Source organism: Paroedura picta, chromosome 6 (assembly GCF_049243985.1).
Source record: "Paroedura picta isolate Pp20150507F chromosome 6, Ppicta_v3.0, whole genome shotgun sequence".
Taxonomy (NCBI): domain Eukaryota; kingdom Metazoa; phylum Chordata; class Lepidosauria; order Squamata; family Gekkonidae; genus Paroedura; species Paroedura picta.
In genome coordinates this window covers 28,403,140-28,547,318 of record NC_135374.1, presented here as the reverse complement: position 1 = coordinate 28,547,318, position 144,179 = coordinate 28,403,140, and the positions used below count along the sequence as shown (strand labels likewise).

The window sequence follows — 144,179 nt, the reverse complement described above, 5'->3', positions numbered from 1 at the left end:
GTCATGGACAGAGAATTGATATAGGAGAGAGAGTATCCAACCGTCATCAGCTCACATGTGGAGTCCCATAAACAGCAGTCGTCTCTCCTATCTTATTTAACATCTTCATGCACCCTCTTACTCAGTTGGTGCAGAAGCTTAGGCTGGGTTGCCATCAATATGCAGATGACACCCAGCTCTTCCTCCTGATGGATGACCAATCTGATTTCCCCCCCCCCCCAGAAATATTAGCCAGATGCCTGGAAGCAGTGATGAAGTGGCTCAAGTAGAGCCATCTGAAGCTCAACCCTTCAAAGACGGAGGTCCTGTGGCTGGGTAGGAAGGGACCAAGTGAGGAAGTGCGTTTACCCAACTTGGACGGAGTGCGTCTAGCAATAGCCCACTCCACCAGAAACCTGGGTGTGATCCTCGACACCTCCCTCTCCATGGAGGCACATCACAAAAGTAGTGTGATAGGCCATCTACCACCTACTTGGCACCAGAACACCTAGCCACAGTGATCCATGCAATGGTCACCTCTAGACTGGACTTCTGCAACTCATTCTATACAGGCCTACCCTTACCTTTGATCTGGAAACGACATGGTTCAGAACGTCATGGCCAGGATTCTCACCAATACACCATGGTGATCTTACATCCGGCATATACTTCAACAACTCAGCTGGCTCCCAATCGAATTCTTGATCAGGCTTAAGGTTTTCGTTCTTACCTTCAAGGCTATATGCAGTCTGGGCCCAGTGTACCTGAAAGAATATCTCTCTACCTATACCCACAAAAGAGCACTATGCACCACCACTGCCAACTGTCTGGTGACCCCGGCCCCAAAAAAGTATGTCATTCTTCAACAAGGGCCAGAAATGTTTCTGTCCTAGCCTCCATCTGTAGAAACAAGCTCCCTGAAGAGATCAGGACCCTGAATCCCCACAATTTCGCAGGTCCTGCAAAAAGGAGCTCCTCCACCAGGCATTCCCAAGACTGAACCGCCTAATAACATGTACAGGTCCCCCCTCCGACACCTCCTCCATGGCCTACACCAGTCTGACCTCTCTGGGGGTTTATGTAAGTTGTTGTTCGTGTTGCATTATTGTTGACTTAATTCATTGGTGTCATGTTAATTTAAACCACTGTTGGATTATTGTTGATGTTATTTGCCTAGGTCTTGCCATGTAATACCCCACAATGTTGTATGCAAACTGCTCTGAGCCATATGGGAGGGCGGTATAAAAATCTAATAAATAAATAAGAAGAGGAGGGGAGCTCAGGAGAAAAACAGAGGTGAGGTCATTCATGCCAGTTTGTGAGTTTTCCAGAGAAGATAGGATTGGGATGATGCATTTAATGTTAATGAAGGAGCAGTGACTGACTTTGCTGCCTCTGCTTAGGAGCTGTTTGAGACATGCCTAGTGGGTTATCTGCTGGCACTGAGATCTTTGGCAACCGAAGAAGTATGCAAACTCACTCTGTCTCCGAGCCAGTAAAAGATGCCAAACGGACTAGAATCTGGAAACATTCTCTTATACTGTTATTGACTATGAAGCAGTTACTAACTTAGAAGGCCATCCCTTTGGAATCGTTCTTCCGTATGCTTTCTAATAGTTTGTTTTATGCTTAATCCAAACGTCTTTGATTTTTTTAAAAAATAAAGCTGCTTCTGAGGAACTCTGCAAACTGTCTCTCTCCAAGGAAGCATTTTCAAAGGCCAGTTATCGGTTTTGCCTTTTCTTTCACTCGTTAACTGAAGGCATCCTATCAAGGAAACAAGAAATGGACTGTATGATTTAGGATTGCCGTTTATCAGATAGCAATGCTAGCTAAGAGAAACAAGTAGCCCCTTAGCGACATTGGGGGGGGGGGCGGGTAGAAGCATTCAAGAGGCAGATACAAGTTAAAATGGACATTTCTGAGTCCTGAGAAGCAACATTTGAATAGATACAGATATCACAAGATCATTGCCATGGAGGTGTAGAAACAAAGAGAGAGAGAAAGATGGGGGGACAGAAAGATAGATATGAGGCAGCTATTGCTCCAGTTCCGACAAAATCAATAAAGTCAATTCACAGAAGTTGGATCTCTGCTGGCAATGAAATGAGGCCTCTGAAGCCTCCTCACGCTCAGCAGAGAGCTCCTCCTTCATGGATTTCAATCAGAAGGAAATTGAATAACTTCGATAATTTCATGCCAGGGTTGCAGAAGAGACAGAGAGGAAAGGCGACTTCCCTAATACCAAATAGATCTCTAACACCTCCATAATTGGCGTATCCCATGGGTGATTAAGGATGAAAAGGACTAATTTCCACTCATTTTCAGATTAATCAAATAGGCTGTCCCTGTCCCCTTTCTTGCTTGCCCTGCTGCTAGAAGGAACAGCCTCTTTCTCTTATTCTGGATAAGACAGCAGAAGGAGAAGATCAATTATGGAACAAACGAAGAGATTATTTTTTAAAAATCAGCATGGAACAGAACGATAAGGGCTGAGTAGTCTGGGCCTGTATGATGAAACAGGTTCACTGGGCATGTCAAAAAAGTCCTGGTGGGCATGAAGAATTTGCCCAAGTAATTTTGCACATGCTCAATGCCTTGTTAATGCTAGGCTCCTAGCAATTCCATGTACAACTTTCATACCCCACACCTTGGGCAGGCATTGCACTAACATGCTAAAAATTACATAAATTGAAGCACCGTATGAATAGCAGTACGGTGATATGGAGTCAAAATCTAATAGTATGTTTGTCTTGCTCACTGGGATCACATTTAAGAGTGATATGCTTAATTTCAGAGGACATATAGAATGAGAATGCAGAACCATGGGTGATATCCTACCTAATGCTGGAGGAAGGTCCTTCATCCTAAACAGTCCTTTAACACACATGGCTCTTTCCAGTGGCCACAATTTGGGAGAAGGTTCCTTAGGCTTCAGAAAGTCTTCACACTTTGCTCAACAGATTGATAGGATAGAGGCCAATGACTTTAAGGACTGGAGATGTCCTGGAGGACTGGAAGAGAGCAAACATTATTCCGATCTTCAAAAAGGGAGGAAGGATAACCCGGGAAACTACAGAACAGTGAGTCTAACCTCTGTTGTGGGGAAGATAATGGAGCAGATATTAAAGGGAGTGATCTACAAACATCTGGAGGACAATTTGGTGATCCAAGGAAGTCAGCATGGATTTGTCTCCAACAGGTACTGTCAGACCAACCTGGTTTCCTTTTTTGACCAAGTAACAGGTTTGCTGGATCATGGAAATTCGGTTGATTTTGTTTATTTGGATTTTAGTAAAGCTTTTGACAAGGTTCCCCATGATGTTCTGATGGATAAATTGAAGGACTGCAATCTGGATTTTCAGATAGTTAGGTGGATAGGGAATTGGTTAGAGAACCGCACTCAAAGAGTTGTTGTCAATGGTGTTTCATCAGACTGGAGAGAGGTGAGTAGCGGGGTACCTCAGGGCTCGGTGCTCGGCCCGGTACTTTTTAACATATTTATTAATGATCTAGATGAGGGGGTGGAGGGACTACTCATCAAATTTGCAGATGACACCAAATTGGGAGGACTGGCAAATACTCCGGAAGATACAGAGTTCAACGAGATCTGGACACAATGAAAAAATGGGCAAATGAGAACTTTAATAAAGATAAGTGTAAAGTTCTGCATCTGGGTCAGAAAAATGAAAAGCATGCCTCCTGGATGGGGGATACACTTCTAGGTAACACTGTGTGTGAACGAGACCTTGGGGTACTTGTGGATTGTAAACTAAACATGAGTAGGCCATGAGCAGGTGCTGTGGGCAGCGGTAAAAAAGGCAAATGCCATTTTGGGCTGTATCAACAGAGGCATCACATCAAAATCACAAGATGTCATAGTCCCATTGTATATGGCACTGGTCAGACCACACCTGGAGTACTGTGTGCAGTTCTGGAGGCCTCACTTCAAGAAGGACATAGATAAAATTGAAAGGGTACAGAGGAGAGCAACAAAGATGATCAGGGGCCAAGGGACCAAGCCCTATGAAGATAGGTTGAGGGACTTGGGAATGTTCAGCCTGGAGAAAAGGAGGTTGAGAGGGGACATAATAGCCCTCTTTAAGTATTTGAAAGGTTGTCACTTGGAGGAGGGCAGGATGCTGTTTCCGTTGGCTGCAGAGGAAAGGACATGCAGTAATAGGTTTAAACTACAAGTACTACGATATTGGCTCGATATCAGGAAAAATATTTTCACAGTCAGAGTAGTTCAGCAGTGGAATAGGCTGCCTAAGGAGGTGGTGAGCTCCCCCTCACTGGCAGTCTTCAAGCAAAGGTTGGATACACAATTTCTTGGATGCTTTAGGATGCTTTGGGCTGATCCTGCGTAGAGCAGGGGGTTGGACTAGATGGCCTGTATAGCCTCTTCCAACTTTATGATTCTATGACTCATTCAAAGAGTACCAGGCTGCTCTCTAAGAAACTGTAATTCTTCTGTGTCTCTTAATTGGCAGTGAGCAAATTATGCACCCCTACCAGAGGCTGATTGGAAGAAGGCGAGGCCAGAGCAGTGAATCTGTGGGTGGGTGCTGTGGGCTCCGATGAGCCTTTAATTATTTAATGAATGTATTTCTTGCCGCACATTAGCAGATCTCTCACGGCACATTAGGTGCCCCAGCCCACGGCCTGGGAATTATTGCAGTAGAACCAAAGTATTAGTAACAGCTGTGGGAACTGCAGGGGGTTTGGTTTAAGTTTGAAATTCTGTAACATTTCTAATTTGGGAAGTTGTTTTGTACATATCTCATCTGACAAATACCCATCAGCACCCAGTTGCTCCTCCAAACAACTTGGATTTACATTCTTGCCATCATATTGCATCTTGAGAACCTCTCCAGCGAGCACTCATCATTCTCAGCCCTTGTTTGCCCTTCGTGGCAGTGACTGACACTAGAGCCCTGCTTGAGACTTCTGGATAAACCGATGAAAGATCTTTTTAGCTTTGCGGTTTCCAGTAGGAGATTAATAGTGCTATCCTAAGAGCTGTGCCAGTCTAAACCTTTTGACTTCGGTGGACCTAGAAGGTTGTAACACTGCTCTGGATGGCACAATGAGAAATGGGTAGCTGGCATCCACAAAGTAATTAATTAAAACATATCACAAGTCTCATCCAAAGAGAGGCACGCCCACATCAGCAAGTCATTCCCTCTGGCAGTAATGTGAAAATAAATGATGTGAACAGATTTTAAGATGACAAACACTCATCTCTGAAATCATTCATGGGCATCTTTGCTATTTGTTTATCTTTCATTAATGGAGTAAAATTATACTTAACATTTAATGGGTGTTGTACTTGTGCCAAGCAATTGAAAAAAAATCTAATATTACCTGTGATTTCTGATCCTTTTTACAATGGCCCCTAACATTCTGTTTACCTTTTTCCTCCGTGATTTTGACAGCTGCTATGTGGTAAGCTTTTCCCATTTTTTAAAAAAGCTACAATGACCTCAAATCTCCTTTTCTGAGTAGTAACAGCTAATTTAGTGCTCCCTATTGTGTTCAGGCAAGATTATGTTTTCTGTAATTTGTACTTATTCACACTGAACTTTGCCTGCCATGTTTTGTCCAACCTTGCCTTATTATACAAAATATTTCTATATCTCTTCTTTGGCTATGTTAGATATAGACACCCTGCATGTTTTTTATTGGCCACTTTTGTTCACTGTCACTTTCACACGCCAATATGAACGGAATCCCATTAAATAGTGTGTTGGATGCACGAGATGCCATGCTAGGCTTGTGAAACAAATGTTTCGAAACTCGTTTGTTTAAATGTTAGATTAGATGAAAGGAGAAGTAGCAGTAATATCACCCATGTCTGAATAACAACCTGCATTCAGTTTCCACAATGGGTCATTCCATGGCTATATCTTTAGATAGATTGAACAGGAGTAGAGAGCCAGTTTGGTGTAGTGGTTAGGAGTGCGGACTTCTAATCTGGCATGCCGGGTTCGATTCTGCGCTCCCCCACATGCATCCAGCTGGGTGACCTTGGGCTCGCCACGGCACTGATAAAATTGTTCTGACCGAGCAGTGATATCAGGGCTCTCTCAGCCTCACCCACCCCACAGGGTGTCTGTTGTGGGGAGAGGAATGGGAAGGCGACTGTAAGCCGCTTTGAGCCTCCTTCGGGTAGGGAAAAGCGGCATATAAGAACCAACTCTTCTTCTTCTTCTTCTAGATGGAACTCTACAATCATTCATCCCCGTGCATCGGGATTTTTGTCACAGAAACAAATAACGCCTCTCAAGAGCCCGACAGAACCTGGTGTTCAAGAATGAATAAGGATGCCTCTGATTACCCTAATTCAAATTTATTCCTTTACTAGAGGCAAGGTGTGTTGTACCCAGGAATACAATGGGCACTAGGATGCACACCTGCACTGTAGCCTTCCGGGGGGCTGGCTACATGGCAAGAGCTCCTGCCCATCCTTGGAGTCTTGAGGCCCTGCCTCCAAGCCTCAAGGAACATTCCTGACCCAGGGGTCACCAACCTCCAGCTGCAGCCTGGAAATCTCCTGGAATTGGACTATGGAGACCAGCTCCCCAGGGGAAAATGGCTGTTTTGGAGGGGGGACCCCGCAATTACAACTCATATCCAGGCTCCTGGAGATCTAGGGGCTTGCTTGCTTAGGAGGTGTGGGGGGGGGGAGCTGTGGCACTGTACTGATAATGCTGACCCTGAAGGGCCAATGATCTGATTCAATCTCCAGTTGGGACCTGGGAATTTGCTGAAATGGCTGGTCATTTCCAGACAACAAAGATCAGTCCCCCTGTAGAAAAGGGCTACTTGTGAGGGGGGGACTCTCTGGTTTTGGATCTCTTGGAGGTGCAGGATCCAGGTGGGAAACAAAGAGAAATGTTGTGTGGCAATATTTGCTAAGAACAATAAATATCCAATTATTCATAAGCTTGTCACAGTTTCTTTCTTCAATGAAAATATTTAACTGATAGCAAAATTTACTTGGAGAATTGAAAACCTTTCAGTCTGTACATTCTTCAGTTCAGTTCAATATCAGAGTAAATCAAAAACAGTTAGACATTAAAATCAAACATGAAAACATTGGTTAGCAATGAACTTAAAGAGGGTTTTCCCCCCATTAACTGCCTCTATGTCAGCTTTTCTCAACATTTTACCATTGAGAAACCCCTGAAATATTCTTCAGGTTAGAAAATCCAGAAGTAGAATATCCAGGTCCCAACTGGAAGCTAGCATCCTCACCACTGGTCAGGGATGCCAGCCACCAGGTGGGACCTGGAGAACCCACAGAATGAAAGCTCCTCTCTAGACCACAGAGATCAGTTCCCCTAGAGGAAAGAGTTGCTTGGGATGGGAATTGGGGGGGGGGAGAACAGAAGACAAAAGCATTCCCTTCTCAGATTGCAAACTGTATTAACTATGTAATCACCTCTCCATGCAGGAAATACCAGAGTGTCTCCCTGCTTGGATTGCTCTGAGAAGCCATTGGCCAGAAGGTCCATATTTAAAGGAAAAGAATCCTAGAACAGTCAGTGAGCAAGTTAAAAAAGACTTACACCATCTTCCTGCAACAGCTTCTTCTTTCTGTGCTATAGTAAAATCTCTTTAAGGAAATGGCAATTTGTACAGCTTGGTGTAGTGGTTAAGAGCAGCAGGTTCTAATGTGTGAGCTGGATTTGATTTTCTGCTCCTTCACTGCTGGGTGACCTTGGGCTAGTCACAGTTCTGTTAAAAACTTTTCTCACAGAGCATTTTCCCTCAGAGTGCTCTCAGCTTCACCTACCTCATAGGGTGTCTGTTGTGGGGAGAGGAAGGAAAAACTAATATAAGCCACTCAGACTCCTTTGAGCAGTGAAAAGCAGGGTATAAAAAACAACTCTTCTTCTACTGGGACGGTGCTACTGGGAAACAGCGTCTCCCCTCCCCCTCCATATGTCCCCATTGGCCTCATGGTGCTTTTGTGTCCTGTCTACACTTGCCCCATCTTCCATGCCATTGCTCTCAAATTTGCTTTGTTGTGATGGTCTTAGAAAGACTGCAGCAATACCAAGGTGGTATCCATATAAAAGGGAAAGTCTGTATCTTCCCAGTCCCACCATCATCAGCATTATTTTTCTTACTGCAATTATCTGTGATGGCTACCCCAAAGCATTCCTACCTTTTCACGGTGCAAATCTCACATGACTTACTCATGAGTAAACATTCCCAGGGCCAGGGCTTTTTCTGGCTTCCAGAGGGCTGGCAGGGGAGTATTTCTGGGCCTCTCCCAATCCCTCCTCAGGATGGCATACAGAGGCTGCATCAGGAGGTGGTCCACTCCCTATCCATGTCCTCCAAGTTGAAAGAAGCCAGGAAGCCATGCTCTGAGACCAGCTCCTCTTCCACCCATCTAACTTCTGAAACTGGCAGGTGGTTGGAGTCAGAGAATTGATTTCTTATTAGCCTTTCCTGTCTGAGAGCTCCTTCCTGAGTGGGGCTAAATTACCAGGGCTGAGGGCCCTCCTGATTGAGGCTAAATTATCCTGGCTTACTCATGACTTAATCATTCTCAGTGTAGAGGCTTTTCCTGGCTTTCTGCATGCAATTTGACTTGATTGGCCCTTGTTGGCAAAGTGCAATTTAACATGATTGGCCCTAATTGGCAATTTGAAATGATTGGCCCTCATTGGCAGTGTACAATTTGAACTGATTGGCTCTCACTCACAAGTAAACCCAGGGTAGAGGCCTTTCCTGGCTGTCTGCATGCAATTTGAACTGATTGGCCCTCATTGACAGAGTGTTCTTGCCCTATTGGCAGTATAACCCAAGAGAAGGCCAATCAGGTAGGGAGCGAGTTGGCTGCCTGCAAGTTCAACTTTATAATGTTTAGTGATAGTGATTATATGGGAGTTTTGAATGATCCAGTGTTCTTCCCATGGTGGAACTCATAAATTAGGAAGATAAGGGTTGTCCAGGACCTAGGGACTAAGTCCTGTGATAAAAGGCTGAAGGACTTGGGAATGTTCAGCCTGGAGAAGAGAAGGTTGACAGGTGTTATGATTGCTGTCTTCAAGTCTTCGAAAGGTCAAGGACAGCAGAGAACAGTTCCTGTTGGCAGCAGAGGAAAGGACACATAGTAACAGCTTAAACTACATGTAGAATGATTCCAGCTTGAATTCACAGGGCCATTTCGCACGGCTTCAAAATAGCACAATGGTTGCTAATTGGAAACGCTACTAATTTGCCATAACCCACGACGTCATAGACAATCTGCAACAATCCTGAAACCGACCCGCAAAAAGCGCTTCGTTGTGGCGCTTTCAGGGGAATCCAGAAAAGTGGATTCACCCTCCGGATAGTGATACACTCCTGCAACCAATCTGCAACAGTAGCGCTAAAGACCTGTGCGTTACCATTGTTGCTGGTTCTTCAAAGTCCCTCCCCCTGGCTCTCTCCTCCAAACGTCCGGCAAAGCGATCGCCATTTTTTTTTCTCCGAGCGAGCGGGGATAAACGCACCGGCGAGCCTCTTTCTGTTTAGAGGCTTCCCTGGCTTAAGTCCTTCACCTTTAGTCACTAAGCACAAACCACTTAAAAGCCCGTTTGCTGAAATAAAGTCCCTTTATTTTTTACACATAAATTCAGCCGAAAATCGGGCCCGTGAGAGGGGGGGGGGAATTTTTTTTTATCACTCGAGGCAGCGTGCAAACGATCATACAATCAAACGACAGCTCACATTAGGCAGCTGGATGGGTCTCTCCGTAGCAACGAATCTACCTAGATTCGTTGCTATGGGTCGATTTTTTTTTTAAAAAACCATTCTTAAAGGGAAAGGGGCTGTTTGGGAGCATGCTAACGGCTGCCCATTGGCTGCTTGACGGCCAGGGGCGGGACGAGCTTGGCAATAGCGCTTCCTTTCTAGCGATTTCTGCCGAGACCGGAAGCCTGTGGGAAACGCTAAAAAACGCAACTGATTCCACTACAAAGGCAGGTATGCATAACGACGAATTCCACTATTTTAAATGGCGATTTTTCATTCCGCAAACAATTTGCAACAAAGATCCCCGTGCGAAAAGGCCCACAGTCTGAGTAGTTCAACAGGGGGTCAGCTGCCTAAGGAGGTGGTGAGTTCCTTCTCACTGGCAGTCTTTAAGCACTGGCTTGGACAGATATTTTTCATTGATACTTTAGGCTGATCCTACTTCCCACTTGATGATTCAAAGGTTTTCTTTTTTTATTTCCAGATTTTGTACATTGCATTGCATGTGTGCAGTTTGGTTGTTTGTGTTCCTTGCCCTCTCTGTTACTGCAAAATAAAATCTAGTCTTAATATGGATTACTATTAGGAAGGGGATGTGGTAAAGCATCTGTTCTGCATGGAGAAGATTCCAGTTTCAATCCCTGGCATCTTCATTTAAAAGGATTAGGTAGGAGGTCAGGTCAAGATAGGAGGTCAAGATCTCAGCCTGAGACTCTTGAGAGCCACTGACAGGCTGAGCTGCTAATACTGACTCTGATGGGCCAATGATCTGATTCAGTATAAGAAAACTTCATGTGTCCATAGGACTGCATCCGGATTAATCTGGTACTTTATTGGTATGCACATGCAGTTGTGTGTATTAATAAAACACCACACTAAAAGAATTGTGAATAAGCATATTAAGATTGTATCCAGGATTTGTTTTGTACAAATATTCTATACACAGGAAAGTACTGATTAAATTTTACAAGAAAATAATCTTAATGCAACCCTATATACGAGCACATCAAAATTGGGCTTCTTTTTATGTGTTTCATTAGTGCACTGCACATGTGCACATATGGAAGAAAAGGGAGAAATGCAAATGATCCAGATTAATGAAAAGCCATGGCAACTGTGCACATGTAGTTTGACACAGAACTTGAAGTTACTCCTAGTTTAAGCAGAGCAAAGGTGGGCTGGATTGCAGCACAGAATTAAATTCTAGAACAACAAAGAATTCTTTCCAGCTCTAGGAGCTAAGTCTTCATGACCAACGTCAAGAAGGAACTCTAAAAGGTTTCCTTAGACTTGGTAAGTCATCACACCTGGTCGATCAGTAGAGCAGGGATGGCTGTTAAAATGAAGGCTAGATCTAGCCCCTGAAACAATTTGTTTCTGGTGGCTGTACCAAATGTAATTTGAGACAAGGCACAAGATTTGCAGTTTCATTCATAAGCAGGAGAAGAAATGCTTCATCTGTTTTAAATGATCAGAAATGGAAATATTTCACACTTCATTGTTACCTCTCTCTTCAGATTTTGTACGTAACACAATGTCCATTAAAAGCCACTTTGTAAGGAAAAACGTGCTTCCGGTACCTAGTCCATAGTCTGGGCAACAGTGTGCTTTCTCACGTGTACAGAAAATGGCTCACAAAGAGTCCACGTGATTACATCTACAATTATGGCTTGACATCTCTTTTAATGCTTTATATACTGTGGTGTTATATGATATTACACAGTGGTATCATTAGTGTGCCAATGTTGCCTGTCAGCTATAGTCACAACTTTGGGGGTTATATGGTAGCTTATGATCTAGGATACGTGGTTTGTAGTTCCCACTGCACATGAGTTGTTCTGTCCTCAAAATTATAGTAAACGGAGAACCTGCTAATATTCATGGCAAACCTGTCCATGGTTCAAAGTAATCTGCCAGGGGTAGGCAAACTGGCCCTCCAGATGTCCATGGACTACAATTCCCATGAGCCCCTGCCAGTATGTGCTGGCAGGGGCTCATGGGAATTGTAGTCCATGGACATCTGGAGGGCCACAGTTTGCCTACCCCTGGTAATCTGCCATTACATTGTCTCCAGACTGGGCTCATGTATTTACAGAAAGCTTTAGACAGCTCATCAACAACAATGATAGAACACCAGTTATTTTCAAAGCCATTGAAGGCTATATTGAGTCCTGCCAAGGATACAGCACATATTGCAATACATAACAACAGCACTTTGTGACGACCCTTTAGATCTCAAAGGAATGTACGTATAAAAGTGAATCGTGGTGACAATTTGAACGGAGGGGGTAAAAAAAAATTCAGAGTTTAAAATTCTAATCTGAATTGTAGAGTGAATTTATACTAAAACCCCACAACCAAGAGATGTGAAAACTTTCTCAGCTGTTCCCAAGGGCCTGTGATACGTTAGGATGATAACAGGCCAGCTTCTTAACAGCTTCCTTACTGATCAACACATGAGGATGAGGGGCTATCAATCACCATTTTTTATTCCACAGAGCTGCTTACAAAAGAGAGGTGGGGAATTAAACTCTGAGTATATAATGCTCTTGCATTTGAACATCTGATCCAAGAAAACATGAAAAAGATTTCTACATAACTGGATTACAGGAGGGGGAAGAAAAAAGACCACTGTTGGGAAAGGAGGAATGGGGCAAAGGCCACAACGGAGAAGTATAAAATTAAAGTCTGGCAAATTGTGACTTAATCAATGTGGTCAGTAGTATCACGACAAAAAATGCAAGTGAAGGACATATTTTATAGAATGCAATTTATTATAGCATGATTCATAAATAACACAAAACAATGGTTTATTTGAACCAACTGTGATTAGTGTGATTGTCCAGAAGTGGACTACTCCATTAATTATGGATAGGGCACCTCAAACCAGGATTTGAATCCACATCTATAGAAGTTGGTTTATTAACCATACTTTGCCTTTATGTTTTTTTAAATAATGTGCAAACATAGACACATTTTCTGTCTGTTTATTCTTGCCTGTTCTTTTGCAATTACTTTATTGCCTAGATAGCTACTACAGTAGCTCCCAGGGCAGCAGACGCAAGTGAAGCTCTGGGCTTTCAGGCCCATTTGGCAGCCTCATCCTTCCCAATTGACCAAATGCCTATAGGCACCCAGGTGTGGACAAGTTCAAACTCCATTGCCTGCAAGTCACCACAAATGGAGCTGCTGCTGATGCAGTCCAGGAAGCATCATCCTTCCCTTTCCTGCCCCCAGCCCCAGCAGCCCCAGATAAATCTGGTCACTTATAGCTAGAAGGCTATTCTCAAGGACTTCCTGCCTTCCAGCTGGCCCTCTTCTCTCTCTGACCTCTAAGAGGGAACTTGAGCTTTCTAACTCTCCTAGTTCATTACAGGGCATATCTTTCATAGCATATTATGGATCTCTGTATGAAGGAGATTCTTTTCTTTCTTAAAGCAACAAACCTCAGGTAGATTTATGTCAAGGCCACGAATCATAGAATCATAGAATCATAGAATCATAGAATCATAGAATCATAGAATCATAGAATCATAGAATCATAGAGTTGGAAGGGGCCATACAGGCCATCTAGTCCAACCCCCTGCTCAACGCAGGATCATCCCAAAGCATCCTAAAGCATCCAAGAAAAGTATGTATCCAACCTTTGCTTGAAGACTGCCAGTGAGGGGGAGCTCACCACCTCCTTAGGCAGCCTATTCCACTGCTGAACTACTTTGACTGTGAAATGTTTTCCCCTATATTGTTGTACTTGTAGTTTAAACCCATTACTGCATGTCCTTTCCTCAGCAGCCAACGGGAACAGCATCCTGCCCTCCTCCCAATGACAACCTTTCAAATATTTAAAGAGGCTATCATGTCCCCTCTCAACCTCCTTTTCTCCAGGCTAATATTCCCAAGTCCCTCAACCTATCTTCATAGGGCTTGGTCCCTTGGCCTCAGATCATCCTCGTTGCTCTCCTCTGTACCCTTTCAATTTTATCTACGTCCTTCTTGAAGTGAGGCCTCCAGAACTGCACACAGTACTCCAGGTGTGGTCTGACCAGTGCCGTATACAATGGGACTATGACATCTTGTGATTTTGATGTGATGCCCCTGTTGATACAGCCCAAAATGGCATTTGCCTTTTTTACTGCTGCATCACACTGCCTTACAAGCCACAAGTGCCCCAAGGTCTCATTCACACACAGTGTTACTTAGAAGCATATCCCCCATCCAGTAGGCATGCTTTACATTTTTCTGAGCCAGATGCAGAACTTTACACTTATCTTTATTAATTTGCATCTTGTTCTCATTTGCCCATTTTTCCATTGTGTTCAGATCTTGTTGAACTCTGTCTCTATCTTCTGGAGTATTTGCCAGTCCTCCCAATTGGTGAGCCAGGTTTGATTAATGTGGTTAATCTGGTGAGCCAGTGTTGATTCTGCGCTCCCCCACATGCAGCCTGCTGGGTGACCTTGGGCTCACCACGGCACTGATAAAGCTGTTCTGACCGAGCATTAATATCAGGGCTCTCTCGGTCTCACCTCCCTCTTCTTCTACTAACTCTGACCAGTCCTATTCAGTTCTGAGCCTCCACTTTGACAGTATGGAGCTGATGAAAACCAGGACTTGCTCATGGCGCGATGGGGAAATGGCTGCTTCGGAGGGTGGATTTCGTATAATTATACTCCACTGAGGTCTCTCCCTGGCCACTTCTGACACTATCCCCAAAGTCTCCAGATATTTCCCAACCTAGAACTGGCAACTGTAAGTGTGGCTGCCTTTTGAAAATTGTGATAGTGCCCAAAAATTGCTCTCTCAAAAAGGCAAAAGGTGTCAACTGTGTATAACTTTGGGGGTACTTTTCCCAGAGCATCAGATTCAGCTATGAACGCACTGACTAGAGACCCAATTTTGTATTGGATGCCATGCCTGTAATGGATCCCAAGGCCTCTTGGAGCTCCATTTACATAGATGGCTCTAATTCTGTTTTGTAACTGGTCTATCTTTTCACTTACAGATACTGAGCATGGAACTATGCAAAATACATAGGGTGTATGTGTGTGTGTGTGGGTGGGTGTGTGTGTGTGTGTGTGCGCGTGCGTGCGTGCAGAGTGACTGATGGAAGGGGCTTTATCTAGTAAAGAGTCACATCCAATGAGTACCTTTCAAATACTGTCATTCAGAAGTCAGGATGGGAAGGAAATATGACAGATATTAAGTAACCAAAGTCAAAAGAATGCCCATGTTTATGCTTGAGGTTTCAGAAATATGACTAAAAAGTAGATTTCAAGAAAATCGGTCCTGCAAGTGATTGAGAGTATATTTTTTCAAAGAGGAAGAACAGAAATCTGATTCCCCTGATGACTCTGGAGTCTGCTTCCTGGAATACAATTTTGCAAAAGAAAAAAAACTCCTTTATATCATTTTGTGTATGTGTGTGTGTGTGTGGGGGGGGGGGGACTCTTGTTGCCAATCTGCCTGCAGTTGGAAAGGCTAGAAGCTGAAGTTTTCTCTCTAGAGCAGTCTGGCCTCCCTACCCCAAAATTCACCTAGTTAACTAATAAGGGTATATATTATTTACCCCTCCCCTTTTCTCCTGAGAGTAGGAGGAGGCCTTTGTGCAAATTAGTTTTCATTTTTACAGTTTTAGAGATTTTAAAATATTTAAATGTTTTCTGTGTGTGTATACATATACATATACATATGCATATACATATACATATACATATACATATACATATACGTATGTATGTACGTATGTATGTATTATTATTACTAGTAAAAGAGCCCATTGTAAACAAAATACAATGGGCGCTAGAATGTGGGGGAGAGGGAGGGAGAGGGCAGTGCGCGACAAGTAAGCTGACCGTAGAGAGGAGGCGTCGTCGAGGGCGGGCGGCGGCGGCGGGGCGTCCTCAGCTCCTCGGCGGGCCCTTGGCGGCCATCTTCAACTCCGTGCGGGTCTCTCCAAGCTCCGTGTTCGGCAGGCACGGGAGTCCTTGGCAGCGGCGCGCAGGGCGGCTGGCGCGGGCTCCCTGCCTGGCGGTCTGACGCGGTGGGAGACGCTTCGCACCTCTCGCCGCGTCAGACCGCCGGGCAGGGAGCTCCCGCCAGCCGCCCTACGCGCCGCTGCCAGGGACTCCCTTGGTGGCGGCCTGACGCAGCGGGAGGCGCTTTGCACCTCCCGCCGCATCAGGCCGCTGGGCAAAGAGCACCCGCCAGCTGCGTGTAGCGGAGGCGTCGTCGAGGGCGGGCGGTGGCGGCAGGGCATCCTCGACTCCTCAGCGGGCCCTCGGCGGCCATCTTCGATTCCGGCTGGGTCTCTCGCGGCTCCGTGTTTGCCAGGCACAGGAGTCCCTGGCATCCGCGGGTTCCCTCGGGCGGCGGGCTAACGCGGTGAGAGGCGCTTTGCGCCTCTTGCCGCGTCAGGCCCCCGGGCAGGGAGCCCCTGGCAGCCGCACTTCGCGCGACTGCCGGGGGCTCCCTTGGACGTCAGCCTGATGCGGCCAAGGACATCGGCCTGATGCAGCCAAGGAGGCAATGGGGAGGCGCGCAAAGCGCGCCTCCCCATTGCCTCCTTGGTCCAGGATTGACACTTGGAGGAGCCAATCAGGAGCCTGATTTGCTCCTCCGAGTTTTTATCCCGGACACAGCCCGCCCTAACTCCTCCCCACCACTGCTTAGCGCTTTATTTAGTCTGTGGCGCCGCCCACGGCGCCAAGGGCAGTTTACAGATTATTAAACTTTAATACCACCATTCCCTTAGGCTCATGGCGGTTTACACGATAAAAATTACAATAAAACCCATAGTTAAAACCATTAAAACCAATTCTCACTATCAATGTTGGGCAACAGGTGAGCACTAACTAACCCCACTAACCCCCCCCCCCAAACCGCCCCACGTTAGCCGAGGGACATCAGGTTGCTAATATGGGAGTGAGACAATCAGATCATTCAGATGAACCCGTGTATGCGTATGCGTATGCGTATGCCTATGCCTATGCGTATGCGTATGCGTATGCGTATGCATATGTATATTTGGGGAGTCACATGTAGCTTTTAGGGAGGCCACCTGTGGAAGTGAAGGGCCCAGCCTCTCGAACTGCTGTGCATATTTGGTGAGGTGGCATACAAGGCATGCAATAGTCATGTGGCTGGTCACAAACGTAGCTTTCTTTAGAGCTAGGAGGAGGGCATAGGGTGATAGGATAGCTGTGTTCCATTACATAAAAGACAGACATGTTGAAGAGGGGGCCAACTTGTCTACTGCAGCTTTAGAGACATGGACTAGGAGCAATGGGTTCAAATAATGGGAAAGGAGGTTCCACAAGTATTAAATATACATTTTCTTGATGTTAGGGGCTATTTATAGATGTTATATGCTGCCCTGGAGGGTGGTGGAATCTCCTTTATTGGAAGCTTTTTTATGAGGAGCGTGTGATTTTTGAGTCCTTGAAAAGGTGTGGAGGCTGGACTGGATGGCCATCTGTGGCCTCTCTTTTTTTTCCCCCTTCCTTTTTTTGTACTTTAAATCTTCATGGCTACAGCTTAGAAAGTTAAAATAAATGCAGAAATAATGTTCAGATTATACTCAAAGCTCTGTTTTTTTTTTTTTTTTTTTTAGGGCAGGGGGAGAACCCTGCTTTGCACTGAAAAAAATATTAGAGGCAAAGCTCTGAGTAACATCTACTATGAATTATGTGCCGAGCTTTACTTGGGAGTCCAGCCAAATGTAGGAGAAGATTGATGAAACTTTCAAGCAACTGTTTGACCAATTAATCAAATTCTTAGGGATACCGCGCTTTTATGTGGATGAGGGGCTTAAACTAGGAGAAAAATAGCAGTGGAATAATTAAAATTTCTGAACATTAAGAAAAATATCTACATTTTGGTGTTACTTCTCATCCTAGGATGGGAAAGACTTAAGCATTCCACCTCTGGCAGTCCAAAACAATAGGTGGTATAGTGCTCTGAGGACATCTATAAACTCCAATGCACAGCAATTTTAGGCAGAGCTGCTTTTTTATTATCCCTTCTACAACACCCTGCACTGTAGGAAATGGCCTGGGTACAAGAGACCACATTTCTTCCTTTCATCTACATTGCATCCAACAAGCTGGGAAGAGGGTCACATTTAAAATTATATTGACACTGATTGCTCTGCATGCAACCAGCTAATGATATTTACCCAAAGACAAAATACAGTTCAAATATAATGTGAACCCCTGATTTCTTTAAACTTAGTTTGTAAAAGACAAACATTCAAATCTTTGTTCCCTTAGATTGGTCAGGTTGTGTTTAAGCAGATGAGTGCTTTTTCACTGTCAGAGTAGTTCAGCAGTGGAATGGGCTGCCTAAGGAGGTGGTGAGCTCCCCCTCACTGGCAGTCTTCAAACAAAGGTTGGATACACACTTTTCTTGGATGCTTTAGGATGCTTAGGGCTGATCCTGTGTTGAGCAGGGGGTTGGACTAGATGGCCTGTATGGCCCCTTCCAACTCTATGGTTCGAAGTTCGCGCTCCTAACCACTATACCAAGATGGCACTTCTCTTAGCAGAGAAGATTGCAAGTCGGGTGCAGGGAGATGGTTCTTCTAATTAGATTAGCAAGTGCATTGAGATGACTTCAGATAGTTGGTTTCTTTCTTACTTTCTTTGAGGAGCTAGGCTAAATCATATCCCTTTCTAACACAAGGATTTTAACTGTGAGCCTTCAAATACTTCTTCAACATTTGAAGGATTGTTTTTGACCCAAGGATCATTTTATCTATGCCACTTTAGGCTGTTCCACATGTAGTTTATGCTGCTGCTACACCATGGTTTCTTTTAATGGCATTTGTCTGTTTTGTTTTGATTGTGTTTGGATGGCATTGGCTTATTTTATAATGCTTGTTTAGGCTTACATTTTGATGGTCAACAAAGTTTTAATGGTTTGGTTTAGTAGTTTTAAGCAATCTTGAACAATCCTCTGCAGAAGCAGCATACAAATTCCCTACATGAATTAACTAAAACCTGAATCCTCGGCTGAACAACATAGGAGAATGATTTTGATGGGCCACATTCCATGGGACAGTTTACTCCTCAGGATAAGCAAAGACAACTGTATTATTGCTCTTCTCTTGTAACAAGGTTGGGAGAGCTCAGATGCCAGTGAACCAGCCTCGTATGGTACTTACATGAATAGGGATGGTAAAGCATTTACCAGAGGCAATTCAGAAGGTTTAAAACAACAACATAGAAAACAGTTCCATGTCTTCCTTTTGAGGATGGGGGACCAATTGTTATTTACCTTTCAGATAGCAAAGTTATATTTCACCCAAAGAAATGGTTTATTTACTGAATCCGGGTGTAATGAGAATCCTGTAATTGCAGTATATTAAAAATGTGGCTAAGTCAGAGCAAAACTCGTCTTTTAAAAAGGCTCAGTAGGACAGATTAGCCATTAACCCCAGAAAGGGAGGAAGTGGCAGGGAGCAAAGAGGGCAGGAAGGCAACTCGTGTGAGGAAGTGAAGAAAAGGCAAAAAGTTTTGAGAGAACAAGAAATACAATTTGCTGTACTGCTTCTTCCTGCCCCTGTGGTGCTGACATTATTTCAGGGCTCGTGGCCTCATTCAGTCTCTTCCCTAATATTTAAGAGGATCACGATAATTGTTCAAACACGGCACTGGCCTTTTGTGTGACACCGACACACACTGCTGATCCATAATGAGTTTGTTATCTACTATCAACCTTGTACTTTCCTTCGAGGTGCAGCTGTCGGCCCTGACTTTTCCCACCCTATACTGGTACAGCTTCTCTCCCTTCTCGGTCTCCCAAGAGCAACAGTGCCAGAATTGCTCTTTCATCTTTAGGTCTAGGCAGGGTAAAAAGTCATGACTGAACATTTACTCCCATTGATAACCTCACAGGAGATGTGTCTTTGGAGCAAAGGTTTGGGACTGCATTGAAGAGCAGGAGATGAATGTAAATTGAGCCTGCTGGATGGATCTAGTCCATCTAGGCCAGCATTCTGGTTCATGTAGTCCAGCACTGTTGTACCCAGTGCTCAGAGAGGTCCCCTGGAGGGCTAAACCATAGGGCATGGAATCCAAAGTCCTCCTCTTGAGTTTCTCATTTAGCAATCATAATGATGGCATGGTGATAAGGAAGAAGAAGAGAAGGAGGAGGAAGAAGAAGAGGAAGAAGAACAGTTGATTCTTATATGCCGTTTTTCTCTACCCAAAGGAGTCTCAAAGGAAATAATTACAACTTTCTGATTGATCATACAGTTATTAGACATTGACTATAGTTCTGCATATTGATTTGACTGTTTTGACCCTTGGTTCTTATCGAGCAGTATGTTCCTCTCCAGAATGTAGCTTCCCCATGAGTTGGGAGGAGGAAATATTTTGAGCAGGGTCAAGCTGGTTTTATCTTGTGCACCAAGGCCAGAAGGCAGAAGTAAGCCATTACAATATGTGAACCTTGAGAGACTGGGACTGATGTTAGGCAAAGATCCAGACCCCTAATAGCAGTTCCTGGAAGGCTGGCATAAGGGCTGTAGAGTGTTCCTGGGAGGTAGGGACCCCAGGCTATTGGCTCATCCTGCAAGGGCATCATCTTTCCCAACCTCCAAGAACAGGGTATTTAATGTTATGTAATCTTATTGTTCTCTGTGCAGATTCGGGAACTCCCCTGTGTCTATATTTCTTCTGCAGTAAAAATATTTAAAAGGGTTTATTTTTTTCCTCAGTGTGATTAATTGGGAATGTTATGCTGGGCCAAAGAACCCTAATTATGCCACTTGGCTAACAATAAAGCTGCAGAACTACATAAAGTGACTACTGGGCCAGGCAAGCCTGATCCGGTCAGGAACTTGGAAGCCAAGCAATGCTGACCCTGGCAGGAATTTGGATGGAGTTCTTCCAAAGAACACTAGGGGTCATCACGGTGAAGCACGGCCAGATGTCCATTTCCTGAATGCCAGACATCCTGTGGATCTCCTATGCTAAACACGCCATACAATGAACAGGTAAATAATAATTGGCCAGCAGGATTGGTCCTTTAGGAGCTTCTTGAAAGCTTTTCATTATTATTTTTTAAAACGGATAGAAGTGCAAACACAGCCTAGTGGTTAGAATGCCACTTTTCAGCTGCCCCTGCTGTCATAAAGGAACCTGACAAGCCAGACCACCAAATGAGCACAACAATCTGAGAATCACGAAACCTCTGAGACCCACATTGATAAATGAACCTGGACCTATGGCCCTATCCTTTCCTCAGGTTGACACGGAGAGAGAAAGAATCTGAGACTGGCTAGGACCAGCTTTATTTTATTTATTCCCATGTATTTTAATTCTGCCTTTCTGCCCAAGGCAGTGACTTGACAAGAAAGAGGATGCTTGGCAAGGCTGAACATTTACAGCCTAATATATCCATTCTCTTTTGAAAAGATTCACTATTCAATTAAAACTGAACAGAGAACTTTAAGCAGCAGAATGCAATTACACCCACAGCGGGAGGTGATCGGGGAACTGTAGGGTTGACCACAGTGATAAGTTGCTACACAGATGAAAGATGCCACTAGGGGCTGCTTCGCAGGACACTTTTCCCCTCTTCTGCATGGCAATAATCTACAGATCCATCATTGCACCAGCAGATGTACTTATTTTGCTGTGAGCACGCATGCTGGGCAGGCAAAGCCCATGGGTTCATAGGACGCTACAATCCTACTCAAGTTAAGCTGTTTGTATTCCCATTTATTTCAGTGCAAGAGATAGAAGTGCAACTTAACTCTTCCGGTGAAATCAATGGGACACCAAGAGTTTAATGTCTGTTGTTTTGTGCCCTTCTCAGTTCACTGTGAAATAGTCAAAACCTTTCCAACACTGATAGATCTTTACCATCCCTGCTGAAGCTGACCCTGCAAGAGTTAACCATTTGTCTGCATAAACAGATGTGCACCTTTTGTCCTTTTCTGTCTCTATATTAAATTAGCATTGTAAGCAGAGAGACCAAATTTCATTATAGACTGTGTGCACAATAAGAGCAAGACTCTCTCTTTTTTTCAATACCAAGATAGAACATTTTTTAAATTGTAAGGTATAAAGTCACAGGGACTGTTTCTGCACACAAAGTAGCTTTTGGATTTGTATTTTTAAAGGGCTGGCTTTTCCGCCCATTTCCGCATTAAAATCCACCTGTCCAGGTACAGTCCCAAACTGCCATCTGACTTACTGTGAATTCCCAGTTACAGTAATTTCATCAGTCAAGGCAGAGTTGGATTTGGGGCTTTTCAATGTGGAAATGCACACAGATAGTTTTTTTCCTCAACCCTAGCATTTTTGGCATGCCCTTTTCTCGTTGCCATCCTCCCTGCCACTGTTTTGAAAATGTTGTAACCAAGGGTTTAAAAAAATTACATTTAGGACACTTTTTTTGGGGGGGGGGGGAAGTGATCAAGTTGGACCATAAGGAAGGCCGAGCGTCAAAGAATTGAGGCTTTTGAACTCTGGTGCTGGAGAAGACTCTTGCGAGTCCCTTGGACTGCAAGGCGAACAAACCGGTCAGTCCTAGAGGAGATCAGCCCTGACTGCTCCTGACTGCTCCTTAGAAGGCCAGATCCTGAAGATGAAACTCAAATACTTTGGCCACCTCATGAGAAGGAAGGACTCCATGGAGAAGAGCCTAATGCTGGGAGCGATCGAGGGCAAAAGAAGAAGGGGACAACAGAGAATGAGGTGGCTGGATGGAGTCACTGAAGCAGTAGGTGCAAATTTAAATGGACTCCGGGGAATGGTAGAGGACAGGAAGGCCTGGAGGATCATTGTCCATGGGGTCACAATGGGACGGACACAACTTCGCACCTAACAACAATAACAAAGTGATCAAGGGCATAGAATGATGGGATTAAGGGGCAGAATGAAAACAAAGGTCCAAGCAGGTACCATTTTGCAAAAACAACAACAACACATTTTTTTAAAAGGAGAAGGGAGCAAAGCACAGAGGAGTGCTGCCTCCATCAGACTTAGTGTGGAAAGCATGTTGTGAATTTCAGCTTGGGAAATGGGGGGAAGAAAGCCCAAATGCAGCAAAACTAGATTCGAGTTGCAGCATCCAAAGGAAATTCAAGGCAAGGTACGTCTCCTAATGCAGAAACAGTCAGAGTCTAGCCTCCAAAGCTGAACTGAATTCTGTCTCCTGGAGATCAGCTTTAATTCTGGATGTCTTCAGTCCCCACCTGGAATGTGGCAACCTTTTGTTTTTGCATGCTGGCACAGAGTCATTTGCTTTGCTCTGCATTTCTAGCCACTTTTCCAGATAATTAATTAGGAAGGGTGGCTAATGATTTCATAGTATTTTCAAAGTTCCTCCTCCAGCTTTTCTACAGATCCAGATATGTAGAATTAATCACAATCTCCAGTGTGTGTGTGAGATGAACCTCAAAACTGACACTCATTGGTCCTTGCCGGCGCCCTGACGCGGCGAGAGGCGCGAAGTGCCTCTCGCCGCGTCAGGCTGCTGGCCGAGGCAGCCCCCGGCAGCCACACTCCACGCGACTGCCGGGGGCTGCCTGCCCTAGCACCCGCTGCATTAGTCGCAGCGGGCTTGATTACTAGTTGATTATAAAGAGGACCTAAAATGGACACCAACATACCAGTTCCTCCTCTGGTAATCTGCCCCGGGGAGCACCAAGAAATCTTGTTTCCCTAAGCAGAGGTATGAAGGAATGTTACCAACAAAAGCAACCACTGATGTCAAGACATGTTCAGGAGATCATCACAGTGATTTCCTATCGCTCATATACAGGGGGAATAATGACTGATATGAGACCTAAAACTACAAACAGACGTACAAATTAGCAAATTAAAACAGAGATGAAACAACAAATGTATGCAGAGGGTGGATTATTATTGCTACACATTTCATACAATACAGATCAGTGCATTATCATATCCAATTATATTGGGGCAATTGTGCACTACACAGAAATACATCTTGAGCTTCCGGACCAGCACCTGCATGACCTTGTAGTCACTGAGGGGAGAGGAAGACATTTCCTTAGTGCAGGTCTCACAACACTACACCTGTTTAGAGGCATGAGAAGGTTTGCAGTGGTAAGCTTTTCTGGTCAGCGTCTGGAAACAGCAGGTGGAAATGGGAGAATACACTCAATCTTGGCTGCCACTCAGTGACTAAATCCAGAACTGCACAGTACTAGGAATGTACAAATATTCCCTTTCCCACATATGCATATATGTATGGAACGTGTGAGCCTTTTTATGTCTCTCGTTTTCATTTCTAATGTTCTCGACTCGTTGGTTTCCTTTATACCAGGGATGCAAGCACAGGCATCAAATCTATGGTAATAATCCTATTGAACCAAGAGAAAGATATAAAGGTTTTAATGAACAATAAATAAATATTAATGTGTATTAACATAATCTGGAGCAAAAAAGACAACCCTCAGTTTTGAGCTGGTAGAACCTGTGTTAGAAATGGGGATTTTACAAATCAGAACACTGTCCTTCCCCTGGGTTGTCAAATCCCTTTCTCTGGTTACCCACAGAAACATGATTTTGCCCTTGTCATCCTTCATCTGCTTCTCCATAGGGGTGCTTAGAAATGAAGCTTGCAGTTCCACATAGGCCATCACTCAGAGAGGCACCTCCTTTTTCTATTTTCACATTATGGTGTCAATTTCTATTCTTGTGATGATCCTGCCCTCCAGAGAGCAACATATCCATAAGGCCTAAACATCCAAGCAACCGTTACATTGCTTGGAAGTATGGTAGCTATAAAAAGGGACACCCCCCCCTTTCTCCATGTTGAATATAGCAATTGGATCTAGAGCAATGGGGCAGGCCTTCCCAATAATAAGTCTCATAAGAGAAAGCGGCATGTAATTACTCCCCGAGGAATAGCCGTTCTGCACAGCACAGTTAGCAACAGCCATATGGGTCAAGCAGGAATACATTCAATACTGTACAGATGATATTTTATCATTCTTTATTTTTCCCCATCAGTGAACTGTAGCTTACCCTATTTCCTATCCCAGCTCCATCTCGTATGCAAACCGCAACCCCCTTCTTTTCTCCATTCAGCTTTATTTTCTTGAACATTCATTAACTACTCACAAAGGACCATGCATGGCAGAATGGAGTAGCAATTATCTGCTGGTTCTGACCCGTGTTTAATGGTCAGAGATTAGCATCAGCAATAATAATGGAGTGTGGATGCAGGCTGTTCAATGCTGAGGATCTGACAAGTATCCATCCTGGCAGTTCTCTAAGATGAAAGAAAAGGAGTTGTTTGCTGTGAAAAGCTTCTCTCGTTTTTTGCATGGGGGAGGGGAACAAATCACCACAGAATTCTGACATATCTGCAAGTTCCCCTCTTTTAAGCCATAGCTACATCTCTCTCTGTTCTTTCTCCAGTCAGACTGCACAAGCAGTGTGGGAGGAAGGCACACTCGGCTCAGCGGCACTTACTTCTGAGTAAACCAGGGTACAGTTCCTGCTGCTGTTGTCTACTCATCAGCAGAAGGAAGGGATCTATGCCCTGCAAATCATCTCCAATTCTGAGCCTTTCAGTCTCTTGCAGTGAGATCACGTAGGCAGCCATTTTGATGATGCTCCTCATCTGTTGACTCCTCTGGATGTCTCAGATCAAATAAGGGAATGGTCATTCATATAGCGACTGTGGCAGAAGTCATATTGGAGAAGGCCAACTTTGCGAATATCAGCAGCCTGCTGTGTGCAGTTGAGATTCAAAGGCAACACCAAGACAGTGTGGGGCCATCTGCAGCTACACACGCTCAGCAGGAGGAGAAGGGGAACTATGATGGGGAGGCTGGGCTAAAATATGATAATAAATAAATAAATAAGAGCACCCAAGGCCCTTAGCCAAATCTGTCTGGGAAAACAGCACTGCATTACCCCAACAACACAGACCCAAGCACAAAAAAGCCATCTATAAAACATCCACAGTCAAATTACGATGGTGATTATTATTTGGCCAGACCTACTGAGAGTCCGTCCCTACTCTGTAATGTTTAGAAACCCAGAGGACATTCAGCTGCACAGCTGGCAAAACTGAACACAAAAATATCATTTTAATGGAAGAAGTGAAAAGAAGCAGCGGGAGGGGGACCCCTGTATACGTAGGAAGACATAGGAAGACTATTGACTTGCATGGGGCGACTGATCCAGCAATAACACGACTCCATTTTTTGGCAAACAAATTGGCCGCAGCCGTTTATTAACACAACAACCCCCAACGGAGGGTTGGCCTTATGCTGGTAGGAGAGCCTGACCCCGGCAGCCGTCCGGCTGCATGACGGTACTGCAGCGCAAAGGCTCCACACCTCACTCCCAGCCGGGAGGATGGGACGCCTTCGCCGCAGAAACCCCGGGAAGCGGTGGCCAAGCACCAAAGGGCGTCTGCCTCCATTGGTGCCCCCTCGCCGCTTGGCCCCCCGGGCCCCTGGCCTCCCAGCCGGGTAGGCCGCGCCCGGGTTCCAGCCGGTCTCTTTACTGAGACCCCCACCTCAGGGAGCCCCACACGCAGGTGGGCCTCCCTGCCAACAGGCTCACTACCTAGCATAACCGCCACATGAACAGGTGCACTACACCTGTTCCCGCCAACCCTCCCGAAAAACGCTTGCTAAACCCTCCCGTACAGCAGCCAACCAGAGCTCACAGCCACTCTCAGACAAGTGAACTCCGTCGGCACGGTAAAGGTCCGGGGAACGAAAGGAAATCTCAGGGTGAGGAATGACCCTGCCCCCCAAAGTCTGCACAATCTTCCTGGCCGCTTTGTTGGCCTTCTGTTTGGCCCAATTCACCCGGTCGGGACGAACAGCTGTCCGCCACGTCCTTCTGTCCAGCATTTCGGACCAAACCAACAGTGACGTCGGAAGGCGCTGTCGCAACACCACCAGGTCCGTCCCGATGTGCGCGCTGAGTTGCCTTCCCGTCATCCCCGGCAGGTCATTCTCCCCGAGATGCACGACCAACACATCCGGCACTCCATCCCGACGAACCACAGACGCCACGACTGGCAGCAGCGAACTCCACTTGAGCCCTCGTCTTGCCCGCCAGGCAATGCGACAGACGTCTTCCAGGCCAAGGTCCGGCCCAATATGGGATGCTGTGCCCCACTACGACGACAGATGCTGCCGGTGAGACACCTGAAAGAACCACATATTAGTCCACCTGCCCCGGGCGTATGTATGACTCATACGCCCTGGAGCGCCACCTCCCCAGCAACTGTATGTCCTGGCTGTCTTTCCCAACCAGGTACGCCTGTGTTGCGGCTCCAATGCGAAACGAGTGAGAGCCATACATTGCGGCCTGGTAGCCACCGGCCGTGAGGCACGCCCTCAATACCGCAACGAACTGGAACCGCGATAGGCAAGTCCCATTCTGGTGGATGAACAGAGGGCCGGGAAGTGGCGGCCTGACTTTCAGGTACCGGGCCATGGTCCTCAACGGGCAATCGGGAGACCCCCACACCTGCTGGAGGCGAATGTGTCTCCCCCTCCCCCGTTGATCCGCCTTCGAACAGCGAAGAAAGCACTCGACGCCGGACTCATCAGTGTGAACATCCGTCACGAGCATCCCAGCAAACGAGGTGGGCATACGGGAGTGGGCCACTATTTCGCTGACCCTAAAGGCCCCATGAAAAGCTGTGCAGAAGGCCGCCCTGAACATGGTCGTTTCGAACTTGGTGTTGCATGCCCCCGGGAGCAACTCCAACAAACTGTGCAAAACCGCCCGGGTGATGGGGCGGCGCAGGTCAGGTTTGGAGGGGGCTTGTCTTCCCCAGCCCTTGACTGCCTGCCGTGCTAGGAACGACCTGCCAGGGTCCCATGACCCAGCGGCCTTGCTGCAAAACGACAAAGCTGCCAACGTGGACCGCAACGTGCGGTGTGACAGCCCCCTCTCCCGAAGGTGGGCCAGGTAGCGAAGGGCCATCTCCTCGTCCATCGGCCACGCAGACCTTCTCCCAGCCTGCTCAGCGAAGGCGATGAAGCCGACTGCCGCCTGTCGATAAACTCGACGTGTAGACGCGGCCAAGGAGGACAGTACACCGTCCAGAATTAGTCGACTCCAAGATGCCAGACCTCCGCCGGGCAGACCTCGGGATCCTTGGCCGCGCCCGGAGCGAGCCGACGGAACCTCTCGACCTGAAATCGGGAGAGAGCGTCGGCAAGCTCATTAGTGACCCCAGGGATGTGGCGAGCATGGAAGGTGCAGTTGTGCGACAGACAGGCTAGGACAAAGCGCCGTACTAGACGCATGACCCTCGCCGAACTGGAGGACTGCCGATTGATGATACAGACCACAGCCTGATTGTCGCACTGGAACTCAACCTTCTTGTCTGCGAACTCGGCCCCCCATAGCAGCATGGCCACGAGAATAGGGAAAAATTCAAGGAAGGTCAGATCCCTGAGTACCTCAGGTGGCCAACCGGCGGGCCAGCGTTCGGCGCACCACCTGCCGTTGAAGTACACACCGAAACCGCTGGCCCCCGCGGCGTCGGAATATACTTGAAGCGTGTCCCGGGGTGCAAATGGCGACTGCCAAATCGCCACCCCATTGAACCTGCCCAAAAACCTGGCCCATACTCTGAGGTCCGCCTTGACGGAACTGGTGATCCGGACATGGTGGAAAGGACGTGACAAGCCCCTGGTGGCGCATGCCAAACGGAAACAAAAGGTCCTACCGGGGGTGACCACCCGACAGGCGAAATTAAGATGCCCCAGCAGGACCTGCACGTCTCGCAAGTAGGCCTTTCGTTTCCCCAGCATCTGATCGATCAACTCCCGTAGGGTGACGAGCTTATCCCTGGGTAGGCGAGAAGTGCCTGCCACGGTGTCAAGCTCGATGCCCAAGAACGTGATCCTGGTGGCAGGGCCTTCGGTTTTTTCGGCCGCCAATGGGACCCCCAGCTCGCCCATGAGAACTTGGAACGTGTGCAGACGAAATGCGCAATCGTTCGAGCCCCCTGCGCCCGCCATGAGGAAGTCATCCAAATAATGGGTGAGTTCCCCAAATCGGCCCCTGATGCGCACGACCCACTCAAGGAACGAGCTGAACGCTTCGAAAGCCGCGCAAGCCACGGAGCACCCCATTGGCATGGCTTTGTCTACATACCACTCGTCCTGGAAGCGAAAACCCAGCAGGCAGTAGTCGTCCGGGTGGATAGGGAGAAGACGAAACGCCGACTGTATGTCGCATTTCGCGAGCAATGCACCACGCCCGCAGCCGCGGACCATGGAAACCGCCGTGTCGAAGGATGTGTATTTCACGGCACAAAGTTCTTGGGGGATGTGCTCGTTCACCGACCCACCTCGCGGGTAAGAGAGGTGATGTATGAGCCGGTATTCCCCAGGCGTCTTCTTGGGCACGACCCCGAGGGGAGATATCCTCAGATTCGGCAGCGGCGGTGCACTAAACGGGCCAGCTATCCGCCCGGCCGCCAGCTCTTTTCCGATTTTTGCCGCCACTACATCCGGAAGTTCCCGGGCTGAACGGAGGTTCCCACTGGAGGATGGCACCCGTGGGCCCGTATAGGGAATCCGAAAACCCTCGAGAAAACCCTTAGCCAAGTAAACTGCCGCGGACTTGTCGGGGTAACCCTGTAGCCAATCCACCAGGATTCCCAGCTTGACCGGCGTGGGAGCTAATGACCGGAGTTGGGCAGCCACCTCAGGTTGACTTCTGAGTCGTGGAAGGTGCCGCGGCTCCCGATCCCCCGTCCTTCTTCCCGGAGGATCGGGTGCCGCGAAAGGGCTGCCCAGACGACTGAGGCTGGGTGCAGGAGGCCATTGAATGACTCCCCCCGCAAGACTCGCATCGATGTTCGAAACGACACTTTCGCCGTTTGCAGCCCCCTCTGTTAAAATCCCAGCACACCAATCCACTGATCTTCTTGGCTGGGGCTGCATACCCGGAGCGAGGCTTCTCCCTCCGCAGGCGCGTGGGGGAACCCACCTGAACTATCCACGCGTCATGGAGCTTTAAGTCCCATCGCGTGGACGCATTGTGAGAAGCGAGCTCACGGAACTCCCTGTCATACTCCATGGCCGCTTCTTCACCTCCCCTCTCCCACGCCTCCAGGACCGTGTAGAGATAACGGGTCAAGTGCCAACCCCTTTCGGGATACGCCCCACATATGAGGCCGTGAAATTCAGTAAACCCCTTCAACCAATTGAGCATGTTTCGCTCACAAGGAAGGGGCTCACGCTTCTCCTTGTCCTTGCGATCCCCGGTGTCGGGGCCCTTATTACGGCCACGGACTAAATCGAACAAGTCGACAAAATAACCGTCAAGGGCCTTCTCCCGCAATTTTGCCGGGAGATGGACCCCCGGCGGAGCCTCGCCGTCCTTGAACCAACCCGGGGGCTCGCGCCGACTCTCGCTGACGCCCGCCTCGTCCAACAAGCGTTTCGTAGTGCGCCGCCGGCTCTTCATCCAATGCGGAATGCCGGGAACATAGGAGGCCTCTATCCAATACCACCCATCATGTACTGCGCTGTCCCCCTCGTCCCTGGAAGAAGACTCACCCGACCGTGGGCTGTGCCGCGAGGAACGCCGCCGTTTGTGCGCTCTCCGCCGCGACCTCCGGCGCCGCTTCTCGCAGCTCGTGGGAACCGTTCCTCGCCTGGCGTCGCCGGGGCTCCTGCGGGGACTCCTGGAAGACGAACTGCGAGAGTGGGATCGGCTCCGCCGCTCAGGCCGCCCCGTAGTGACTGAGGCCAGAGCCTTCGCATAGCCCTCCCAATACTCGGCAGACTTCCCAGCCGCGGCCCGGTGGGGCGAACGGGATCGGGACTGTCTCGGGGGAGAGATCCTCCGCCCCCCAGGAGGCGACCAGCGCCTGCGGCCATGCAGTATGCGCCTCCCCTCCCCGCCGGCCGCCCTGGAGCTGGACGCGCTGGAGTGGGACCCTTGCCGCCGGCGGAGCCATCTCGGCCTCCGCAGTGGCGACGGGGTCCGGGGCCGGGCCCGACCCCGGATGGAGCGATCCCCGTGGTCCTCCCGTCGCCACCTGGTGCCCCGTGACCCGAGGGACCCGCTGGAGCCCGATGCTCGTCTGTCCCTCCGCCCGCTGCGCGGGGAGGACCGCGACCGGCCCCGCCCATCCTTAGAAGAGGATGACGGGGTAAGCGTGGCACTGCGGGCGGACCCGCGCCCCCCGCTGGGCGAGCGGCCCGGGGTTGCGCCATGCCGCCCGCGGACAGAGGCGGCGGGCCCACGGCGCGGCTCCTGCTGCCGGGCCCCAGGGATCTGCGATGCCCATGCCCTGTTGGCCCGCAGGGCGCTGGCCCTCTTGGCCAACCCCGCCCCCCGGCTGCGCGCCGGCGCCGGCGGGGACGACCCTCGTGGCCCCTTGTCCCTGCTACCCCCATTCCCCCGTTCTGCTGAGGAAGGGGGCCTGGCCGGGCTCTCCGCCCCGCGGCGCTCCCTTGTGCCGCACTGCGAACGGCCCTTATCCCCCGAGGACTTGCCTCGGCCCTCCGCCCCCTTTTGGGCCGGCGAAGGGCCCTCGGTCCTGCCCTCCCCGCTCCCGCGAGGGCTGGCGCCGGCTGGGCTGCGCTCCCCCCCGGTCGGGGCCGTGGGCTACCCGCCTCGCCGTCCCTTTGAGGCCCTGGAACGAGTGGTGGGCCGGTCCCGCGACGGGCCTTCCCCGGCCTCCCCACTCCCGCTGGCCTCGGAGGCCTCAGCCGCCTCCCCCCCGCGGGCCGCCGGCCGTTGCCGGCGAGGCATCTTTCCGTCGGTCCTCCCGCCCTGCTGGCTAGCCTGCGCGTGTCAGGGCCGACGCCCCTGCCTATGCTCTCCAAGCCGAGCCGCTCCTCCGCAGCGCTGGGGCCTCCCTACCGCGGCCGGAACAGCAGGCTGTTCCGACGGCGGCCGACGAAAGAGGGCCTCTCCAGCGCGCTCGGCCTATTTATAGGCCGAGCGCCCCGCCCTCACCAGAGCCGCGCGACGTCGCGGCTCTGTGACGTAGCCAGGGAGCCGCGTCATAGCCGGGCGCCCCAGCTACGTCAACGGCGGCCGCGCCGAGCCGCGGCCGCTATTTATCATGAAATCTCATACTTGATTCATTCTTTAAAACCACTGCTCTTTTTTGCCCTTACTTGCATTTTTTCATATATTAAATGGGAGAACTCCTTTGACCAGCAACCTCCAAGGAAATCTGTTCTGTGATCTGAGATTTCACAGCATTTTTCATTCATAAAATTCCTTGAGTGGAAGAAGCCCAGAGGAAGCCAACCACAATGCAGAGGGGAAAATGAGTGGCATTTGAAAAATAACTCTGATCTCTGCCATTTGAAATCACGCAGGAGCCAGAACAGGCATTTCAAGTTCCCATGTAGCAACCAAAACACTGCTATTGAATACTGGGAAGGCAGAGGTGAATATAATACCCTCAATTGGTGTGCAACATTAATAAAGGAGTGCCCCACTGACACCCAGTGATTATGGCATGATGGACACACTGATGAACTCTCCTTGTTCATTTTCCATATTGATCTGCACTCCTTGCTCCTTGTAATACAATCATCACGTCCATCACATGCAAGGGGAAAGGGGCAAGGTGTTAAATAGGTAGTATAGATTATATAAATCAGTACAGACATTACAGAGTCAGAGATAACGATCAAATATATTTGTGGCCAGTGGCCTCAATAGCAGGGACTGTTGCCACTTGGTGGCCTTTTAGAGGTCAACGTGGAATTAGAATATAGAACCTGGTATCTGAGGAGCAGCCCACAGAATTTATGGGATAATGGGAAACCAACAAGCAGGGTCCTTGGTATGAGCAATGAATTATGGCTACAATCCATAAGGTGCTTTTTTTATTATGAAGACCTTGCAGCCAACTATACCATTGCTGCAAAAGCCGGGTGGGGGTGTCTTTCTTTCCTCTCCATCCCTCAGACTTGGTGAATAAAAAAAGAGTGTAAGACCTTATGCTACAGATTTTCAAGGAAAGGTCCAGCAAGGCAGTCCAGTGATGGTAGCAGATTTAGGAGTATAGTGGGTATAAAGCATCTAAGCAGAGCACAATATATGTCAGCCATAAGAACGTGCCTCTTTGTTATAATCTGTTGACTATACATGACCAATTGACCCATTTGGGGAGGCAATTAAAGGCTAGCCAATTCTAAGTCCTTTTTAACGCCACAGATATTATATTTTCATTTGCTGTCTTGGGCTCTGAAGGGTATTGTGCTGTCTATGATGTGTCAGAGTCCACGGAGAAGGAGCTGACTCCAGTACGATCCGCACAACTGACTAGCTATCGTAGCAATTAGATGAGAAGAAAGAGGCTCTGTGGATATTAGCAAGCCATAGTTTCAGGAGGAATGTAACAAAAGAGGATACAGATGCCAGGATCCAAGGAGCAGGAAGATGGGGATCCATTTCAATACACTATGCCAAACACAAACTGTGGACTTAAAATCTGCCTACAGAATTTTTTTAAAAAACAGATGACATAATTCCACTTTGGTAGCTCTTGTATAGTTCACTGCATGAATGGAGAGAGGGAAAGAGGGGAACATCACTCACCCGTCCAAATATTTACATAAAAGGGAAGAATATAGAAAAGTTGAGGGTAGAACCAGCAGACACCATTCCATACTCCTCTCCACTGAGAGATCTCATCTGTACAGAACATCTATGTTTCTGCAAGGGCAAGACACAAAAATAGGCCTGACCAACAATAGTGAGAATAAGTCTGAGAACGTCACTGAATCTTTGCCACGATTCGGTCTCCGTGAGAACTTCCTCATATAATAACATCGAAAGCAAGTGGAGCTTCTGCCCAGAAGTAGTAAAGGCCCAGAAGTAGAAAAGGACATGCGTAAATATAATTAAATGTTACTGAATCCATTATTCTTACTTTAGTCCTTATTCATCATTTTGCAGCATATACCATAATGTATCAAGAGGAATTTGAAAATGGCAGTCTTTATGAGGTCCCAGCACATGTTTACAGATAATATATTCTCCAAAGAGTATATTAAATTCTACGATGCAGGCTGTGTTTAGTAATAAATCAACGTGTTTTAATGGCGACATCGACCAATGAGGATATACTTCCTGTTAAAAATAGCCAAAATACAAATGGAGAAGCTGATAAAAAATCAATGGCTTAAATCAAGGCTTTCTGCTTTGTAACTTAAATAATCTTAATTCAAATCAATCCATCCTGCTGAGTTTCTCCCCTCTTTCTCTGCTGTGGTTTCCGCACAATTCCCAGAATAGGTGCTCACCCCCTAGCAATGAGAAGTGCTTGTTCAAAAGATCCATGAACAAGAAGAAGAAATCTAGGAACTGGGAATGAGTAAAATGACTGAACCAATTCCTTTCTCAATATCTTTTTGATGGCCTGTATCTGTCAACAAAAATGTTAAGGAGATCGTTTCGCAACCAGTTGGGCTGGTAAATACCATCGGTAGGTACTGTGTACCAGGCGGAGGTATATGCAGTTTGCACATATCTGATTGCTTGGCAACTTCATAATGGGATTCATCCTGACATATAATACTTGCAACTGAAGCATGAACTAAATCTGACTCTGGGAGTTCTGTGACTGGAATAACCAGCATCCCCCCCCCCCACTTTAGAGAACTAATGCACATTAATGCAACCCAGTTCAGACTGCCAAATTGGCGAGAGAGAGAGAGAGAGAGAGAGAGAGAGAAGAGACAAGCCTCCCTCCATATAGACAATTTCCCCCGAATCTTAAGTAGATGCACAGAGCTATTATTTGTCAATTGAGGCACAATTCTAAGGCCCATTCCGCACAAGGATCAATGTGGCAAATTGCTTACGGAAAGAAATAACGGAATTTAAAATAGTGGAATTCGGCGTAACGCATACCTGCCTTTGTAGTGGAATCCAGTAGTGTTTCAATCGTTTCCCACAGGTTTCCGGTCTTGCCAAAAATCACTAGAAAGGAAGCGATTTTTTTCTGTGCTTTGTCCCGCCACTGGCTGTCAATCAAACGAGCAGCCAATGGGCGGTTGTTACCATGCTCCGGAAAAGCCCCTTTCCCTTTAAGAACAGGTTTTAAAAAAAAGAAAAACACACGTTGCAATGAATATGCCTTGATTCCTTGATTCCTTGCTTCCTCCTAATGTAGAGACCCATCTAGGTGGCAGCTGGCATGTGAGCTGCCAATTCATCATTGCCACGCTCCCCCGAGTGAAATCCCCACCCCGCGCATGGGCGCAATTTTCGGCCAAAAATAAAGGGGACTTGCAAACGGGGCTGCATTGTGTTTGGTGACTTAGGGGAGCTTTAAAGCAGCTCTGTGGAGGGACTGCAGCCGGAGAAGCCTCGCTGGGTGAATGAAGGCTCACTAGCTCATTGCTCTCCGCTTGCTCTGAGAAAAAAAAAATGGCGATCGCTTAGCTGGAAGTTCAGAGGAGAGGGCCAGGGGGAGGGACTTTGCTGAAACCGCAACAATGGGAATGCACAGGTCTTTTTCGCTAGTGTTGCAGATTGTTTGCAAGAGTGTAGCACTTTTCGGAGGGTGAATCCACTTTTCTGGATTTCCCTTTAAGCGCTACAACAAATCGCTTTTTGCGGATCGGTTTCAGGAGTGTGGTAGATTGTATGCGACGTCGTGCATAACTGCAAATTAGTAGCATTTACAATTTGCCACACTCCTGCTACATTTAACTTGTGCGGAATCGGCCCTAGTCTTTACATCAGTCACCTGTAAACTTCCCCAAGGAAACAAGTGAGAGCTTCATAGGGCTATCGTAGGCTGGGGAAATATCCCTCCCCTGCCCTTTTCTTGGATTGTCATCCTGAATTGGATCCATGTGCATCTGTGTTTTAAAGGGGGGGGGGAAAGCTGGGAGTCACAGAACTTCCCACATTGTGTCTGAGTTGACCCTGAGAGCATGTTCATAGTGTAAAAACCAGCCATATTCAAACAGGGTAAGACTGATCTACAATATGCATACATATGGAAGTTCTGAAGAACTATAAAGCTAGTTGTGAAATCCACCAATGGTATACCCCATCTCTTATAGACCTCCAGTATCCACACGGACTTCAGTAAATATAAATTTCTATCATACTCAGGGCAGATAACACAGACATCCAACAGCTGAAATGCATTTCTCAGGTCAACCACTAAGAAAAGGTCTATGACTGTTTTGGACATCGCAGGATGGTGCCTTGAGTTAAATGACCCTCACATAACTTTTACAAAATTTCTTCGGTGTGTATCTCATTTAAGGAAACTGACAGTTCCTGACCTATGACCCACAGTCTCTTGCAGACTTCATATGTTAGAGTTCACTTTCATTGCATACTCCCTTGTAGGCATCATTTGGCTCTAGAAAACCAAAAAAGTCATTCCCCTTGCACATCCACCCACACTCACACCCACATAAAAAAAAGGATTCTCCACATGTGCTGCTATATCATTGCTTAGCTATCCAGCATGTGAGACTGGAAGCAGTACTCTTTTGATGTTTTGGCAAGGTAGGGATGAATTTCATACCACCTATTCGAGTGCCACACAGCTGCACTAAAGAATGTCACAGCTTGTGTGTGTGCTAATTAGAACTTGCCCAGGCTGGCATTCAAAGGCTAAGCGTACTTGGCTGCATGTCCTTGGAAGGCAGCAATTTACCTCCTCTTTCCATATTGGATTTGGAAGGCTCATTGTTTCGTGCGCAGCAATCCTCTGTTTGCAAATGATCAAAAAGTGAGACGTGGCCCTAATTGATCCCTATAACAGAATTCCTCTCCATATTGATTTCCATTTTGTACCGAGCAATGTATGTTCCAACGATGACAGACCCAGCAGATCTGTTTTGCTGGTTTCTCCATTTAATGAACCATATCACACAGCCTTCTCTCTCCAAAAGAAGTACAAAATGAGCAACTCATCTCATTTGCCTTGGGTTTCCCAGCCCTTAGTAACTGCATCTTATTGCAGCCAGGCAAATCATTGTAAAATGATCTTTATAATGTTTTTTTTAAGATCAAAAAACTCTTTATGTCTTGATCCAGAAATCTATTTTTTTAGTACCCTGTTATCTCCAAACAAGTTCAGAAGTTAACATAGCCAAGGGGGGAAAAATAGAAACCTTTCATTTAGAACATTGACCCTCCTTCCCTCTGAAGACTTTATACCAACTACAATCCTATACAAGAACAAATGTCATTATATCTCACAATGCCCATGTAACTATTCTGCTATAATGGTGATTATTTCCTCCTGTGCAAGAAGTCTTCTGTTGGTGCAAGAGGCTCTTGTGCAGCAGCAAGGCTTTTAGGAAACGTGCTGTCAGATCAAGCCCCTGGACTGTAAATGTGGGAGAGACTTACCTAACACAACTAGTTGACACAGTGGAGGAGTGGGCAGAGAGAAGGACATGCTGGAGTGATGGGCTCTGCAGTACATTCTGCAGGATGCAGCACAATGACATGTTGTGCCAGAAAAGGAGAGGGGGGTAGGGTCACCGTGCCTTAAAAGGCACTATGTGCATAGCCCTGGCTTCTTTCACCCAAGCTGCCATGGAAGGACAGTTTCCCTTCTTCCCACCCTGTATTGTTGGTGGCAAACATTGATGTGTTACTGTCGAGCCTATGTATGTGAATGGATTTTCTGTTTTCATCACAGCTGGCAGATTTGCATATTTGATGGAGCCTATTTGGTGAATGCAGTCTGTGCATTGGACTTCCCAGCTTAGGGGCCTCCATAAGAGGTGACATGTAGGCAAGTTGCCACCAAGCCAACTGGGGAGGCAGGAGTGCTCACATTGCCAAGAATCAGGGGTGAACCAAAATTAGAGTTGCACCCGATTTAGAGCCCTATGCAAGCCACTTCTTGAAGGGGGGGGGATGCTGGCAAGGGGATACACGTTCCCAGCTGGGAATCAAGTAGACCCCCCAGGATGCCACTGGAATCCGGGTTAGTGTAGTAAGCTGACTGCAAGTTCAGGCTCCCTCTCCCATGTTGTGCCAACTTTCATGCTGGAAGTAATAAAGATGTGGCCTTGTTTAACCCAAAAACATGTGTCACGACTTCTGTGAACCCAAAATGCCCTCCTGCTAACTGGATTTAAATACACTAAAGACTGAAAATTTAACAAGGATTAAGCCCCACTGAAGTACACAAGTCTTATTTATGAATAAATGTTCTATCCCTGACCTGGATAATTAAGGCTAAACTGATCTCATCATATCTCAGAACTAAAGAGTATTGGCTCTGATTAGTACTTGGATGGGAAACCACAAAGGAAGTCCAAGGTTTTCATAAGTCAGGCAATAGTACACCACCTCTGTTAGTCTGGTGCCTTGTAAACCCCACCAGGATGCCATAAATTGGCTGTGACTTGATAAGACTCTACACCTCCAAACATGCTTAGGAGAGCACTGAAACAATAGGATTCCTTGGTCTTTCATTTTATTCCCACAAGGCCTAGAATTAAAGACTAACTTCTGTAAGCTTAAGAGAAGAAGTGAGACTCCTGAGTCACAATACATGGAGTGCTGGTAAAAAAAACGTAACCAAGGGTGGGTGGGAGGGAAGCTTGTTGCTTGGCAGCTACAAGAGAAGATGTTGTTCCCTCTACACGTAGCACCTTATAAAGGAGCCACTTGCCCATGCCTCTTCTCCCAGGTGTCAAGGCACATGCGCCTGACTTCCCCTATCCCTAATCACTGTGGAGCACCTTCCTCCTGGCCCACCCGCTGCTGCTTTAATGGTGATCACCAGGTGAGTCACAACCATGTTTAATCAGCAACAAACTGATTCTAGAAGGAATGCAGGGCCAGGCATAGAAGATGGGTGGTGGCATAGTGAGGTGGGACTCAGTGCCAGGTCTGGCCAGCTGCTGCCATTTTCTTCTTTTCCATCTACTGGTGTGCTTCCTGGGGCGGAACAGACAGACATCACTTCTGTAGTCACTTCCATTTCAGGAAGCACACAAGTAGATGTGCTTCCACATCAACAACTATTGCCACCAAATGTACATACACAATCACACATCTTCTCACTTACTTAATTTTTCCCTGTGCACTGAGAACTCCCTAAATTGCTTGATTTCTGAAGGTTCCCTGACACCAGGAAATTGTAGTAGGAAGAGAAATGTCTGATTGAAAGCCAGTAGATATTTTTGAGGCATCTTAGACCAGAAAAGGAAGAATTGGTTCTTATTTGCCTCTTTTCTCCACCAGGAGTCTCAAAGCAGCTTACAATTACCTTCCCTTTCCTCTCCCCACAACAGGCACCCTGTGAAGTAGGTGAGGCTGATATAACTGCTTGGTCAGAATAACGCTATATAGTGGCTGCGGCTCGGCTGCCGTTGACGCTGCGGGGGCGCCCTGCAATGGTGCGGGTCTCGGCGGTGTCATCGGGCCGCACCCGGCAAATGGCAGGAGAGGGGCAGGGCGCTTGGCCTTAAAAAAGCCGGCCAAGTGCACACCCGCCCTCTTCACGCTGGCCGCAGCCTGGAACAGATACCCTCCCACCCTCCGTTTTCAGTTTAGAAGCTTTTGTCGCAGCCGTGGTTATGCTAGGTAGGGAGCCTGTTGGCAGGGAGCCTGTCTGCATGCGGGACTCCCTAAGGTGGGGGTCTCAGTAAGGAGCCCAGCATTAACCTGGGCGCGGCCTACCCAGCTGGGACGCCAGGGGCCCGGGAGCCAAGCAGCAGGGGGACCCAATGGAGGCGGACACCCTTTGGGTCCCTTGTGGCCGCTTCCCAGGATTCCACGGCGGAAGGCGTCCCATTCTCCTGGCTGGGAGTGAGGCGTGGAGCCGGAGCATGGCAGGCAGCCGGACGGCTGAAGGGTCAGGCTCCCTCACCTGCATAGGGCCAACCCTACGTTTGGGGTTGTTTGTCAATAAACGGCTGTGGCCAAGTTATTTGCCAAAAAGCTGGAGTCGTGTCGTTGCTGGGTCAGTCGCCACCTGCCAGTCAACAGTGCTGTGTTGAGGGAGAAGGAATGCAAGTGTGTAGGGAGTAAAAATGAAATTTCTCTTGCCATGTGAATCTTCACAGGTCTCTTTTAGTGCTATCTTAAAACCAAACTAACATTTTACCATGGTATCCTGAGCAGAGTGACACCTTTCTAAGTCCCTTGACTTCAATGGATTTAGAGGGTACATTCTGCTTAGGGTGACACCATGGACTGAATTCAGCAGTAAACAAGTTCGCAGTAAACAAGTTTATCGCTTCAACACTCCACTCTTTCCACCATTTGTAATGGAACTGAGCCCTAATTAAGTGTGGCTTGATTATGCCATTGTTTTTTCCCCCATAGAATCAAAGGGACAGAATATTTCCAACCCCATTTCCTTTCCCAAGATATAGCTTTCGCTGCCTTAATGAACCTAATATAGATTAGAAACAAATTTGCATCACATCAAGGAGCCTGTAGAATTGAAGACAGTGAGAGTCTTGAGATAAGGGTAGGGGGGAAAAATCTCTTCATGTACTTCATAACAACTTTGAAAATATTCTGAAGATGATTGCCATTGTTTACTCTTTAACATTTTCTCTAATTTTGAATAACAGTATTTCTGTTCGTGATCTAGGCCATTAGTTCTTCCTGCTAGAGTACTTCTATGTGCTTCTATGTGCTTTATCCAGAGACCTTTCTTACCATACGGTAGAAACTGCAGTTTAGCTCAGGTTTAAAGATTAACAGCAGGTTGACATCGTTACCTTTTGTAACCAATATGCAAGGATGCTTTGCTAATAAAACACCAGGACACACCTTTTCATGCCAATCTGTGAGACTTCTTGGAGATTATTGCTAGACATAGTGAAACTCTTTTTGGTTCCCCACCCAACTCAAAAGTCTCAAATGGTTCTATGAAAGAACAATTTAGAGTTAATCTGCTTTGGCTTTATCTACTAGGATTTGACTCTGCTTACCATTAGCTGCCCTTTGGCCTCCAAGACCCACTGGGATCTAGCCTCCATTACAGACAAGTGTTGCAACTTTCAGACTTCACATATTATCATAGATGTCCCTGGTCCCAATCTGTTTAGTCCCTTCTTCTCTCTGTTTCCTCTGCTCCAAGAATAATGGCTGGTTGCTTTGTGGCATCAGGGAGCATTTAAAATAGAAATGGTTCAGATTGTTCAAATCATCAATGCTTGGTCTGGACATCAGTAGAGCTTTTTTAAAAAAAATGAAATTATACAAGGATCAGATTCTTGCTCATAATCTATGTGGAAACATCATGGTGGCAGTGGGTGGATGTGTCTATGGGCAGCTGGGTGAAGGCTTGAAGATCTTCAAAAATAATAAATGGTCTTCAAGCGCCAGTTGGAAGGAAGAAGGACAGAAACAAACAAGGAATAAAGAAAGCAAAGGAAGGAAAGGAGGAAAGGAAGAAAATGGGAGGGAGGGAGAAAAAATAAAGTAAGAAACAAAACTAGAGTGAAGGAGGGAGAACAGAAGAAAGAATGCAAGCAAGAAGACAAAAAAGGCAGAAAAAATCTACCAACAAAGTTTCTCGCCCCTTATATGGAACATCTCCATAAGGGGTGAGAATTCTTGTCCTCTGCCCACCCTCCTCTCAGACACACTACCCAGACTCCCTTCCCCCCATCCTCACTCTCTTTCCCTCCTTACCTTTGGGCCTTTGAAGACTAGTGTCTGCGGCACCTGAGCAACAAGCCCCGTCACTGAGGCCCGCTTGTTGCTCCGGTCTTGCCACCATAGGCCATCTACTGGCATGCTCCCTAAGGTGAGATGTCACCTCCGTTATCATTTCCATTACAAGGACTGCACTAGTAGATATTCCACATGAAAAAAAGAGAGAGAGGAAGGAAGGAAGGAAGACAGAGGAAAAGGAGAGTGGAGCATGCAATGGCTGCTCAGCCAGGAAAGCCATGTGTGGCTGTTCATCTCTCCTCTTTCCCTCCCCCCACCCCACTTTGCCAGTGTAGTCCAGGTGGGAGAGCATGTGGAGGAACATCCAAAGCCTGTGCTGGCCCCTATGCAGCTGGATAGGCGGGCTTTTCCCTGTACCCTACACACGCACACCACTTGGGGAACACTAGAAAAGCCACCCAGCCACATAGGGGCCAGCACAGGATTTGGGTGCTCCTCCATGTGCTCTCCCAACTGGGGGTGGACAATGGTAACAGAGTGAGGGGAGAAGAGAAGGAGAAATCAGCTGCACCCTCCTTCCTTGACTGCTTTGACTCAATTCTTCCCAGTGCCAAAATCCAGGTAGAAGAGTAAAAAGGGATAGCAGAGGAGCGAGAAATGTATTTAGCATAGTTAGAATAGGATTTCCCAAAATATTTTCAAATGGTCTCCTCCACTGCCCTGATTGGCTCTTCAGAGGCTTCCTTCTTTTTTTAGTACACTTCCTCCCTGCTTGCCTTCTGAACAACAGATGAACAAACAGAATGACTTCAGCTACCTAGTTGGGTCTTTTCTCTCTTCTTTCTATAAATGTTTCTTTTCATAAAACATTAGTGGTACCGCACTATGTCCGCATGTTGAAACTCTGACAACAACTGTGTGAACAAAATGGAGGGGCAGAAGAATGATTTAAACCAGTGGTCCCCAACCACCGGGCCTCGGCACTGGGCCACAGCTCCCTCTCCCCGCTCCCCCCAGCGAGAAACCCGCCAGGCCGCGAACAAATTGGCTGCCAAAGCGGCTGATAAGCTTGCGGCCCGGCAAGCTTCTTTCTGCGGGGGGGGGGGGGGAGGGAGAAGGAAGTGCGGCCACCAGCATGCCAGCAGTGCAAATGCATATGTGTGGCATGTCCGTGCATGTGCGCTCGCACCCGGTGGGGCCACAAACGTGTCATGCGAACGTGTTTGCAGACCCACCAGGAGCGCAAACACTCATGCGTGGCAGGTCCACGCATGCATGATACTGCCACGCATGCACGTTTGCACAGGGGCTGCTGCGCATGCGTGGCGCCCAGATTGCCCTCCCCACCCCACCGGTCCGCAACCCCAAAAAGGTTGCGGACCACTGATTTAAACCATTTTGGATTTGCACTGTATAGTGTAATAGTGTATTGCACTGTATAGTGTAATTAAGCAAATAAATAAAAATATTATTTTTTTATGTATTTACTTCTTTACCAAAGTAACTGCTATGAACATATAGAGGGGCATCATTTCATATTCATGTTTCGGGTAGAAAACTAACCATTTATAGTTCTGATGTAGGGGTCTCAGTCACAGCAAGTACACCAGCCCTAACAAACCAGCTTTATTCTGTCATTTGCTAGACTGACCTAGCACAGGCATTTACTTGGCATCTGCTGAGCTCCCACAGTTTAAGTGAGCAAAAAAGGGAATAAACCACATAAAAATATGGAATGGTCTGCTTCGTTTTGGAAAAATCACTTTAAGTTCTGGGCTATGACATGTGTATCAATGTCCTTTTATTTTCTCCTAATTCCCGTATACTTTCTTTCTCCACCCCTGTCAAGCTTCAGGTGATGTGCAGTGGTTTTAGATCAGTATATTAGAGCCCTCTGAGTCAAACCCTTGGTATCCTTGATATTTGTCCCCAGCATGTAAGTAGTGCCTCACGCTGGTCCCCTCCATGACCTCAATATCCAATTCTTGTTCCCCTTCGTTGCTTCACTCGCAGGAATAATACCTTCCCTGGTGAAGATAATACCCTGCAACATCTCACCAATACATGAGGTAGCCCTGATCTTTCCCCATCATGCAATCCCCTCAGCTCTGCTGATCAAGGTGCTTTGTACAACTGGCACGTTCAGTAACACAAAAGCCTGAACAGCACATCTTTCCTCAAAATTTCTCTGTTCAGTCCTTATTGTTTGCACCAATAGAGTTACTGCAACCGCTGAGGTGTAGTTGTTGCAAAAGATACAAAAAACACATGCAGTTGTGTATGCTGAGCTTCCACCCAGTATATAGACACGTCTATAAAAATGTGCCTTCTGCCATGGTTTCCCCTGCTAACCTTTTGCTTTGTGGTACAATCTTGTGGGTGCATTGCATTCCTTCATTGCTGGTCATCAAGGCAAGCAATGCTGGTGACGGAGAATAGCCTGAGGCTCTGGCATAGGCAGCCATTAAGGCAAAGGGGTAGTTTGGCTGAAAGCCTTAAAATGTTGGGCATTTAGGTAACAGAAGATCAATTTATTTAAGTGCATGTGAGAAACAGCTGTAAGATGCTGGTTCAGCCAATCATTGTGCATCCAAGGATCATGGATCTACTATAAAGACTTGTTAAAGAGATATTCCCTCCCACTTAGTTGTTCTAGCAGTGTATCTAGCTCAGTACTCTGGTAGTCACTCTCCATGTTATATGACAAAGAATGTCCTTTACAAATCAACTACTTTTCTCAGCCAGGGTTTCGGTTTTTTGATGGCCCAAAATTAAAAAACAAAGAAACATTTATCAGGTGATATAACCATACTGACCCACTCCTCCCAATGATGGACCTGGCGGGGGTGAGAAGGAGAGGAGCCCTGGGTGGGCATCTACGCAGCTATGCTTCCCTACCATATTCTGCACAATTGAGTCACTTCTGGGGATTCTTGAAGCCTAAAGAATGTTTCTTAATGGTAAAACAGTTAAGAAAGGCCTTACTAGGGAGTGATCCCGGGACCTTCAGCAAGCAAGGCATGTGCTTCATTAATTAGCTCAGAGCCCTGAGCTACAGTCCTTTTCAGAACAAAGGTAATGTGACCAGATTTTAACATTGGTAAAGTTGAACACCATTGACCGGGGGGATTCTTGATTAAAAATTTGGTCTATATGAAGCAACAAAAATTTCCATAGAATGCATAAAACGCAAAAATAGCATTGTAATATATATTTTTAAAATTTCAACATAAGTACAATTTGCCCGGTGCCCCCAAATATCCCTCCAAAAGTGGAACAATCTGGTCATCTTAAACAAAGGCCTCATGATCAGCCCGTGACTGATCCCACATCATTTCCCTCAGCCGTGCAATGTTCTGGCCAATGTCCATGGGACTGCCATAGGTCAGACATGACTGAATGGCTGACAACAACAACAAAACCAAGTTGTTATACATACAAGTATGTATAATTATAAAACTGAGTACAAAGAAAGTTCTAGAGTTTGACTCTGTATGTCAGAAGCCAGCTAGTTGTTAAGACTGTGGACTTCTAATATGGTGAGTCGGGCTTGATTGCCCCGCTCCTCCCCCACATGCAACCAGCTGGCTGACCTTGGGCTCACCACAGCATTGATAAAGCAGTTCTGACTGAGCAGTGATATCAGGGCTCTCTCAGCCTCACCCACCTCACAGGGTGTCTGTTATGGGGAAAGGAAAGGGAAGGTGATTGTAAGCTGCTTTGAGATTCCTTCTGGTAGAGAAAAGCTACATATAAGAACCAATTCTTCTTCTTAATTAGGAACAGAAATTAAATTCCCATGTTCAACTCACACTATTGTGCATTTTTAAAGGTTTTGTTGGATTGGCATAGGGTGATTGTATGATACTCTCATGAGTAGATTTCCAAAAATAAAAAGAAAGCAAAGAAAAATGAACAGCATGTAAACAACCATTTATTCTCTTGGAGAGGGGAGGTGCAACATGTCATAATAGCCACTGGTTCCTACAGTCCAAGAAAGAAATATTCCTTCTAAGGTCCACTGATTTGTAAAGGAGAGATTGTCATTCCTTCTTCCAGCCTGCCACAAAGAAGAAACTACAACTGAAACATAGCACTGCTTGAACTTTGACAAGCAACCAATGCCATCCACCTACACTTTCTCTGTACAGGAATAAAAAAGAAACAACTTCAGACATAAGGGTTTATTTTTTCAACAAGCTATACACAACTAGGGATGGGCGATTCGGATTCAGAAATGTCTGAATCACCCAAATTGGGCCTAATTCAGACGTTTCCGAATCGGAAACAGTCCGAATCGGGCCCCCAGACCCCAGAAACTGTCCGAATCGCCGAGATTTGGCGATTTGGGCTGCCGAATCAATTCGGGTCCAAATCGATTCGGCAGAGTTGGAGGCTAGGCAGCCGTTGCCTGTAGCCTCTGGCTGCCCTTTTCCCCCCTGAATTTTTGCTGCCTAAAATGGTAGCGGGGGGAGTGAGTGACCAATCAGAATGCATGTAGCTTTTCAGCTCAGGCATTCTGGCCACTCACTGAAGACTTTTGATTTTTAAATCCCCTTGCTTTGTAGCCTGCCTCACTGCACAACCCTGTACATAACATTGACATACTTCATAATTTTCTTAATTTATCTTCATATCATTTCCATTCGAATACCCGAGTCCCAATATTGTAGAGTATTTGAAAAGGTTTAACATTTTTGTATTTCCAGTAGAGTTTTCCAAGTAATCATTGCTTGCTCCTATTTTTCTAGCTGAAGCAAAATCTGATTTGGCGATTTGGAAATTCTAGGAAATTCTAAAATAATCATAGTTGTGCATTTTATGCACTATTACGAGCAAAAGACAATAGGATTTTGGACAATGCATTTCTAAATCTAAATTTTACATGTTTGGTTACATCAAGGGATAGCTAGTACCTCCACTTTCTATACAGAATCACATAAAAGTTTGGTTGTAGAATCCATGCTAGATTACCGAATACCACAGAAAACCTAGAAGGTGAGTGGTTTTTTAAAAAAAAATTTAATGTTTTAAAAACCTATTATTTAATTTAATGTTTAATTGCTTATTTATATATTGTAATGTACTGTGGGTTTTTTTCTGGTGTTACCTGCCCTGAATCTGTGGAGAAGGGTGAGCTACAAGAATAAATCTATTAATAGAATATTTTCTGTTTTAAAAAGTCTTCTAGCTACTGTGTTGCTATTATCCTGTACCCATTAGATTACACCATACATTGACATATACCTGGACATTTTATTAATTTATTTAATTTTTACACCTACAGTTGTGCCTCACACCACTGGAAAGTTTTGGTTTAAATGTCTACAATATTATGATTATTTGCATATGTGAAAGGCCTATATTTAAAAATGGCATTTAAATCATTTCTATCCAACCTTTTCTCTTTGGAGTCAGGGCAGCTCATAGATCGAATACAACCAAGAGAACTTTTAGATCCTTTCAAATGCAAAGCTTTTCAGTGGAGTCAGTTCAAAAATTTAGCTGCCAGTTACACAGTGAGGAGAAATAGAAGGTGATGTGTGCAGGTTTGGAAATTTCAACTTACTTAGTTGCCTGTGGTATACAAATTCCCTGCAGGTAATTAGGGTTGATCGAGATTTTCCCGTTGCATCTTATCCCGCACCACTCAGGCTGTGTGGAAAATGGCTTACCACTAGGTAAGTATGCGTTGGATTGTGGCTGTAATCCTGTAATCCCCAAGCAGTCGTTTTTATAACAATATGGAATTAAAGGATTTAACTTGGCCTCATATATATGTGAGCAGACAAACCGTTTAACGTAATGGGGGCTGTATCTTTTTGTTGACTATTTGGATATGAGAACCACTCTTTTCTCTCACATGCATCAGATCTGTCTTGGTATCTGATTTTGTTCCTAAAAATATAAAAATCTTCTTTAGAACACTGAAATATCAAAATCTTCTTTAAAACACTAAAACCATTCCCTGAATATGAGCTCAAAATAACTAACAATAAAACCATTCTAGGACTGCAATTATAAAGCCAACTAAAAGCCCCAATATTACAGAGGCTGTATAATCATCATTAACAACATCAGACCTAGATGTAATAATGCTTCTGTGTTAAACAATCTGCGGCTCGGCTTAACCCGAGGCCGCCATTGCCACGGCGGCTGGGGCGGGCGGGAAAAAAGTGCAGGAGGGGAAAGGAGAGTGCACACGTGCCGTTAGCGGTGGCGTGGTGCACTGGGATAGGCTGGAGAGGGCCAGCGCAGGCGCAGAGGAGCACCTCGTGCTGTTCTGGCCCTCTTTGGCTGGTGACACGGCCGGATTCCCCACCCTCCCTCCCATCGTTATTAAGTTATGTGTTCAATATATTCTCGCAGTTTGAGAGAATAAAGTTTGTACAAGTGTATTGGTGCTTGGTCACTGGTGGGTTGCATTGTTCAAATTAGCTTTTGTCACAACTTCGGGTTGGCAGAGGATGCAGCCGGTTTTGGGTAGAGTGCGTCCTGCGTTGCCCACTCCCCAGGAAAGGGACCTCCTTAAAGAGGTGGCGGGATGTGAGCAGGTGCCAAGCCCAACTGGGCTTGGCACAGATTTTCACAGACCCACGTGGCCCTAGATGGGTGCTGAAGAGGTTTGCGCCTCCTCCGGCGTCCAGGGTGGGACACTTCCCGGTTAGTGAGGGGCAATGGCTAAGGGAACCTGCATTCCTGGATGGGAACAAGCGGGAAGGGTAAAGCCATTGCCAGGGAAAACGAGGCAGTCAGCTGACTGCTCCGGCTCCTAATCCTCTGCCATGCCAACCCTCGCTGGGGTTGCGGTGAATAAAGTTGTGGCCTTTCACGCCAATACGTGTGAGCGTATTTATTTGAGCCCGGACCTCCCACCCTGCAAGGTAATTTAAGATTCAGTGGAACCAAAGATTGTTGGGAAAATGACTCATTGCCCCCTTGCAGAACATGGACATGTAGAAAAGTCTAGGAGAAAGACAGACTGAAAGCATTCTTTCCATTTTTAGGATTCACCTGCATTAAGAATACTGTCTTGTGTGTCTTAAGGCCTCTGAAGGTATATCCCCACCTTAAGAACCTACGAGTAGCCATGTTGGATCAGGCCAATGATCCATCTAGTCCAGCATTCTGTGTCATACAGTGGCCAAACTCCAGGTGCCATCAACAGGTACATCAAAAGGTCCAGAAGCTTTCTCATGCTTCCCAAGCACAAAGATTACAGAGCATTGCTGCCCTAGACTTAGAGTTCCATCTGAATCTTGTGGCCTGACACTGATGGACCTTTGTTCCATATGTTTATCTAATTTGCACTTGTAGCTGCCACCACTTCTTGCGGCAGGAAATTCCACATGATAGTTACTTTTTGTGTAAAGAAGTACATCCTTTTATCTGTTCTAAACCTACCGCTCATTAATTCAATTAAGTGTCTACCAGTTCTTGTATTCTGGGAAAGGGAGAAAAACATTTCTTTCTCTACCTTCTCTGTCCCATGCATAATTTTCTATACCTCTATCATGTCACCCCTCAATCATTGTTTCTCCAGCCTAAAGAGCCCTAACCTCTTTAACCTTTCTTCACAGGGAAAATGTTCTATTCCCTTAATGGTTTAAACAGGAGTTTTATTGTCCACCTCTCTTCCTAGTCTGTAAATGAGTCAGCCAGAAGCCTACGATAGTCCAACCACAAACCTTGGACAGGGAGCTCTGAATGCACTTTTGCTTGCTAGGGAAATCAACTGTCAGTCATGTTCAAGACATCTCAGAACCATCTTCAGCTCCCCCCTCTCCAACTGCATAGTAGATAATGATGTTGGAGATCGATTTGGTAGTGGGAACAGACAGAAAGGAGTGACCCTCTCTAATTTCCTAAATAGTTCATCTTTCCAGATAGGTACTAACAGCTAACATAGGTGCCATCACAAATCTCCCTGAGCATTCTGAAAACCACCTGGATCCTTTGGTCTATGAAGATCTTAAGGCCCACAGCTCCCACAAATGCAAGGGCAGTAAGCTCAAACATCCCTTCAGCAAATAATGATCAGACTAAGACAAGAGCCAGACCTCTAACATCACTATCAGATTACTATCTACCTGCTGTGTACAACAACAAAGGTGCAAAGTATGTCATTTTCATACACTGGGCCCACAAAACCTGGGACAGACTCATTATCATCATGGTGGGTGTGAAGCAGTCATAAACTTGACCTTACAATATGGCCTATTCATGAATGCTAAAGTCTACAAGGGCAGTCCTCCTTGTAGGTGCCAACATTTTGTTTGAAGTCACCTCCATAATCTTAGTCATAGTAACTACCAGAAAGGTAAACAAACGTTAAGCTGGCATTCCTGGATCCTAACACAAGACTCACATAATCAAAACTGGCCCCTGTACCAACAGAGAAAGATTCATAAAATAATATCTATTGTTCAGGGCTAAGATAAGATGTCTACTACTTGATCTCCATAGGGATCGGCAATTTGCTGCCACTAGTGCTCTCCCTACCCTATTAGACACCTGGGGCAAGCGTATGAGTGAGGCTTGGTGATATGGGGACTGGGGGTGCAGCCTCCACAGAGGAATGCCTGTAAACCAATACCGTGGTGCCTACCACCCCTATCAAGTGTGGTGGCAGAGGGGCAAGCTGGTGCTCATTGGGGAGATGACCACAACAACAACCATGCCAGAGGGAAAATTAAGAGGGTTCATGTTGGTCAGTTGTCAGGCATCATACCATCATGAGCAGCAGCCACACCCAGCCTCAGTTCTACAGTGTTGTGGGGAGGCAAGCCACCTGCAGATGGTGCATGATGACAATATGTCCTCTGCCTGTTGTATGCAAATGGAAACAACATGATATAGCCCTAACCTATCAGATCTTGGAAGCTAAGCAGGGTCAGTATTTAGATGGAAGTCCACCAAGGAAGAGTCCACAGAAGAAGGCAATGATGCACCCTCTCTGCTTGATCCCTTGCCTTGAAAGCCCCTTACTGGAGTTCCCATAAGTTGGCTGTGACTTGACAGCACTTGACACACATCATCAAAACAAAGGGAAGAGCCTCAACATCCATATTTTTTTGAATAAAATGGAGATGATATAGCTGACGTACGCTATGTTTTTGCTTTCCCTCCTACCCTCACACTTCTCTCCCATCCCTGGCCATCTCCCTACTAATAAGAGGCACAATGCACACACTATTCAACATTCCCTAAAGATTGCCCATTAGCTCAAAAATCAATCCCTTGGAGATTCAAGAAGACCCTCTGTCTTTAGGCTCTGGCTTGGCAGCACTGCAGGAAGGTCTACTTCCCCCCCCCCCCCTTTTGCATCCAATCAGAAATGAATCCAACGCAAAACCAAAAGAGAAGGTTGGACAAACTCACATTTCATTTCCTGTGTACTTAGGAGGGGAGAAAAGCCCAGCTGTGAATTTATTGACTCTCCCTTAAGAAACCGTAGAGCAGTAAATTCCACCTTCATGGTGCCTGCTAATTAGACATTTATTTAACTTTGTTGCCTTTTTTTTAATGACTCTCTGCTGTTGTTTGAAGTTCGCTGTCTATTATTCGTAATAAAAACCTCTGTCACTTTTTCGCCTCATTATTCCTAACAAATAGTGCATTTCGCAGCCCTCCCCCCCCCTACTTTCTCCACCGCTGCTTCCTCCACCTCACAGACTTCGGCTCCCAGAGTTTCAAAGACCAGCTGTTATCATTTTGTCTACGGAGCGCTTTTGAGAAACTTCTGTCGCGGACTCAGGCACAGCAGGGGCTGCTGAATAAAATATCAGCCCTTCAAAAGGGAATTAAGGCAAAGAAGAAAAAGCCACTGGGAGAAGTAGGAGGCGAAAAGGCGGCCAAGGCTGTGGTTTCCCTCCCACCCAGAAGTTTGATAGAGGGAACCCTTCAGTACCTCAGCCAACTAAGCCTTCAGTCTTTACCTCAAAGTAAGTCCTACTGAATCCAGTGGGGTTTACTTCCATGTAAACATGGTGGGAGAATGCTGTTAATTAAATAACTCACTTCCAACCAGTGGAAGCTTATCTGCTCTCCTGCAGTAGCCTCACATTTGGCTGCCTGCTGCTGCTTCCTTAAGGGCCCAGGCAGAAAGCGAAGTGATGCAAGGCCTTCTTCAGAAAGGGAGTCATTAAAATGGCCAACAGGCAGAGGCACAAACCTGTATTTCCCCCTACAAGCAGACACCACATCTGCCTTATGAATAAATCAGTGGTGAGGCTTTGCATGTTAGTGTCTCTTTACCAGGAAAAGCTTCACTCAACTGATAACTATCAGCCACCCAGTGAAGTCAAAAGGTGTTCATTACAAAGGTGGGAATAACATGTGAATGGTATCCATCTCACTTAGTCTGTATACTTGATTGCAAAGAATTTATGTACAGATATATTCTTACAGATCCCATGGCAGCATCCAGATTGGTAAAATCAAGTTGTTATATCTTATTTCATGGACACAGTACCCACATACTGCTTGAAAGCAGCACACTCATTTCACATTCATAAATGCTGCAAAACTGCCTGGTATGGTTAACACAGCCCTGAAGTACCCTCCATGAGCCACTTCTTAATACACCGAAATCTAAATAATTAAGGTCTCATCTGACAACATGCTCCCCATTTGCTATTGACTCTTGCTCTCCTACTCCTAATACATAACTTCCACTCCTACAAATGGCTCTGTGGTATCACAGAAAGTCCTAGGATCATTCCTTGGCATTTTTATTTAAAAGGACCAGGTACAAGGTAGAGCGAAAGTCCTCTACTCTGGAAAGATGGAGGTATCCTTGCCAGTGAGAAAAGATAATTCTGACCTTGAGAGTCCAGTGGTCTAAAGTTTAAGGCAGTTGTGAGTGCTCAAATACCTAACTGGTAAGGTCAAGAATAGATCTTGAAGGGGAGCTGGCAGCAGGGCCATACTTCAGTGATAGAACTTCCATTCGCATTGCTGCACCTCGCCCAACCAGTTATCAAATTGGTGCTTGGTATTGTTTATGTGGACTCACAGAGACAGGTAGCCTGGACCTGGGGATTGTGGACTCTTAGCCACAATTTGATAGAATGCAGGATCTTGCCTGAAATTAGACATTATGGACCTACCTCCACTTAGGGCCTTGGATCAATATTTTTGCTGTTCTGTGTTCAGTAAAAAGAGCTGGGTATTGGAAAGATCATCTTCAAGTCATTACTGAGCCCACTATTTAATCCTGGCAATGAGAGTGGGATGCTATGCTAGGTAGGCAGCTTTGTTAAGAGACTGAACTCACTTTGACTCCCTGCCTCCTGGGGAGGAACTATCCAAATAGCTCAGTGTGCCTACTTGTGTGTAGAACATAAAACCCGTCCACACCATGGCCATCAGGGGCCATGCTGAAGAATTTGACACGGCATTTCCTGCCAAATGGGAGTCAGTTGTTTCCTGGCTGCAAATGACATCACAGAAGTGACAAAACAAGGAACCTGCTTCTCAGTGTCTGTGCATTCTGCTACAGGATCTGATGGCACCAGCCAAGATTGAAGCCACAACTTATGATGTGGTCATCCAGACACTGACCAAGGACTTTGCACCCCAGCCAGCTGAGAGTACCAGACATGTCCAGGGGGAGACAAAGTCTGTATTAGTCTATGTTACCTCTTTCTGACAAGCAGCAGGGCACTGTAACTTCCTTGACTTAGAGGGAACAACTTTCCTTCTTAAAGGAAAATTACTGAAAAATAGTAGCTCATTATGGTGTTTCATATCTGAGGGGAAAAATTATGCCAGGTATTAAAGGGACCATGGTTTACACTATTATCAGAGTGTAACAACTTCTGCAGTTGTTTTAGCTTTTGCCTCTGCTGGGTCATGAAGTATTTAAATGAGGAGTTCAAGTGTGGAATATGTACAAGTTGTATGGTAAGATCTCCATTGTTTCCAAGAACTATATTGCTTTTAACATCTTGAATAGCATATTAAAGACATGATGATTGATCTACTATAGCAGACAAAGGCATACTTCCCATATGCCTATTTAATTCTTAACTAATTTATACTTTATGTCTAGGACTTGGATTAATCAAGGAAATTTTAAGGCAGCCACACATGAAGCCACCTTACTCTGAATCAGATTATTCATCCATCATGAAGCTCAACATTGCCTGCTCTGCTGGACAGCAACTCCAAGGCACAGATTGTTCACATCACTTATTACCCAATCCTGCATCCCCAGTTACGGGAACTTCTACGTACAAAGCAGATGCTCTACTACTGTGTCATAGCTCCTTTGCTGATACACTTTTGTTGCACTTCTCTCTTGGTACTGGGTAGAATACAGAACAAAGTTTGAATCCAATGGCAGCTTTAAGACCATTCACTGCTTTGGATTTTAGTGTACTTGCCTAGAGATTGGACTCTTGGACCAACCTGGGCAGCATATGAACAATATGGGTTTGCTTCTCCCTTGGCTTACTCATTTTATGAGCATGCAAGATTTTTTCGTTCAGTTGCCCAGAACAAAGTTCTTTTGACTGCTTTATTTTGACACTCAATAAGGTGGGATTATTTATTTTTAATTATGCTTGCTCTTGGTTAGGCCCTGACAGGGACTAGCTGGAACAGTGAGGAATGGGTGGGCAATGAGAACCCTTAGAACAAGGAATTAGTCCCTTATCTATGCACAAGACATACTGTTGTAGTACAAATTGGAAGCAAACTGGAAGCAGGCATATTTGAAGAGTTTCCCCACTGTTTAAACTGAAAGAACTGTAGATTAAGTTGAAGATTAGACAAGCACTTTCCCTCATCTCTTGAGCACACAATGAAGATTGGTACAGATTCTACTGAATGACACCATTTTTTTCTCTGTAGTACATCTAACTCCCTTTAACAATACAGCCTTTAAAGGCACACTGAAATTGGGCTATTTCTGTAGGACTTGTCTAAGCAGTATTGCCAGGCTGTGATTGCTGTTTGTAGACAGTGTAATTCCATTTTATGAACCAATATATTAAGCAGCAGTGTTTGCTTCTGCTGCATCTCCTTGTACTATTAAACAGTGCAATTTAGCTCCATGGCATCCAGTTATCCATTTAGATTACAGCTAGATAGAAATTGTTATTGACTTGCTAGTATGGGGCAAACCCCATACACAAGCAGCCAACAGTAAAATACTAGTCCTTCAATAACTCTTTATTAAAGTATGTTAGCCTCTTCACATTTGGGTCTTCTCCAATATTTTCTTAATCCTACAAAAAGCAATGCAACCAAGACCATTCCCACTGCAACAACCAGTGCTCGCTCCCATTCTTCTGAAAAGATGGTTTTGTACCAGTGGGAACCTACAAAAGAAAAAGGTCAGTTACCAACTTCTTCTTTGTGTTACTTTTGCCACTGACTTTCTACTGACAACCCTGCACATACCTCTCAACATTTGTGACTTGTTAAAAATCAGCTATTAATGTGCCTCATCACAACTGTAGAAGAAGTAGAGTTGGTTCTTATATGCCACTTTTCTCTACTAGAAGGAGTCTCAAAGCAGCTTACAATTTCCTCCCCTCTCCCCACAACAGACACCCTGTGGGGGAGGGGAGGCTGAGAGAGCCATGGTATTACTGCTCAGTCAGAACAGCTCTATCAGGGCTGTGATGAGCCCAAGGTCACCTAGTTGGCTGCATGTGGAGTGGGAATTCAAACCCAGTTTACCAGATTAGAAGTCCACATTCATAACCACTACACCAAGCTGGTTCCTTGGTGCCAGGCTACAGTGCCTGACTACAGAAGTGAGCAGAGTTATAGGCAGGTACCTTGTGGTCACAGTATAGATACCAGATTATTATTTACATGTTTTTGCCCTCAAACAGGTCTACAAGATGGGATGACTAATATACTAATGCCCCTTCAAGTTAGGAGTTGACTACTTTTGGATTCACTCCAGAAAACTGCACTCTACATAGCAGCAGTAACTTGCCACTATAGTTAGAAAGGCCTCAAAGGCCTCTGCAATTTTGGTCTTAACAAGCAAACTGGTATGCCTCTCTAAAAGGACATCTGCTGGAAACTTGGCACCTCAGCCTGCTGAATTTCCAACTATAGGGATTTAAGGACAAATTGTAGAGACATATTTTTGTTCTTCCAGTAGAAAAGTTCAGCTAATTTCAGAAGTTGGCAAAATTAGATCTCATAATTCCTTCATGACCCAGAGGCAATTCATAGGTTCTCCCAGAGCAATACAGTGTGATGCTTCAATTATTCTATAAGATAATTTGAACAGAAATTCCCATTATCCATCTTGAGTGACTTCCTCACCTTTCTGATCATTAGCTTCCAGTGCATTACTGAACTTGAAGTCCACAGGTCCTTCTGCGGTCACTAGACTTCTTAGAGTGCCTTGAAAATCATGGGTCTCCATTCTTCTCTTGGCTGTTGAACAAGAGAATTGTTGATTCCCCTTCTGCCTTGTCCTCCCATCCCTTTTTGCTCTTTCAACTACTGTTTAAGCTTCTTGAATGTATGATTTTTATGGTCAACATGGCTGTTGTTGTTACATCTTCAGACTGGTTTATAAGTTTGCTGGAAACAAATTCAAAACATTGGTATCTGAGTACTTCCCAGGTGATTCCTATATACCTTCCAAAGCCTGTTTCCTAATCACCCGGGTAAGCAGAATATATAATCTAATTATCTTAAATCCTTTTATATTTTTAAGCTGCTTTTTTCATCACAGAAACATCAAATAGCCTGATTCATAATGTACCAGGAGCATAAAGCACTTAGTTCTGATTTTTTAAAAGTAGGGTTTCTATGACAGTCAATTGGATTACACAGAGACCATACAAAATGACAATTTTTCTAATATCTTAAGAATGAAAGAACCGCAGTATCTTGTTTGTCTCTGGTAAGAAGCTTTTTGAAAACCTGCAAAGACTGATGCATCTTTATGCCTCAAGTAGGGAGACAAATCCTTAGACTAAGATGGAAATAGGGACCAGACCATTTCGCAGCAAGCAGCTTTCTACAATGAGGAATGCTTGCTTAAAGACAAGAAAGAACTCTCCAAGACAAGCTGAAGCTCAGCCACAGAGAACTTTCTGTCCTCTTCTGTTGCATAAAGTCCTATGGTGAGGCAAAGGCCAGTAGCTGTAGCACAAAGCAGGGTGTACAGAGGTGAGCTTTCATAACAATAGTTACCCCACCAACAAAACATTTTCATATTGTCTAGTTGAGTGGTTGAAAGAAGATATAAAAAGTTGTGAGCAACTTGAGCTCACAAGGTGATGCATTTAAGTTTCATTTCATCACCAAGATCCACTTTTTGGTTTCTAAACAACCATCAGTCCCTGGTTCTTAGAGCAGATGATATGCTTGTTGTGCGTGATCACCACAGAAGGTGAAATTAACTTGTCAGAACGTTTAATGGCTTCCTTCAAATCTCACCGACCATTAAGTGCATGTTATAGTCTGTTCCCAAGGCATGTTTGTTAACAGCTTCTCTCAACAGGAGGGGCAATTTGCTTGCCATCACTTCCTTTCCTGTACCAGCACTCACTGTCCCTAGTTAGCGGCCTCAAGGGAAAGTCTTCTGGCATTTATTCCTTAGTATTAGGAAAGTAGACACTCTAGCCTTTTCAACTTGACTCCCCCTTGAAGAAGAAACAAATAGCTTCCTTGCTATTCAGCTGCTATTACCTCTAATCCCAGGACAGTGAGCCATGCAAGATTCCACCACTGATGGGATGCATGCAGAAGCACTACAGTGGAAGTATACCTGGTAAAAGATAGCCCACATGAGTTCTTCAAGTTTTGTTCTAAAGAACTCAGTACGTATCAGCTTATTTCTCTCTCTCTCTCTCTCTCACACACACACACACACACACACACACACACCTTAATCATACAATTGGCTTACTAGACAATCCAAGTGCCATTTTCCCCTCTGATTTGGTTTAATAATGTAACTGAAAGCATCTCATCATAGGTGTTTAGAAATTCCGTAGCTGCACACTGTGTTACTGCCTTAAAATAAGACTTGTCTTCTAATTAGTGAAGGACAGAGCATTCTATTATTTACCATTCAAACACCATTCAAACAGCCCTCCCAGCAAGCTGGCTCAGGATGGTGTACAATATTATATACAAAATACAATAGTGACAATTCATCTTCCACGGCATTTATTGATGTTATCCCAGGGGTCAGGCTGATCTGGGGCATCTTGCATTGATGGATAGATGGGTAAATAAATGGATAGCTGTGGCCATAAAATCGGTAGCTGCTAAGTTTGTCCCCAACTAAAAGCATGGCAGAAGAGCTCCATCTTGTAGGCCCTGTGATACTGTGCCAACTCTGGGAGGGTCTGAATGTGTTCTGGGAGCTCCTGGTAGGGGCCAGCATGGAGAATGCCCTGGCTCTGGTTGAGGCCAGATATACCTCTTTAAGACCAAATAATTGGTATTTGAAGAATGGAGTGTTCTTTAGGAGGTATAGAGAGGTGGCCTCTCAGATATCAAGGACCCAGACCATGGATGGCCTTATGGGTAAGTACCAATACCTTGAACTTCACCTCGAATTCAACTGGGAGCCAGTGCAGCTGTGGGAGCACAGGTTGAATATGTGCCCTCCAAGGTATGCCTGTAAGTACCCTGACTGCTGCATTCTGGACCACTTGCAATTTCTGCAGCAAGGATAAGGGTAGGCCCATGTAGAGCAAATTATAGAAGTCCAATCTAGAGGTGACTGTTGCATGGATAACTGTGATGAAGGGTTCCAGAGCCAAGTAGGGTGCTAATAGTTTGGCTCGTTTAGGTGGAAAAATATGCACCTTCATCAAGAGGAGGCATCAAGAATTACATCTAGATTTCTGGCGGATGTGACAACTGATAGTTAAACCCCTGTCCAGAAAGGGTAAGTATGCTTCCTCACTTACTAGAGATGCCACTCTCCAGAGGGATACCCTGGAATTACAGGTTTTCTCTAGACTACAGAGATCAGTTCCCCTGGAGAAAATATGTGTTTTCAAGGGTGAATTCTATGATACTGTATCCCACTGAGCTCCCTGTCTTCACTGGGACCCATCCCCAGATCTCCAGGAATTTCCCAACCTGAATCTGAAGAAGAAGAAGTAGTGTTGGTTCTTATATGCTGCTTTTCTCTATCTGAAGGAGACTCAAAGCAGCTTACAATCCCCTTCCCTTTCCTCTCCCCACAACAGATACCCTGTGAGGTAGGTGGGGCTGAGAGAGCCCTGATATTACTGCTCGGTCAGAACAGTTTTATCAGTGCCATAGTGAGCCCAAGGTCACCCATCTGGTTGCATGTGGGGGAGCGCAGAATCGAACCTGGCATGACAGATTAGAAGTCCGCATTCCTAACCACTACACCAAACTGGCTCTCTTGTTGCCTCATCTATTACAGATATAGGAGCAGTGAAACAGGAACACTTGTTCCCTGCCCAAACAGTTAGCTACCTATCTAGAGGAAACCTATGAACACTAAACTGTCCAGGAGTTATGTTTTAAGTGCTCCCTCACAAAAAAGTTACATACACAGTGTTTCCTCTGAGCACAATATAATAAGTAGGTTTTTGGTGTGTTTAATAAAACTGAAGAGGCCTTACGGGTCCAGTTAGTGTCGGTTGTGAAGTAGAGTCCACAAAGGTGAAAGTGCTGACAACAAACCGCTGATAGTGAGATGGGAATTGCAGCCCTGAAGCTTCTTCCACGAGGATGAAGTGTGTCTGGTAGTTGTCTCCTCCGTATGGACACCTGAGCAACATAAGATACTGAAGCAGGCCAGGAGCTCTGCTTTAGATTAAGTTTGGTTTCCCAACCTCTTCAAGCCATCTTACCTGTTTAACAAGATGGGCCATTGGTGCTGTTGAAGAGGATTAGTGCTTGGTGTAGCCCAGCAGTCATGAAGAACCAACACCAGGTTTGAGTCAGTTCGTTGTAGGATTCGTACCTCCAAGAAGACAGGATCCCTCAGAAGCTTGATGACTGGGTAATCCCTGTTGGTGTAGTATTCACTGTAGTGTTTGTCTGCAAGCAGAATGCTGTTTTTTTACATGCCACTATGATATTTAAACCTAGAATCATAGAATCAAAGAGTTGAAAGGGGCCATACAAGCCATCTAGTCCAACCCCCTGCTCAATGCAGGATCAGCCCAAAGCATCCATAGAATCATAGAATCATAGAGTTGGAAGGGGCCATACAGGCCATCTAGTCCAACCCCCTGCTCAACGCAGGATTAGCCCTAAGCATCCTAAAGCATCCAAGAAAAGTGTGTATCCAACCTTTGCTTGAAGACTTCCAGTGAGGGGGAGCTCACCACCTCCTTAGGCAGCCTATTCCACTGCTGAACTACTCTGACTGTGAAAAACTTTTTCCTGATATCTAGCCTATATCGTTGTACTTTAAACCCATTACTGCGTGTCCTCTCCTCTGCAGCCAGCAGAAACAGCATCCTGCCCTCCTCCAAGTGACAACCTTTCAAATACTTAAAGAGGGCTATCATGTCCCCTCTCAACCTCCTTTTCTCCAGGCTGAACATTCCCAAGTCCCTCAACCTATCTTCATAGGGCTTGGTCCCTTGGCCCCAGATCATCTTCGTCGCTCTCCTCTGTACCCTTTCAATTTTATCTATGTCCTTCTTGAAGTGAGGCCTCCAGAACTGCACACAGTACTCCAGGTGTGGTCTGACCAGTGCCGTATACAATGGGACTATGACATCTTGTGATTTTGATGTGATGCCCCTGTTGATACAGCCCAAAATGGCATTTGCCTTTTTTACCGCTGCATCACACTGCCTGCTCTTGTTTAGTTTACAATCCACGAAAAGTGTGTATCCAACCTTTGCTTGAAGACTGCCAGGGAAGGATTGTTACTGGAAACAAGAGAGCTACACATTTCTCAAGTGCCATGGTCCTATTATAACTGGTCCAAAATCTTACTATACCTAATTTATTAAAAGCAAAATCACTTAGTTCCTTGTAGCCTTCTGTGTAGTGACTATGGAGAGAAGACTCAGTAGACAGTTAATTTTACAAATGTCCAAAAAATGTCATATTCTACTTTGTACACTTATTAGATTTGCAGAAATGGCTCAAGAAGATTGGATTTGAGTTATTACAGATGTACTTCTTAGTGTGATCTGTTCACTTAGGCTACCTGAGTTTTACAGGAGTGATGGGGCTGTGCATGTCAGCAAAGCTAAGAGCAATACTGTGTGAGGTCTGAACTCCTAGCAGAGTCATTCAAGGCAGAATGGCCACACCCTTAAGGGATGAACTGTCACATCATCAGAAGAGAACAGACAGTCCCAATGGGGAAGAAAGTAGTGGAATCCTTGAAGGTTAGCTATTGAGCAGCAGCAGTAATGGAAGGTGACCTTGTCAGAGGATCCATTATAGACAACAACAGTGCCACTGCACCTATCCCTGGTTAGTACCGTGCAGAAGAAAGCAATGGTAAACCACTTCTGATTAATTTTTACCTCAAAACCCCTATGATAAGACAATCCAAAATGAAAAAAAAAAACATATAGTGCTGGAAGATGGAACGTCCAAGTTGGATGGTACTCAATCAGCTGTTGGGAAAGAACTGAAAACAACTAGGAGTAGCACTATTCTTAATGACACAAGTGGACTACAGCTGAAATGATGGAAATACGGAAAACTAAACAATGGCCAATAGACTAGAAACACTCAATTTACATTCCAAAGACTGCCACAGTTATCAAACCACTGCATTACTTTCTCATATGAGTAAAGTGATACTCAAAATCTTTCAACACAGAATATCATATCTGGAACAAGAAATGCCATATGTTCAAGTAGGATTTCGAAAAGGAAGAGGCACTAGAGATCATATTGGAAATATACATTGGTTACTGGAACATACAAGAGAATTTAAGAAAATCACCTTGCAGTTCACAGATTACAGCAATGAGCTTGACTGAGGTGATCACTATTGGTTTTAAAAGCAGCAAGTGCCAAATCAGGATTATAGCTGAACCTCATAAAGACAAAATCAGAAGGGGACCGAGACCAGGAAGGGCAGCCATGAAACAGCTAGAAAAGATTCTTAAGTGTAAGGATGTGTTGCTGGTGTCCAAGATCAAGTTAGTAATGGGGAATACTATGGCATGAAGTACGTATGGGTGTGAAAACTAGACAATATAGAAAGCTGAAAGGAAGAAAGTTGATTCATTTAAACTGTGGTGTGGAAGGAGAGTTTTAACATTACCTTGGATTGCCATAAAGTCAATTTTGTAGGTTCTAGATCCAGTCCAGCCTGAACGCTCCCTAGAAGCTCCTTTACTCACCTCGAGCCTTCGGGGAGAGGCAAGTAAGAAATCCAAATAATAAATAATAAATAAATAAATCCAAATAATAAGCCAGAATGACTAAACTGAGGCTAAGTACTTGGTCAGGTTATAAGACAAGAGTCATTGGGAAATACAATAATGCTAGGAAAAGTTGAAGGCCAAAGCACACAAAGAGTCTAGTGATCTAGTAGCATGAATGTATCACTTGCATTTGTCAATAAGGAGGAAGGCGGATATGCCAGGAATTATAGCAACCACAGCCATATAAGGATACTTACCACTGGCAATTCTTAGCTCTAGATTGAGTGGGCCATATTGGGTGACTGGTGGTGGAGGAGGCAGTGTAAAAACATTGACTGTGAGTGGAAGGAAGTTCCCTGTTGAATAGCTACAGCTGATATATAACCTAATGGAGCAAGAAAGTAAGAGGAAGTTAACATCCCACTTTCCATCCAAAGTTTACAATTTAGGAATATCAAATACTAGTACCTGAAGATGCTGTCATGTTTGACAGAACCAGTATTCCAGTTTCTAACATCACGGTGTGCCATCAGCTCATTTGCATATATACCCTGGTCTTCAGCTCCCTGTTTAATATGAAGAAAGAGTTCCCTTCCAGCGCTCACCCAAGGGATAGCAATGGAACAGTGGAAAACACTTCTAAACCATGTACTTCAGCCTTTAGCATCTTTCCAGCATTGTTGCCTTTGATATCTTAAACAGTCAAGAAGTCTGTTTCACATCAAGGCTTTCTGCAAACCATGCAAAGCTAAATTATTCAAGGGCGGGGGGGGGGTTCTGTGCTAGGAATATGGTTGCACTATACAAAACAGTTCACAACTTACTTGAATAAAGGGTTAGGGAAGATCCATTATGGCTTGCAGCACAACTGTGTCTTCTGCAAAAAATCTAGCGCATCCAGGCTCCGTAGCAGCATGCCACAGGAGATGGCTCTAGAAACCCAGCCCTGATCAAGAGCTCTCAAAGCTGACATTGCATTGAATTCATACCTGAAAAGTAGTTCCACAAGCAGAGAGTGGGAATTTGTAGAGGACAAAGACATTGTTTTTTGCCACAGGGAAACAGCCACTACCACGTCCCACAAGATGTACAGAGTCCAGAATTAGTGATGGCAGAGTGACATCTCTAGACACCGCAATTGAGAAGTGACCATCAGGCGTGCATTGTGCTGTCACTGGAAAAGGAAAGAGAACACCACCAGTATGTCAGTTTAACTCAGAAGTGGCAAACACAGTTTCTTTGAATGACTGCTTTGTTTTCAGAAACTTAAATATAGAGTTCTCAGTGAAAGGGAGAAGGAGGGGTCTTATCTTATGTGTTACTACTCATGACCCATGCTTTAGTTATTTGCCCAACCTGCTCAAATCTGAATGTGTCTTACAATCAAACCCTCCAGAGCATATGGTAAGATTTGGTTTCCCCAAACTTGTTTTGACCCAACAGTTCTCTGTATATGAAAGGAGGAAGCATTACTCAAATAGAACTTGCAAGATTCTGAGAAGTGGGTAATTAGCTAAGTGGTGTAGAATTTTGAAGCAATGTGTTCTGTAGATCAGAAGGGATACTCCACGGCTGCTACCTATGACTAGAGAAGTTTAGCACAGGTATCTACCTGTATTGCCATAGTAACAAGAAACACGAGTATCACCGGGAGCGTAACAGCAGCCTTTTTCCTCACACTCTTCTTGGGTCACCAGTTGAGTGGCACAAGGCAGCCGGTCTGGTTCCTTAACCTCTGCACATTCACTGCTGCTTGGAGCATCTAGAATTGAAGGCCAAAGTATTAAAAGTTGTTTAAGATATGAAGGCCTGGTATACCTAGGAACAGACCTTCTTGGCTACCTTCAGTCCCAACTACATACTTCATGGTAATGCTAAGCTACATGTCTAATAGATGGCTGTGATCAGGAAGAAGGATGGCCCTGAGTTACCTGAGGCCGCATCATTGCAGTCACAGTGGGCAGGGCCAGAAAGAGAAGGAGTGTGTGCCCGGCTGCCAGAAGCCCAACAAGGATTCAGGCAGCCAGGGTGCCAAGTGTGGCTGGCCAGCCCTTGCACTGATGTGGCCACTTATATTTAAGGGGCTGCATACATGCCAAGCCCCCTTCTTCCAGCCAGCTGGTATAGACGCTTCCCACCTACCCTCCCTGTGATGGTTTTCTACATATTGTGATTATGCTTGTTTGTTACAGGTGGCAATTTGGGCACAGGCGGAGCTGTTTTTAGCAGGCAGTCTGAGTCTGTGCACCAGACTGCCTGGAACACGAGTCTCCTTAAGAGACTGGTCACATGCCAAGCATGTGACCAATTGGCAGGGGCCACCTGGTGGCGCGCAATACGAGGTAGCAGTGGATTACCACCTAGAGGCTTCTGCCCACTGGCAACCAACAACTGCTTCCTCCCAGGGGTTCTCAGATGGCCAAAGCCATTGGTGCTTCCTGCTGACCAAGTGTGTGCCTTGGCAGCAAGGAAGGCCTCTGAGAGCAGAGGGCTGGACAGTCCACTCACTGTCTAGAACAGGGAGGCCTCCTTAAGAGGTTGAACATGCACTGAGCAAGGCCTGCCCCAGAAGGGTAAATGCCAGAAGGCAGAGGGTGGCCACGCAGAGACTCATGTCCATTGGTACCCAAAAGCTGCTGTCCCCCCACCAGGCTGGTTCTCAGATGCCATGGGTTGCTGACCGAGTATGCACCTTGGCTGCAAGAAAGGCCTCTGGGAACCAATGTCCCAAACAGTCTCCCCCCCCACCATGCTGTGTCCTGCTCCTGTAAATAAATAAAGTTGTGGCCTTGTTTTACTCCGCTGACTGTGTCCAACTGTTCCTTGGGCCCAAACCTACCCACCAGCTATGCAATGGAAGGCAAAAGATGCCTTTTGATGGTATTATAAGATTCACCTACAATGTAGGAAGTTACTCAAAGTATTTATTAAAACAATTAATTAAAACCCTTCCTCATGGCTCAAAGAGGTTTTGAATTCGAATCGTCTCCCCAGCTGGGCTCTTCTGCCACATAACTCATTTACCACGTTTTCCTGTTCCTTCATTCGTCAAAGCAGCTTGGCAAGCCCATGAAACACACTGAATTCCCAATTGATATACCTGGTAAACCAGTGGGACATTTCAGCTCCTTGTCATAGAGTAGGTCTGCACCAGCAGCATCTTTTCCTTCAATCCTGACAGTCATCACAAAATTTTCATTCTGTATAACCAGAAGGAGGGTAAAAGACATCTATCGACAGGTAAGGGCTGACGTAGTGATCTCATCCTGTAAATCTGTCATCTAGTAAAAGTACTAAAATCAGAGGGATGCATGACATGCCACAAGATTCCAGTTGCAAATGGTCTGGGCTAATCCTGCGTTGAGCAGGGGGTTGGACTAGATGGCCTGTATGGCCCCTTCCAACTCTTTGATTCTATGAACTGGTGAGATTTGGATTTGCCAGCTTAAAACAGTAAACCTCCATAAAAGTCAGGTGCACGCATCTGTCTGATTAGTTTCCCTTTAGTCCTCTCGACATGGTTTGCTTTCTATTTTGTGATCTTCTGGCATCTGAAATACCCTTAGAGCAACTAAAACTTAGAAGAATCACACGGTACCTTTAAAAGATACTTATATAATGCAAGTTCTTGCTCACCACTTTAGAACAACAATGGACTTTTTCAACTGTAACAACATGCATAGATATCAGATGAGTGAAAAGATGTGTCTACATGCTTCTTCATAAAATGCAGCTACCTCCAAGCATGAGGGGACAAGCACTACCTTTTTGATGAAGAAACAGTTAGCAAAAGGAACAGTGACCACCATGAAGTTATCTTGATTCCAGGAAGTGGAGATGCCACAAACAGCGTTGTTCAGTGGGTATGATCGGCCTTCAGGATCTAAGGAGATGATTGGAAGGCTCACAAAAGTGACACCAAGCAAGGATATCTGCCAGTAGTTCATAGGCCTAGCACAATTACTTAAATTGGTCACATACCAGGATAGAGAACATAGGAGACTTAATATGCAATCCTGAGCAGTGATTATCTTACCCTATTGAAACCAACCCCACCCAATTGTAGTGTAGTCTAATCACTTATGCAACAGCCCAGCCCTGCTATCATGGTGAGAGGTTCACATCCTCAGTGACTCCCCTACTCCTAGTCAAGTGCATCCATCACTGGGAAGAACACTCAAATTAGAAGGGGGCACTGTTCAAGAAACTTTGGCATAATGATATTCTATATTTTGTCCTCTTTTTCTCCCAGAATGAAGAGAACCCTTTTCATTTCAGTAATGGGTTTAAACTACAAGTACAACGATATAGGCTAGATATCAGGGGGGGGGAAATTCACAGTCAGAGTAGTTCAGGTGGAATAGGCTGCCTAAGGAGGTGGTGAGCACCCCCTCACTGGCAGTCTTCAAGCAAAGGTTGGATACACACTTTTCGTGGATGATTTGGGCTGATCCTGCGTTGAGCAGAGGGTTGGACTAGATGACCTGTGTGGCCCCTTCCAACTCTATGTTTCTATGATTCTATGATTGTAAAATCAGAGGCCAGTAGCACCTTTAACCTTTGTTGGTCTTAAAGGTGCTACTGGACTCTGATTTTATTGCGCTACTTCAGACCAACATGGCTACCCATTTTAATCTATGCTATTTCATTGTAGCACCTTTAAATCCAACAAAGATTTATTCAAGTTTTGAGCTTTCTAGTGCAAGCACTCTTCCTCAGACACTCAAAAGCTCACCCCCTTGAATAAATCTTTGTTGGTCTTAAAGGTGCTACTGGACTTATTGTGCTACTTCAGACCAACGCGGCTACCCATTTGAATCTATTTCATTGTGTTGGTGATGGGGGCGAGAAGGGAGAAAACAACTGGCAGAGACCATTTGAATGCAGTGCAACTGATCCTATTCAATTTAAAGACAAGTAAAATGTCTAGGGTTTGCATGAATTTAGTTTCTGCTCACTGAATTGAACTGGGCAGCTTCATATATTAGTACTCAAGATAATCCATATACACTTTTGAATGGTTTTACAAAACTTAACTTTATCCAGGCCTCGGGGATACCAACTGACCAAGAAATGGCCTGGCAGACACTTATGCCCCTGACAAGTGGCCAGTGTGTAAACAACAGCAGCTGAAGATTTCTCACAGCATGGAGATAAACATTATCACCTGCTAATGCCTATACTCAAGCTGTGCTGTTAAGTACCTAAGCAGAGAGGCTGATAAAGAATTAGCAGAATTAGCAAGCCTGGCTGCTTTTTACACTGCAGAAACGGGTATAGACATATATAACCCTAATAGGGTTGCCAACTCCAGATTAAGAAATTACTGGATATTTGGGGGAGAGGCCTTGGGAGAGACCTCAGTGGGGCATAATCCTGTCTAACACAGCCATTCTCTCCAGGGAAACTGATCCCTGTAGTCTAAAGATCAGTTATATTTCTAGAACCCCAGGTCCTACCTGGAGCCTGGCAACCCTACATGATTCAGAAAAATAATCTTTCAAAAGAGAAGAGTTTGAATGACGTCTTTTTTAAAAAAATCACTTACCCAAAAGAGTGACAAAGCGAATCAGCTCAGAGTGGTTTGCGGGCAAAGTGAGCTGCAAGCTTTCCTTTCTACAGTATATTTGGCTGTGACTCCACAACCTTTTCCTATTTTCAAAACTAGAATCACTCAGAACAAAAGAGCATAAAAACATCCACAAGCCCAGTCTGACAAAGGGGCCTAAAAGCCACTGTATAACTCCCATTTTGCTGCTGCAACTAAAAATAACTCTTCTAATAAAAGGAAATATTTAAATAGGTTCCACTGAGTTCTGATTGGACAGAAGCAAAGGGAAGTGGGTGGTTTAATTGGGCCAGGTGAGCCTCCCCATTGGAAGAGCAGAAAGAAATCAAGTCATGCCTTTCTGTTACTTTCCCTGTTCAAATTTTTCTAACACCTGTGTCACATTTAGCCACTTTTATTTATTCTGAAATTAGTTTTCTAAATCCAGCCATATTTGCCAAGGCAAAACAAACACATTTGAAAAAGGTATTGAAGGAGGCAGCATCTGAAAAATCTCTTTGGCTCCTTTACCTGTTTAGAATAATAAATGACATGTGTGAATAGAGGAAAACAAAAACTGCAGATGAATGGAAGAAGGCTTGCTTTGCTCAAAAGGCAGCGGTTTTAGGTGTGAGGTTCTGCAAGGCCGACCAATAAACAATTTACTGCTTAGTAAATAATGCAAATAGTTTCTATAACTTAAGATGTGCATATTTGCAACCCTTCATGTTCCATTGTATAGCAACCTTTATGATTATTTCATGAACTACTCCTATGATAGTACCTTATTATTTATGAGCCACAGAGCAATAAACTTACCATGGAGCCTTGTTTTTGTAATGTGCCAGCTGATCCTATGTAGCCAGGAATGCTTAAGACCACTGGTTTCACTGGGCATTGGTGTGCCTCTCAATATACGGTCAGGCTGTAATTTACTTGGGAGCAGCTCCCATTACATTCAGTGGGGTTCAGGTCTATGTAAACCGATATAGGATTAGACTGAGTGGCTTGCCAACCTCCATTCTCAAGAGAGGCTCCTTGGTCCTGTGGGTTGTGGTGAGGGTGTCAGGATCTCGGAGACCCAAGTTCAGATCCCCACTGGGTGACCCTGGGCCAGTCACAGACTCTCAGCCCAACCTATCTCACACGGCTGTTGGTATGAGGATAAAATCGATGAGAGAAGAAATGACACCGCAAACAGCTTGAGGTCCCCAGTGGAGAGAAAAGTGGGGAATAACTAGCTGATTAAAATGAATAAATAACAGAAGGCAGAAGTTCAACAGGTTTTAGTTTCTGCAGAGGCCTGCACCATTCAAATGCTTCACTGTCACCCAGCTATAAAAGGGAGCACCTTTTGACATTGTTAGTAGATGTCAGCAGAGGTAGGGCTGCTATCGGAGATCAGTTTGCCTGGAGAGAAATGGCCACTTCAGAAGGTGGACTGTGGATGCTAAGGCATGGAACCATGCTCCCCCTCCAAACTCCATCCTCCTCCAGCTCCAGCCTCTAAATTATCAGGTATTTCCCAAACCCAAGTATTCAGGCCGTGCTTTTAAATACATAGCTAGAAAGACTACCCTGTTTGACTTACATGTGTGGGAGAGTCACAGAGTTGTTGCTACTTTTATGGCCACAGGTTCTGTGCCTTTAATTGCAACCAGCACTCCATCCCCTGAAGCTTCCTTGGTCACGTTGTGAAGCGATGGTTAAAAACTGCACCTATCTAGAAACAATTGGCAACCTACATACCCGTCTTCTCCTTGTTGACTCAAAAGGCAATGCCATTGGTTTCAACACCCTTCCTGGATAAGTGCACACAGGATCGTAGCCTTCACATCACTTTTAAAAACTAAGCAGAAATGCAGTGCAAATGCCACGGGTATTTCTTCTGCTGGAATATAAAAATAAATTGATTATTACTGTTGTTATTATCATGTTTGTCAAATAAAGCAGAAGCCCAGCCATTTATTACCTTAAAGCCAGGGTAGTCAACCTGTAGTCCTCCAGAGGTCCATGGACTACAATTCCCATGAGCCCCTGCCAGCAAATGCTGGCAGGGGCTCATGGGAATTGTAGTCCATGGACCTCTGGAGGACTACAGGTTGACTACCCCTGCCTTAAAGTTTTGATGAGTCAGCGTGTTCTTCATCAGTTGAGGGAACATCCTTTACAGATTATGTATAGTTATAAAATAAGACTATAAGCAACAGGCGGGCCCAGGTGGGGAGATGTTATACAGAGGACTCACTCAAAAGAATAATTGTCTAAATAGGGTATGAAGGTTGAAATTCTGATTTGAGAAGCCACCACATGTCTGCATTATTTGGTTTCGACAGCTCTCCCCGGATGCTTCTCTGGCTTTGAATGCATTTGTAAATTGTGCTGAAGTTGCAAGGCAGGAAGGATGGGGGGAGCCCCTCCGCCCGCAGCCTGAGAACCCTCTTTTGGGTGCTGTATTTCAGCCACACGGTTTTGTGACAAAAACAGAGTAGGAGCCAGGCAGCTTTGCCAAAGCATATTTGAGAACTGTCTGGGAGATGGAGCTGCGGATCAGAGTGAGAGACCTGGGTTGCAGGAGGTACAGGCGGGAATGGTGAGGGGGAAAGGATGTATTGTCTGATTGCTCTCTTGAAGTTCCAGGAAAGCTACGCTGCTGAGATGGGGTGCGGGGAATGCTGCAAACTGTGATAGATGTGCTTTGGTGAGAGCAGTAAAGGCAGTCACAGCCAGCCGGAGAACTGGCCGTAGCTAATTGTGCAGGGAATTCCAAGGAACTTCTCAGAAGCAGGATGAGGCCTGACGGTTGGCAGGAAGGAGGGTACTGTTGGGATGCATTCTGTTCACTCTGAGCCCCGTCTTCTCTCCGTTTCTGCATTGTGCAAGGAAAGCAGCCCGTACCCTGGCTCAATCTGATCATGTAATATTCATCAGCTTCTCTCCCCCCCCCCCTCTTTTGTGTGTGGGCTCCAGCAGAAAGCAATACAATTAGGAGGTCCTCTGGCACTGCGGCTTGCTGAACATTGCAGGCATTAGCATACGGGTTACAAAAGATGAAGGTGGGGAGAGAGCTCGGAAGAGCATTGTCATCAGCAATCTCCTCTTTTCAAAGTAACTCCACCCTGAAAAGCCTCAGTTCTGCTTTTATTAGTTTTTGAATTGAAATGAATTTGCTCCACAAAAAATTCCTCCACAGTTTTTTGTTTTTTTTATTACATCCAGTATACGTTGGGGGAAGTGGGAACGGCGACTGAGGGCACAAAATGGTGGAATGAAGGGATACAATGAAAAGAAAGCAGGCCCCAATTTACAAAAATAATTGATAAGGGAAAGGGAGCAAAACATTATGGGAGGCTCCCTCCTCTCGATTTGCAATGTGAAATACAGATGTTAATTTCAGCCTGGGAGATGAGAGGAGGAAAGCCCAAATGCAGAAAGCAAAGTATCAACTTGTAGCATCCAATTGAAATCCAAAGCTAAGACAAGGGTAAAACAAGGCATGTCTCAAAAACGGAAACAGCCTGAGACTTTTGTCCTTGAATATTACTGGAATGGTTTCTGAACGATCCAGTCTTGGCTGGATATTTGACATGGTTTTTAATAGGTGATAACAGGCAGCTAATGTTTGCCAGTATTTGGACCAGATTAATCGATAAGTCTCCTCGGTCTTTTTCATTTGTGGGGTAAGGACACCCCTGCCCACCTGCCATGCCTTTTATGCCTCCAAATGTAATGTTCACATTGATCCACTCCTGAACAACTTGCAGTAGACTTCAGTACCATGTGCCCTCCAACCACCCTGTGAAGTCCTCTTTCAAAATCGTATTCAGTGATTCTAGCTTTGTTTTCACATTGGCCTGTCAAATCAGGAAAACCCACCAAGCCTGCCAACAATGTCCTCAGCTTTATGCTTGGTTTACATAGGCCATGCTCAGGACTCACCATCACTTGCATTGTGTAAGTTACATGGGCAACTCATTCTTTGTGATTTGCGCATTAGAGTGGAAAATCAATGCAGTTGTGGCTGGCCAGCTGTTTTTCCGAGAAGCCTATCCACCGTGACTGATCTTCTCATTGGGGAACCCCTGATAATATTTGAGAGTTTTCTTGCTAAACTTCACTTCCTTCTGCATGCACATGTGATGGTGTGTGGCTTTGTCCATTGTGTTCAAGCATTCTCTTCATCTCTTCTAGCCTTCTTCTCCCAGTGGGCGCCTTTGCTTTCACCGGACTGGGGCAGGACAATATTAATTTTTTGCTCTGCTAGTCAGAAGATAAGAAGTATTAAGATGTACGCAGCATAACAGTGTTTATTTTTTATTATCGAAGGGCCAAAGAAAACTTAATTTGCTTAGTGGGGAGAGGAGGACGGCACTGACAAACAGAGTTATCTTTCTGTTGTTGAGCTATCTCACCAGTCCTGCTATTGGTTTGATTTTAATTGTTCCAGGGTTTCTTGTGTTTTTCAACCCTCCTTTTCCCTCCGTTCCCTTCTTCTGGCTACATACATTCCATTCACCAGTACTTCTAGGAGATTTAGGTCCATATTCTGATACTACAGGTTAAATTTACCTGAAGTAAGATGGATATCAATGGGCATATGAAGGCCATATGGATATAGGATATGGTGTAATTGATGCTTGGGGTCTTACATTCAGCCCCATTGTCAGTTAATAATCTGAGCCAACATGCTGCCGGATTAGTTGTACTATTGTTTTATTTTTTACAACAGTACACAGGCAGAAAGTACATGAAAGGAAATGAAGTTTTACAAGTTTATCAAATGTTGTTTAGAATAAGATTTCACACTAGGATTGCATTCAGTTTAGCCCTATCTGTTGCCAGCTGTATGGTATCCTATCATGAAAAAGGACACTGAGGGGTGGAGATAGCCATGTTGCTAGAGGAATGCTTGCCAGTTTTTGAAACAAAGAAGTATGTTATCTGAGCAGAGGTGAAAAGCAGAGTCAAAGACACTTTGGAGAAGGTTTTGAAGTGGAGCCCAGTCATTTGAGGCTGATAGGAAATAAGACCCTTGCCCTTGCTTTTTTAGCCTGAAAGCAAGATAAACATTTTTAGTCTCCCATTTTGGTGAGTTTGTTTGAAAATTGCCAAATATCAGGTCCAAATTCAGGTGCCATGTCTCCTGCTATGATTATGGCAGGAGACTTCCTGCTGGCTGCGGCTCTGTTGGCTGGGAGGAGAAATATGAGCTAAAAAATCACTGTCAGCCTGACATCTATACAGTTTCTGGGGGAAGCTCTATAGTTTTACCATAGAGTTTTTGGATGATTCCTACAGAGGCATGATTTCACTTCTGGGTTTTCCCTATAACCTCATGCCACTTTGATTTATGCAGGGACTCCGTTGACTATCAGGGGGCGACTAACCCAGTAACGACACAGACCCAATCTTGGCAACAAATTGGCCGCAGCCGTTTATTAACCTAGGACCCTCCAACAGGGAGGGTTGGCCCGCATGCAGGTAAGGGAGCCCCTTCCTCGTCAGCCGGCCGGCTGACCACCATCACCGCGGCGCTCCGGCTCCACACCTCACTCCCAGCCGGGAGGATGGGATACCTTCCGCCGCAGAGTCCCTGGGAAGCGACCTTTGAGGGCCCCACAGGCGTCCGCCTCCATAGGGCCCTCCTCCTCTCGCTTGGCCCTGGGCCCCTGGCCTCCCAGCCGGGTAGGCCGCACCCGGTTCTGGCCGGTCTCCTTAGCGAGACCCCCTACTCCGGGGAGTCCCGTGCGCAGCCAGGCTCCCCGCCAACAGGCTCCCTACCTTGCATGACACACCCCCATGACTGCGACGAACAAGAAATAACAGGGAGGGATGGGAGGGTAGCTGTCCAGGCGCGAGGTCCGAGGGGAAAGAGGGCGGGTACGTCTGCACGCGGCCTTTTAAGGCCGGCAGCCCCGCCCTTCCCCTGTGCGCCACGGTGCGGCCTGCTGACGCAGGTGGGTCAGCGCCGCTCCCGGGCGCCCCCGCCGCATCAACAGCGGCCGCGGTCAATCGCGGCCGCTATTAACCATTAACCTTATAAGCATTTTTGGAATGTTAAGAAAGAGGGGCCAGTGGTTGCCATTGAAGTGGTGGTGTAGCTGGACGGTGAGGAATGGCACTCTCGGAGAGCACGGAGAAATGGCCGGGGCATGCATGGCACTAATGTGCCAAGTCAGTAAGGGAGGGGGCAGGAAGGAGTGCATGGTGCTATAAAAGGTGCCATGTGCTCGCTCTTGTTCTTTCCTCCCCAGCCGACACAACGATCACCTCCCGCCCGCCCATTGAAAGAAAGCAGAGTGACCATGTTTATTGAGGGTGTTGGTTAATGGAAGTATTTTATAATAATTGTCACAGCTGGTTGGGGACAAGGGGAAGGAGCCTAAATAAGGAGGGAAGATATAAGGAATTATGTGAATCATAGAATCATAGAGTTGGAAGGGGCCATACAGGCCATCTAGTCCAACCCCCTGCTCAACGCAGGATTAGCCCTAAGCATCCTAAAGCATCCAAGAAAAGTGTGTATCCAACCAATGTGTGTATCCAATGTGGGATCCCTTGAATGGCAGCAATGGGATATGGGGCTGACCTGGCTGGGTTGTCCCAGGTAACAGAAAAGGTGGGCTGAGGAGGGCGGAGGAGGTCTATGCCTCACAAAGCACTTCAGCCTCATCTAGAGAATGTACCCCACAGCAAGGGATCTCGTGGCCTGGCAGGGATACAGGATGAGATGCCCAGGACGCTGTTGGAGTCTTAGGGTCGTATTTGGTTAGGCTCCCTCTCCCCTCGTTGTCCAACACTCTGTTATGTAAAGTTAAAAGAAAGCTGCGGCCTGTTTGCCAAGTTGAAGTCTGCCGTGAGCATCATTTTTAGCCTGCAAGTCAAAGGACAGTGTGTTCCACTTCAAAATGATTGCTATTTTATTTTTAAAATCAGAAGATATCTGCTCTGCTAGAGAAGAGGAGAAAACACTCAGCATATAGAGGATAACTAACAACACGCCCCTCCCCCCAAAAAATACAAAAGAAATCAGATGAGGGTATCATTATGTGGGGGAAAGGGCAGCTTTGCTGTAAATCATATCTTTATCCATAAGCTGTTCTGAGTCCAAGTCATACAAGAAAAAGCATTCAGCCTTAAAACCATATGCTTAAAAAGATTAAGAAATTAAAATGTTAAAATGTTCTGTTTTGAATACAACTCAAAGTAACATAGGGAAATGTATATATTATTTGTACAGTGACATTACTAGCACTGTCGTGTTTCACAGCACATAGGCTCCAATTCTGCTTCTTTATCTTTGACCATGTCGCAAAACGCCATCCCTTTTTTCCCAATAATTAGGCCTTGTATGTGGAATTCATAGGCTTTAATGTTCAAAGAAAGGCCAGGACCCTCAAAGCTAGACTTGTCTTTCATTATATAGGAAGAATGAAGGAAATATTCTATTTGAATGTAATCTGTTTGAGAGGCATGAAAGCAGGGAGGGAAATCTAATGTGTTTTTTGAATGTCAGATGTGATAGATGGAGGCTGAAATAGGCATGCCAGTTCCCAAGAATATAGCAATGCACCAAGTTCCCCAGTTTACTAGAGAACCATTAACCCCATGATCGCATCTGAGATTCAAATCAATATGATCATGGTAAATATATCTTGCATTCTGCAAGACTAAATACATTTCTCACTACCAGTGGAAACCAGTGTCACTAGAATCAAGTTTGCTAATTCCTAATCCACTTACATCTCTTGTCCACTTTTAGATTCACATTCTTGGCTGCCGCTGCAAATCCTGTACATTGCTAAGTCTGAAGACAGTTGGGAACTACCATAGGTGAGCCTCATTTATTCCTTGGTCTGTGATGGACTGCTAGCCTCTGTTGAGGGGTCAATTATGCATTCCAACATTTGAGGTTAAAAATTGTGGTTAAATGTCTTGTTTGAAGAATTTGCTAGTAACCAGGTTACCTTGGACTAGATTTGATGAAAGCTGATGCATATGGGAAAGAAGATGAAATAATCCTTTGCTTTTCTCATAATGATTTTATAGGGCCTCCTGAAGATTCTGTACCTCATTACTTGTTGAATCATAAATGAAGGCCTTACACATAGTGAACTAGCCGGAGTCTGAGAGAGAGTCCATATTATCATTGGTGCTAAGGCACTAATCTGTAACACTGGAGCACTAAACTTCACACAGTAAGGGTGATTTCACTCTTCAACCAATGGAGTAACCATTCTCTCCTAGCACCAACATTGGTGGCTAACACACTAGCAGCCAAGGAAGTTCCTCCTCCTCCTGTAGATGGCAGCAATATCTCTTCTTAAAAGTGGAAATGATGGTGATCAAGACATCTTGGAGCACCCCAAAAGAATATCTGCCTGCTTTCTCTGTCTGCTGCTGCTACTTTCAGTATCTTACACACTGCCACCATTTTGAAACACATGCCTATAATCCCTAAAGAGTAAGGAAATCGCGGCCGCGACTAAGCGCGGCTGCCGTTGACGCTGCAGGGGCGGCAGAGACAGTGCGGGCCCAGCTGCGTCATCAGGCCGCGCCGCGGCCTGCTGGAGAGGGGCGGGGCTGCTGGCCTTAAATAGGCCGGGAAGAGGCAGCCCGCCCTCTTCGCCCTCTGCTCGCCTCCCGGACAGCTACCCTCCCTATCCCCCCCCCCGTTTGTTGGTCATCTCGTTTGTCGCAGCCGCGAGTTATGCCAGGAAGGGAGCCTTTTGGCGGGGAGCCCGTTTGCGCACGGGACTCCCTGGAAAAGGGGGGGTCTCATTAATGAGACTGGCCATAACCGGGCGCGGCCTACCCGGCTGGGAGGCCAGGGGCCCGGGGCCAAGCGAATCGGGGACATGATGGAGGCGGACGCCCGTTGGGTCCTTCGAGGTCGCTTCCCAAGGATTCCGCGGCGGAAGGCGTCCCATCCTCCCGGCTGGGAGAGAGGCGTGGAGCCGGAGCGCTGCGGTTAAGGTGGTCAGCCGGACGGCTGGCAAATGGGAGGCTCCCTTTCCTGCATTCGGGCCAACCCTCCGGCTAGAGGGGTCCGGGGGTAATAAACGGCTGCGGCCATTTTCTTTACAAAAGCTGGGTCCGTGTCGTTTTCTGCTAGTCAACTCACAATTCCTACAGGATCTGTATTTTTTTCTTCCAAGAGTGGCACATTGAAGCAGTGTACTGTAGTGAAGAAATAGCTTCAACCAATTCTGTGAAGGAATGTAGAGATTCAGGCTTGATACATAACAGATCTTCATTTGGGAAACTTCAAAGATGGATGAACTGCTATTGTCAAAAGTGCCATAGTGCTCACACATACTTTCATACAGAAACAAAAACCATTACATTGCTTTTACAGCCCTTAAAATCCCCCCAAGGCTAACCTTTATTTCTTCTTATCACTGACAAATCTGTCCCTGTGTGATAGTCTGTGCCTACCTGCAAGTTGCCATTTAACGTTTCTCTCTCTAAAATCCATCTCTGTTTTGTCTTTAGAGATATCACTCTCCTATTTATAGAGGTTCTTTACCCAAAGGCTAACGATTTGAGTGTGTATTTTATAGACATGTGTATGTACTTCCCCAAAAATTGCATTATTGGCCTGTTAATTTGACACAACTGTAAAGACAATGGAGCTTTTAAAAGGTCATGCAACATACTCGAATAAAAGCAAAGCACTGGAGCACCAAGGGAGGTCAAGTAGCGGTGTGCTGGATGTTGATAGCAAGAGGAGGAACTGCCATTCTTGAAGAAGGCTTTCAATGCTCTATTGATAGACACGGATAACAAGGAACTGCGTTGTCTTCTTGATGACTACCATAATGACTTGTATCTTCATGGAATAGCAATGGGTTAAATATATCAAAACATAAGAAGAGGTAGTGGTCTCCCTAGTCCATTGCTCTGTATGACACAGTGGCCAATCAGTTGCCCTGGAGGGCCAACAAGCAGGGTATAGGGACATTCCCTCTTGATGTTGCCTGCTTGCACTGATATTGCCTTTAATCATTATTGCCAGAAGTCACTGACAGATGCTTACTTTGAGAATCTGTCTCATCCTCCTTTAAAGGCACTGTGACCTTTGTGGCCCATCACCGTGTCCTCTGGCAGTGGGTTGAACAATTTAATTGCTCCTCGAGTAAAAAGTATTTTTTTCTTACCTCTTCTTCTAGGACAGAATTCAAACAGTTGGGTTCAGTTGAGATTTGGAGAGCAGAAGGACTGTCAGAAAGGTTTTCAAGGTTTGGTGTAGTGGTTAGGAATGTGGACTTCTAATCTGGCATGCCAGGTTCGATTCTGCACTCCCCCACATGCAACCAGCTGGGTGACCTTGGGCTCGCCACAGCACTGATAAAGCTGTTCTGACTGAGCAGTGATATCAGGGCTGTCTGTCTCAGCCACCCCACAGGGTGTCTGTTCTGGGGAAAGGAATGGGAAGGCAACTGTAAGCTGCTTTGAGCCTCCTTCCGGTAGGGAAAAGCGGCATATAAGAACCAACTCTTCTTGTTCTTCTACTTAAGGAAATATTTGAACTTCCAATATGATTTGAATTCCACCCCCAATGCCATGTTTTGTACAGAACAGACTTTACAAAGTCTGCTAACTTGATAGGGCCACGCAGGTCTTATTAATTTCTGTTATTACATCTGGGTCTTTTGCTTCGAAGGATGTGCTAGCACATCTGCTGTAGTCCATAGCCTGTATGTAAGTCTTACTGCTGATTAAAGCTTTCTCACTTTAGACACACCAGAGGGACTATTAAGGAATTAAACTGGATCTTTAGATTTGACTGTAACACCCTGATACTTGTGCCGAAGTGAAGGGCATATATTTTTAACACTGGACATAAAACTCCAGTGATGTTCAGCAGTAAAAATCCAGACACAAACCTCTCTTTTCTTCTCCCTTACAAAAACTCAAGAAAATCTTAATGTAGAGAAGTAAACATTTTATTCGCAAAAGGGGAAACAGGATAGGTCCCAACTTGCTCTTTTTAGGAAACACAGAAAGATGTGGAAATGGCATAAACACAGGGCACAGGGTAAGGCACAATTTTGTGGATCTATAGTGTACTCTCAGGCTTTGGATTTGAAATTCTAAACAAAGATAAATTTATGACAGCTTGTCAATCCAGTTGGTGCAGTCGGCTGCATTTGCCAGCATGTTCTCTGAGTTTGTGTCTTGACCCTTTTAATTGCTGGTGAAATGTATTTAATAAACAATATTAAGTCATCATAAGTGAAATCTAGAGATTCCTACTTATTCTAAAGAGCAGTGTTTCACATAATTAGGTTTTCTTCCTACATTATTTATTGAGGATTTTTTAAAAAAGAAAATCACATATCTGTATTCCTGATCTAATGAGAGGAAAGGCATGGCTGGACTTTTGCTTTGCATATACAAAGGGCCATTTGCTGCTGTTGCAGAACAATATTACAGACATTCAAGCGCTTTGCAGAAAGAGGGCAGGTTTAGAGAGTCAGACATATTGCATTGGCTGCCTTACACATTTCATTTCCTATTTGGGGCAATTATTTTCTCTTGGTATTCACATAATTGCTCTGGCTATTAAAATATTATGAAAGCAAAAGAGAAAGAAAATGGTACCTGACAGAATACCATTTTATGTCACTGTTTTATCAACAAAATGAAAAGGTCACGTCAATCCCAGGATAATCGGAGTCAAGGTCAGTCAAGAGCATTATGCCTCAATATCACATTTGTTCAAAGAAAGAAAATGGGATCCATTAAAGCACTTGGAGCTTAGCAGGGAAACTTAGGTGGGCATGGAATTCATAGGGAATTTGCAATGTGTGTTTGAAGGCTCTGCATTTAAAGAGAATCTAGGAAGTTGGAACAGTCCTAGCTCCCTAGTTTTGGGATGACAAATCACATTAGAGCAGGATTTTGATGTGGTGTGCTAAATTTTCATTGATCATTTCATCAGATTCATGGGGTATCCTCACTTGTCAAAGATGTATGTATACTTAGTTATAGAGGAGGGAAAATGCACATATGGGTGAAAAGCCAAAGGTGTGCAAAAGGTGCATAGACATTTCAGTGTGAAATTCAAATATATACAGCAGAAGCACAATGGCTATTCACAAGTGCAGTAACTGGTGATAATTCCCAGAAAGCTGAACCCTCTATCACTCCATGTTGTTGGAATATGCAAGATCCGCATGACTGAGCAAATATAAAGAGTGTCCTTCAGGAGGCATTGGGGAAGATGTGTATTTACTATAGTGAGAATAGAAATTCCCTGGTGATTTTCAAATTATCTCACCCAGGGTCCTGATTGGCTCAACAGGAGTATTAAAGCTCCTTTCAATACTCTTCCTCTCTCCTTTCCTCCAGAACAGCAGTTGAACAAAAGAATGACAGCAGAGACCAGTAAGTTAGGTCTTTCTCTCCTTTCTACATAAAGTTCTTTCTCTTCTGAATAAAAACTATTTTACTCTTTAAGCAGCCTGGTGCTTTACATATTCAAACTCTGCCAACACATAGAAGCTATTCAGCTATAGATGCTGGAAAGAATAACAAAATGTCCAATTTTCCAATTTATTTTAGACCATCCTGTAGTCTAATTAGGAAGAAGAAACTTCAACCACATTTCTATAAGCATTTCTTGTAGAATGCCATCACAAATTTAACTTAAAAGTACCTGTACATTTGAAAGATCTTTCATCACAAACAGGGAGCAAAAGCACACGTCAGCCAAATGTGCACCACTGTTTCTTATTCTGCCCCTTTTCTCTCATGGTTACCTGCACTACACATCAAAGGAATCAAGAGATATGATAACGTTTGAGGAGATGAGGAGCTGAAATTGGGAAAAGAGGAAGAACTCATTTGGGCACAAGACACTGGAATCTTTGGATTAGAGTCATTCTTGCAGGTAGCAAATGGGTCCTTCATGTTGTGTTCAGATTTTGCATTTCTTAAGGAAGAAAGGTCTGTTCAGAGAGACAAGGGACCATGAAGGATCCAGTGCTCTGTTTTAGCAGGAGAGGACCTACGTATGCTATTGGTGAGAAGCACTAGTGGATAGTAAGGTAAAGGTATCCCCTGTGCAAGCACCGAGTCATGTCTGACCCTTGGGGTGATGCCCTCTAGCGTTTTCATGGCAGACTCAATATGGGGTGGTTTGCCAGTGCCTTCCCCAGTCCTTACCGTTTACCCCCCAGCAGCAAGCTGGGTACTCATTTTACCCACCTCGGAAGGATCGAAGGCTGAGTCAACCTTGAGCCGGCTGCTGGGGTTGAACTCCCAGCCTCATGTTCAGAGCTTCAGACAGCATGCCGACTGGTTTACCACCTTGCGCCACAAGAGGCTCTCTTATTTATTTATTTAATATTTAATATACAGAGTCAACCTTGAGCCGGCTGCTGGGATTGAACTCCCAGCCTCATGAGCAAAGCTTTCAGATGGCTGCCTTACCACTCTGCACCACAAGAGGCTCTTAGTGGATAGTAGTGCCCTGAAATAGAGATCTGGCTACACATCTCAGGTCTGTAACATGCATATAATTAATCAGTAGTGGTCAGGGTATCAGACTCTGGGTCTGAATCTCAATTTACCATAGAAATTTGCTGAGTGACCTTGGGCCAACCACATAAGCTACTCTACCTGAAAGGGCCATTGTGAGGATAAAATGGGACAAGTGAGGGCTGCTCATTTCATTTTTATTGATTTTTAAAATGAATGCTCACTTGGCACAGATGCCTTGGTGGCTTACCTCCCTTTACAAGAGTTCCAGATTCTTATAGATACAAAACCTGGAAGCACGATGAAATCGCCATCAGAACAGCTATCATGGTTCTCTTTCCAGTGGCTCGTCTTTGCACAATGCTGTACACCAGCATTCACTGGCAGGTGCTCATGGGAATTGTAGTCCATGGACATCTGGAGGTCCGCAGTTTGAGTACCCCGATGTACACAGAAGACCATAATTGCAGAGCAGTCAGATGGCCTCTTCAAATCATAGGAGTAATGTCCTCCACAGAACGACCTATGAAAACCTACAAGAGAAGCTATTTATTAAGGAAAATATATGTACTTTTTATAGAAAAGAAATATAATTGTACATTGGTTTCTTCAGATGAAATAGAGAATCAAAAGCATATCAGCTTTGCCTTAATGGAATCTATATCGGGGGAGGGGGGTTTCCAATCAGACATATTCCTCCCAAAATTATGTTCTCCATCAGACAAGGTTGAGTCCAGCAGTCTGGGCCCCAGGTGCAAGGAAATGCAAGATGGAATAGCATGTACGCCAATCTGGCCCTTCAGGTTCATTCATTTTTACAATAATGAAAGCAAATTCTAACATGGGATATTGCAGAAGGTGGATTTAAGTTTGACCATACATTATTGAAGAGATTCTTTATGCCTTCATTACTGCCCGGGATCCAGTATGAACTGAAACTAATCTAGGACTTCAGGCTATGGATGGAAACATAACCAATTCCAGACAGTGGAGGAGAATACTAAGGAGAAATGACTTCACTCTTTTGTAACTGCAGCCCTTAACTCTGTTTTTGATAGTACACCACCCGGTGGTACTCTAACAGGAGAATGGATAAGAGTGGGAAGACACTGACTGCCTCTGAGCATGTGCAGAATAAAATTTTGAAGTTGTACAGAACTCCCATTCTTGCCAGCCTCTCTCTGACTGTCCCTCTGATCTAAATAGAATAGAAACCGACTCCAAATTCTTAAAAGGGAGGAAAGAAATAGATGGTTGGATTCCAGGGAGAACTTGGGTGAAGGGCAAATAAGAGAATTTCTTTTCCATGCTAGATCACTCCACCCTGTTTATACATTTATTTATATGAAACATTTTATATGACTTTTCCACCCAAGAAGACTGAGAATGGGAAGTGCAGCCATGAAGCAGCTAGAAAAGATTCTTAAATGTTATTGACATTACAAGATCAAGTGAATTCATGTCACAGTATTCCCCTTGACTATGTTTGAGCATGAAAGAATGCTGCGAAGAATGCTGACAGGAAGAAAGTTGATTCATTTGAAATGTGTTGTTGCAGGAAAGTTCTGCTGCCCTAACGGCCGCTGAAGGCCAAGCGAGGCAGAAGAGAGGAAAACACATACATACAAAACAATGTTGGGATAAAGCAGGTCCCAGCTTTTCTTCCTTACAGCCACTGGACCATTGGTACAGCATAGGACATGGACCCAGTCCTTGGGCAACCTGATTGCCAGCCAGTGAAATGGAGGCTGTTGTACTTGGGTCACATTATGAGAAGACAAGAGTCACCGGAAAGGCAACAATGCAAGGAAAAGTTAAAAGCAGCAGGAAAAGCAGAAGACCCAACATGAGACTGATTAACTTTGTAAAGGAAGCCACAAGACTCTGTTTGCAAGCCTTGAGGTAGGCTGTTAAGGCTCTGACATTTTGGAGGATATTAATTCATAGGGTCACCATAAGTTGGGAGTGATTGGATGGCACTTAACATGCACACCATTGAAGCATCACTCCTCAACAATTTACTGTTGATGGATTTCCTGTAGGGAACAACTTGGCCATGAATCAAGTGTTCCTGTTTGACTACTCCTGCTTCTATATCTGTAACAGAGATGCTTGAATGGTAAACTGTATGATGCCCTGTCCTTGGTCACATTATGAAAAAACAAGACTCAATGGGGAAGACAGTAATATGCGGAAAAGTTGAAGGCAGCACAGAAAAGAAGATGAACCAACATGATGAGTCTGGAAATAACATATGAAGCCTTCAGGCTGCAAAGCTGGAGAAAACTTGTTAAGAAAAGGATGTTTTGGAGATCATTAATTCATTGAGTTACCAGACATTGGTAGCAATTTGACCACACTTAACATACCCACATATTGATTTCTACCTTTGGGCAGATTGTTTTGTCCAAGAACGGGTGCTCATTGTATCTTCTATATTCTGCGATTCGTGTGCTTGCTCGGTTTAAGCTTATATGTTTAACATCTGAGTGGATATGAAAAATATTTCCAGTCTAAATAAACACCATCCTGCAAACTAAACCAATGTGGTCCGAGATGCCTCTGCATAGGAATGCATATCAGTTCTGCTTCTGTGTTGCCGCTCCCTCATTATGAGCATTGCCATTTATGACCTCCCTAAGAACCTAGAAAATGTGTTTTCAAGTTTTCAAGTGTGACACTATTCAGCTAAATGATGCCAATTAAGACCAGCACCCTGCTCCCAATCATGCTTGTGTTTACAAGCAAAGGGCCAATGTATAATGGGTTCAAAGGTCCAAATGACCCTTCGTCACCTCCAAGCCATGCTTAGGTTAACAACTTAAAAGCTTGAACTTCTGACTTCAAGTGCTTCACATCAAGCCCATGGCAATAATCCCAGGCATTTAACATCACTGTTATCAAATGACTGGTGCCCCTCGAAGAAGCCTGTTTTTATATTCTCTTTGAGTTACCCCATTCAAATATTCCTGTGTCCTTCTTGGGTTAGAGAGGTTCAAATGCTGAGGATGATTCAGCCACTCACACCTGATAACCTAGTTCTTTTCTCCAATGACTGTATGTTTGCCACCCTTTCCCACAAAGTTTTGCATAGATCTCAATGCACAGATCTCAATGGTCAGTTACCAGTGCTCACCACAATGTGTTTTACATGTGACTCTTTTCCGCCTGTCAATCAAGCCAGGCAACCAATCCCCTTTATCAACATTTTAAAGGGCCCGTGATGCCCACTAATTTTTTTAATTAAATTATTTTCCATTGAATCGCCTGTGTATTTAATCATGGATGCATAGTGCTTTTTTTATTGCCACCCCTTATGGAATCACGAGTCAGTATGTCAGGACTAAGATGATACAACAGCTAAGGCAATGTCAATTTTACAAAGGTTTGTATGTCACTTTAAGGTAATGTTTCACTCTTTTAAAAGCAGATTATCAAATGAAGCTAAAACTATTTCCGCAATAATTATATTGCTCAGATTTGCATTTTAAAGGGCTGTACATTTCTGCCTTACATTCCACCCTTCCAAGCTCAGACCTGAATCATCCCTTTCACTTACCACATGGTTAGGAAACTCTCAGTTACAAAGATTTCATCTTTCAAGAAGGAATCTAATTTGAACTGCCCAATGGAGAAATGCTTGCATTCGGGTTTTTCCCCATGACTACCATTTTTAGTTATTTGTACATAGTTCTTTCCTTATTACCATTCTCCTTCCCCATCTCTCCCTCCCCTCCCTCCCACTATCCTGAAAATCTGACTTTTTAAAAAAAGGGTGATTGCATTACAATGTAATTTCTAAGTATAAAAAAGCAGTCTTGCATGTTACAATCCAGCAACATTGTAACACAACAATCGAGAGGGTTTTTCTTTTCAATCTCGAGGTTTTTTCCAGGATACTTGGTGGGACAGGAGGGAGGCAATCGAGGGCACAGAATGGTGGAATGAAGGGGCACAACAAAAAAGAAAGGTGCAACAAACAAACATCGTTTTGTGAAAAAATTGAAAAGGGGAAGGAAGTAAGGCATCATGAGAGGCTGCCTCCTTCCAACTCTCAATGCAGAAAACATGGGGAATTTCAGCCTGGGAAATAAGAGGAGGAAAGCCCAAATGCAGAATGCAAAGTGTCAACTCACAGCATCCAATTGAAATCCAAAGCAAGGCTAAAGCAAGGCATGTCTCCAATGCAGAAATGGTCCATATCATACTTGCCCCAGAGCAACAAGTTTTTTGTCTGTGCTGCAGCATATCAGCCTGGGATAAGATCAGGCTGTAAATGAAACTGTTTAGCTGGGAACTGTCATTAATAATTCCTGGACATTTCCTTGCTGTTCTGCTGCACTTCTGGTTTCAAAGTTTAGGATTCATCTTATGCTGTTTTCACATTGGCATCCACTAAGAGATTCTTGTGGAATAAGCATTCTTGATCTTGCTTAACGCAGATAATTTGAAGTTGTTTTATGACATATTAAAAATCCCAAACAGCTGATTTTGCTAGCACTCCAGAAGAAGGATGGCAAAGGGAGGTTGTACAAGTTGCTGTTGATTGTGACAAATGCAGTGTGTAAAGCATATGGAGAAAAGTTCGATTGGGAAGAAATCTTATTTGTCATGTAGTCAATAGTAGCAGGAGAGATAGAGTGTTGTCCAGCAAGATCTCATGGGCATTTGACATATGTAGCGAGAATCTGGGGGAAATTCACAGCTTGGATTTTTTAGAATATTAGCAAGGATTTAAAATTCTCAACAATACACTCTCCCTTTCACACTGTATATATTGAATTAAGGTTAATGCGACTTGGTCCTCCCCTGACCTGGATAGCCCAGGCCAGGTGGATCTCAGAAGCTAAGCAAGGTTGGCCCTGGTTAGCATTTGAATGGGAGACCACCAAGGCAGACTGGGGTTGCTAAGCAAAGGAAGGCAGTGGCAAAGCATACCTACATGCCTCTTGTCTTGGAAACTCTATGGGGTCTCTGCAGTTTGACAACACTTTCTACCATCACAAGTTAGGTCCTGCAAATCTACCATGGGGGGTAAGCTGTTGGAAATGTGGTAGACCTAATTTTTTCCCCTTCTCATTTTCCTGATTGAAAATGTCCCATCCAGGCTATTTTATGACCTCTAGAAGAACAATTGGGTTTTATACCTTGCTTTTCTCTAAAGAGTCTCAAATAGCTTTCTATCCCCTCCCCTTCCTCTTTCAACAACAAATACCTTGTGAGGTAGGTGGGGCTGAGAGAGCTCTGACAGAACTATGATTGGCCCAAGGTCACCTAGCAGACTTCACGTGGAGGAGGGGGAATATAACCCAGTTTTTCAGGTTAGAGTCTGCCATCCTTAACCACTACATTACACTGGCCATACATGTCAACAAGCCTAGCCTATTAAAGATTGAATCAGAACATTTATTATTATTATTTAAATGTTATTATTATTAATAAAAAATTTAGTCCACCTTCCTCCTAAGACTCAGTGGAGAAGCAAAGAAAAGCAGGAAAGAAGAATGATGCCCACTGACCAGCACCATAGCCCCAACCCACTATTGCTTATCAGAGCCAACCTGACACCCGAATTCCTAGTCATGGAATTTCAGCTAGAGAAATGTCTACAGAAATTTCTGTCAGGAGTTGGGTGTAACTAACATAGCTTCTTCTTTTCAAAGAGACTTTAAAGCATCACTAACTTGAGCTGGATTGGAGCTCTGTTTTTCCTGCACTGTATTTATTTGTTTGTTTGTTTGTTTGTTTGTTTACTTACTTACTTACTTACTTACTTACTTACTTACTTACTTACTTACTTACTTACTTACTTACTTACTTACTTATTTATAGACTGCCACTCTTGACCCAGCCAGCTCCTGGCAGTTTACATAAAACTATAAAATCAACATGAAACCCAGAACAATAGACAGCTGCAACAATCAGCAATTTAGTCTCCACTGCAGACCCTCGTGTCGTCTGCTCGCAGTCCTTGTACTCCAATAGATGACCCCAGGCGATATTAGCCTGAGGGGGGGAGTACAGGCTGTAAAAAGGAAGAAAGGGACCCGGTCTTACTACCTGGTCTCCACCCCAGCCTCAACCAAATGCCAATACAATAAATTCAAGCAAGGTCTAAAGACTGAAATATGGACAAAGAGTTTCAGTTTTGCCTCCAGAATTTCCACAGAGCTTTTTCTTCTTATTACCTGGTGAGTGGGTGCCTCTAGAACATTGACCACAATGCTGAACAATGGTGTCCAAGCCCCAGGAAGCATGATGCTTTCCATTAACAAGCAAATCATGACCTCCCACCAGGCTGCAGTACAAGACAAGTGTCCAGAACAGGTTGGTTGGAGGGGCCAAATCTAGTGGCCGGTAATCCTCAAAGAGGAGAAGGAATTAAGGAAAGCCACAACAGAAGAAGAGGAAAATGGAACAAGGTGGGAGATTGCTTTGGAATAATGAATTCAGGGCATGGGTAGCAACCATAATTCCACCATTTCATTAACAGGAGCTTTGAAGCCCTATCCCTGCCAATAATCTGCAGACACACATGGGCCAGTACAGGAGGTCTTCTTTTGCCATTTCACGTTTTAAAAAGTTACCTGTAACGAATGGTATCGCCTTCATCCAAGCAGTTGCTAATGCTTTTATCTTAATGGTTTCTCTCCTATATATCAAAATGTTTTAAGATGGCCTATTTGAAATGGGAAATAAATACTTTTCAGAGGCTGTGACATTGAGTTAGTGATATACTGTATTAGCTTCACAACTGTTGGGGTCCCTGATGTTGTTCAATCACTTGTCCCTGTTTTTACCTTTTAAAAATACTGCAAGTTAATAGAGTTGTCATTTGTCTGGATTCAGCTCCATCCCAAGAGTACTTAGTAGTCAACTGTGTTGTCCTAAGCAGAGTCACACCTTAAGACTACTGAAATCAATGAGCTTAGAAGCATGCTACTATGTTTAGGATGACAATGTCAACCTCCAACAGGCGTCGGATTCATTTTGTCCCTAGTGGACATCCTCGTTGTTGTACGTGTGGAGACATCAAGGCTTCATGAAATGCACACCCTGCTTTTTCACACAGAATAGGTGACAAGGTATATCTTGAACTATTAGTTGCATTCCAGTTGCCTTCCACCCTCCCATTAACCCAAACCTTTTTGCCTTTGAAAGCAGTGCACAACAGACTATTGTGAAGCAAACACCTGCAGTGACATTGTGCACAAGGTAGAGGATCTTTGGCATGACAATTAAAAGGTTTCAAGCATATTGCTTTTTAAGCTATAAAAGGATGGAGGTCAAGTAGTATGTATTAAGCAAGGCTTTTATTAAAGTGGGTCATTTACTTGATGGAAGCCAGACTAATGCATACCTCACTCCAGCTACTAATGACTATTTCCTGATGTGGGAACCTTTAGAAAGGATCTGTGCAATCCTAAGCAGAGTTCTCCTTTCTAAGCCTATTGGCTTAAATGCACATAGAAAGGTGTAACCCTGCTTAGGCCTGCGGTTAAGTTCCCCTGCTGTCTGTCTTAAATCCGTGTAAGACGAGCTGACAAGAATTTCTTCTTGCTGGAACATCCATGCCTTTTCCCATGTTGAAGCTAGTTTTAGAAGGCATAGACCGTAGGAGATCCCTCATCCAAAGGGTGAATTAAGAATAAACTGTCCATTTGATTGACAGCCTCCAACAGAGAAACAGACAGGTTCCCAAGCCAATTAGTCTTCATCCAGTCCCTTTGCTTTCAGATAAGGCTCTGGATTCAGGGACCATAAGTTGAAGGCACTCCTACAAGCAGATGGGAGGGCTGCTCATTCTGCCCACCTAATCTCAGCTGGACCTTTCTGTCTCGCATTATGTACCCAACAAGAGGGTTACATGAAAGGCACTTCAAGAGGCATGAGAGGCTCTGTTGGACAGGTCAGCAAATAAGCCCTCCTGTTCCATACATGGCCCTCAGTATCCTAAACTTTGGCTTTCTCTAAAGGCACAACCTAAGCTCCCAAGACACTGCCTCCAGTTAATTTAAGCAATGGTCCAAACTGCTATATGATAACTTGGGCTTCATGTCTGACAGTGAGACCCAAGATAATTGCTTTGTGAAGATGTGAACACAACTAAGCCTGATTTTGTATCATAATTCCTCTGCAAAGCAGGTAAGATATAAATCCTGTCCTTGCTGAAATCAATGTTTTGCTCTTATTGCTTTATTCAACTGATTTCTGTAGCATTCTGCACACTGATAAACAGATTTCCAGGTTAAAACAAAGAAGAGTTCTCATTTTGGTTGATTCTAATGGCTTGATTGCCCCAATGATTCTGTGAGCCCCTGGAGGAGAGAGAAAAGGACTTCCATCATTTCTGAGTGGTGCAGACAAGATCTGTAAAGTCATGAGTGAGAACTTAATTGTTAAACTATATATCTTTACTCAAGAATAGTCACTAGATGGACATTGCCTTTCTAAGACGAGTTACACTTTTCTAAGCCTGCTAATGCTAGTGAATTTAGGTGGGTGTAACCCTGCTTAGGATGGCACTGTCAGTTTTCTAGTTATCCAGTTAAGGGGGTGGCAAGTTATAATGGATGAGCAATAGGGTTGTGAGTGTCCTGCATAGTGTTGGACTAGATGATCCAATAGTTACCTTCCAACTCTATGATTCTATGTTTCTATGAGCATGGTAATGATCTGGTAGTGAAATAACGGGCTCTGTAGGAAGTAACACTTGCATAGCACCTTCTGCCTTACTTAAGTCCCAGGGAAATTAATAGTACTCATATTATTGGGGGGAGGGACGGAGCATTTCTGATTTCCCTTTCCTACTGCAGACTTTCTCGGGTTGTTCCTCCAGACTTCCTGTTGCCCGAGATCAGCATCATGTGAAGATCAGTGGGCTAGGAAAACTAAGCTGCAGGGAAGTGCCATTACATTACACTGATAGGAAAATTAGGCTGGATCTAGACCTTTATGCTGTAACCGTTTAGCCATATTCATTGTTTATATTATTTTAGATTTCTGTCATTGGCTGCAGTTCTCCACTGGTTGTATTGTGTCCCTGTTTTTTGTGCTTTTTATATGAACTGTATACACCACGGGTTTGTACTCGATCTATCCCTTCCAATTCATTGATGACAAGAACATAAGGAGAGCCATATCGGATCAAACCAAAGACCCATCTAGTCTAGCATTCTGATAGCAATGTGACCAACCAGACACTTCTAGGAAGCCCACAAAGAAGAAATAACATTAAAAACGACATTGCAGGAGGAAGATATGATGAAGGAATAAGGAGGAAATGACATGAAATTGAAAAATCATAGGTTTGGTTTGCACATGAAGTGAATAAAACTTAGAGGGGGGCTGGGGGATTAAACATCAGGAATGAGATTCCAAATTATCTTAAAACTTAAAAAAAAGCTATGATTCCCAGAAGTCTTTTGCAAATTCTACATTATGTATGAAATTCAATGTCTCCTTAAAACTGTAAGATATAAGTGCCCCTGACAGTACCATTCTTTTGCCATAGCACGTAAAAACAAGGTAATAGAAATTACTGTATGCCTGTAAAATGAGTTACCAGGCATAGAAAAGGGGGGGGGGGACTTTTAAAGAATTCTCACCGGTACCTTCTTTGCTCTCCAAAGGGAAATCTTTTTTCCTTAATTTTGCAGTTTGCTTTGTTTCTAACCAGAAAGAAAAACAGGCAGTCCAAGGCTTTCTAATCTTGCTAGTAAAATACATTCTTTTGGGTACCGGAGCGGGAGAGGAAAATATATCTCACGTCAATTTAGAGCTGATAAAAGAATAGAAAGGTCAAGTCATTCTTTGCATACCTGATATTTACTTTCATGTTCTCTTCAAGGCATTCTCACTACAGGAATGCAAACTAAATGGCTGATATTATAAGATATAATAAGGATTGTGAGAGATTGTGATTCTTTTGGAATGCAGTAGGTGATCTGGGCAGACCTGAATTAACTATTATACTGAGGAGGCTATAGAAGAAGCCACCACTGAACTGAGGTCTCCGGTGGAGTTAATCTTCTTTGAGAATGCCTCTACAATGTCCCTGTGCCCCTTTAAAGTGGAGATGAACTCGGGGACATCCTTTATATATGGGTTAGAATTTAATTGTTAGAAAAGAAAGTAATAGTATAAAGGGAGACAAAAAGATACAAAGAGGGATTATGTAACATCATTATGTATAGCAAGGACAATTATATTTTGCAGAGAGTATCAAACAGAAAATATTTCTCCCCGACACCTCCTTCGTTGTACCGTTATCTTTAAAACATAGTGGCCATTACTTATGTTGCAGTACTTTAATATTTAACATTTTGAATTTCAAATTCCATAACTGAATAATTTTGCAACTACATTATTAGTTTCATCATTACTACAAATTCAGTATTGCATATTTTGCCATTGCTACATACTCACCATAACTATATATGAAAGTACAAAGTCTCATAATCCTTATCCCTGGTTCCTCTGTATATTTATGAAACTGCTCCTGGGGTGGAGTGAGTGTGGCTGATACAAAATGTTTCTAGATGGTATCCATCCTCATATGCTGTATCACGATATCTCGGAACCAGTGCCTGACAGGTTCTTCAGCAAACAGATGAAACACAGGTGATTCTCTCCGCCTGTTTCAGTGAAGGGAATAGATATGGGCATGAACCAGCTGACCAACTAAAGTTTTTCATGAATTTTAGCCAGTTTGTGGTTCACATAGGGTAGTGTTCACAAACTGAAGAACTCGTGCAAACTTCTACGAATTTTGGTACAGTTCATGGCAATCCATGAAACAGTTAACAACTACTTTCTGCCCTTCTGGTCCTCATGAAAAAGAGCCAAGTGCTCAGTTGTTTGGTCTAAATGGCTTGGAGCCATTTAAACCCTGCTTTCGGATCTATGCAAAAAGCTGCAAGGGGCAAAAAGTGGGAGTTTAAATTTTAAATGGCTAGCAACTATTCATGAACCAGCCTCCTGTTTCATATGTGCTGATGGTTCAGCTCATAGTTTTTAGCCATGAACTGAACAACAAAAATGTGGTTTATGCCCATGACTAAAAAGAAACACTCCAGTTAGAAGATTCTAGTTGAAAGTTACCATCTCTTTTCAAGCAAATGGGGGGGGGGAACTATTATGGACTGGGGAATTATATACCTATGCTGGAGATACCTGGCCCCTGGACTGGTATACTGGGAAAGTCACTTGTTTGTTTTCTTTAAATACTTGTGATGTTGTAGGCTCCTGAGATTGACCAAGACAAGTTAGCATAGTATAAGAGACCATTTTGTAAACTCAGATGACAGGAGACATCCAATTGATGGAGGCAGGCTATTGGATACTTCACACATTTCTGTGGATGGAAAGGATGGATATTTCAACCAATTGTAAAAGACCTCGGGAAGTTATCAGCAAGCTGGATGTGAGCTGATAGAGAGAGGACATTTTCACATTCGCATATCTGTAAACAGGTTTTTTGATAAGGCAGATATGGGAAAGACTTTGGCATCTCAGCACAATGGAGATGGATGAAGTTGCCAGCTTAAAAGGGTGACTACTAGAAACTAGAAATAATTACACCTATCTATACAATGTTTTGAGGGAACACAAAAAAAGTTTCAAGTAAAACTGTGAAATTTCTCAGGGTAGGGGGAGAGCAATTAATTCAGTGTCACCTAGTGAACCACTGAATAACAAAGAGAAGCCACCAGCAAGGGCGGGCACAGAGTGATGATGTGGTGGGGCAGCCAAAATTAAACGTAACAGCCCCAGGAACATGCATGCCACAGGCACTCACAGCACAGTGGGGAGGGCGGGGCCGGAGGGCACCTTATAAGGCACCACATGTAACCTGCCCGCCCTCTCTGCCCTGAACATCGTCGGGACAGCTTCCCACCCTCCCTCCTGGTTATTACTGTTCGTTGTTGGTTGTTCTTAAGGTTCTTTATACAATTTTCATTGTTGTCACAGCTGCAGATTAGGGAGCACAAGGAGGGAGCCATTTGGCAGGGAGCCAGCATGGCCACTGGACTCCCTGAGGTGTTGGGGGACTCGTTAAGAGACTGGCCGATACAAGCACAACTGATCCTGTTAGGTAGCCAGGGGCTCAAGGCCAAGCAACCAAGGGGCCCAAATGAGATGGGTGTCTGTTGGGTCCTGGTAAGGTTGCTTCCCACGTAGAGAGACCCCGAGGCAAGGGATCTTCCCATCAAAGTGCTTAACCTTCCTGGCTGGGAAAAGGTGGTCCCAGGGTGCCTCTGGGCTCCAAAATTTGTGCAGCCGGACGGCTGTGGGGGGCGGGTCTCCTCCCAGGTGCTCCCAAATTTGGGCCAACCCTTTGTTATGGGTTGGACGCAATAAAAGGCTGTGGGCCTGTTTTATGCTATCCTGGAGACTCGCATCTTATTTGGCATTAGTGCCAGCCTGCAAATCAGTTTGTACTGTAGTCTCCTTACCATAAATCCAGCACTTTATCCATTACATCCTCCTTGTTCCTCACTTCTGTTTCTTCATGTGATGATCCTTTCAGAGGACAGTCTTGTTGGTCTGCAGGGGGGGGAGGGTATAAGCTTTAGAGAGTCAAAGCTCTCTTGCTTGTATCTGTTGATCTCTAAAGTGCTACTGGACTCAAATCTAGTTGTTCACGTGCATCTTCCAATAACATCCACAGTGTTTCCTGCTTCTGGTCTCGCATATTGAGAGTTCCCAGCCTGCCCAGAGGGAGAGTCCTGGTAATGTTCATACTGAAGATGGCTACAAATGTTTCCCATTAGCTATTCTGAGTGTTTTGTTTTGTTCTCTAGGATGCAGAACTAACAAATGCCAGGGTTCTTCCTTGTGCATAAACCAAAATGTCGTGGGTGGCTTTCACAGCTGTCCTCAACAATAAATCTCTTTCAAAATCAACTGTTGTTCTGTATAGAAAGCAATTCTGGAATTATGGCCTGCATGTTTGTTTTAATGTCAGGATTAGTATTTATTATATGTTTGGTGCCAACAGTGTATAAGTAGAGGAGTCCCTCTCTATGAGTCGCATTACAATTTCCCAGGAGGGGGTAATGCATGTTTGTAAACCAGTCCAATGCTACCAGCATTCAGTGCTTGCAATAACACTCTGCTCTACTTTATTACTTCCCATCAAAGTGCTTAACAAACATAAATGAATTAAAGATGACATTTCAGAAAGTGACGGCTAATTGTTGATGTCTAGCTTGAGGCACTGTGTGGATCTTTTTTTCCAGAGACACTGATTACCTTAAGCCCCAACCGACTGGCTGCAGGTGAAAAGTTTGATCTCACTGAAGTTTTATGTGGTGAACAGGCAAAGCAACCTTATGTTCAGTTTTCAAAACAGAGAACTAAAACGTAAGGCAGGTTGGCATAGAGACATAAGGCTGGATTAAGAGCTTCACAGGCACAGAAATCTAAGCCTGGATTAAGTCCGATATTAAGCAGAGTAGGACCTCAGACAAATGGATAGTTTGCTGCGGCTTAATTTCCTTTGTTACAAATACGTCCATCTTCCAGCCTGAAAAATATTTCTTAGAAATTGCCAGAAGTGCAAGATCACAGAGATTAGTCTAATAAACATTGGAGAGGAAGCCATATTCTGTATGCATGTGCCTGAACATCCGTATCAACCTCAAAGCATGAATGCTGCCAGATGCGCAATTGCAGTTTGTGTCAGAGATATACATTAATTTATTTATTAAACAGCTAACCTGGCTTTCGCATGAATCAAGAAATCTTACAAATCAACAAAATTCAAGAAAGTTCTCAAACCTGACATCCATGTCTGAAGCCTACAGACAATTAAAATCCAAAGAAAATAAAACATTTTTTCAGTGTTTCTTTAAAAACATTATGATGATGATGATGAAGGAGGAGGAGGAGGAGGAGGAGGAGGAGGAGAGTTGGTTCTTATATGCCACTTTTCTCTACCCAAGGGAGTCTCAAAGCAGCTTACAGTCGCCTTCCCTTTCCTCTCCCCACAACAGACACCCTGTGAGGTAGGTGAGGCTGAGAGAGCCCTGATATCACTGCTCAGTCAGAACAGCTTCATCAGTGCTGTGGCGAGCCCAAGGTTACCCAGCTGGCTGCATGTGGGGGAGCGCGGAATCAAACCCGGCTCACCAGATTAGAAGTCTGCACTCCTAAGCACTACACCAAACTGGCTCTCAGCACCCCACCCAGCTCAGGGAGCCCATTCCATATGGTTGGCCACTGCAACAACAAGATGCATAGGGCCTTGGAAATAACATATGAAGCTGCCTTATATTGAATCAGACCCTTGTCCATCAAGGTCAGTTTTGACTGCTCAGATCGGCCATGGACCTCTAGGTTCTCAAGTAAAAGACTTTCATGTCACCTACTGCCTGGTCCTTTTAAGCATTGATCCTGGGGATTGAACCAGGACCGCCTGCATGCCAAGCAGAGCTATTCCATTAAGACACACACCCCTTCTAAATGCCAAGCATCCTATCTTTCATGAACAGCCAGCAGATGACAAGCTGAGAACCTTAGGTGGTGCTCAAGGACACATAGGATCCGAGGATAGGGCTCACCACAACATTCTTTCCCCACAACTCTGAACATTGTCGTTTGGGCTACTATTTTGGTGGGAGGAGCTTTGCTCTTTGTTTTTCAAACTGCTTGCATAAGCATTGCCAATTAATAATGCTTAGCCCAATTGCCAGCAAGAAGCCTGCCAGAATCCTTCTCGGTAGTTATAGGTATCTGGTTATAGGCAGTGAAAGAAAGGGAACCGTGAGAATGCTGAATGGTTGATGTTTTAAGCATTTAGATTTTGTAAATGGGGATCCTTTCCTCCTTGATTTTCAGGTGTTTTTGTTACATGAGTGGGAACATACATCTAAACACAACTCAGAAAGTGTGGGCTTTCAGAGATGCTATCTTTCAGACAATATGTAAGAAAAGATTAGCATATATGAGAGGAATGATGGGTGTCTTTTGAGGGGAATTCTGAGTCTGAAAAAACGGAAAAGTTTTACCAGTGCTGTCTTAAGCAGAGTTACATCCTTCTAAAGTCCTCTGAGGAGATTGTAGATTCAAGTGGGTAGCCATGCTAGTCTGAAGTAGCAAAACAAAAATAGAGTCCAATAGCACCTTTAAGAGAGGATGAGCAATGAGGAGAAGGGGCTGCAGGAACAGGGCTGAGATGGCTGGCAGGGGCTGAGTGTGTTTAGAACAGGGGTAGTCAAACTGCGGCCCTCCAGATGTCCATGGACTACAATTCCCAGGAGCCCCTGCCAGCATTTGCTGGCAGGGGCTCCTGGGAATTGTAGTCCATGGACATCTGGAGGGCCGCAGTTTGACTACCCCTGGTTTAGAACTACAAACTGCAAAACTGCTACAACAAAGCGTTATCTCCTCGGTCCACCTAATCTTCCCCTGTAGGTTAAGTGAGCTTTAGAGAAGTTCAGAAGCTTTTCTTAGTTTCAGAGTTCTTTTTTTATATTGAGAGGCTTTCATTTCAGTGCTTACCAGACACTTCGGTATTTGAGTTCCCTTAACTCTTTTGGTTTCCCTGGTTTCCTTGATGGCTGGTACCCTCTTTAGTGGCCCAAACTCTCTTTAATGAAAATATGAAAACAAGATGACATGGGTCACACAGACTTTTGCAAACTAACTCAATGTGCAAATCCATTCTTACCAAAGCCTTGATCAGGCCACTCCCTTTATCCTCAGTGTGGACCTGGACAGTGCCCCTCCACGTACATTCCTCATTTTCAAAGCCTTGTAAGCTTGAGAGAAGGTGACATTTTACAAAATGCAGTTCCACCCATCCCTCACACAGTAAGATTAAGCCCTGTCAAGTTTAAGAGGCTCCATAGCATTACAAAAATAGTAATTGAGTTATATTTAGTATAAACCATAATCTGAGGCCCTAAATTTATCTTGTGCATAAATCCTGCAATTTTCTATTTAGTAATCTTCTATCTATCTGTCTTTCTTTTTATCTAGCAATCATCTACCTACCTACCTACCTTTTAGTTCTTTGTCTTGGCTTACTTTCTTAACAAAGAAATTCCCCCATATTCTATTCTTCCATATATCTTTAGTTTTTCACAGCCAGATGTGGTCCAAGGGAAAGTCATGGAAAGTTTCAGGTTCAGTTCTTTTTCCTTTTGGCATCATGTTACAACTGACTTATGGGGACCCCATTTTCTTTTCAAGGCGAGAATCATTCACAGGTAGTTTGCCATGGCCTGCCAACTTGTGGTGATCCCAGTATTCCTTGATGGTCTCCTTTCCAAATACTGGCCAAGGCTGAGCCAGTTTAGCTTCTAAGCTCTAATGACATTGAGGTAGCCTGAGCTGTCCAGTTCTCATAGAACTAGTGAATGGGCATTTACAAGACCCAAGGCACTGGCATTCCAGCATCTTCTTGACACAGAAAGTTAGATGTCATGTTTAGCTTACCCTTCTCCCTGACATTTACCATGCAATTCCAACCTGAGGTACACCCTTCTGAGCTTTAGACTTCAGGGGTAATAAAAGGATGTAGTTCTAGTTTTCTGTCAATACAATCCTAAGGACACCATCCAGGGAGCAACTCATGTTGAGCAAGATTCGCAATAAAGCTGCTTTCCATATGAAGATTCTGTGTGTGTGTGTGTGTGTGTGTGTGTGTGAGAGAGAGAGAGAGAGAGAGAGGGAATATCTTTCCTCTTATATTTTAAAATTTATTGTTAGACTTATATGCCACCTCTCCCGGCCACATCAGACATAATGTCAAATCACATGTACCTGTATTTAAAAGAAATACAGTAAATGACTGAAAAGGGCTTCTGTATGTGTAGATGAATATTCAGTAATGTCATCCCCAAGAAGTACAGCTCAGATAATCAATTACTACCTCATTGAGTACTAGACCTTTGAGCAGGGGTCCTTGAGCATTCTGAGCCTTTGAAATCCGGATATAAGTTGATGTCACAAAATGGTTGTTGTGGAAGGCAGAGCAAACAAGCAAAAAAGGCCAGGAATGAGACTGTGCATAATCTTCAGAATTTCAGGCTGAGGCTCTGTTTAATAGGATGCCTTTTTAAATATCCGGGGGTTTTAAGGGGAGGAATTGCATAAACACAAAGTAAGTATACATATTGCATTAAAAACCCTCCTCTGGTAGTATCTGCCTAGCTACCCCTTCATGCAAACTGCATCTGGCTACTCCACTTTCTGAAAACACATGGCACTCACTAGAAAGGTATGGTTAGGCACCACATTGGGGGCACCATCCATGCCGCAGTGCTTGATAGAAGCTACATCTTCTCCATGCTGCCTTTTATTCTTGAATATTATTAGCAACCATATAACATATTTAGGTAAATCCAGAATCATACCTCACACCGTACAGTTTGCATAGCAAGTCAAATCAAATTGATTTCATCCTGCCTTGGAGCTGGAGGGAAAATCTCCCATCGTTGTAAGAACATCTCCATGGTTTTCTACGAGGGATATGCCGAATGACCCTGTGAAGCAGGGAGTGTTGATGAAGCACTCCGGTTTATATTGTCTCACTGGCACGCTGAGCCACTGAGACTTCTTCTAACTTTACAGCCGGGTTCTGAGTGCTGGGGCAGGGAGAAGCTGTTCCCTCTTGATGGCTGTACATTACCGCCATTGTTAGTCAGTCAATGTAAAGTGCTCTTGGAGCAGCAGCAGATGTCATATTACGTGCGGGGGAAGTAGGACACCTGGGTTCGTTACTACCTAATTAGGTTCTCCATGTGATTGACTACTTGTGTTGCAGACAAAAGAAAGGAACTGCGGTGGTGAATGCCAGCAGAAGACGGGCTGGTGTGAAAGCCCTCACAGACATGCGCTGTAGGGCTGTAACTTGTCTAAGGTTCAGATGGAGCTGGGAGAATAAAAAATTGTTAAAAAAGAACACCTGCCAGTTTGTGCTCATGGGCTGGAAGCAAAGTCTCCAGACAATGATCCACCCTCCACCCTCCGCCTTCAGTTTCCCCCAGCCTAAAGAGCACAAGGAAACATTGTGAAGATACAGGAAAGGTCTCAAAGCATCACTGCTTCATCACAAAAGTGTCGTCACCTGGCTGCTGAAAGAATCATAAGCGATTCTCCAGATGCCAGTCCCATTCTGTTATGAGTCTCCATGGCAGCACTAGCCACTAAAGGACCAATTCTAAACACTTGAGCATGAGTTCTCCATCTGATTGAATGGCTGGATGTGGTAATTGCTGCCAGCATGTGAAGTCTTGCCAGCGAGAAGCATTTCTGGTGCTGTCCATGTGGTGGTTTGTAATGTTTAATTAGCCTTAAGATGGTCCCCAGCCCACACTCCAAGAATCTCTCTTCTTTCATCTATACACCCCAGAGAGCTTGTTTTTGACTAAGTGTGAGAGACTGGGGTAAAACTGTTAAGCTACCTAGCATCTTGTCTATTGTATTTGTGGTACCTTTATTGGCATACAGCAAGTATAAAATACCTATGATTAAACAGGATGCAATTTTTAAAACTATAATATTAAAACATCTTGGTTCTAACTCAAAATACGGCCATTGAAAACTCAGCTACATGCACTGTGGTTCCTATAAGAGTGATCATTTAGAAGAAACTGGAGTGAAGCTTCATTGTTCTTAACCTGTGAGAAGACAATAAGGGAAGGAGAAGTTCTCTATAAGGAATCACATGGACCTGGCAGTCCAGAATGATATGTGGGGTTGAGTCAGGAGAATTGGAAGAGCATGGGCACAGTTTTTTCCTTCTTAGAATACTTGGTATCTACCTGCTAAAACATTCAAGGGAAGTGAACTCATTCTTGCTTTCTAGAGTACCTGACTACCAATGAACCTGCTTGCTGGTACATGGCTCAACCTGTAGTTTGAAACAACATTTTGGAAATATTCTTGGATGGTCTGTTCCTTTTTGCAAATGTGAATAGTAAAGATATGTAGCGCATTATAAGAATCTACCCAAAGAGCAAACGAGCTTCAAAGCATAGCCTTAGAATTTGGTGATATTGTATTGGTCTCTGGAACTGGAATAATACACCTATGGTTTCTATAGTAGCTATAGGATCACCTCCTATTCTCTTTTTTAAAGAGAACAGTTGTCTTTTTCCACCTTGTTGGCAAGAGAATTTAGGAAACAGTGTTTGGAAAATCCTGCCAAAGTCAAATCTGTCTCTTAATGGAATCAGTAACTATGGATGAATGGAGTGAACACTGTAATTTGTACTAGTAAATAGCATGCCACTGTCATATATCTTAGGATGTGGCCTCAGTAGATGGAAGCTAAAATATCCTGTTCTTGTTCCCATAATTTGGTCTCATGTTGTCATCAGCAAAGGTATAGAGGTAGATCATCTCAACAATACACTACCAGCCACAAACTGAATTGCACATCGCCTTCTTGTGAAAGACCAAGCTGGATGGACCAAGGCTGGTTAAATGAATCATAGGATCATAGAGTTGGAAGGGACCTCCAGGGTCATCTAATCCAGCCCCCTGCACAATGCAGAAACTCACAAATGTTCTCATATATTGTCTCTCAGTGGGTGAAAAATAATGACGGTGGATCTAAGGTGCCTCTTGTTCTGCTGGATTACCATTGCTTCTTTGTTCCCATTAGCTACTTGGCTGCATGGGCAGCCAAGAATAGGGAAGGTCATGTTCTTGTCCCAACATAACCAGCTTGAGATAATTTCCAACCCATCCACATCAGTCATAGTACAGTACCAGTGGGACACAACGATACAACTTCATAATGATAAATAAAGGTCAGTATCTTATACATTCTTATACATGCTAGCAAAGTTATGCTCAAAATCCTACAAGCAGGGCTCCAGAAATATGTGGACCGAGAACTTCCAGAAGTACAGGCAGGATTTCGAAGAGGCAGAGGAACTAGAGATCAAATTGCCAACATATGCTGGATGATGGAGAAAGCTAGGGAGTTCCAGAAAAACATCTGTTTCATTTACTATGCTAAAGCATATGGAGGTAGTGACAGATTTTATTTTCCTGGGCTCCAAGATCACTGCAGATGGGGACTGCAGCAAAGAAATTAAAAGACATTTGCTCCTAGGGAGGAAAGCTATGGCAAATCTAGACAGCATCCTAAAAAGCAGAGACATCACCCTGCCAACATAAGTGCGTCTAGTCAAGGCTATGGTCTTCCCAGTTGCATTGTATGGCTGTGAAAGCTGGACCATAAGGAAGGCCAAGCATTGAAGATTTGAGGCTTTTGAACTCTGGTGCTGGAGAAGACTCTTGCGAGTCCCTTGGACTGTAAGGCGAACAAACTGGTCAGTCCTAGAGGAGATCAGTTCTGACTGCTCCTTAGAAGGCCAGATCCTGAAGATGAAACTCAAATACTTTGGCCACCTCATGAGAAGGAAGGACTCCCTGGAGAACAGCCTAATGCTGGGAGCGATTGAGGACAAAAGAAGAAGGGGACAACAGAGAATGAGGTGGCTGGATGGAGACACTGAAGCAGTCGGTGCAAACTTAAATGGACTCCAGGGAATGGTAGAGGACAGGAAGGCCTGGAGGATCATTGTCCATGGGGTCGCGATGGGTCAGACTCAACTTTGCACCTAACAACAATCTTATACATGCTGGAGTGGACTAGAGCCCATAAAGAGCTAAACAGGATGCAACTGCCTTTTTCTTTTCTTTTTTTAATCCATTTTCCATTGCTTTTTCTTCTTGTTGCTTTCAGTTGATGCTTTGGCTGCTGAACATGGAATCAGGTCATTCCAGAAGAAGATCTCACACAGTTCCCACAAACATACATAATACTAAGATCAAAGGCAATTTTGCCAAAGATATTATAGATTTTCTAGAGCAGATCTAAAGGGTTGTTAACTGAGATTCTAAAAATCAAACAACTGTGCCCAAACAATTCCCATTCCATATGACAAAAGAGCTGGCCTCTGCATCAAATATACACAATGCAAATTCAACAAATCTGCATTTGTTGCTTATTTTGCATAATATATTCTGCATCTGCTTCCTGTCTTGCTGTCATGGGCAAAGGCCCCAGCTTTGGCTTCTGGTATTTTACATGGCTTGCCAAAACCCACACTGTTTCAAGCTCATTTTTTGCAGCTTTAAGGACTAGAAGCATATAAGTAGAACAATACAGCTACAATTAAGGAGCTAACTTTTCATTTATTTCAATGGGCATGGGGAACATAGGCTTTAACATCAACTTCACAGTGCTTACATTTAGTTGGACTGTGTCGTTGCTTTTAAAAAAGAAAATAAACACTGAAAATGTCAGAAAAGAAATTATATACCCAGTAACCTTATTAAACGTTCCTTGTGAATATAACATTGAGTCAAAATTGTGCAATTCTCAATCAGTCCTTGTGTTAGCAGTATGCCTACTTGGGCAGTTCCTGCAGATTCACCATAGTGGGATTGTCCAACTAGGCATGTGCAGGCAGGGGGTAGGCATTTAAATTGGCCAAATTGTGATTTGGCCCCTGCTGGTTTGGCTCATTTAAATTACAGTGATGAATGGTTCAGCTCAGATAGATCAAAAAGTACCCAAATCAGCATTAATTTGGGTACTTTTTGTCTTATCAGAACTGAATTGCTATTCCTTTTTCCAGCATCCACCCCTTCCTCTGGTAGCCAGTCACTCAGTTCTGCAGGGCTGACAATGGGCATTATCTCACCAGTTGCATCACCTTTCAAACCCTTTCTGCCCATGTGGAATTGTCCCGAGAGAGCCCTGATATTACTACTCAGTCAGAACAGCTCTATTAGTGCTCTGGCGAGCCCAAGGTCACCCAGCTGGCTGCATATGGAGGTGGAGTAGGGAATCAAACCTGGCTCATCAGATTAGAAGCCACCACTCTTAACCACTATACTAAGCTGGCTTCTAGCTGGCACCAAGCTAGCCAACACTATCATCCCAAGGCAGGCTCTACAGCTTATTCTTTGCATGCAGAAGATCCCAGGCTGAATCCCTGGTCTTTCCATTTAAAATGATCAGGTAATAGAAGATCTCTGTTTGACACCCTGAGACCTGCTGCTGGTCTGGCCCAGCTGAAGGCAGCTTCATGTATTCATTTTATAAATGAAGAACTTGGCTGAGGAATAGAATAGCTTGACTAAGGTCATCCAGCCAAGGTGCCATTTGAACCAGGGATTTCCTAGCACACTGTACAGATCCTTAATTTCTAGTCCTTTACGTCTAGTCCTTTCCACCTCAGCTGTTCTTAAAATATATGGAAGTGGCTGGGAAATAGTTGTAGATATATCTTTTTGGTAGTCATCAGCAGATGTATTCTTTGCTGTTCATTATTATCCCATGAGTTGGCTCTGGCCCATGCCTGCTGCCTTCCAGTTGGAGCTTGGAGGATTTATAAAATTAATTGTGGAGTTAGTGCATGCAGAGTTGGCGGTAGGTTTCAGTTCATATCTCCTGTCTTTAATATATTCATTGATGAAATCACAGCACAAAAGAAATTCCAGTGAGGGTCTCTTGTTTTTACATGGTTTTCCCTGTGAATCAATGCTACTATGTCGCTTGTAGTTGTAGTAGTAGTGGCAGTAGTCATAATAATGGTATTTTTTAAAAGATAGAAACTGAAAACTGTGGCATAATGCAACCCTGCAGCATTCTGAACCAAGTTTGCAAATATAAATTGGAAGGATGAGAAATCAGTTAAACACTGGTGCAGTTCTGTAAATGTTCACAACCCAGAGAGAAATTCAAGTAGAAAAATGTTGGTTCACTTGAGCAAAATTAGCACAATTATGCTATTATGATTGTAGTGTTAAACCACAGTGTAGCACCAATAGACACCATAGCACCCAATGAAACCGCTCACCCTGTGTGAGAATTCCGAAGGTGTAAAAGGTAAAAGTAAAGGTATCCCCTGTGCAAGCACTGAGTCATGTCTGACCCTTGGGGTGACGACCTCTAGCGTTTTCATGGCAGACTCAATACCGGGTGGTTTGTCAGTGCCTTCCCCAGTCATTACCGTTTTACTCCCCAGCAAGCTGGGTACTCATTTTACCGACCTCGGAAGGATGGAAGGCTGAGTCAACCTTGAGCCAGCTGCTGGGATTGAACTCCCAGCCTCATGGGCAGAGCTTTCAGACTGCATGTCTGCTGCCTTACCACTCTGCGCCACAAGAGGCTCCGAAGGTGTACACAGGCTCAAAAGCCAGACATTTGGGGAAGCTAGACTAGAATTTGGGGGAAATTGATACAAATGCCTACTGAGCAATGACATAGTTTGGCCTGTTAGACATGTCACAGGTACTCTTGTTGACTTCTTCTGATGATAGAAGTGAGGAGAGAAGAACCACATGCAGCATTCTCCCAAGACAATAGAAGCCATAAAAATGCTGATGGAAAATATTATGAAATTTGTAAAGCTCATAGGAGGGCTTTTTCACTACGATCCCGATGATGGAACTCCCTCCCCTAACATGTTCATGCCATATCCTCAGATCTTCCAGAGAAAGCTGAAAACATTCTAGTTCAGAAGACCTTTGAGGAGATGGTGCTGTTGTTTTCCTCTTCTGGACGTATTCTGTGGTTTTTATGATGAAGTTCTAGTCAATTGTTTTGTCCATTCATATCTTACTTGTCTGCCCAATTTAGGGCAAAGTAACTCAGAACTAAAACTGAAAAAACTCATGTTTGAAACTGTTTTAGGATTTTAAGATTACATTATTAGGGCTTCTAACTCTGGGATGAGAAATACCTGGAAAAGGCAGGATTTGGGGAAGATAGATCTATAATGCTATAGAATCCATCCTTCAAAGTAGCCATTTTCTCCAAGTGAACTGAACTGTGTTGTCTGGGGATCAACTGGCATACCAAGAGATTTCCAGGCAGCACCTGGAGGATGGCAACTTGATGCACTGTGAACTGACTTGGGTGTCCTAAACGAGGCAGAAATGCAGCACACAAAATAGCTGATGAAATAAATCCAGTCTAGAACAGGCATTCCCAATGGTTTTCCAAACAGACACTTTCAGCTGCCATTGTATTACATATCTCTAGGGCACATGACCAGCAAAGTAGCATGGGAAGTGCTCCTTCAATATCTATGTGCTGCTGCTGCATTGTTGCTACTGAATAATCCCAGATCGTTCTCAAGGGGGGGGTGCCTAAATTAGGATGGAAATGATACAAAGTTTGTGGCAGATTTATTCCATAATCCTCACATATCTACAGTAGGCTTGCACAGTATTTGGGAAGAGGGAGCATGCCAGAAAACAACTCTGAGTAGTTAGCTATCCGGTGTTTGTACAGTACACAGCAACCAGATTAACGTTGTCTGTCTCTCTTGGCCTTTTGAGCATATAGCCTCAGTGTCAATCCTTTCTAAGTCTTCTAGTATTCTGCTACGCAACAAGTAGATGTTCTCAATTCCTTTTCAGTTCACTCAGCAAGACAGAATGCACTTTAACCCCATAGAGACAGTTACAGATGTAAAAGGTTCAAAAAAAGACAAGAAAATACCATCTTTCTGGAACTGCTATCCGACTGAAGCAATCTTAGGGTACATAATATGACTTCTTATTTGTTAATCGATGAAATATTATTATATTTGCATATATAATAAAGCAATAATTATCAAACATACTTTGTAGACCATGATACATTCGTAAGCAAACTCTTCCACACAAGTAGCATACACTCCTTTTTGTGAACATCTGGGAAGTTGCCAGTTCTAAGATTGCATTATCTATCAGCGTTTTTGTAAGTATATACATTAAATGTCACTTCAGGGAAGAAAAGGAACAGGAGGTACATCTTAACCACTATTCATTGTATAATGCTGGGGATTGGCTTTCCCCTCTTTTTGCAGGTCAGCTTGACCCGAGATGTGAGCTCTTGGGTTTAAAAGTCAAGGAGCAAGAGTCAAAAACTCTTTGTCCTTGGGCTCGTAACCAATGGCTTGCAGCCTGTGTCTTCAACTGTGTGCACAAGCAGCTAAGTGGGGAGAAGGAGAAAGTGCCAGCTCAGGAGCTACTGGTGAATGTTGCTTTCTTTCTTACAGTGTGTGGGGTTGCAGGAGCGTGCAGGCTGTTTTTTACTGTTCCTTGCCTGGGTGGTGGGGGACTGCAGTCAGTTGCATTAGATCAGTGGTTCTCAACCTGGGGGTCAGGACCCCTTTGGCGGTTGAAGAACCCTTTCATAGGGGTTGCAGCAGGGCAAGCAGCTTGGCTGGAGGGGGCGCGCCATCCACACAACAGCCTTGCGGGTAGATCAAGATAGAGCATTCATCTGTCTGGAGCAGTGGAAAAGAGCAAGATTGGCATGGTGGGACAAGAAGAATAACTGAACTGAGAAACCCCAGAAAAAAGAAACAATTTATATACAATCATGAACAATGAATCTTCACAACATTGGTCAGTTTCGGTTTTATGAAAGAACACTTGCATAATTTTATGGTTGGGGGTCACCACAACATGAGGAATTATATTAAAGGGTCATGGCATTAGGAAGGTTGAGAACTACTGCATTAGTTGGCAGTTTTGCCTGGAGCTGACTGCTAGCTCCACCCGCTGTTAGGTGGGCCTTTGTGCTATAAACGGCTCTTGCTCGCAAAAGGCACACACCAAACTACAAAAACTAAAGGACTCGTGACTTGTGGATCAAGCTGGAAACCTCTGTAAGTGTTCCAGAATTTTCTGAAGGAGTCTTCTTCTTCCCGCAATGGATCGAAGTGGCATATCTGGTGATGGACCTGTGGCTGTGACTTGCACTGTCTGGCACGTTTGTAGTTTTACCTCCCAGTAATTTTAAATACACATGCACCAAGTCTAAGTTATTAGTGCGCCTGGAGGAGAAGGAACAGAAGCTAGAACACCTGTCCATACTTTATTCTAAACAGATGGGTGAAGAGTTCTTGGAAGGAACTCATGGAGCACTTTTTGGAGGACAATTGGGAATCGTGGGAAAGGTGTTTCTCCAATTAAAGGAGAACCCAATACAGCAGATGGAAGAACATTACCCAGAGGTGTTGAAAGATAAGAAGATATTCTGCCCCTCTGACACTCAGAAATCATTTCCAAGATCTGCCTGTAGACAGTGAGTCTGGACTACAGGAACAAGGGCTATTCCCCCAATTCCCCCAAAGCTCAAAGGATGCTTCACAGGGCCCTGTGGATGAGAGGACTATGTCTTCTGCTCTCCAGTGTGTTAGGACTAGGAGACGCATACCGGTAATTGGGGATTTATTATTGAGGGGAGTAGAAGCCAAAGTATGTTGACCGGACTTGTTGTCTCAAGAGGTATGCTGTCTACCTGGTGCGAGAGTCAAGGATGTCATAGAAAGCGTGGAAAGACTTGTAAAGCCCAAGGACACATATCCCTTCCTGCTCATTCATGTATGAACAAATGATACTGCCCAGTGAACTGTGGAGCATATGAACCGAGACTACATGGTTTTGGAGAAGAAAGTGAAGGACTTTGGAGCACAGGTTGTATGTTCATCAGTTCTTCCTGTTAATGGCCGAGGCTTAGGAAGGGAAAGAAAAATAATACAGATAAATGACTGGCTATGTCATTGAGGTCATTGTGAAAGTTTTGGGGTTTTGGACCATGGATCACACTACTGTGATGAGGCTTTTCTAGCAGAAGATGATTTGCACCTCACAAGGGGGGGAATGTCTTTGTGAAGAATCTTGTGGACCTAGTGAGGAGGGCTTTAAACTAAGTCCAATGAAGGAGCTAGACGTACATTCAAAGCTGTATATGGGAACACAGCTGATTTAAACAGAATGGCATATATACAGGGAACAATGAATTTACAGGAAAGTTCAAAAACTGAAAGCCTGAGGTACTCACATGAAGGATTACGGTGTCTCTACATTAATACGCAGAGTATGGGAAACAAGCAGAAAGAACTAGAAGTCCTGATAAAGGAATGTGACTATGATCTAATAGGCATTACAGAAACCTGAGATTGAGGGATACAACTTATTTAAAAGGGACAGACAAATAAAGAAGGGGAGAGGAGTAGATCTATATGCTAAGAATATATACACTTGTGAGGAAATATATGTGTCTGAGCATGAGAGTTCAGCTGAGAATCTTTGGGTAAAATAAAAGGAGTAGGAAATAATGGGAATATTTTGATGGGGGTCTGCCATAGACTGCCAGGCCAGGTAGAGGACTTAGATGAGATGCTGCTAGACCAGATTACAAAGTTCTCAGAGAGGCAGGACCTAGTGGTCATGGGAGATTTCAATTACACAAATATCTGTTGGAAGACCAGCTCTGCTAAAAATGAACAATCCAATAAATTCTTGACTTGTCTTGCTGATAACTTCATTTTTGAGTGGTATCAAAAGAAACATAGTGTCAAGATCATGCAAGGTGATGGTACCGTTTATTCTGCTCTGGTTAGACCTCACATAGAGTACTGTGTTCAGTTTTGGCCAGCATAACTGTAAAAGATGTAGAGAAACTGAAGCATGTCCAGAGGTGGGCCATGAAGATGGTGAGGGATTTGGAGACAAAGTCGTATGAGTAAAGGTTGAAGGAGCTTGATCTGTTTAGCCTGGAGAGAAGATGACTATGAGGTGATATGATAACCATCTTCAAATACTTGAACAGCTGCCATATATAAGATGGAGCAGAGTTGTCTTCTGTTGCCCCAGAGAGTTGGACCAGAACCAGTGGGTTGAATTCAAAATAATTTCTGGCTAAACATCCTAACAGTTAGAGCAGTTAGAGTAGTTCCTCTCTTAGAGCAGTTCCTAACAATTAGAGCAGTTCCTCCATGAAACAGGTTTCCTCAGGAGGTGGTAAGTTGTCCTTCTTTGGAAGTTTTTAAGCAGAGGCTGGAAATGCTGATTTTATGAACTTAAGTAGATTGTGATTGGGTAGGCAGGTAGTTATGAGTTCCTGCATTGTGCATAGGGTTGGACTAGGTGACCTTGGAGGTCCCTTGGTGGTTTATTTATATGGTATTTATTTCCTGCAAGCCATTTTAGGTCTCTCCAGGGTGGAAAGCTGGGTATTAATAATTTTTTTAGAAATCTGATGTGTTAAATTCATGAAATTATAAAAAAACATGAAGATGTCTTACACTGAGTCAGACTGTTGGTTTATAAAGACTAGGTCTCAAGACTGAATATTTCATACTGGTCCGTTTAAATGGAAGGGATGGAACCTGAAACCTTCTGTAGGTAAGGCAGGAGTTCTATCACATAACCACAGTGCTTCCCCCCTTCCCAGACACCCCTGAGATACTGCACCTGAAGTTAGTCTAAGTAGAGGGGTCCTTGCCAGCCCAATACACTTCTACTCTCACACAGAAAATTAAATAAAAATTTTCTGGACAACCCTCCGGATAAGGGTAATGGTCTGCCTTACTCAGGTGATCAACTTTGACAGTCTTCCTATTTAAAAAGGAATGTGTGAATGTTTCCTATTTGGTTTCTTTTTATATTAATTTATATTGTCAGTTGTTTCGGATCTGCTTCTTGCTGTTGGTTTTGTAGATTTATCATGTCCTCTTATAGGCATTACATATGGAGTTCACACACACACACTGTAAATAATATGCATGTAATGACTGACATTGATTTACTGATGGGCTGGCAGTGCTGAAAATATATACAATTCAATGGGAAGGAACTTGACAACGAAGAATCACAGGTTTGGTTTGCACAAAGGAGAATCAAAATGAAAATGGAAATTTTGAAGCTGAAACAGCAGGACTGAGAAATTCTAGGCATCAAATGGGCTTTGTTCTGAAGACTCTCTACTGAGAATGGGATAGCCTAGCCATGTGATGGTGGTTGCTTTCCTGACAGCTCACCACCATCTATGGGCACACCATAGATTGAGAATGGTCAAAGAAAATTGTATATGAGCTTCATGGCAGCAGCTTTCTGTGTATCTACAGAATCTACAGAGCAGCCTACCTTGAGAGATACTTCAATAAAACTTTGTTTTGTATCATCCTTTGGTTGCTTCTCAACAAAATGATAGGCTAGCCAATGCTGGGCCCAACAAAATTAATAAGCTGGATTTAGGGTTGCCAAGATCCTTCTAGGCCAGAGACATGGATCAAAGAATTTTTGTACTGGTGTGGAAAAAAGGAGGAGGCAGGGGAGAAGGAGCATCATGGAGTGTCATGCTCCCCTTCTGGCTTCCAGCAGCTCCTTTGCTCCATGCCTCAGTGAGTAGCCCAAACTCCCCACCCTGTACTGAGAGCGACCCCATGCTGTGGCCTCTTCACAAAACCATCAAGAGCAGCAGCTAATGGGGACTCTAATGGCCATTTAATGGGACTAGTAAAGCTAATAGATTTTTAAAGATAATATTCATAATAATAGCCAGAGCAAAGCCTGCTAAAGAGGCATGAGGTCCAGCAGGGCTTGCCCTCTTGGAGCGAGGACACTGAACCTGGGCCTTCCCTATGACCTGCATCAGACACAAACCTGCTCATCAAACTTACCAAAGCATATAAGGAATAATAAGGCTACATTTGCATGCTGTTCTTCTCAACACCAGCTGCCAGTTAATCACCAAACAGGGAGGCCCCAATCCCTGTAACACCACAGACCCTTCCCTGTAAGCATTTTAAGTAAACTAGGTCATAACAAAATCCAAAGTGGAGAAAATGAAAAGATGCTGTCCTTAAGTTTGGACCCAGCTCCCGGGGTGGGGGGAAGGATGACCCTAGATCAAAATTTCTAGATATCCTTCCACCATTTTATTGCCTATAACTTTTAGCCTGGCTGTCTTACCACTTCCTTTGAACAATCTTCACTGAATCCTTTGGGATGCTCTTTGAAGGGCTACAACAATATGATCAAAACTCAGGCAAGTTCAATAGCTAACCATTGATTTCCCCATGTTCCTATGAATCTCCCAGTTTGGTAAGTCTCCTTTTCAACAGGAGCAAATATTTTAGAATTGTGACATTCTCAGTATCAGCCAGGAAGAGCTGGTAAAGATCAGGGTCACACATTGATAGCTTAAGGTGGTAGATTCTGCTGCGTTAGACTAGCAGAATGCTAGACTGTTTTTTAAAAACCTGCCCCACAAGAGAAGTTCTCTTCCTGTTGCAGAGTGAGAAACAGCTGTGCTAAATGTTTCTCTCTGATGTTTTCTATGTGCAAGAAAAATGTATTTCTATTTCTAAGAAGAAGGGAACATATTAAAATATGACTTTAGCTTCATTCTGAAATGACAAAATATGGAATTATACACACCTCTTTCATTTTTCATAATGTGTTGAACACATATTCCAAGAAGTTTATTGACTCAACAGGTGACCCTCAGATAGTGGAATGACTACAAGGAGGAAGGGATGATATTTTTGGAATTCAGTCCTAGAAGAATAAAGTTTTCGAGAATCAGACTGTCGCAGATTATGTGGAAGCACAGAATTTGCAAAAACCTGATTCTGGAAAGAATGCGGGGCTAGACGCGAGAGATGGGCAGTGAACGTGGCAGTGACTAGGCAGGGCCAGTGCTCAGCCCCGCTCACTGTGCCACCACTGCCTGGCTTCTGTGCCCAGCCCTGCAATACTAACAGCAGGGCCAACTGTGGAAGATGGGCACCAGTGGCAGCACAGCAAATGGGGCTCAGTGTCACTTCCACCACTTTTCTTCCATGGCCACAGGAGGAATGGGCACAGTGGTGACTGGTGAGGACCTGTTTACACTGCCTCCTTTGCTGCCCATCTTCTGAGGCCATGCCTGCTCCCAGCCCCAGCTCTGTCATCCTGATGGCAGTGGCAGTGCAGCAAGTGGGGCTCAATGCCAGGTTTGGCCAGCCACTGCTGCTTCCACCAACCATCTTCTGCAGCTGGCTTGAAGAGCCCTGCTCTTTCTGCCACCACTCATATTCACATCTACTGGTGTGCTCCCTGGGGCAGGAAAATGGCCATCACATCCCTAATAATTTCTGTTTCAGGAGGCATGCCAGTCAATGTGTTTCCACATCCAAAAAGAGCTGCATGGGGCAAGTAGGTCAAGATTCAATGTGCTTAGTGTCCTAGGTTTTTTTTTTATGATATCATTATTTTATTTTATGAAGAAGAGTATTTAAAATGTCATCCTCATTCTGGAAAGTTCTGCTCTACTACATCAAACCTCTTTCCCCTCCTTCTGCGGTGTATATAATCCATGTCACATGGGTAGACACAACTTCATTTTTTTTAGTGGAAGATGCAGCTCGGCTCATTTTCATGGTTTATAATAACAGACATTTGCTTAGCGTGGTGGCTCTTTGCTGAGTGTTGAAGGCCTAACAGACATAAAGCCCTCCTCTCCTAGTCAGTTAATCAAACTCTTCTTCTCTTGCAATTAGACCCACGTTTCGTTAAAGCTCCGAGCGCCACCAATTTCTCCTCTCTTGTAAGATTAATAGAGCAAGGTTGGGGCTAGGGGAGGGATTGGGGAAATATAAACTAAGCTCGAAATTTGAGATATGGCTTATATCAACAATTAACGGGCTGAAGCATAATTCAATTAGAAATTAAATTGGGGAAAAAAATAAACCATAATAATAAAAGGGCGATTTGCGTGTTGATTAAAGTGAAAACATGCAGTCATTAGCCTGTATTTAAATCTTATTAGCTGGGAGGTTGAGCAGTGCCTTACCATTAACCTGCTGAGTGCCTGCTGAGAGCGTGCCTCTCTCTGGCTGCTTAAACGGTCTGGATGTGCTTCAGACAGGTGCAGAGAGCCAAGCTCTGTGCAGGTCACAAATGCATAAGGTAAGCAGATGCTAGGAATTGCATAATCGGCAACACATTGCATTCCCTGGGTGTTTCGAGAGCCTTATGTTTGTGTGTCATCCTCAGGTTTGATGGGGAAATAGCTGCATGATCAAGCAGACTTTGGTTTTTTTATGCCCTTCCATTCCTGAACAATAACACAATGATTCACTCAGGTTTTTCAGCCAGGTGATGACATCTAAAAATGACATCTAAAAGGGGGCAAGAATAGGAAGTCACTCTTGCGGGACTGTTTGCCCATTGCTCATTTTAATCACATTGCATTTCTGGCTCTTTTTACCAATAATTTAAGTTAACATCCAGTGGTTTTCCTGTTGCACAACAACCCTGTAAGGTTGATTAGATTAGGAAACAGTGACTGCCTCAAAAAGAACGTAATGAGCTTCATAAATGAGGAAACCTGAGTCTCACCAGTCTCACCAGTTTGAACCTGAGTCTCACCAGCTTAAGCCCAAAATATTATCTAGTAAACTGCAGAAGCTTTGAAGATTTCATTCTCACCCACATGTTCTCACCTCCTATGAGAGCCATTTACCTGGCTCAGTACTTTGTGATGTGCTTATTTTCTTGCTGAGCATCAGCTAGTGGCTGGTATTTGCAACAAACATGGATTCACTTGACTTTTCAATGCATAGGATTCCAGGATATGGAAACAGAGCTGGAGCTAGGGCCTGGGTTCAAATTCAATGCTCCCTTTTTCCTACTTGAACCCACCGAATATCAATCATCTAGAAGATGTGGGCAACATTTTTTTCAAGAGACGGATGCAGTCGAGAATGGCTGTGCTTTTGCCAACTCTGTATATTTTGAATGTTGCCAGAGGCAGCGGCTGTCACATTGGGAGCTGGCGTAGCATAGCAGATGAGCTCTGGTACCTAATGTTGCTGCTGCTGGTTTACTTCTTGGATGAGCCACACAAATTCACCAGGTGATCTGAGGCAGCCCAAACTCTCAGACTCAGACCTTCAGTTGCAACAAAGGAATAATCTTGATGAATTATCCCAATAAATAAATAAATAAAATAATACTTTGATATGTGTCATGCAGTACCTGGGATACCGAAAGCATAGCATAAATGCTCGGGCTTATTAAATATTGGTTCATCCATGCTTTAGGGTATACCGTTCTCTTCTCACTACCCTGCAAACTAGGTTTCACTGCGGATGATTTTGTTTGACCACCAATGTGCGGCAAAGATTCACCGCAGCCGCTGGTTGACGCTGCGGAGGGCTGGCTGGAAGCGGACACGACTACCCCAGCAGCCCTAGCGGGCAGCGTGCTTGCATAAATAAGAAAAGGCGGGACTGTGGCACCTATAAAAACGCCATGCGTGTGGGTCCCAGCCTCTTCGCCAGGACGCCGCAGAGCAGCTTCCCTCCCTCCCACCCTATGTCAATGTTTAAGGTGGATGTTCTCTGTTAATTTTTCATCACAGTTGTGGGTTTGCATGGGATGGATCCTGTTGGCAGGGAGTCCGGTGTGTGATCGGACTTCCTGGGGTTCGGGACCTCGGTAAGAGGTGGCATGTAAACGAGCGCGGTTTACCCAGCTGGGAGGCCAGGGGCTCGTTTTGCCAGGCGGCCTGGGGACAGCCAAATGAGGTGGATGCCCATTGGCTCCCCCGTATAGGTCGCTTCCCGTAGGACGGACTTCAGTAGGCAAGGGGATCTGTTCTCCCGGCGGGGAATGGTGCGGGTCCCCAGGGCGCCTCTGGACTCTGTGCGTTGTGGTGCAGTCTGCTGACTGCTAGGTCAGGCTCCCTCTCCCATGCTGCGCCAACCCTCCTGTGGGGAGGTAATAAAACCTGTGGCCTTGTTTATCCCAACATTGGTGTGTTGCGTCTTATTCCAGGCCAAAATGCCCTCCTGCGAGTCAATAGCTATACACTATGCTGGCTTTCTGCTTACTTCTGCAGTAACAAGGTATTTCTCAAGCTTCAGAGCATCGAGTTTCCAATATGTGAATGAAGGTTTTTAAAAGGAATGCCCTTCCAAAATCAGAGTTGCCAGGTCCCCTCTGGGCACTGGCAGGAAATGGGGAGGAGGGGTAAGGTGGGCAGATCCAGATTGGGAAACTCCTGGATATTTAGAGATAGAGACTGGGGAGACATATGTAGACATGGTGGCTCAAAGCCCTGAGTCCAACCCTAATACCCAATTTCCCCCCAATATCCTTCCTTATGGCAGTGGCCAGTGCCTCATGGCATTTTAGTAATGAAGTTCCCTTGACGCTTAACCTCAGCTCTTAGGAGGTTAGATTATAGAAGGAGAAGCCACAGAAAGGTCTTTTTCAGATCCCCTCTTACAGATATGTTTTCCCATCGTTCAGTATGGAATGGCATTTCTCTACAGGTTATTATCATTATGAATACATATAAACCATCTTATAAAGAATCAGACCATTCATCTGCCAAAGTATTATCTACTTTGATCAGCAGTGGCTTTCCATGGTTTCAGATGGAGATCGGACATCACCTGATGGTTTATTTGTAGGCGATCCTGGGGACTGAACATGGGAGGTTCTCCAAGTGAAGCAGATTCCATTCCACTGAGTTGGTCCTTCACCATCATAAGATAATCATCATTGCCTTGAATCTAGAAAAGCACTAGTGGAGTTGTGCCCAGAGACTTTCCCCCTTGTTCCTTCCTCTGAAACCCCAGCCAGCAGTGAAGGTCCATGAATCCTCCAAGACAGTGTGGCACCAGGATGTGGTGCAGCTGGCCACAGCAGCAGGGATGACTAGAGGAGGACATTTAAACCTCTCCTACCCTTTCTAATAATGCAAGGACCTTGCTGGATCCAAATATTGATTTATTTGGGCCTGAGTTCATGCAGGCCTGTTTGTTTTTCCTGGAGAAGCCTAGTTGGACGGAGCAGTTGGACAGATCTGAAAGAATCCTCTGGATCACTATTATTCTATTACCCACCCCCCCAAAAAAAGCTGCCCCTTTCTCTGTGTTTTTCCTTGAATGAAGAAGAGTTTCCTCCTCTCCCCCCCCCCACTTTCTATGGAGCAGAAGCCCTCCACAATCTGTCTCTCAATAAAGAGAGAATAATAAGAGCTCTTTCTCCGCTCATGTTCATGCCATTTGTCTCTTTTGTTTTAATATATTCCCTCTTCCCCTCTCAGTGGAGTAAGTCCCAACGCAAGAGCATTAGATCAGATTTTTAGATCAAATTATCCTTCTGTTGTGTAAAACCAGCTGTAATTATTCCTGTATAACCACAACTTTAAATTGCTGCTGAATGCAACAAGCAACCCATTGTCAAGCATCTACCAAAGAAGATTAAAAGGCAAGCGACTATCACAGGCTTGCAACTTGGTGAGTGGATGGCTGGTTTTTTTTAAGTGATTTAACTTCTTTGACAGGCTAGACGAGGCCCATGTGGTCTCTCAAACAAATTGTATCAGTGCTAGAATCATCAGACAAAACTGTGTACCCTTCTCTTGTTAAAAAAAAAATGAAAATTAAAGTATACCAGTCCCTCTGATATAGGGCATGTGCTGAGATGCAATACAGAGACTAAAGGAAGTTCTCTCTCCAGGACTGATAATATGAATGCTCTTACACATGTGCAAGGGATGGTGCATGTGCAATTAGGATTACAGAGTAATGTAATTTATTCCCTGCCACTCCCGAGGCTGGCTTGTGGTGGGTTACAAAACGTCCAGTAAAAACCCCATTAACCCCCCCCCCATTAAACTGGACACAAAGACATACAAAAAAGAACAGGCAACATGGCAAAATACTGCCCTCCACCTCCTCTACTAATGCATGCTGGGATACATACAGGATAGCTGCTTTTGAAAACCTGGGATTTTCTTCTACACAAGGTATTTGAAGAACAGATTGAATTGCCCACTTTCTGTTACTAGTAGGATGGGCTGGACACAGGAGACTTTAAAAGATGCTCAGCAAAAAAAAAAACTGGATTGTAAATTCGGATACTAGTTTTTGTGTTTTTATAATAGGTCTGATAATATCCCACATCATGTTCTCTGGCCCACACTGAGCATCCCTGCGGAGCCCCTGTCAGTTGGAGAGGAGGGGGGGATCAGATTTGGTCTCTGTCTTTATTGAGTTGTCTCATATGTAGGCTCCAGCAAGAGAAGCAAAGGGAACATTGTCTCAGTCAACTGTCTACCCCTTCCATGACTTCTATTTGACATGTTTCATTTGTGTTATACCCATGTGGAGAGAGAGAGCAGATATGGTTGTAAAGGTAGCTGAAAAGCTCACTCACCCTCCAAGAAAGAATGAGGCATTGGTGAAGAAGGCCTCATTTTGGAAACTTGTATAAATGTCCTCCAGCTGAAATGTCCAGATCTTCTACTCTAGAAGTTAACAAATATGAACAAAGTTGATCCTATTGCTTAAGAAACACATTGTTTTGGAGCCACTTTTTCTGGGATACCAATTTGAGGACCATGTTTTTGTTGTTGTTATTGTCAGATGTATCCCCTTCAAGACCTCCTGAAATGTTGTGAAGGATGCTGGAACAATACACTCAGTTTAGCAGAAGTTATGTGCAAACTGGGAAGTATCCCAGCCTTGTCAAGAACCTGGCAACACAGGGATCTTGTTGATCCCTCAACAAGATCCCCGTTGAGCCATCATCTTGGGGAGAGCCTTGTGCAATTCAGTCTCCAAGCTGTTTCTTCAAATATGGCTGCAAAAAATCAAGGGCATATATTTTTATTTATCTGATTCTCGGCTCTGTTGTGCTGACATGCCAAAGGATGAAGTGGCTAATAGAACTGGCTGGCACCTGGGTACCAGACAAAATCAAAGAAGACTTTTTTTGTTTAATGAGTAGAGACAGAGTTACTCTTTTACAGCTTAAGGTAAAAGTAATTAAAATCACTTGCCTTTGATTCATTTGCTTAATATACTTCCAAGGAACTTTCCTCCTCTTCTTGTGAATGTCTGACCCTAAAAGTTCACTTTCAAGACAGTGAGAGGCATGTGCCTGACAAAATGGTGGTGGTGACTGAAGGGTATCTCATCTGGAACCAAAACAGTACAAGAAAGTGAAATATCCATTATTCTTAAAGCTCAAAGACATTTTTCAATCCATTTAAACTCTTACAGATCCCCCAGTGGCCTCTTAGAACCTACCATTTGGGGCCAAAGGAATGGAAGCAGCAGAGTTTTATCATCAAAGTATGGGGGAAATATTCAGACTGACAAGGCAGCTTAGTTCAAGAGGTTTGGTAGAATTTCATTCCTTTAAAAAATATATTGCTGTTCAGTGAAAGCTTTTGACCTGAACATTTTCACTGCACCATATACTCATTTCATTAATTCATCCCTAACACCACTTTATAGGGTTGTGAGCCATTATTTCTCATTTTCTAATAATTGGATGAGTTGAGTTATTAAGTAAGCCTAAAGATTTTAGATCCTGATTTATACTGTGTTAGATCAATGTCTTGTCTATCCTAGAGTTAATGCCTATGAATACAATTAGTCATCAGACATCCCTTCTTTTCCCTTATGTATAAAAAGTCCTGTTATGATCATTGCATCTTAATTTCCTCTTATTGTCATCAGCCTTACATTGTTGTTGTCCAGTTGAAAACCAATATATCAATAGAAAGAGCAAGCAAGAATATACTAGTAGAATCTGAAACAAAGAAAGCAAGCTTGCTCTTATGTTATGGACCCTTCAAGAAAATGCCAATCAGAATCAGATAATATATAGGTAGCTGGTGAATTCTGCTGAGCTATTGGCATCTTTTTCACATGCTTAAATTTAAAGTACCCTGTAGTGCTGCAACTAATGGATAGAAGGTTCCAGTCAGAAATTTACCTTCTGCAACTGCTAGTTACACTGACATCATGCCAAAACCAAGTTGAATCCCAGTTGAATAACTCAACTTATTTCAGATAGGAATAGTGTTGCCACATTTACAGGGGGTAGTAAATGTTGATTTATGTAGCCATCATAAGCAAACTTATAGTCTTCTAAGCCCATTGACTTCAATGAACTTAGAAAGTTTAATGGCAGGCTCATCAATCCCTGTGTGGTTAGATTAATGCGTAACTGTGTGCTTTACGGTTGTCCTGTGTATAAAGGGTTCTGAAACTGCCATGACCTGTCCACACTGCAGCAACTGGTGAATTCATCACCGATTGCAGCCCATCCTATAACTTGGATTCACTGGAACTCCCCAAATTCACCACAAGGTGGGGAAAACAAGTGTGCACTGAACCCTCCACCAAATTCAAGCCTTCTTGTGAAAGGAACGCTAACACAGCCAGCTTGCACAATGACATTTTGGCATGGCTTCATCTTTCAATTTAAGAATATATTTAGAAGAATTCTCCCAATGTTTGTGAGGAAGTGGCAAAGGAATAATAGGTAATATTACTTGGAAGTTTAAAGTTTGTGAAGGGGAGAATGCTGATTGTTCCCTGGCTGTGGGATGCTGGCATGCCCCCCCCCCCCAAAATGCAAGGTCTCTGTGGTGGTATTGATAGAGCAGGCTGGTTTGGTTGTATTATGTGTCAGTCATCCTAGCGACCATATGGTCAAGTTCTATACCCCAGCTCCTTAAAGGGTTCCTTCAGAAACAATGCTTCACAGGAAAGTGATCTGAGAAAGCATGAAAATAAAGAAACATGGTATCAGGGTTCTTTGCAACAAAGCATCTCTTTGGATCTGATACGAAGAGGCTTTGGGATGAAAGCATAGAAACTTGGTATTTGTCCACTGTTGGTCAGCCCTAGGATTTGCTTCGAAGATCTTGTGCAACCTCTAGTACTTTTCTCTTTGTGAATTGCAGTGTCTATAAATCCACAGACATGCAACTGGGTATTCAATAAGTTTTACTTTGTGGAAGTGGCTACAATGGTCTTTTTCTTGAGTTTCCACTGAGCAAGAGCACTAGGACAGCCAGAAATTTGATGCTGGGTCCAATCCTATACATCCTCTTAAAGTTTTATTGCAAACACTATTAGAATGTATTTTCTGAGGTTTCTGTCAAAAGCAAAATATAAACAACTGCAAAAGAGCTATCTAGGTGATGGGGAAGCCTTCTATTGAAATTTAACCTTCTATCCGGTTATCCGGATGCCGCAGTTACAACAACTTATATGCCACAGACAAGAGTGGAGGAAGCTGGCTGTTAACAGTTTCACTAGAAAACTAATGTGAATATAGATGTTGACCAAAGGGATGTTACTGAACAATTCCCCATCATCTTGCATCACCCCTGCCTGCTGCTCCAAATTCTGTAACGACCTTCCTGTTACAAATGATCATATCGGAATATATTGTCCAATGTCCAATATTTAGGACATTCTTCAGCTAGCATTGCTCAAGTCTGCTGCAGTCTTAGGATGTCTTTGCTTTTCCACAATGATGACAGTTGAGTCACCTTCAGAAATATTAATAATTACATTTTGAAACTCTTGACACTGTCTGGAGAAATGTTTGTGTTTATTAGTTCAAATCAAAATCATACTACTAAGATGTCTTGATATCACTTCTTTCCTTTGGAAGTTTTCCCCAACCTTTCTGTCATTCTTTATAAACTATTTGGCTTTTCAAGCACACTCATATAACCTCCTGACAATTGGTACCAGTCTAGAAAGGATTGTGTGTCCACAGTTAAAGCCGACATGATTGGATGTGTGAGACTGATGTCAACAATCACAAGATATACTGATGAGAGCTGGCAGAGCACATGATGACCCTGCCTGGGAATATTGCAGTGTGATGAGTATCCATTGGAATGGTATTGTAAAGAAGAATGCTGAATGTGACAGTATATGGAATGTTGGGAATAAGTTTCATGTGATTGGGTAATTCAATTTCACCTCTGGATTTCTGGCTTTTGATTGGGTCGTGTTATCTTATAAAGTTTGTTTTAAATGAGTTTGGTGATGGTAGATTCAGGTGGGAAACTGTGTTGGTCTGAAGCAGCAAAACAAAATTTGAGTCCAGTGCGCACAAACACAAAAGCTTATACCTTAAATAAAACTTTGTTGGTCTTGCAGGTGTCACTGGACTTTGTTCTTGGTGATGATGGATTTGTCTGAGTCTTGAATTGTTGATTTTAAGAACCCAGTGTCTTGAATTATTGAGGAAAAGTGTTCCCAATGATTAGAAAACTGAAAATCTCACCACCAACAAAATCATATTATAAGTTTGCTACCTCCCCATCTTGGCACCTGAGTTTCCTCTTCCTAAATTTGGCCTTTTCTCGTATCCCCTAAAGTATGAACTCTTCACTTCTGAAAGCTCCATTGACCTTTACCATGACAACAATGTGAGTCCAACAAGCTAACCCCCCCCAAAGGATTTTTAGTATTCACCCACCTCATTTCATATGCCATCTCTGTCTGAGGCATTTCAGCTATCACAGCCAATGTGAAGGAAACCAGTTTGTTTTGAAGTATGCTTATACCATCCCATTTACATAAAAGAACAAGAGAACATTATCTTCTTCCTCATTAATACTGAACCTTGCTCTTGAACCATTAGCTTGTGAATAATATTATTGCATTTGCTTCGAAGCACTTCCATTTTGTACTAAAGATGTTAGTTAACAGTAAACACCTGTGGTAACTATTTCAGGATCTAAGATAAATTGGACTAAATCTGAAACAGCTTTCCCTTCTTTGCAGCTCATGAAATGAATTGTGTTTGATAACTGTTTCAGCAGCAGATGACTGCCTTTCATTATCAGAGTATTTATTTTCTAAACAAGTTAAAATACAGATAAAGGAAATGTGGGTATTTGGTTACTCAGCTGTGAAGACAGCTCTGAACGGATGGCTCCTTTTCCCCATGCCATTATGGGATAAGGTTAACGTAATGCAAACGAGTGTTATTTATTGTTGGGCGTTCACTTGGGATATCTCCATGATAATTTCTGAAATAAGTATGTTTAAACATGGTCCATGGCGTGTGATATGAATAAGTATTGTGGGTTTTATGACAAAAATATATATTTACCTTTAGAAAAGAAGGAGCTTATATTACAAATTTAAACTTGTAATACAAGGCAATTATTCTTGCTCAGGTTGTTTTGCAGAAAGTGCCCTTTTCAGCGGTTTTCTAACCAGCAGCTAAAGGTGAAGCTAGGTGAAACTGCCAGCTGCCACTAGGGGAAGTGAGAGGACGAGATTCCTTCCCTTTCCTAGAATGTGGCCTAGTGCAGGTATATTTATTTACTGTATTTATATACCACCCTCCCCTGAGGCTCAGGCAAGCATCCACTGAACGTGCAGGGAAGGAGGGCGGGCACAAATGTCATGGCCCTGCCCCCTGCCTCTACACAATGGCCTGGTCAGCAGCGGACTGTACCTGCACAAAGTAAGTGGCCATGGATCCCATGAACCATGACTCTGCTTTCTGAACATTGTTGATAATTGATGGGAGTCTGCGTGACTATTCTCCGGACGGCCCCTGGAGATCTCCTGCTATTACCAGATGACTAAGACCAGGTCCCCTGATGAAAAAGGCCACTTTGGAGGTGGACTCTATGCTCTGCTGAGGTCACCCATCCCCTCTTTGACCCTCCTCTTCCCCATGGAGGTCACTGTGGCAGACAACCAGGAGAATGTACAGAGACCGGGGATAGCATCATCATTCTTGTGCACATCCACTCTTCCCACACATTCAGTGAACATGTAGGCCTATAGAACATGTAGTAGTAGTAGTTGTTGTTATTATTATTTAATTTATTTCCTGCCACTCCTTTACGGCTCGTGGTGGGTTACAGTGTCTTAAAACCCCTATTAAAACCCCATTAAAAGACATAAAACATTACCAACATGGCGGAAAATCAATAAAACTCGCCCCCCGCCCACTACTAGCGGGTGGAGAAGGAGGTCCCGATGATGTTCACTTCAGATTCCAGGGGGGGACACAAATCTATCTGTTGTACTGGGCCCTCGTCAGGAGGCATCCATGGAGGAATGTGGTGCTTCAGTTAAGCACTGTTCATTTGCCATTTGGCTGGCTACGTTTACTAAAGTCTACAGCCCAGTCTCTGGCCAATGGGCAATCATGTTTGCTAGCACTGACTGAGGCGACTCCTGCATCTTCCTGATTGTTTGTAGTAAGGAATTCCTATTGCATATGAACATTCCACAGCAGTGGCTGGGCTTTCTCTCTACCAAACTACTTCACCAGCTCACTCAACAATAGCTCGAGGGAAGAAAAGGTGTTTTCCATGCTATTATATCTTGCACACAGAATTCATTGGTGCTTTGTACAGTCACTCAGAGGCAAATACTGTTTGAATTTAGCAATAAGACAAATCCCTTTTTACGTTCTAGGCTGCCTAGATGAATCCTAAACTAAGTATGGCCTATAAACCAATTACATCAAATGGTAGGATATACTGGGCCATTCCGCACTCGTCCAAAATAGCACAATGGTTACAAATTGAAATCGCTACTGTTTTGCTGTTATGCACAACGTCATCGACAATCTGCAACACTCCTGAAACCGATCCGCAAAAAGTGCTTCGTTGTAGCACTTTTAGGGAAATCCCAAAAAGTGGATTTACCCTCCGGAAAGCGCTACACTCTTGCAACCAATCAGCAACACTAGCGGGAAAGTTCTGTGCGTTACCATTGTTGCGGTTTCTGCAAAGTCCCTCCCCCTAGCTCTCTCCTCTGATCTTCCGGCGAAACGATTGCCATTTTTTTTCTCCGAGCAAGCGGAGATCAACACACCAGCTGTTTTAAGTCACCAAGCACGAAACAACACACAGCCCCGTTTGCTGGGTTATTTTCCCTTTATTTTTCACTGTATTTTCGACCAAAAATCGCGCCCGTGCCGGGGGTAAATTTTTTTTTTCACTCTGGGGAATGTGGCAACGATGAAACGGCAGCTCAAACACCACCTGCTACCTAGATGGGTCTCTCCGTTGCAACGAATCAACACAGATTCATTGCAACGTGTGTGCGTTTTTTTTAAAACTTTCTTAAAGGGAAAGGGGCTTTGGGGGAGCATGATAATGGCCGACCATTGGCTGCTTGATGGCCAGTGGCGGGACAAAGCTCGGCAATATCGCTTCCTGGCTAGCGATTTTTGCCAAGACCGGAAACCTGTGGGAAACGATAGAAACACAACTGGATTTCACTACAAAGCCAGGTATGCATAACGACGAATTCCACTATTTTAAATGGCGTTTTTTCGTCCCGCAACCAATTTGCCACATAGATCCTGGTGCGGAATGGCCCACTGTGTAGAATTCTGAGTATTAAACAGCTATTGGGAGACAGAACAATTTAATCCTTTTTCATGATTAAATAAATTTAGAGTTTGAAGCAAAATAAGATAGGTCAACTTAAAAAATATTACTGCCTGATAATTTGGGCCTGATAAATTGGAACAAATGATCCAGTGTTTTTTGCTCAATTTCTTTAAAAATATAGTCTCAGCTAGTATCTCTGTTCTGTTCTCCCTTTTTCTTTTTAGTTTGCTTATTAGAAACTAAGCTGTTAAGAATGCAATGGAGTCAAGATTTTGGTTGCATTATTGGCCCTGTAACGATTGGAATGCTATATTTGTCTACATAAAATGTCATGAATAAAACATGTTAACATTTTGAAGTAACCATCTTACACTAATTACTTGCACTGTCTTCAGGAAGATTGGTTAGACAGAAATGGAAGAAAACTCCTGGTCTTTTGGGAAGGGATAGAGTGGCCAGATGTTTTTCCAGGCAGTCTGTTTCTTTAAGTTCCTTAGTCCTATACTGGAGCAAAATGCTGCTCAGCATAGTAAGTAGTGCTTTCTAAGGAGGGAATGAAATTTTATTGCTTAACCAGTTTGAGCCTTTGTAATTACTTGGAAGGGTTTGTGTGTATGCAGCCACATACTGCAATATATGTATGAGCAGATAGCATCAGAAATTCACCTGAGTTACATGACGAGATTCCTGAGGGGAGGAGCCTTGGGACAACCTGCCCTGACCTTTTCTATAAACAAGCATAACCCAAAGTACATTGAAAATACTCTTTAATCCTCACAACACCCTCTGAGATCAATAATGGCATAATCACTTGACAGAAGGGCTAACTAGCTGAAACACTCAGCAAGAGGAGTAATTTTGCCAATCCTGACTCCTGAGGTGAATGTTGCAAACCTGTCTAATTTGCTTCAGAAATCGAAACTGGACTCATCCTGAATAGACATTGCTTTCTTGCTGAGCGCTCACCCTCCTCTTTACTAGGAAAACAGCAAGAAAGAGGTACTTCACGCAGATATACAACTACCGTTCGGAGAGATCAAATGATTGTTCATTATTAATTCCTTTTTCCTTGGCCTGGGTGGCTTTCCTGGATATCTTGTGTTTTGAAGGACCCCTTGGTAGGACAACACATACGGTGGACAACTATTCTGGCTTTATACATAATGCATATTGTAACAACTGTAATCTTTTGGAATGTCAGATGTCAGCAGTACCTGCTAGGGTTGCCAACTCCAGGCTGGGATATTCCTGGGAATTTGAGGGTGGATCCTGGGGAGGGCAAGGTTTGGGCTCCCTGCCCTCCTCCAAGTGTAAAGGTAAAGGTATCCCCTATGCAAGCACCGGGTCATGTCTGACCCTTGGGGTGACGCCCTCTAGTGTTTTCATGGCAGACTCAATACGGGGTGGTTTGCCAGTGCCTTCCCCAGTCATTACCATTTACCCCCCAGCAAGCTGAGTACTCATTTGACTGACCTCGGAAGGATGGAAGGCTGAGTCAACCTTGAGCCGGCTGCTGGGATTGAACTCCCAGCCTCATGGGCAGAGCTTTCAGGCTGCATGTCTGCTGCCTTACCACTCTGCGCCACCCAAATACTTAAAGTGAGGCCTCACCCTTCCCCAAACCTTGGGGAGCATCAAAGATCACTCCCAAATTCCTGGCAACTGATGCAGGTGTTAATTGCACTCTGTCTGGGCATAGGAGATGCACTTCTTGATCCTGCCCTCTTCTACCCTGCCGCAGGACTTCTGTCTTGAAGGGGTTGAGTTTCAGATGACTCTGCCTGAGCCATCCAGCCACAGCTGGATTAGATTCCTTGTTTCTCCACATGCAGCCAGCTGCATGGGCTCACCACAGCCCTGATGAAGCTGTTCTGACCAAGCAATAATATCAGGGCTGACTCAGCCTCACCTACCTCACAGTGTATCTGTTGTGGGGAGAGGAAAGGGAAGGTGATTGGAAGCCGCTTTGAGACTCCTTATGGTAGATAAAAGTGGCATATAAGATCCAACTCTTCTTCTAATTCCTAGTCAGTTGTAGCCAGACAGTAAAATATGAGTTGGTATAGGTGCAGATATTACAGAGGACCAGCTTTTAATTAATTCATCATGATGGTATGGTGGGTGTTTACATTATTGAAACTGATGTTTTTCCTTCCTTTGGAGAAAACCCAATTTGAGTTGGAGTTAAACTTAAGTAAGTTTACTTTGCTTAGTAAGCTGGTAAGACACAGACTGGTGAATTTCATCATAAGAAACCACCATCGTTTCATGTGAAGTCACCTTCAAATTCCTCTGGTTGAGAGGCTGGGAGTTTGTGGCATTCAAATAAAGCATCCAGCTTTAAGTTGGGTTTACAGTAATGCATTCCATCCTTTACACTGGTGCAAAGGGGAAAGATTGAGTCACAAAGTCCTCTGAGGGGAATTGTCCATAGCCATACAGTGAGTGACAGGCAGAGATGAAAAATGAACCTGAGCTTCAGCATACAAGACATGATCTGCCAACTATATACATGACATTCACTGAATAGATGTGTTAGTATTACTAGTGATAACAAGCAGTAAAGCTAAGCATTCAGAGCAAGGACATGAATTTTAGTCTTCTGCTCCCAGTTAGCAATGATTTATTCTGTGATTTTGCAGTAGTGATATATTGTATGCCCCTTTCCCCTCTCTGGGCTGTAATTTCATCTCCTTTAAAATTAGAGTAATTGCTTTAAACCTTTCCTTATAAATGGCTGTGAGATTTTCATTATTAATGTTTCATTCTAATCTCCGGTAACCAAAGTTTCATTAGATTCTGGCTGCTAGAAAACATGCATCCCGTGTGGGAATGGAGGCTTGTATTCCCAGTAGAGCCTCTTATATATGAGAGCTTTTTCGTAGGGGTCATAGTCATTTTTGTGGGGCAGAATAAGACATTCATGGAGGGAAAGAAGAGATTGTCCCATGTCTGAGCCGATATGGAAGACGATAAAGGCAGTTTCATGAGCGGTTATGATCTTGTTCCTATGAATTAGGTCTTTGGGGACTAGGGGAGGAACATACTGAGGAAATAGATGTATGGCAATGAGAACCCAGGAAACAGGAGTGCATAGGCAGTAGGGCAACAAGGACAATCTGTTTGGCAGCAAGGACCATGCTTAATTTGCAAGCCTTAGTTCCCAGCTATAAAATGGGAATACGAACAACTCATCTTGCAGTCCTGTTGAAAGAGAAAAACAAGCTGAAGACCATAATGCATGTTGGGCTATTTGCAGTATAATATATATTTTAAAAATTGTTTCTTTCCCCCCCCGACTATTTCAATAAATATTGCTGTCACATTTTCCAGCTTATTTCTATATCCACAACGGATTTCAGAAAATAAATTACTGGATTAACTCTGATTTATTTTTAGAATGTAATTATGTTGAATGTAGAGAAACAAAATACGGCCATTCAAGTCAGATGGTTACTAATGGTTGAGGGTGGGATGGATGAACAGAACTTTCCTCTTCAGCAACTGGCCAGGCTTGCTTGCTTGAGCTATTCTGGTTATTTACTCAGTCTTCATTCATATGGAAGTGACTGCTGAAGCACCATACTGATTTCTGCTCATTATGGTTAGGGGTTCAAGGTGCCTGCTTGAACCCCTAACCATCCCTGCCTTCAGTTACTCCTATGGCTGGGTAATACTGCACCACCAGCATTTTAATATCACTTTGGAAAAGAGAGCCAGAAATTATATCAGTGCCTCCTGAGATGCTCTAGGAACTGATCTAAACTCTATAGCATTTACTATAGACTGGGGAAGGAGTTCTAGAGAAGCATCAGGGCAGTGATATTGCTTCCAGGTCTTCACCCAGAAGTGCCGTAAAACTTCAACAGCACTTTCCCCTCCAAAACTCCACTTGCAACAGCTCCCAGGGAGTGAGGACATGGACCTGGCACCCCTGGTTCAACAAAATATGCCTTCATTTACTTTCCAGTCCATTGCTTTTTATGGAACCACCTGCTACTTGGCCTTCTTTTAACTGGAGATTCCAGGGATACAGATATGGCAGGCATCAGTATCATGGAGCAAATGTCAATGCCCTGAAAGACAGCACTATGCTGCAGCAGTGATTGCAGACTGCCCACTAAGTAACCAAAGGGCATCAGCATAGACATACTGTACTGTTCACTTACCTGTCCAGAGATGACTGCTAGGAGCAACAACCATCCAGGGGGACTGCAAAGGCAATTAAATGGAGATGCTACTCCTTATGCTTGCAATAGTTTTTTGTTCACCAAAGAAAGAGTATGTGATACAATATTTGTTTGTTTGTTTGTTTATTTCAACAAGTAACACCATTTCCTTCTCTTCCATGGCTGGCTTACTGCTGGGGTTGGTGATTCCCCATCCCTGGCTCCTTTGTCCAGTGATACTGTGGTAGGTGAGAGGAAATAAAAAAAAATAAAGCCATCATTAGCAGTGATGTGACATCGCTTCTGGTAAAAGCCCAGAAGTTACACCAGTCCTCTAACTTCTGTGATTCCTAAAGAAATGTGATGTTGTTACCCAAATTGCTTGGACACGTGTCCTAAAAACACGTATCTTTGAGCTTGTGGGGAATATTAGCTCAAATGCTGCGAGAGGGGGGTAACTTAGCGTTATCGGATCGTTACCTTTGTATACGAGGGTTATTCCACCTGTAGGAACTCAAGGCAAACACAGATTTAAATGGTAAAATGTTAATATAAGCTTTTATTGAAAGGAAAATAACAAAAAGACACACTAATAGCTAACACACATACAAGCAGTCATATAGAGAAGGGGGAGGAAGAGTGGAAGGCTTGATAGTTACCTGTCCGAGGAGTGGTGGGTCAGAGGAAGGAGCACGAACCAGCGTGGGAGGTCCCGGGTTGGAAGACACTCAGAGTGTCTGTGTGAAGCCACAGTTTTTATGGGGTTTTGGGAAGGGGGCTACGTGACAAGGCTCAGGTAAGCATGTGCTGGAAGTTTCCAGGGTCCCCGGAGATTAGGACAATACCTGGCCAAGTGGGGGGATGGCCGTAAATGGATTTGGATAAAGGTATTAATGGCTCTGAGGAAGAGAGCCATCAGGTCTAGCTGGCAGGATGTGGGGAGGAGATTTCCCCTGGCAGAGGGGCCAAGTGTGAAAAATGTTGCAAGACAAAGGATTTTCCTATGAGCCCTTAGGCAAACAGGAGGAAGCCAGTCCACTCGCTTAGAAATACAATGGGGGGGGGGAGCTGATGGGAGCTTGAGTCCAGAGGCACCTCTGGGTCAGGCAAAGGCTGTCATTCCAAACCTAAGGCAGAGATGGAGTCTGGCCTGGCTTGGCCGACCCTAGCAGTGTTGTCTTGGCTTTAGCTTAAGCCTAGACTAGTGTGTGGTGCCATTGGTTATAAAAGACAGTGTGCCTGTCATAAGGCAGGGATCCTGCCATGCGTAACATTCCCCCCCTTCTGTAGTGAATTATATGTCCAATTTATTCACTACAGACCAATATACTGTGTTAGTGGCGGCAAAGATTGAAATTCAGACTAGAAATTCAGAGAGAAAAGTGGGGCCATCTTCTGCCACTACAAAAACTACAAAAACTTAAGCCAAATTAAAAACAAAACACATTTAGGAGGGGTTTGGGTGACTTAAGGAAAGCTGTGAAGTTGCTTTTCCTCTTTACCACAGCCACTCAAAACTAAATGTAACATACATGAACTATGAACTAGCTAAGCGTGAGGTCTCCACCATATGAATAAAGCAATGAACCAATGCAAACTAATACGTTGAGCACGACAATCTAGCAAACAATAGACAAAAAGCAAATGCAGTGAAAACCAAATTCTATGCAGGCAGGAAACTGTGGGCAGTACCTGAGCAATATTTTAGAATGCGAGCACTAGGCAATCCTAAAAATGCTGGCAATGAATATCAAGCAATTACTATGAAGCAGGCAGAAAGTGGTAGAAACTAAAAAGTTAGACAATGAACTAAGCAATGGCTTCTAATAAGCAATGCAATAAGAACAAGGTAAAGCTAAGCAATTTAGCAAAACTTATATACATAAACTAGCAAACTATTTGCTACATTCTCAATCTAAAAAAATGGATACATTGTACACAATGAAAAATGTATATTTACAGCAAAAATGTAGGGTGGGAGAGGTGGCAGTCACCTTCCCAATAAATACAGAGGCAAATTATTCCCGTTCCCACCCCTCCCTCCCAAGAATCTTCTTGGCAGGTTGGCAAGGTCTTCTGATGCCCTCCCCCCCTTGCTTCCAGGAAAACAGTGGCGGCAGAGCGGCTGCAGCAAAGTCTCCCAGGGAGGGTGGCATTGAGCATTATTCGTGGCAAGCCTTACAATAGGGAAGCCATGAGATCTTTGGGGCAAACCGGGAACAATTGGCATCTGCGGGAAATCTGTAGCAGGGAAACAAGCTGACAGGTTTGGTTATGGATTCCAGAGCAGTGGAAACCCAGGGAGCTGGATAGGGAAAACGAGAATCTGGTGTTTTAGGCTTGGGGAGAGGAGGTCAAAGGTGGGGGCTGTGGGGAAGAGGGAACAATAATCTCCTGTTGAGGAGGAAGAGTAGGGGAAGCATTTCTAAGAGAGAGCACAGCAAAGACTAGAAGGAGAAAGGAATGGGGGTTGTAGCAGGGGCTATATACACAGGTGCAAAATGCCTCAGGAAAGGGCCTCCCCCCATTGCGTCCGAGAGCAGGCAAGGTATTTGTCCCTATTTCCCTTTACCCTGGATCAAACTGGAGGAAGGTTTCTGCCACACCTTCCAAAACAGGCTCTGCTGAATTGCTCAGTGAGAGTTGTTTGACCACCACTGTTGTGGTGGGGGCTGGAGGTTTTACATCCAGGGGCTCTTCAGTGGCACAATCCTCCTGGGGATTGTCCAATTGTCCTTTCCATTCCTTGGACACAGTGGAAATACTTCAACCAGATGCTCCCATTCTTAGGCAGAGCAACCTAGAATCCTTAAAGGGAAAGACTGTTCCTGTGCATGGGCAGAGGGTCTTTATTGGCTGGCTGATAAGCTAGATTTTCATTCAAAACAAAAAAAAATGACAAAAAAGTTCTAATTGCCAATTAAAAATAAAAAGACAAAATGTAAAAGGGAAGAAAAAAAATCTGTAAAGGACACATTTCCCAAAGAAGATCTGTGACTTCCCCCCCTTGCTTCCCTGAGGTGGGGGTCAGTCTTTAAAGAAACAAAACTTCTTCCCTTCCCGATTTGAGAAGAAAGAATACTTTCTGTTCTGTTAAAGTTCCTTAGTTATGTAGATTATTTGCTTTGCTGGGGGAGAGCAAGGCATGAGTCATAGGCCTGAGTGCCTAGAGAGGCAGTTAGACAAAGAGAGTCTGTTTTAGGATTGCAAAATAGTGGCTGTTTCAGTTTGACTGCAACTATAGCTGGAGGCTCTACCAATTGCAGCCAAATTTAAAATTTGAAAATTTTAAAGTAAAAATGGAAGCACACATGTTGAACCATTATTTTTCCTGTGTATATCATTGAATCTGTTAACTTTGCTTGCAACTTTTACTGGGAGGAGGGAAGCTAAGAGAAAATTGAAAAGGAATGTTGTCCTTGCAACAAATTCTTCCCTGTTAAAATAATGGTTGTCACCTTGGATTTTGGAACTCTGTACAGGTTCAGAGGCAGGGTTTCCTTCCTGACTCTGTGATGGGGGAACTGAGAATATTTCCTCTTCTTTAAAGACAAGAGGTGAAGCTGGGTTACTGGGTCTACTGTATTTTCTTTTCAATTTATTATCTGTGTGGCTTTGGAAATCCAGGACATTTTGCAAATGGGTTTTTACTTTTAAAAGTTCACCCTGGAATTCCTTGTTTTTCTCATTAAGATCCTTAATTTCTAAATCTTGTTTCGGGGTAAGAGTTTTAAATTTCTCTATTTCCTTCTGCCAGTCCTTAGGGGATTGAGAAGAAATTTCTATGGGGCTAGTTTTCTGTAGCTCACATCTAAGTATGTCTCTGTTCCTTTTCTCTCTAATGGCCTTTACAAAACCAAACATGAGTACAGATGTTGGTTGGTCATGATACTGGGACATGTCTGCTCCAGTATTTCTAAGTTCCCGCCATAGAAAAGTCCTGTTACTGATTCTTTTATTGCGCTGCTGATGGGCAGAATTTCTATTCTGGAAGTATTTAGGTTTGAGAGTATGTGGGGGGAAATTATTTGAAGGGAAACCATTTAGTGGCTTACTCCTTTCTCCTGGCTTTTGTTTGCTCCAGCCATTAGGTGGCTGCAGGGAGCGATTGTCTCTATTCCTATTAGAATTGGGGTGATTCTGATTAAAGCGGTTCTCCCTCTTGATCCTGTACTGAGAGTGGAGACCACTGTTTGCCTGAATGTTTAAATTTTTGGAGCCCTGGTTAGTGGGAAATTCAAGAGTACCTGATTCTCTAAGCTGGCCTGCAATGGGGAGCTGTTTCTGGATTTCCTGCCTCTCAGTTCTATCTGCAGGGGTTGTAACTAGAACTGGGTGGAAGGGAGCTGAATTTTCCCCTTGGGGCTCTATGAACATTTTGGGGGTTATTTCTTCTGGCAGAGGCTCAGAAGGTAGAAGGGGAAGAGTCTCTGTATGAATTGTGGCAACTAGAGCCCTTTGGAACACTAACTGCTTTTCAAGTTGCTGCATTTTTCTATGGCATGCCTCATGGCTTACTTGAGCATGCTTGGCCACATTGTTCTCCACTAGGACCTGTGCAGCTCCCTTGATCTTAACTAGCTCTGCTTCTAGCTCGATAATGTGAGCCTCTGCTACCTCAGCTCTTTGCCTTGTGGCTTGGAGCTGACTTTCTAGTTCCTGGATGGTCTGAAGCTGATGAGCCTTCTCCACCCGTGCACTCAAGCGCTCAGTTCTCATGTCCTCCATCTCATCGGAGAGGTGGATGATATGAGCCTCACGCTGTTCGATCTGAGCTACCTGCTCCTTCAGCAGGGCGTCCTTCTCCTCTAGGGCATGTTGCAGCTCAGCAATCTGGGCTACACTGTCCTGAAGGGCAACAAACATACCCCAAGTGGCATAACAGTCTTTACTGCCACCCCCGAGCTTCCTGGTGTTACACCATTCTTGGAAAGCCTCGGTAAGGGTTTCCAGGGGGTTGGAGCTTTTAAAAGCTCCCGGGTGCCAGGGGTTCCGGCCGCCCTTCTTGGTCACCCAGAGTGTCAATCTGTCTGCCGGTTCCTTACGGGCAATCAGGCCAGTCAGATTGAATCTGGATGCCATTTCTTCCTATTAATTTCCAAGATCTTAAAGGGGACGGGGCTTGGTTTTCTGGCTTCTTGTTGCTGGGCAAGCAAGCACAGAGGGGATGAGTTTAGGGGCAGCCGCTGCTCGTCTCTTAAACAGCAGGGGAGAGAGGGAAAAGGATCCCGTGGAGTTTAACCTCTTACGGGTGTGGCTAGTTTGTTTTTGGCTGAGAATGGCCGGGGCTCTTCTCAGTTCAGGGGAAAAACTACCAAAAACCAAGCAGATGGCTGATTTTTCCAATCAAGGTTGCCGGAGCGCACTTGATCCTCGGGAAAACCACCGAAAACCTGAAGGTATTTTTAGGGAAGAGATCACTGGGGAATTTTCTTGCGGCTTCTATATCCTTCAAAGCGGCAAGGGGAAAAGGGGGAAGGGCTCCCGTCAAGGCACGTCCTTACGGGGTTTGGCTAGTTTTCTTATTTTATACCGAGATGGCCGGGGCTCTCTCGATTCAGGGACAAAACTACCAAGAAAACCTGAGGGTACCGGCTAATTTATTCGGTTAGGATCGCCCTGGCTTTCCTGAACACGGGGAAAATTACCAAAACCTGGATCATCTGAGCTTCGCAAAGCCCGCTTGAGTTCTCGTGCCACTCCCGACACTCCAACTCCAACTCCTGCAGCCGCAGGGCAGTTTTGTGCTACAGAGAGCGACTCTGTTTGCACAGATTTTAGCAGTAGGGGGATTTTCCTGGTCCTTCCTACAGCTAAGAGGAATTTTGCCTAACGCCTTCCTACGCTTGGCAAATCCCTAGTTGTTGGGTGCGTGTCGTCCACCCGCCCGTCTAAAAGCCTAAGAAAACCTTGCTTCGGTGTTCCTAGCCTTAAAGGAAACTAATCTCCAGCAGGAGCAAAACAATAGCAAAAGGGTAGAAAAGAGAGAGAGAGGCCAACCCTTTTAAAAAGCACACTTCCAAGAGCACATTCACACACTTATGCCAAGAGTTCAAACGGGCTTTTCCCCTTACGTCCGGGTTACTGGAGAGTGCCGTGCGTCCACTTTACTCCCGAGTAAGCCTGGGGCAATTGCCCGCATTCTCCACCATAATCTGTTACCCAAATTGCTTGGACACGTGTCCTAAAAACACGTATCTTTGAGCTTGTGGGGAATATTAGCTCAAATGCTGCGAGAGGGGGGTAACTTAGCGTTATCGGATCGTTACCTTTGTATACGAGGGTTATTCCACCTGTAGGAACTCAAGGCAAACACAGATTTAAATGGTAAAATGTTAATATAAGCTTTTATTGAAAGGAAAATAACAAAAAGACACACTAATAGCTAACACACATACAAGCAGTCATATAGAGAAGGGGGAGGAAGAGTGGAAGGCTTGATAGTTACCTGTCCGAGGAGTGGTGGGTCAGAGGAAGGAGCACGAACCAGCGTGGGAGGTCCCGGGTTGGAAGACACTCAGAGTGTCTGTGTGAAGCCACAGTTTTTATGGGGTTTTGGGAAGGGGGCTACGTGACAAGGCTCAGGTAAGCATGTGCTGGAAGTTTCCAGGGTCCCCGGAGATTAGGACAATACCTGGCCAAGTGGGGGGATGGCCGTAAATGGATTTGGATAAAGGTATTAATGGCTCTGAGGAAGAGAGCCATCAGGTCTAGCTGGCAGGATGTGGGGAGGAGATTTCCCCTGGCAGAGGGGCCAAGTGTGAAAAATGTTGCAAGACAAAGGATTTTCCTATGAGCCCTTAGGCAAACAGGAGGAAGCCAGTCCACTCGCTTAGAAATACAATGGGGGGGGGGAGCTGATGGGAGCTTGAGTCCAGAGGCACCTCTGGGTCAGGCAAAGGCTGTCATTCCAAACCTAAGGCAGAGATGGAGTCTGGCCTGGCTTGGCCGACCCTAGCAGTGTTGTCTTGGCTTTAGCTTAAGCCTAGACTAGTGTGTGGTGCCATTGGTTATAAAAGACAGTGTGCCTGTCATAAGGCAGGGATCCTGCCATGCGTAACAATGTCACTTGTAGATTTTTTTCCCCAAGAAGTGATACCACATCATCACCAACATCCTCTCCCCATGCTTCCCTGATCTCTGTTGGTTGCACGGCAACCCTACCCTTCCTATGTGTGACTGCACTTCTGGAGACAAATAGTAAGTTGCATCAGTCTGCTTTAGAGACTCTATGGATTTACCATAAAGTTTCCTCTGATTGCTAGAGAAGCCTGATGTCACTTTTATGAAGTCACACCATGACTGACTATGCCCCCATCCCTTCCAGACTTCCATCAGTTGCCTGGTTATGCAGGGCGATGCCTGGCAAGCCTACTCAGCAGAGATGTGATGTCATCATGCCTGTCCTCCAGAGCTGCCATTTCCTCTAAGGGAAGTACTCTCTGTGCTCAGATAATATCATAATTCCAGGAGAACTCCAGGTCCCACCTTGATAACCCTGCATGCAAAGTGTATGTATTCAACTAAAGACCATAGTTTGCCCAGTGAACTCTGGGCAAAATTGAACTCTGCTCAAAATTCAACATGTTCATGGTCTATGCAGATGGTCTTGCTGTTCAACTACCTGTTCAAACCACATTTTATGGACTGATGGTCAAGGATTATTTTGTTATAATTTTCAGTACTCAACACTAATTTCATTTTATCCTGGATTTCATTTTCCATCTAGGGCAGCTTGTGGTACAAACTAAAATATATTGAGGACCACATGCAACTCATAAACTTCACTGCAGATAGAAATGGACCACTGATCATGAAAAAACAAATCAGAAAGTGAAGGAGAGAACGAAGAACACCCCGGAGAGCAAGAAGCTCAGGGCAGAGGAGATACAAAGGGGACGAAGAAAGGAAATGATGGAAGAAAACAAATAGGCTGTAATATTCAAAAGAAGGTAGGAATCCAGCCAAAGCCATTTCTTATCGCATGTCAAGGAGTATTTAGGGTTCTTTGTCTAAAACTGGGAAACCAGCTTCTCTTTGCAGGAAACCCTGAATGAAAGACTGTGAAGCCATACTTAGCGACACAAATGCAAATGGTGGTAACAGTTATTTATGCAAACTAAGAGACATTAAGAGACATTCAACACAATGATAAAATACTGTGTCCTGCACTGCCACCATGTGGTAAATCATACATTTTTCTGTGACCACCTCAAAACAGCAGCCCTGTACGCTGCCACAAGCTCTGTAATAGATGGGGTGGGGGGCAGGATATAAATGTGATGATGTGATGTGATTCATCTTCCTTTTCTTTTCTCCAATAAAAGTTCTGATACTTTATTTTGAGCAGTGAATAGTTGTTCATAATAGACAATTGGAGTGCAAGAATTATAACTCCTACAGTTCTTTTTTGGACGCTGGTCATAGATGTGTAACTAGATCACAAGAGTCTGTATCAAAATGAACTGGAAAACACGGTGAAATAAAACACCTCCCGATATTAGCATATGAAGGACATTCCAAAATAATATGTGTAATTGTGTTGATCTTACCTTGGGAACAAAGGCAGATTTGTTCTGAATAAGATAAACATATGAACCTTCCCCTCATAATTACCAGGGACTGGGAATTTAATCTGGCCAGAATGAACACTCTTAAGAGGCTTTGGGAAATCAACAGATAGGCATAAAAGGGAAGAGATTTTGTAGGGAGAATACAAAACACTGGGGTGAACAGGTGAGGCATGCTGTAAAAACAGAGCTTCGGTGATCAACTAATGTTTCCTGATTGAATTTTGCATGAAGGCCAGGTCCCAGATGGTATCTGGGTTAACATTAAGAGCCAATAATTATGGAGTACATTATTTCCTATAGTGAGAATTTAAAACATACCAGATAATCTGTTGGTTTTTTTTTCTCATCATAGGAAATGGAAATCTTTTTGCACCTTGGGTGTTTTTTTTTGGGGGGGGGTTGGGGTTGGAGGAGAGACTTCTGCAACCACACTGCAGGTTTGGAGCTTCTTCCTCAAGCCCTCCACCTCAGTCCCCCCTCTCCTCCAGCCTGTATAAGACTATAGCTTCAATGGTGCCATTGATTTCAATGGCGGTGAATCAATTCAGATTTGGTCAAATGGATCCAACTGAATAATAATAATAATAAAAAAAACATGGGTGATTTGGACGAATAAGATTCGGTCTGAATTTCTCTTCCCTTGCACATCCGTACTGCTGGCACAAGTTTTGCCTTTTCTGCTTTCAGACACTGATGAGGTCCCCATGTGTCTCACAGCATTAATGTTGAGTAGCAAGAAAACACTGCAAGAATAAAAGAGTCTTATTAGAATGCTAACATGATTGTATAATGTGTATGAACGAACACACTCCAAACAATCTATAAAGTGTTACGGATTATTATTTATGAAAAAGGACTAATTAGGGGGAAACGGTGGCAGTAGGAACAATGGAAATTGTGGATGTGATTGTAAATAGGTACTAAGGAGAATTAGAGTGCTTCTAGTTTCGGATGGACTTACTGAGAAAAGCATTGTAATTACCCTCTTTTCTGCACTGGGCAGATTTCTTATTATCGGGGGTCTGGGGGTCTAGAGCTACAGTCTGTGCCATTGTTGATCATTACTTGTTGAAGGTGAAAGTGATTATGCTCCCCACCAACTTCACAGTAAGAGAGGCAGTTAATTTTAAATATATTTATTTAAAATATGTATACATTTGCTTTTCTCCCAGGATTTAAGGAGAATAACAACAAGGTAAAAACAAACAAAAATGTTATAACACTGGCATTAGAAACAATAAACTGTGATTACAGCTTGGTGTAGTGGTTAAAAGTGGTGGCTTCTAATCTGGCGAGCCGAGTTTGATTCCTGGTTCCTTCACATGCAGCCAGCTGGGTGACCTTGGGCTTGTCATAGCCCCCTGATGGTGCTGTTCTCACTATACTCAGTGGAATTCTCTTTCATCTGATTTGTCTAAGATTCCAGTTTGAGGGTTGATTGCATACCATGGGTATCAGTGGTAACCTTTCATTTGTGTGCTAGAGGTAGCTTCAGGTTGGTCTTTTTAGTCGATAATGATAATTTGGGGTTATAACAGCCATTTCCTGCAAATTGGATTCTTATCCATCTTGGTTATTAAAATCATATTAAGAGAAAGTAGGAACATCTCTGAGGAAAATTATTAATATGTCCCTCTTGCAAGTGTTGCTTCCTTCACAGCTGTGAAATAAGCTGTGATTAGACCTGTTCTTAAGCAGTCATGTTTGTATAAGGGGGACATGGGCAATTATTGACCACTTCCCTTTAGGAACAAGATGGCTAAGCAGAGTATGGCATATCAACCGCAGACATTTTTGAATGAAATATCTGCCCTTGACCCATTTCAAATTGTCTTCAGATCTGGATTCAGGACCGAATTTTTTACCTGATGTATCTTAAGCTACATATGATAAAGGCAGTCCCAAAATATAAATAGCTCATGCCTGGAAATAGTATAATTCAAATGCTGATTTTGATTGAAGCTCAGAGGCAAAAGTCAATGACCACTTCTTTTTTTAATTAGCATTCCAAACCGGACAACATCCTATGTCTTATTTCTTCTGTGCTACTTTTAATTTATGTGTTGTTGCTACTTGATTGTTTCATTGTGCTTTACACATTTGCAAACTGCTGTTCCTTTGTTGCCTGTTTTTAATTTAAAGTGATAAGGTGGAATCAAATTTTTTAAAATAAATACATATTTTTAGTATGCCCCTACACATCATTCTTTCTTTGAGAAACCCAGAAGGGTTTCCACTAGATTTTTCAGCAGTCATTCTTTCTGGTCTGTCCAGGATGCTTAGGTTGATGTAGTGGTTAAGAGTGGCAACATCTAATCTGGAGAACAAGATTTGATTCCCCATTCCTCCACCACATGTAGCCATCTGGGTGACCTTGGGCCTGTTATATTTTTTTTTCTCAGAACTCTCTCAACCTCACCTACATCACAGGATATCTGCTGTGGGAAGAGGAGGGGGAGGTGATTGTAAGCCTCTTTGAGACTCCTTTTGGTAGTAAAAAGCAGGGTACAAAAACCAGTCCTTTCTTCATATAAAAGCATCATGTGTCACTAGAATATTCTTTGTAATTACTCTGTGATAATGAATGGGATATAAGATAATAATCAAGGACTGTTGTGATGACGGTAAGGAAATAAGGGGAAAGGGAGTGAAAGAAGGTAATTCATAGGCAATTTAGGGATTATCAAGTGAAGGAATTGTTGACACTAGAAAATGTTAGGCTCCTTGGGCAAGAGAATATCTAATTCTAATTGTAATGCTGTACAGAATTCTCCTTGGCCAATATCAGATCTTTTAGCCTTCTGTGTGACATACTCCATACTCTTTACTTCTTAGACTCTGTTATCTATGCTCATGGCAGGTGAATGGATGGCAGTACCATCATTGTGACATTTGCCCAGTTCTCTAGACAACCAGATTGGGCAGGACATCTGTGTATTCTTGCAGTTCTGAGCATTCTAAATAAATTCTAAATAAATGGCTGGGTGTACAGAATCCCTGGGACAAATGTTGGAAGACCTAATCATAGAGGAAGATGGACTTTTCATACTGAGTTGTCCATCACTGACATGAGCACCGCTGATGCAACTATGTGTTGACTGATGTGACTGTTTTCAAAATATTGCATGAAGCTATAGGGCACCTAAGCATTAAGAGCATCAATGTTCAAGTAAGTGCTTCAGAACTCTCTACAGTGGTCTTCAGAACCAGATTCAGATGAATTAATATATGATATCTATAACAGGGTTGTGTCATCCATTTGAGCTTTGTATTCTCTGAGAAAGAGAGCCTCAAATGGTTCTTCCTAATACCATGGAAACACACAGATTCAGTCTGCCCTGCTACTACCAATACCTTCTCCACAGAACAGGCTAGAGGATTTGATCTATCATGAAGAAGAGACATCCATGTCATTGACCCTGTCTCCATATAGACCTGGGGAAAGGAGGGACGGATAGGAGTTGCAGATACTGACAATTACCCTAGCATTGCATTCTAATTCTGCTAAGAAGTAGACCTCAAAAGGTGATCCACATTCCATTGAGCAGCAAATGGTAAAAGCAGCAATGTTTACTCACCAATTTAAAGAGGAGACAGATATACAAACAGTCCAAAGGAAAGGGTTCATTTGATTTGCAGAAAATATAGATGATTTACAGTATGATGCCTCTGAGATTCAGTTAGTGGCAAATGGATGGATGTCTGGCCAAGCTGACAGAAGTGATGTTGCTTTGTCTGCAATGCTCTAGACCAGCCTTTCTCAACCTTTTTACCATTGGATAAACCCCTGAAATATTCTTCAGGCTTCAAGAAGCCCAGGAAGTTGTGTCAGCAGGTCACATTTCCTTGCCATGCTCTGGAAGTCACATGTCACTAGAAGTGACATCACCCAGACACTCCCACTGGATGTTACATCACCAGGCCACTCCCACAGCACAGGAAGTGACAGCACATAAGTGTTTCAAATGAAATACCTGCAATCTGGGCTGGCTGCTGCTTTGCTCATGTTCGTCAAAGGGAGCCTGCAGTGAGAACCTGGAGAAACAGGATGGGGCAGGCCTATGCTGTTCGGTTGCCCCCATCTCCACCCCTATGCCAGAAACAGGGCCAGAGCCCTGTATTGCTCCTCTACCCCCATACCCACACCAGTGCCAAAAACTTGGCCAGAGCAGGCCTATGCTTCTCCATCTCCTCCACACCTGTCCCAATGCCAGGCACAGGGCTGAGGGAGGCCTATGCCACTCTATTGTCTTTACCCGCTGTTAAGTTAAAATGAGAGTACTATCTTTCTGGACTCCATTTGCTACCATGTGCAAAACCCCGGTTGAGAATACCTGGTGTGGGCATAGCCCAAATTTGTATTTTAGCAAGATCTTTCCATTGCCTACATCATTCTCAAAAACTCCTAGATCAGTTTTGCAATCACCTTTAAAAATGGGCCCTTGAGAACCCAGTGGTTCTGAGTATTGCCTAAGATTCCCTGACTTCAGATAATAGCTTCAAGAATAAAAAGGCAAAAATTAATATGATGATGATATATTTATGAATGCCAACAGTAAAACCATAGGGGACTTAAGAACCCCCCTGCAGAAAATGACCTTTTCATCTGATACCCTGTCTTCTGGGGGGGTCTGACTTTAGCCATTGAGTTGTCTCTGCTTGGAACTGGGCTCCTCCTGTGGTTTAAAGCCCTGTGAAATTATTTCAACCAGTTCTAAGCAAATCCATTGTGTCTCTCTGATGAATCCCAAGAGACAATGCAAGCATCAGGAGGGGGGCAGAGGGGGAAAGAATCTCTTCCTGGAGAGATGCAGAAGCCCTGACCATGATGCTCAGATAGCTCCATGGGAAGAAAATCTTCCTCACAGCTGAATCGTCTTCCTTGAAACAAAACCATGGTAGGCAATTTCCATTCCCCACATAAAGTAAACAAACGGCTCAATGCTACTGCGATCTGCGGTCCTTTTTCATTGTTGTCTCCTAAAGACTCATGTCAGCTGGTGGCAGACAGTTGGTGGCAGGGAGGTATTACTCCACAATTAACCTCCTTCCAACCCTTCCTGAAATGCTGTCATACATAGAACAATTATATTTAACAGTCCACAGGCCAGTTAAACTTAATTTAGAGGACAGAAATGCTGTTGATTTAACTAATTAGAGACTGATCAATGGACCTCCCCTGTGTAATAAATTAAAAAGGGGCTTTTATTAGTCTCTTAGCTATATGGCTATTAACTGATTAATTAATACGTTTGCTGTTAAAATAAAGGCAGAGGGATAATTATGAGTTTGTGTGGCTGTGTAGAAGCATTGAAAATTCATCTAAGCCCAGTTTCTATAGATGATCTTGAGCTGGCTAGGGAAGATTTGTGTAAAACTCTTATCATAGAATCACAGAATCATAGAGTTGGAAGGGGCCATACAGGCCATCTAGTCCAACCCCCTGCTCAACGCAGGATCAGCCCAAAGCATCCTAAAGCATCCAAGAAAAGTGTGTATCCAACCTTTGCTTGAAGACTGCCAGTGAGGGGGAGCTCACCACCTCCTTAGGCAGCCTATTCCACTGCTGAACTACTCTGACTGTGAATTTCCCCCCCCCCCTGATATCTAGCCTATATCATTGTACTTGTAGTTTAAAGCCATTACTGTGCGTCCTTTCCTCTGCAGCCAATGGAAAGGACGTGCCACATTAGTATTTGTGAGTAATTCTTACTACACATCAGCAAATGTGTTAAGAGTGAATCCTGATGGTGGGTTCAGAGATGAGTATGTTAAGCTGTGCTGTTCTGAGCACTGGCCCCTTTAGACCTAGAAAGTCTCCTCTTCCTGGTGGCAACTACCCAAGGTGTCAAGCAGTCTTTTCCCAGCACTGCAGCCTGAAAGTCTTATGGGTGTAAAAAAGTGGATCTTCTGGGTTCTCCATGGGCTAAGTCTGTAGTCAACCTTAAAACTATGACCTCTCCTCAGTAGCCTGATGCAAAGGATCATGAAATAATGTATGGACCAGTGTCTATGTGTGATTCTGATCATACTCAGGCAAAATAAGTGCATCAAATGCATTTAAAACATATGCTTAAACCTTAGAGCCTCATCTGTGAAACAGGAACAGTAATGAGCTACATGACATGGTTGTTGCAAGCAAAGAAGGAATTGTTGGAGAAGCGATAGCCTAAGTGTCAAATGAATGCAAATACGGCTGAAAGAGTGGTTCACTCCACTTGTACCCTTGGAGGATCTGTGGATCATCCTCTAGTGTTTATGGTTTATTGAATGTTTTCTCTTGCAGTTCAGCCCACCTCTTGTTGTTTCTCTTCTTTGCTGTGTGTGAATCTGTGTTAGCGGTTGTCCTCTGAAGGCCTTTCTGTTGCATGAATGGCCTGCAGTCAATTATGGTCTTTTTGCAAAATCCTATTGCGGTAAATTCATTCAAAGCAAACCCCAAAGCATGGATTGGATTATTTCCTGAACTCTGCCGGCAGAAAGGAAGATTCCAATGCAGCTGGCATGCTAAATGATAAGCAACTCAAAATTCCATATGGCAATGCAGATGATACTACAAATAGTTAACAAGAATGACAATCCTGTTTGGACATCCATATTAATGGTAAGAAGGAGTAGGAGGTCTGGGCTACTGTGCCTCTGGTAGTTGTGAAGAAGGGTGGTTTGTTGCGGATCTGGCCAGTCATGCAGCGTGAGGAGATCTATATCTGCTAACCTTTCCTCTTCCACTATGAAAGATACAAGGTTCCTGTTCTCCTTTGCCTCTGGTCACCCCATTGATCATTGCATTCCTGGAAACGAAACACACAAACAGACTGCTTACAGCAGTGTATCCATTACCAAACACCTAGCCACAAGGTACTGCTACAATAAATTATGGTGAAATAAAATGGCCAAAGTTACTTCAGTGATCAGTGACTAAGGAGAGGCAACATTGCATGTGGGTTTCAGGTTATCACTCAGCATGAACTGATAAGGAACAGATTCAGTCCCAATTAACTTAATGCAGGGATTAAAATGCCCACCCAGGGACATTGATGACTCTGATCTAGTTGCACTGGTCAGTTTGCAAGCAGATGTAGTTCGTCCAGCTCTGCTGTTGTCTTGGGGAGTTAAAACCATTGCTTTTATATAGAAAAAAATGATTTTGCAACAAGGGTGGGCAATTTGTGGAGAGGTCTTGGGGGACGGCTCACTGTTGCTGCGCTGTTCTGCAAGTCTGACCGCTGCTGTATTTTGCTGGAGGCTCAAATCACTTCTAGAGGCATGCTGCCTCCCCAGCAAGATATGTACAGCTCATGGAATAAGAGATAGAAGAAAAGAATCAGAGAGAAGGGCTCATTGGCTGACGATACCCTGAGGGCAGGACACTGTTGCCTAGCAACCTTTTGCTGGGCATCATCACAGATGCATCGAAAGCCTTCAGATCCAGACCATATGCAACAGACATTGTCGTCGAGTAGTAAGAAATCCATTGACCTAGGGAATAAAACCTGTTCATTCCTCCTCAGCCAAGGAAACGTCTCAGCCCAGTTCTCTGCTCCATTGCTCAGAGTTCTGCAAACAATAATTTCTCAAGCATTCCAGTCACAGACTTATTATCATACTCCAGTGTCCTGTTTACACGAAACCAGGATCTGCTTTGGATCTCTGAATGCCTCTGCCTCCATCCCTAGCACTTTACACCCACTTAAATAAACATCATTAATGTTTGTGGGGTTACCTTTATAGCTTCCTTTAAACATAGATGAGAAGCCATGTTGGAGAAGCCCATCCAGTCCAACACTCTGTTACA

The 144,179-nt window shown here is 44.3% G+C and overlaps 1 protein-coding gene and 1 long non-coding RNA gene across 2 annotated transcripts; one reads left to right on the top strand and one right to left on the bottom strand.

Annotated features, from left to right (window-relative positions):
* Positions 1-53,878: 53,878 nt before the first annotated feature.
* LOC143840646 (zona pellucida sperm-binding protein 4-like) lies at positions 53,879-67,438 on the bottom strand. The gene is made up of 12 exons (XM_077344232.1): positions 67,197-67,438; positions 65,413-65,531; positions 64,749-64,848; positions 63,261-63,410; positions 62,638-62,822; positions 62,117-62,214; positions 61,906-62,033; positions 59,150-59,339; positions 58,919-59,066; positions 56,994-57,072; positions 55,614-55,727; positions 53,879-54,646 (listed from the first exon to the last, which is right to left on the bottom strand). Exons 1-12 carry the CDS (start codon positions 67,396-67,398, stop codon positions 54,501-54,503), a joined length of 1,659 nt encoding a protein of 552 aa, XP_077200347.1. The 5' UTR covers positions 67,399-67,438; the 3' UTR covers positions 53,879-54,500.
* A 1,202-nt stretch (positions 67,439-68,640) lies between these two features.
* LOC143840647 (uncharacterized) lies at positions 68,641-135,800 on the top strand. The gene is made up of 3 exons (XR_013232281.1): positions 68,641-68,714; positions 74,959-75,029; positions 135,541-135,800. It is a non-coding gene; the product is annotated as an uncharacterized LOC143840647 (long non-coding RNA).
* The last annotated feature ends 8,379 nt before the right edge of the window (positions 135,801-144,179 follow it).

Bases quoted from the DNA above. Each gene is read 5' to 3' on its own strand.
- LOC143840646 (XM_077344232.1), bottom strand. From the start codon at position 67,398: ATGGGAGTTATACAGTGGCTTTTAGGCCCCTTTGTCAGACTGGGCTTG. The intron at 62,215-62,637 runs GTATGAATTCAA...CATATTAAACAG, and splicing joins CTTGTGGAACTACTTTTCAG to GGAGCTGAAGACCAGGGTAT. The intron at 59,067-59,149 runs GTAAGATGGCTT...TATGTTGCTCAG, and splicing joins TGGCCCATCTTGTTAAACAG to GTGTCCATACGGAGGAGACA.